General features: G+C 43.1%; 4 protein-coding genes across 10 annotated transcripts; 1 reads left to right on the top strand and 3 right to left on the bottom strand.

Annotated features, from left to right (window-relative positions):
* The first annotated feature begins 4,863 nt into the window (after window positions 1-4,863).
* On the top strand, window positions 4,864-8,914 carry MTERF2 (mitochondrial transcription termination factor 2). The gene is made up of 2 exons (XM_079992934.1): window positions 4,864-5,148; window positions 7,362-8,914. Exon 2 carries the CDS (start codon window positions 7,397-7,399, stop codon window positions 8,561-8,563), a length of 1,167 nt encoding a protein of 388 aa, XP_079849060.1. The 5' UTR covers window positions 4,864-5,148; window positions 7,362-7,396; the 3' UTR covers window positions 8,564-8,914.
* Window positions 8,915-11,150: 2,236 nt separating this feature from the next.
* Window positions 11,151-27,180, bottom strand: TMEM263 (transmembrane protein 263). Of its 4 annotated transcripts, none has more exons than XM_079993215.1 (5): window positions 26,960-27,180; window positions 24,110-24,158; window positions 22,052-22,146; window positions 15,264-15,333; window positions 11,151-12,433 (listed from the first exon to the last, which is right to left on the bottom strand). In XM_079993215.1, exons 4-5 carry the CDS (start codon window positions 15,325-15,327, stop codon window positions 12,147-12,149), a joined length of 351 nt encoding a protein of 116 aa, XP_079849341.1. In that variant the 5' UTR covers window positions 15,328-15,333; window positions 22,052-22,146; window positions 24,110-24,158; window positions 26,960-27,180; the 3' UTR covers window positions 11,151-12,146. The 4 variants fall into 4 exon arrangements, with proteins under 4 accessions (XP_079849341.1, XP_079849339.1, XP_079849342.1 ...); XM_079993213.1 differs by having other exon boundaries at window positions 22,052-22,131; XM_079993216.1 differs by lacking the exon at window positions 26,960-27,180 and adding an exon at window positions 26,389-26,868.
* A 17,606-nt stretch (window positions 27,181-44,786) lies between these two features.
* RIC8B (RIC8 guanine nucleotide exchange factor B) lies at window positions 44,787-72,607 on the bottom strand. Of its 2 annotated transcripts, none has more exons than XM_079992703.1 (10): window positions 72,411-72,607; window positions 69,595-69,642; window positions 64,173-64,781; window positions 62,646-62,740; window positions 54,546-54,708; window positions 52,677-52,772; window positions 51,877-52,021; window positions 51,089-51,233; window positions 50,156-50,275; window positions 44,787-46,032 (listed from the first exon to the last, which is right to left on the bottom strand). In XM_079992703.1, exons 1-10 carry the CDS (start codon window positions 72,492-72,494, stop codon window positions 45,921-45,923), a joined length of 1,617 nt encoding a protein of 538 aa, XP_079848829.1. In that variant the 5' UTR covers window positions 72,495-72,607; the 3' UTR covers window positions 44,787-45,920. The 2 variants fall into 2 exon arrangements, with proteins under 2 accessions (XP_079848829.1, XP_079848830.1); XM_079992704.1 differs by having other exon boundaries at window positions 69,595-69,637; window positions 72,411-72,602.
* Window positions 72,608-79,671: 7,064 nt separating this feature from the next.
* On the bottom strand, window positions 79,672-143,408 carry RFX4 (regulatory factor X4). Of its 3 annotated transcripts, none has more exons than XM_079992473.1 (18): window positions 142,785-143,408; window positions 119,298-119,384; window positions 115,874-115,934; window positions 109,866-109,989; window positions 105,950-106,011; window positions 102,804-103,017; window positions 101,401-101,478; window positions 99,822-99,985; window positions 98,397-98,497; window positions 95,895-95,953; window positions 93,308-93,452; window positions 91,953-92,047; window positions 90,853-90,970; window positions 89,928-90,047; window positions 88,217-88,378; window positions 85,624-85,738; window positions 83,623-83,761; window positions 79,672-80,003 (listed from the first exon to the last, which is right to left on the bottom strand). In XM_079992473.1, the coding sequence occupies exons 1-18, from the start codon at window positions 142,825-142,827 to the stop codon at window positions 79,731-79,733; spliced, it is 2,160 nt and encodes a 719-aa protein (XP_079848599.1). In that variant the 5' UTR covers window positions 142,828-143,408; the 3' UTR covers window positions 79,672-79,730. The 3 variants fall into 3 exon arrangements, with proteins under 3 accessions (XP_079848599.1, XP_079848597.1, XP_079848598.1); XM_079992471.1 differs by having other exon boundaries at window positions 85,624-85,786; window positions 142,785-143,306; XM_079992472.1 differs by lacking the exons at window positions 119,298-119,384; window positions 142,785-143,408 and adding an exon at window positions 117,252-117,459 and having other exon boundaries at window positions 85,624-85,786.
* Window positions 143,409-144,179: the final 771 nt, after the last annotated feature.

The raw sequence follows: 144,179 nt of genomic DNA, 5'->3' as shown, positions 1-144,179 counted from the left end.
CATACTTTTCCCAGAGTGCATTTTTTCTCAGAATATCTGCTTTCAAAGCCACTTGAAGATACCATGCATTTAAGCACATGGCTTCCCTTATTAGACTTAGAGAATCATGGAGTCTGTAGCTTTGCCCCTCACAAAACTACAATTTCCAGTACCCTTACTACACAACAGTTGCCTGGATTCTTTGGGGGAACCTTTAAATGTATGTCATGGATGTGACCCTAGTAAGTTGAGGTGCTGATTTAGTGGGAATTTGAAGACTAGGGTTGTATACGCACAAAGCATTTGAAACACATTCTTTTCTGCAAAGAATTTTGGGCACTGTTAGTTTACCCTTCACAGAGTTACAATTCCCAGCAGCTCCTAACAAACTACAGTGCTCAGAATTCTTTGAGGGAAAGAATACCCTTCAAATGTGTTTTCTAGGTTTAGTGTGTACACAGCCTATGGCACATCCAGATGATTGTGCAACAGAATAATATCTTTAACATTATGTGAAGAGAGTTTGCCTTAGGGACTTTGGTTTCATGATGAGGTATATAGGTGTTCACATCCAAGCCACCTTGGGTCACACCCACTTTGGAAGCATGCCTGGTCTAACAGTACCTAAGAGGCTTGGGAGAGGGAGGGGTTGCAGACAGCTTCTGTTTAATACACTATAAGGTGGTGTAGGTTTTATGGGGCCAAAATAATGTCGCTAGGAATCTAATATTAACTGTGTGCTTGACCTGCTCAGCATATTCACTTGCAATTAAGTGGATTGCTACAAAGACACCACAAATCTCCAGTGCTCCCTCTTTCATAGGAAACTAATCCTATAAAAAGACTGACCTGTATTTTTAACAATTCAGGGCTTCTTCAACCACAGCTTCCTACACTTTCACTTTTATGCTAAATTTGAAGCTGGGGCATATGAAGATGGTGTATCTTAAGAATGTAGGTACTGCATTATTTACTGAAAAAAATATTAGCTGATCTTCAGTTTTGTCTCTCTGGGTGAGGTACAGCATAAAATACAGTAAATACAATCAAATAACAAATTGCATCAGCAGTTTAAAAAATGTTTTGCAGTTTTCCACATGTTTGGAGACTTAGCTGCTGGTATCATGGACTGCAAAGCCTATGGTTGCTCATTCTGCAGTTGGCATGGATTAATAGTGACACATGTGTCACTACAGTAGGATGAAGTTGCAGGCACAGGCTGACCACTGGAGTTAGATGTGTGCTAGATGTAATCTACCTCCATCCCCTTCAAAAGTACCATGCAGATACAGAAAAGGAACTGAGGAATTCAAGAGAGAGAGCATGGCCCACTGTCTTTAAGCGTAGACCTCTACTTGAAAGACATTCCTTTAATAGCCAAGGGAAGGGTTTCTCCATAAGCCTAACCCAGTGGAGGAATGTGAATGAAGCACTGTGTGTCTACCTCAAAATGTTTGCAGGTGCAAACAGTATGCAAGGCAAGATCAGGTATAACCACCCAGATACCATCACAAGCACAAATAATCATGAATGCACAATAAAAAAGATGCCCAGAGGGATGCTTAAGTAGATGGGAGGATAACACTTGTTCTAGAATGCTACCATACCTTTCCTTTCCTTATGCAAAAGAAGGCAGATTACAGTCTTTGGTGAGAAAGTTACTTCTTCAATATAGGCCAGGGATTCCAAAATGAAGGCTGCAACACCAGTGTGTTGCAGAATTTAAACCACGTATGTGTGTGAAGGTCTTTAAGATGCCAGCAGTTAGTACTGAAGCCTTGCAGAACTTCACTGAGCATTAAGTAAGTGTGATTTATTTTTTCAAAATTTATTTTTTCATAATGTCTTTTGCCATAACACACTTCAAAAAAGTCCAAACTGTGGTATAATGAATCACTGATACAAATGGAATTGGAGCACTTCTCAGACACAATACACTTCTTCAAAACAATTCAGATCCCTTTTATTGTTATCTTTGCCACAATAAACCCCTCCCAAATAATGCTAGATCTTTGAGAGGTCTAATTGCAACTATGCCTTCATTCACACAGATTAATAATAAAAATAAATAATATTTTTTTTTATTTATATCCTGCTCTCCCAGCTGAAGCCAAGCTCAGAGCGGCTAACAACAATAAAAGAAACACAGTTTACATAAAATCCCAATCAATTAATTGAAATGCAATCTAAAATCAATTCATTCTAAAATCAATTCAAAATCAAATTAATGGCAACCATTGGGCTAGAGTTCTGTGAGGGTTAACAAAGGAGGGGATCAGGCTGTGCCCTGGCCAAAGGCCTGGTGGAAAGGCCTGGCCAAAGGCCTGCAGAAAGATGTCAAGTCCCGCAGGGCCCTAGTCTCTTGTGACAGAGTGTTCCACCAGATTAGGGCCATGGCCAAAAAAGCCCAGGCTCTGGTTGAGGCCAGCCTAACCTCCCTGTGGCCCGGGATCTCCAATATGTTTTTATTTGAAGACCGTAAGGTCCTCCGTGGACCATAGCAGGAGAGGCGGTCTTGTAGGTAGGAGGGTCCTAGGCCGTATTAATGTGTGATTTGTTCAAACAACCCAACATTTGGGGAACCCACCATTTGGGGAAAGGCCTTCCCTTTCCTAAGAAACAACAGTTGGTGGGACACCCCATGCAGCCCATAATAACAATAGAATACTTGCTGATAAGACACACCACTAGTTAAACTGAGGAACAGAGGGAATTGCTGAGCAAAAAGAACAACAAAGTTCTGATTGTATGCATGGTTCTTTCCTCAGTGCAAAATTATTTCAGAGCTGCACAGTGGAATAGCACCCAACATAGCAGTGTTTGATAATGAAATTTACATGTTAAAACAACAATGTGATTTCCATATTTCTGCTACAATCCACGACCACTAGCTCTTGGCAGTTCTGCCCCTTTTGATGTCTGTCATAGCCACACCCCTATGGAGAGTCTAAAAATGTAGGCAGCTGTGTTAAGCCATATATACGCAAATACAAGCACCTTCCCACCCCTGGAAGAAAAGCGAGGTACAGTGGTACCTCGGGTTACAGCCGCTTCAGGTTACAGAAGCTTCAGGTTACAGACTCTGCTAACCCGGAAGTAGTACCTTGGGTTAAGAACTTTACCTCAGGATAAGAACACAAATCTCACGGCAGCGGCAACAAGAGGCCCCATTAGCTAAAGTGATACCTCAGATTAAGAACAGTTTCAGGTTAGGAACGGACCTCCAGAACAAATTAAGTTCTTAACCCGAGGTACATAGAAAAACACCCAATTCATTGAGGTCTGCTGACAGTCATTGAACAGACACTAATAGGATAAATTCAACTCGCAAAACTCACTGAAATTTAATAAAAGATCTTCAGCCAGCTGAAATGCAGCCCTTAGTAGGAACCCCATGAAAGAAAAGGGGGAAAATATATCCAACCTTTCCTTATTTCCCTGACTTCCTGTATGCTAATCTATTGGAAATAATAGGAAAATGTGAAAGAACTCCTGAAGAAGCATAGTTGTACCACACTCAGTGCCAGATTTACGCATATAAGCTAAACAAGCTATAGTTTAGGGGCCCACTCTCTTGGGGCCCCCCAAAAAAATTAAAGGGAAAAAACCCTGGGTGTACATTTCCAAAATACTGTATAAGATAAAAAACAAATAAAATAAAACCTACATACAGTTAGAGCTTAATAATTATTTCACTATTAATATCCTTCTTCTTAATTGTATTTCACTATTAATATCCTTCTTCTTAATTGCATTTCAAAAACAGTGACAAATTGTTGTTCCCAAAGGACAGCTGGACATATAAAGGGCCCCATTACCTTCAGTAGCTTAGGGCCTCATCAAACCTAAATCCGGCCCTGACCACACTAGTTCTCTTTGCACTAAGTACTGTACTAAGGCTTGGCAGAACATTGTGTACCATGAAGCAAGAAAGAAATCCAAAGCATCTAATGTCTTTGAAAGCCAGGAGTATAACAAACCCTGTAATTTGCTAATCATATGGTGCTTGTTATGATGTTAAGTGCAAGGTGGTGTTAGTGTTGCCTGAGTGTGCTTTTAATGACATGTTTCCACACCTGAAAAGTTTTGTTTCTTTTTAAGATTTCCACGTGATGCAGTTTCCTGCAAGTTGCTTTTATAATAATTAGAATCTATACCTGTAGTATTTTGACTACTGTGTTACTGATCTAGCCTAAAATTATGTAAAAAGAACCTCTCCTACTTCTTAAAAATTAGGCAGTTATATTAACATTTACTTTTATGTTTAGTTTGCATACTAAACTGCGTGCTTCATGGCTTCAGGAAGGAATGTATTCTGTTTGTGCTGGTGTCAGTCAAGATTGACAATCAGATGAAGGGAGTTTCATCAATTAACCCGTCCAAGTGAAGCCATTGTCCACTTTGCACCATTTCAAATTTCAAAACTTGCTGCTGAATAAATGTCAGTCCATGCCAATGCTCACTTAAACAGCTCTCCCAGAAGAGTCCTGAGAACGGTAGCTTTTTGAGGGTGCTGGGCATTACATACACTACAGTTCCCAACACTCTTTGGGGGAAAGCCATGAGTGTTAAAAGTGGTAGAAATATGCTTTAAAAATATATGCTGTGAATAAGTATCTCAGTTTCTCCCACTCTTTTGCAAATAAGTGTTTCTGTCCTTTGCGGTTATTATGGAAAAGTGGTGGTTGCAGGGAACAGTGTGTTCGTCTTGTGCTTATTTTTCCTTTTTTAAAAAATCACAACATCAACAAATCCGTTTCAAATCACTCCTCTGGCTTGTCACCAACCCGAGTTGCAAAAGTGGAAATGGTTCGCTCCGCCAGCATTACACCCCTCCCTCTGCCTCGCACAATGAATGGTACGGCCAAGAAGCGTGCCCGGGTGGCTGTTACTGCCGCCTCTCCATTGGTGGAAATGCAGACGCCCCTTTGCTGCGCTTCCGGATCTCCCCTCGCGCTTTAGGCCCGGAGGAGCTGCCGCGCGCGCGGCGTCTGCACTGAGGATGGGGATCCCGGACGGGGCAGTGCAATGTCAAGCGCCCAAGGGATCGCCGAGGCCTGGTCTGGAGGGAATGGCGGAGGCAGCAGCAAAGCCCGGCCGCAGCAGCTTTACGGAAGGGAAACAGACGGTCACCCAGCAAGGGCGGTGTGTGGGTTGAGCTCCGACCTGGTAAGTATCTCTCGCTGGAAGGGACAGTCCGTTGTTTGGCACACACCTGGCCACCAGTTCAGTGCCGGATTTACGTATCAGCTAAACAAGCTATAGCTTAGGGCCCCACTCTCTTGGGGGGCCCCCCAAAATGGAAAAAACAACCAGGATGTACATTTCCAAAATATAAGACAAAAAACAAATAAAATAAAACCTACATACAGCAACCGTGTTTTGTGTTGTGTAGGCTCCTGTGATGTAAGTAATGGGCCCCCAATCATTTTAAGTTAGGGCTTAATAATTATTTCACTATTAATATGCTTCTTCTTAATTGCATTTCAGTTCAACAATTACTTTGATAAAATACGTATTCTGTTATGTGCAAATGGCTTTAGATACCTGTTAGGTCCATAAATTACCATATAGCATATATTCAACACAAAAAACAGCGACAATTTGTTGTTGACAAATGACAGCTGGACATATAAAGGGCCCCATTACCTTCAGTAGCTTAGGGCCTCATCAAACCGAAATCCAGTCATGCTTATGCCAGCCTTAAAATAATAAAATAAATAAGAAGTGGACTTTACAGCCCGATTCTAGCATTCCTCCCAAAGCAGTCACAACTGGAATGTGTCCTAAATATATTGATACATGCCACCCCAATTTCCAATCATGGTAACTTATTTGGTTGTCCTGATTGTGGTGCTTAAATGGCTAGCCAAAATCCTTACCTTGTTACCAGAAAAATCCGAGGGCTCCCTTGGACAAAAAGTAAAGACACCAACCAGAGTAAATTGGAGCAAATCAGCAGCCTGTAGGCTTGGCCTTTATTGAACTGTTGCAACAGGGTGCTCCCCTCACTTGCAGGAGAGAGGAAAGACACAGAAAAATGGTGTGCAAGGCCTTATAAAAACTTTTGAAATTCCCACCCTGTAGATCAAGACCACCCCCAGAAACATCATACATACATCACAGAAAGGAGGGGTTGAGGGAGGGGTGGTGGTGGTAACCTAGTGTCCTGTCACCTGGCTGGTTCCCTTCTCCCCCTCCCCATGAGTTATTTTCAGAAGACAAAAGGTAGTAGCAGTTTCCTGCACCCTGAGGGGGAATCCAATCACTGTTCTTTTGTTATAGTCCTTGTTGAATCCACTCCTGTATGCAGTGTTGATGGTCTTCTGTCTGAGACCATCAGGGTTGGCATAGCAACTGGGCAGGGCTCCTGTGTATGTACTGGTATGGTCAAGGATTATGGCTGCCCTGTATCAAACCTTCCCCATTTTGTAGTCCTTCCTTCATGGAGTAAAATAAAAGTGGAACAGTGGAAATCCCATGAATGGTTGATTTTCTATGAATTTATAAAGAAGCGTAGCGTATGTAGTGTGTGAGTGTGTGTGAAGTTTGTACAAACTGAATGATTGGGGGGGTTGTTTCCTGCTACAACCTTAAAGATAAAGGAACTGGTTTGGCAAGCATCTTCAGCATATAACAAAAGTTGTACAGCATATAACAAAAGCATATAACAAAAGTTGTACAATAGGGGAGCTTCTGTGGGGAGGGTTTTTCAGTAACATGGCTACCTCCATGGTACTTCAAGGGACCGAAGCTCTTTTCAAGTTTTGCCAAAAACATAGTGCATGTCTCGTGAAGTTCCACCTGCTTCTGTGATGGTGAAAAAATAGAGGCCTTGCAAAATAGGCGAGAGTAAGGTTGTGAAATGGGACCTTTAAAAAATGAAAACAAATAGATTTAACTGTCATGGGTGTGTGAAGTTGACTGGTGGACTTACCTTAACAATACAGATGGTTGTGCTTTCCCATCCATTCCTTGGTTCTCTTGATCAATTCCTCCGGCAGTTAAAGCGTGCGGTTTTATTTTACCCCCTATTAGGTCTTAGGAGGTGTAGCAACAGGCACCCAGCCTCTTGCATTTCAAGTTTCTGTTGACCTACTAACATAAATTCTGCTACAGATTAACAGTCGCTTATCATTTATATCTGGCTGAGACAGAAGGTGCAAAGTACTTCACAGCATGCCCATTATTTAAATATGAATATTTGAATGCAGCTGCCACAGAGTGGAGCATAATTACAGCCTGGAAAGATTGTTGTTAAACAGGAGCAGAAATCCCCTAAGTGGGAAAAAGATTGTTTTCTTGTTCTTCCCCCCCCCCCCAAAAAAAAAAGTTGAACAGGCACAGCATTAATATTATCTCAAATGCTTTCATTCTTTCAGGCCTTCTCAGACGTAGTGCTAAATCACAAACTGAAATGACCCACGTTGCTCCAAATCTATTTATGCGATCTCAGCCTCGCCTGCTGTTGCCAGCTCTTTCAGCTTTATGGAATCAAAGACAAAACAGAAACTTTTTACTGCATTTTAGATATACATCTGATGTTGCTGTTGGAGAGAACAAGGCGACTGTACAAAGCCTCTATGAGCTATCTGTGGATATCAAGAAGATCCGTAGGCTAAAGCCATGGGTGCTCTCAAAAGAGGTGACGCACGTCAAGGAAACAGCTAAGATTTTGCAAGAAATGGGAGCTGACAAGAGTTCTGTGGCATATATTTTTGAACGTTGTCCTGAGGCAATTCTTTGTAGCCCTACAGATATCCATTATCAGAGAGAATTGTGGTTATCAGTCTGCCAAAATGAAAAACAACTAGTTGAATTAATAAAACGGTTCCCGGACTCCTTTTTTACAGTTAAAAACTATGAAAACCAAAAAGCCAATGTTAGGTTCTTCAAAGATCTGGGACTGAAAAATGCGGTTATCAGCCGGCTCCTAACAAGTGCATCAAATATTTTTTATAATCCTGTTGCAAAGAACAAGCATATGATAGAAACCCTACAAAGTAACTATATAAGGCTAGGAGGTTCACAGGAGAATATGAAGAACTGGATGATGAAATTACTGAGTCAAAACCCATTTATTTTGTTAAATTCTTCGGCTGCTGTTGAAGAAAATTTGGGGTTTTTTCAGAAGAACAAATTCACTGACTTTGAAGTTTTGAGTCTGCTATCCAAGCTGAAGGGCTTTGTTTTTCAACTTAACCCTAGTAGCATGCAGAATAGCCTGCTGTTCTCCAAGAACATCTTCAAATGCAGTGATCAAGAGTTAAAAGAGCTAATAATAAAATGCCCTGCCCTTCTCTACTACTCAGTTCCAGTTCTGGAAGAAAGACTGGAGGGGCTATTGAAGGTGGGAATTTCTGTGGACCAAATTAAACAAACACCTGCAGTGTTAGAACTGTCAGCAGAAATAGTGCAATATAGGATTAAAAAACTAGATGCCATAGGATACAGTCTAAAAGGCAGAACTCTAGAATACCTGAATGGGACAAAAAAGGAATTTGAAGTTACTTACGGAAAGATACAAGAAAAAAAGGAGAGGCCAATATTTAATCCAGTTGCTCCTTTAAACATTGAAGATTAATTTCTGGAATGTATTTAAGAATGCTACATGGGAGTTTGAGATGAAAGAGGTTGGGTGACTTTTTATACTTGGAGAACACTGAATGTAATTGATACTCAAAATGGATTTTTATTCACACCCTACTTCTTTCAGTTTAAATGAATTTTTTTAAACATGGAACTCAATGAGTAATGGGATTGCAAATTTCTCCACCAAATTGGACACCATCTTATCAGAAACTTAACTTGAAGATGCTGCTGTTAACAGTGTTGCTGATACTGAGTGCAATATACTAACCAAAAGAAAGATAAACCCACCAGGTCATTCTGTATCAGTTTTCAGTAAGTTGACAAATAAAAGCTTTCAAAACAATGTCTTAAGGAAATAGCCCTGTAGTGTCACATTTGCATAATTTTAACATCCTATTATTAGGATTGCCACACTCCTTAAGAGTGCTGGGAGTCTTGGATTCTAAGCACCCCTCTTCCTATCCATCAACCAGCCTGGGTTTTCACTTTTTTGAAAGCTTTATACCTAAGCACATAAAATAAGCAGGCACTCAGTACCAGAGAGAACTAAGTAAGCTTGGATCAGTGAGGATGCTTTTAAAATCAGCCACATCAATTCTGAACGTTACATTTCTTTTATCCCCAGTAGGACTAAGCATACTAAGTATATGTAACCAGACAACACTGTGATCACAATACCTCATTTACAGTTTAAGACCCTCAGTGGAGGGTTGCCACCTTGAATGGCAATTAATTTCTACAGCATTTTAAGTCTAAATATTTCTCTGTTCTATCTCTTTGTTTCAGTCTGGCTACTCATTCTAAAAATAATATCCACATACAAACCAATTAAAAGTCAAACATCTGGAAGACACTCAGAATTTTTTTTACAAAGATCCTTAACAAAAAGGAATTGGATGTTTCTGTTTTAATAAATGCTTTTAGGAGTCTTTGTTAGAGAGTGGTTGAACAGCATGGAGCAGTAAACTGAAATTTTTCAATATCTGCAATCATGCTAGTCAAGGTATCCCAGATGAAGAGCTCCTTTTAAGCTCTCATATAGCCATGGCCTTCTTACAGTCTTCTGCTCTTAATTCAGCTCCCCGAAAAACACTTATTCAGAGAGTAGCGGTGATAAAATCATTATGTTGGGATGGTTTGGTGTATCACATTCTGGGTTTGAAGCATTCTGTTCTCTCACCCTTTACAAAAGTTTGATGTATAGAAATATTTTAAGTAAAATATTATGAAGCTGGCTTACCATTGTTCCAGCATTGTCTTCTCTGACTGGCAACAGCTCCCCCCATGGTCTTGAGTACAGATGTTTCCCAGCCTTGCTACATAATTTATTTTTTTAACGAGAGAAATCAGGGTTAAACCTGCAGGCAGAGCACGTGTTCTACCACTTAAGCTACTGTCCTTTCCCTTGGCAGCTGAAATACAGATGGCAACAGCCGGATCATTTATATCAGACTGTTTAATGCACAAAATTCTAGAAACTAGAATAAGTGATTTTTGACAAACAATGGCTTTTGGCTGTCAGCAAAACAAAACAAAAATGAAAAATATGAATCCACTGTTTAGAATTAGAATCAATGAAGCGCAGGTGCTTAGCTTTTTCTTGGTTTTAACACATACATTTTAGGAAATGCAGCATACGGAATATTCATGTGTACTTCAGCCATCTTTATACTACCAAAAACACTACAAAGTCAACAAGAACATGCTGAAGGGTTTCCAAATGAAATTTGCAAGGCATGAACCCCATTAACCCGCATTAAAGGTAAAGGTAAAGGTAAAGGTAAAGGTAAAGGTAAAGGTAAAGGTACCCCTGCCCGTACAGGCCAGTCTTGACAGACTCTGGGGTTGGTGCACCCATCTCACTCAAGAGGCCGGGGGCCAGCGCTGCGCGGAGACACTTCCAGGTCACGTGGCCAGCGTGACAAAGCTGCATCTGGCGAGCCAGCGCAGCACACGGAAACGCCGTTTACCTTCCCGCCAGTAAGCGGTCCCTATTTATCTACTTGCACCCGGGGGTGCTTTCGAACTGCTAGGTTGGCAGGCGCTGGGACCGAGCAGCGGGAGCGCACCCCGCCGCGGGGATTCGAACCGCCGACCTTCCGATCGGCAAGCCCTAGGCGCTGAGGCTTTTACCCACAGCACCACCCGCGTCTTAACCCGCATTACAGTCCACTAATTTGAAGGCTACTTTGGAGTTAATGGATTATGAATTAGGAGCAAGAGAGCAAATGATAAATCTACATGTTGCTCAGGAAACCTTGAAAATGTATGTGTTTAATTTCTATGCAAGTCACCTAGTTATTTTTAATCACTTGGATTTTATCATTGCCAGTCTTCGGTGCTATTTTGTCGTCGTCCCGCCCCGCCCCCCCCAATTTTCAGCAAAACTACCTACTGAGCTGCCAATTCTAGGAAGGTCTGTGTTTTCATAGTGAAAATGGTATTGTCTAACCCATCAACCTGCACACTCTACTCATTTTCATCTGCAACACTGAAACAAATGATGCATAGCAGCAGCTGTTGTTGAATTCATCGCAGTGTTCAAGAAGCGGGTTTTAGAATCATTTGTATTGTTGGACTAGAAGCCACAAAAAGTGTTTTTATTCTAAGCTAGAAGTTATCCAGTAATGTATGGACTGTAAACTTGGACATACACTTCAGTTTAAACAAACTAACAGCACAAAGGAGTTTTCATTTTGAGGTGGGGGTTTGGAAACCAGCAAGTTACACCTGAGATTTAGCAGTCATCTCTTCAGTCAGTATGAACAGTGTTAAAAAAGTAAAGCTTCTTTCACAGACTGCATTGAAATGAGGGAAATTACAAAATCCTTCCAGTCACTAAGAAAAAATAGATTGTTTTTCACCGTAAGGCATGAATGATTAGATTGGTATACCACACAACTACATATATATAGAGGCGCACGCATACACATGCACACACAGAGTGAATGCAGTGACCATTCAGAGTTTATAGTGTGTATAAAAATAGTTTCAAAAAGCAAAGATATATGAAGACCCTTTAAGCAGTTCAATGATTCTTTATAAAAAAAAATACAGACGCCATAGGCTTGCAGCTAGAACATCAATATATTTATGGTACTGTAGAAGTTACCAACTGAGGACATGATCTAGCCAATATTTAAAGCACTTTAATGTTCAACTGATACTAAAGGGGCAGGTAAGCACAGGCTTTAGCCCCTCCCATTGGACCAACAGGACTTCAAAGTGCTTCACCTTTTGCTAGGTCATTCCCTCCATTTTTATTTTCACATTTTTAGTTCAAGACTGCAAAAAAAATCTACAGTGAATTAATATTCATATGTGAGCTACCCTTTCAGATCCATGTACTTGATTCCATGTTCATCAAGTGTAACATTTCACAGATGAGTGCTTGAAGAAATCTATCGTTTTAAATGAAATTCCAGACCCTGGGGTATCACACGGCTCTTGTCCCTTTCAGGTGAAAGTCATTCACACAGCTCTTTATAGGAGTCTTAAGACCTGTGGCTTTGTAGCAGTCCATTTCTGCAGATTCCACAACCACAGAAGCAACTTCCTTGGCCTCAGTTTCTCTTTTAGTCAGACTTATCCTTCTTCTTCCCTGTTAAAGGCACTTTGCTTGTGATAGCAGATCCTACAGCTGTAACACCTCCTGTCACAGCAGAAACACTTCCTTTTACCAATCCTACTCCCATGGAAGGCACGGCTGTTACTGCTGTTTTGGTCATTTCTAGGCTTTTCCCTCCTATCCATGCTACACCACCAATTGTGGCACCAACAGCTCCCTTTGTTATGCTGAAGAGGCCACCAGTCACACGAGAAAGCATGCCGGGCTGCTGCTGTGGATGATCTTTTAATGAATCTGAGGAGGAGAGAGATAGTAAAATGATCAAATCATATTTTAATGTTTTTAAGACAAACAATTGCAGATCCTTCTAACATGACATATACAGTGGTGCCTCGCAAGACGAAATAAATCCGTTCCGCGAGTCTCTTCGTCTTGCGGTTTTTTCGTCTTGCGAAGCACGGCTATTAGTGGCTTTAAGAAAAAGGAAACAAACTCGCAATAACTCGCAAGACGTTTCGTCTTGCGAAGCAAGCCCATAGGGAAATTCGTCTTGCGGAACGAATCAAAAAATGGAAAACTCTTTCGTCTAGCGAGTTTTTCGTCTTGCGAGGCATTCGTCTTGCGGGGCACCACTGTACCACATGGACTATAAGCATTCTATGGGATGGCTGTTAGAAGAAGCCATTGCAAGTTTTTTTTTAAAGGATAACATTTTCAAAAAAGATATTAAAATATTTTGCGTAATTGTTAAACTTACACCACTTTTTCCTTTATCAAGCTGTTGTCTCTTTAGTTCAGTCTTGTAAATAAACTGAAGCAGTGCTTATTTTTTTTGGGGGGGGGGAATAACACAAATTTCCAGAGTCTCAGAACCTTTCAGGAGCACATGGAAGATTCTGTCTAACCCAAACCTACTTTTACAAATGGCCTCGTCCTTGATTTCCTCTCTAAGGAATCCTGCAACCTTTGGTTATGATTTGCTTGCATATTGTGTATGCTTTGGGAAGAACTAGGGTTTAACCATTTTCATAATTCTCTTTGGAAAAGAAAGGTTTTGACCTGCCTTTCAAAATATGGTAAGGAAGGAACATTCCCTCAGATAATCAGGAGCCAGGATGTTTCCTTATTTTTAATGCCTCAATGTCATTTCCAGGCTTCCAGATGTGCATGCCAGTTCCCCATTGGGAAGTAGTGCATATAAAACAGGGATGGCCAAACATGGCCCTCTAGCTGTTTTTGTGACTACAACTCCCATCACCCCTAGCTAACAGGACCAGTGGTCAGGGATGATGGGAATTGTAGTCCCAAAACAGCTAGAGGGCCACATTTGACCTTAAAAGAACTACTCTGTGTATGGTTAATGTTGGATACACCCCCTAAGCACCAAACTCTGCATGCCATGTTAGAAAAGAATAGGCTAGAATCCTGTACACACTTACTTGGGAGTAAATTCCACTGAACTCAATGGGACTTACTTCTGAATAGCTCTGAATTAACACCATTTTTTTCTTGTTTTACCAGACTTAAACAGGTTCAGAGCAATTCAGGGTGCTTCCAGACATAATATTTTGTAGATTACTGGCTCTCCAGAGCACCCACTCACTTCTACTGTCAGCTCCCATGCTGATAGCTGCTTGTCCGTGTAGTACAGAGAACACAGCTGCCATCATGCCAACACAATGACGGTAAGCTCTAAAATAATGACTAAGAAATGAGAGATACTTCTTTCCACACCCTTGTTATATGATGATGATGATGATAGGCATTACTCAACTGTTGCTACTGAGAGTGACTAAAGTCAAAGTATGTTCAAAAACTGCACAGTCCAGGATTAACAACCACTTAAACCTGATTGTGTATCTAAGTACTGCAGAGGAGACAGGAGAAAGCCTAACAGTGGTTGACAGATCAGTGAGATGGTCACTCATTTCAGAAGCCTGTGAATTTCAGTTTTTATAAGATTAGCTCTCTATGTGAAAAGTGTCATAAGTTATCTGAATTTCTGAACCACATGCTATGAAGCACACAAGTCCATGAAATAAAATGGAATTGACCACTGTGAAACTCATGCCTATTGGATAAGACAAACTATGCAAGAAATAAGTTCCTAAATTTCATTTAAACCAATAAGCTGGTAATAGCAAGACATACGCAGCCTAAAATAGAAATTCAGGAACATAAGCGAAACCAATAGGCCAAGGTATGCAAGAAATAAAACAGGATTTATTGGCATATAAGCATGTACAGCTTCTGTGCTGTCCTATACGCTAACAGCAACTCATTCTCTGAATGTGGATCCTTATGCAGCCAAAACAACACCATCCATACATAGCAGGGAGGAATCAGCAGTGTTTTGGGAAACAAAGGTTTGCAGAATTTACCAAAAAGCATATGCCGGGGAAGATAAGATGCTAAGAGTTGGACCTGGTTGTTAAAAACCCAATGCCTCCTCAGCTGTGAAGCACACTGTGGAGGCATGGGCAAACACAATTTTAAACCAATCAAAAAAATATTTTTTTTTTGTGATTTTCTATGCAGAGTCACCTATAGTCTTGAAATTGAAATACAGTGGTACCTCGGGTTACATACACTTCAGGTTACATACGCTTCAGATTACAGACTCCGCTAACCCAGAAATAGTACTTCGGGTTAAGAACTTTGCTTCAGGATGAGAACAACAATCGTGCTCCGGTGGTGCGGCAGCAGCAGGAGGCCCCATTAGCTAAAGTGGTGCTTCAGGTTAAGAACAGATTCAGGTTAAGTACGGACCTCCGGAATGAATTAAGTACTTAACCCGAGGTACCACTGTAAGTTCATAAGAGGGAAACTTATTCACAATTTAGTAAATAACTGATTAATAATGAATAGATGGACTACATTTCAGCCCCCACATTGCATTGCTCGGCTCCTCAGCACTAAGAGCAATCATTTTCTAAAGTAGGCTTGATGAAATCCTTCAAGCACTGTAATGTACGAATATTTCTTCTTCCTTTTTACAAGTTTACTCAGAAGTAAGTCTCACTGGATTCAATGACACTTACACCCAGGAACACAGGGACAAACAGGTTTGTAGCCGAAACCTTAAAGCTGACAGAACCATGGTAAACTTGTTATTGAAATTTACCTTCTGGTGGCTCCTCATTAAGATATGCAGGAACATCTTGTTCATTTCTGTCTGTTTGGTTCATTATTGCCTGTGGGAGAAAAACAACAACCGAGTTCTCATTAGCAATATAGGCACAAGTCAATCTTTCACTCATCTCCCTTTAAAATAGGAAAGACCATGTACAGCCTAATCCTAATACTTGCTACAACAGCCAGTTGGGTTGTACCAACTGCCATGCCAATCCAATATAATGACATTATATGAGTGCTACAATCCGATGTTCCAAGAGCCAGCAATGGCAGTTTTCACACTGTGCTAAGTTAAGCACAAACCTGCCAATCCAGCTTGCATTGGTTTAAAAAACAAACAAAAACATCACTGAATGGAATAAAGAATAATACATGATATACTGAATCAGTATAAAAAAAAGCTACCACGGGCAGCCATTCAAAGAGCACAAAACTGCAAGAATAGCTCCATACTTGAGGAACAGGCAACTTTGTCTCACTTTCTAACAACAGTACTTTACTGTCAAGAATTATACTCCACAAATTATACTTCACAAATTGAAGAGTCAGCCTTCCTTACTACAGATTTAGGCAATACAGTGGTACCTCAGGTTACAGATGCTTCAGGTTACAGACCCCACTAACCCAGAAATAGTACCTCGGGTTAAGAACTTTGCTTCAGGATGAGAACAGAAATTGCACGGTGGCAGCGGGAGGCCCCATTAGCTAAAGTGGTGCTTCAGGTTAATAACAGTTTCAGGTTAAGAACGGACCTCCAGAACAAATTAATATCTTAACCCGAGGTACCACTGTATTCATTCAGACAAGTCTATCTCAAACCCAGATATTGGCACCCTATTCAAGATCTCCTGTTCAGCAAGCTGATTTTTTTAGTTCATGGAGAAAGGTTCTACCATACATGAAACATCTTCTATCAGTTGCTTCAGGCATCTTGTAATGATAAAACTTTTTTGCTTAGTCTTTCCCTGACCAATAATATTGGGCCCTCACTAGAGTTTTGCATCTATGATACTATTTTACTGGGGGCTTTTGTGTATTTTTGTTCACTTGGAGATTTAAAATTTTAAACGGTTTAGAAATGCTTTTAAATAAATAAATAAATAATGTTTCCCTACAACTTAACAAAAATGATGTAAGAATTATGCTGAGAATAGGTTTCTCTTCAGCAAGAAAATCCAGTGGGTAGCCACATTGGCAGGGATCCTCAAATATGGTTATCAGGGCAACAATAAATTTGATTTGAACAGTCAAGAATTGAAAACATCTGGTAAACTCCACCCTAGCAATGGCAAGCTTTCAAAACAAAACAAAAAACACCCCAGAACAAAACACATTGGTAGCCACTGGAGGCAAAGTGCATGTTTTCCAAATAGGTAATAGGCTGCCCTGTGCTTGAACATATCTTCAGGGTCATGGGTTTGAGGGAAAGGGTTTCCTATACACAAAGCTCCTGCTACTCTTCCCCTGTAAAGTCCACTCAGAAGGCAGTGGGTACAAAAGGGACACAGGAGACAGTCTTGCTGGCAACCAAATACAATGAATGTTACCAAGCCCAGCAAAAGTTATGGACTCCTGGACGCTAGCAGAACCTCACAGTTCTTAATTCCAACCATTTATATAGTTTTTCAATAAACAGTGAAGAGTTGAGGTTGCATGGATATTGAACAATTAGAAAATGCAAAAACAAAACAATGGCATGCCATTGTAGTAGATTACATTGCAACCCTTTAAAAATGCTGAACTAATGAATGAACTGACTTTTGGACTTTGATGGGCTATTAATATTAAAATCACCAGGACAAGCTCATCCTCAAGTGCAAATATTTATCAACTGCTGATGAAATGAGATCCTGTGAATATATAACATTCCTGCTCAGATGTCTGCGCCAGATGCAGATTTGTTACTGGACCAAGTTCAAGGTGTTAACAGCTTAGTAGCAGTTTACTCAAAGGATGACCTTACCCCATACATGCCCATTCAACCACTCTGATCTGTGGAATAATTTACATTCTGCACTTGTAAGGAGAAAATATTTTGGCATGGCAACTCCCACACTCTGAAATTTCCTTCCCACTGACATTAGGCAGGTGCTCTATTCCTTTCATAACCTGCTAAAAACCTTTTTGTTAGGTGAGCCTACCCAGACATGTACAGTGGTGCCTCGCAAGACGAAAAGAATCCGTTCCGCGATTCTCTTCGTCTAGCGGTTTTTTCGTCTTGCGAAGCAAGCCCATTGACGGCTTAGCGGCTTTTAGCGGCTTATCGGCTTAGAAAAAGGGGGGGGGGAAACCCAGCAGGAACTCGCAAGACATTTTCGTCTTGCGAAGCAAGCCCATAGGGAAATTTGTTTTGCGAAGCGCCTCCAAAGCGGAAAACCCTTTCGTCTAGTGGGTTTTCCGTCTTGCGAGGCGTTCGTCTTGCAGGGCACCACTGTATTTTAATCTGTAATTTTAATTTATGATGTATATTTTTAACTGAGGGTTTTAGTCATATTTTGATTTTTTAACTTTGATTTTTATTGACAATTTTAACAAATAAATATTATTAGAGGTTTTATTTACAATTACCGGTAAGTGGTATATAAATTTTGTTGACTTTAATTAATTAAAAGGCACACATTTTAAGTTATCTAGTTTTTAAATGGCTACTTGTTATTTTAATGTGAAACATACAGTTAAATGTGTGAGAGAGATCAGAACTATACCATGATGCTAAATATATCTGCTAAGACAAGTTCTGCGGAAGTCAGTAGGTCTTAATTCCAATTAAGTAAGTTTAAAATAAATGTGTCAGACACCTCCCCCTCATACCATACAAGGTTAGCAGTCGGAAGCATTTAAAAAGAAGGCAGCCGAGTAATACCATCTAACAGAGTTAGTTCAATAATGCCATGCAGGACATGTTGCCTTATTAATTTCCCAGTCCTTAATTAGGGTCAATGAGATCAGATACAGTTTTGCCAAGAGATGTGGTATTAACACTACTGTACTGGCCAGATTCCAGCCACATATCTCCTACAGTTTTAATTGGATATAGCATTAATCTCTATTTCCTGTCTTTAGAATACAGTATAGTGGTACCTCGGGTTAAGTACTTAATTCGTTCTGGAGGTCTATTCTTAACCTGAAACTGTTCTTAACCTGAAGCACCACTTTAGCTAATGGGGCCTCCCGCTGCCGCCGCACCGCCAAAGCATGATTTCTGTTCTCATCCTGAAGCAAAGTTCTTAACCCGAGGTACTATTTCTGGGTTAGCGGAGTCTGTAACCTGAAGGGTATGTAACCTGAAGCGTATGTAACACGAGGTACCACTGTAGTATTAAAAAGCTTCTTTGAAAGTTGCTATTTTGGAAGTAGTACACATTTTAGAAGTGTACATATTCAGTGCTGAATAACAGGGCTTATTATTCTCATTGTATATGTAATTACTTCACAAAGTCAATGACAATTTTTTATCATTTAAGCAGAACTGAACATTCCGTTTTAGGCTTTTAGAAGAAATGCAGGACAAAAATAACTAAATTACCAAAATTAAGCAGCTAACACGTAGATAAGTGTCAAGTACACTACGCTTGTTTACGAAGCATTATGCAGCACTAGAATTAAACAAGTAGTATTAAATATAATAATAATAATAATAATAATAATAATAATAATAATAATAATAATAATAATAATTTATTATTTATATCCTGCCCATCTGGCTGGGCCTTCCCAGCCACTCTGGGCGGCTTCCATAAAAACCAAAAATACCGTAAAATCACACGTTAAAAACTTCCCTGAACAGGGCTGCCTTAAGATGTCTTCTGAATGTCAGGTAGTTGTTTATCGCTTTGACATCTGCTGGAAGGGCGTTCCACAGGGTGGGCGCCACTACCGAGAAGGCCCTCTGCCTGGTTCCCTGTAGCTTTGCTTCTCGCAATGATGGCAGAATGATGGGGGTGGAGACGCTCCTTCAGGTATACTGGACCGAGGCCGTTTAGGGCTTTAAAGGTCAGCACCAACACTTTGAATTGTGCTCGGAAACATACTGGGAGCCAATGTAGGTCTTTCAAGACCGGTGTTATATGGTCTCGGCGGCAGCTCCCAGTCACCAGTCTAGCTGCCGCATTCTGGATTAGTTGTAGTTTCCGAGTCACCTTCAAAGGTAGCCCCACGTAGAGTGCATTGCAGTAGTCCAAGCGGGAGATAACCAGAGCATGCACCACTCTGGCGAGACAGTCCGCAGGCAGATAGGGTCTCAGCCTACGTACCAGATGGAGCTGGTAAACAGCTGCCCTGGACACAGATTTGACCTGTGCCTCCATGGACAGCTGTGAGTCCAAAATGACTCCCAGGCTGCGCACCTGGTCCTTCAGGGGCACAGTTACCCCATTCAGGACCAGGGAATCCTCCACACCTGCCCGCCTCCTGTCCCCCAGAAACAGTACTTCTGTCTTGTCAGGATTCAACCTCAACCTGTTAGCCGCCATCCATCCTCCAACCGCCTCCAGACACTCACACAGGACCTTCACTGCCCTCACTGGTTCTGATTTAAAAGAGAGGTAGAGCTGGGTATCATCCACATACTGATGAACACCCAGCCCAAACCTCCTGATGATCTCTCCCAGTGGCTGCATGTAAACGTTGAAAAGCATGGGGGAGAGGACAGAACCCTGAGGCACCCCACAAGTGAGAGCCCAGGGGTCTGAACACTCATCCCCCACCACCACTTTCTGAACACGGCCCAGGAGGAAGGAGCGGAACCACTGTAGGACAGTGCCCCCAGCTCCCAGCCCCTCAAGACGGTCCAGAAGGATGTTATGGTCGATGGTATCAAACGCCGCTGAGAGATCCAGCAGAACTAGGAAACAGCTCTCACCTTTGTCCCTAGCCCGCCGGAGATCATCAATCAGTGCGACCAAGGCAGTTTCAGTCCCATGATGAGGCCTGAATCCCGACTGGAAGGGATCCAAATGGTCCGCTTCTTCCAGGCGTGCCTGGAGTTGTTCGGCAACCGCTCGCTCTATCACCTTGCCCAAGAATGGAAGATTTGAGACTGGGCGATAGTTGGCCATTGTGGCCGCATCTAAAGATGGTTTTTTAAGAAGCGGTTTAATAACTGCCTCTTTCAGCGGGTCTGGGAAGGCTCCCTCACGGAGGGAAGCATTCACCACCCCACGAAGCCCATCGCCCAGTCCTTCCCGGCTAGCTTTTATAAGCCAGGATGGGCAAGGATCCAGGAGACAGGTGGTTGGTTTCACTCGTCCAAGCAGCCTGTCCACATCCTCGGAGGTAACAGATTGGAATTGATCCCACTCAACTTGACTAGACAGAACTCTAGCACTCTCCCGCCCTGGCCCTGCTCCCACGGTGGAGTCTACTTCTTCCCGAATCTGAGCGATTTTATCTGCAAAAAACTTTGCAAAATCATTGCAGGAGAACATGTGGCCCGTACTGGGCCCCGATGTTACAGGTGGTTCCGCTAAATTGTGAACCACCTGAAAAAGTCTCCTGCTGCTGTTTTCTGCAGATGCAATAGAGGCGGTGAAGAAATTCTTCTTCGCCGTCGCTATCGCCACTTGGTAGGCTCGACGTTGAGCTCTAACCTGTGTCCGATCAGATTCGGAATGAGTTATCCGCCACCGGCGCTCTAGCCGTCTCAAAGATTGTTTCATTGCCCTCAGATCCGTGGAAAACCACGGGGCTCTCCGGGCTCCATGCAATCGGAGAGGGCGCTTCGGAGCCAAACAGTCAATAGCCCTGGTTAACTCCGCATTCCAGCGGGCCACCAGGGAATCAGCTGAAAGGCCATCAACATGGGATAAAGCATCCCCTACCACTCTCTGGAAACCATTTGGATCCATTAAGTGGCGGGGGCGGACCATCCGAATTGGTCCCACCTCCCTGCAGAGGGGATGGGTCGCGGAGAAGTCCAGTTGCACCAGGAAGTGATCTGACCATGGCACTTCTTTTGTTTCACTTTTACTTAGTGTCAGATCACCAACATCCATAGAGGTAAACACCAGGTCCAAGGCATGTCCGCGGCTATGGGTTGGGCCAGACTTATTCAGGGACAGCCCCATGGAGGCCATGCTTTCCACAAAGTCCCGAGCTGCCCCTTGTAAGGTCGTGTCGGCATGGATGTTAAAATCCCCTAGGACGACCAAGCTAGGTGTCTCCAGGAGAACATCCGCCACGACCTGAAGCAGCTCGGGCAGGGAATCCTTGGTGCAGCGGGGAGGTCGGTACACCAAAAGGAATCCTGTACTGCCCCTATTGCCCAACTTCCAGAACATGCACTCAGAAAACTGGGTCTTCCCAATAGGACGCCTGGTGCAAACTAATGACTTTCTAAAAATCACTGCAACCCCCCCTCCCCGCCCACATGACCTGGGTTGCTGTGCGTAAGAGAAACCTGGTGGACAAGCAGCGGCAAGGACAGGCCCATCTGCTTCATCCAACCAAGTCTCTGTTACACATGCCAGGTCAAGTCCTCCATCCATGATCAAGTCATGGATGGCAGTGGTCTTATGAATCATTGACCTGGCATTGCACAGCAGCACCTTCAGGTCATGTGGGTATCCCTTGCTGATTCTAGTATCCATCCGGTCAGGACCAGACCCGGAGGCAGGGATAGTCCTCAGACAACGACTAAACCTGCCTCCTCTGTAATGACATGGTCTGGTCTTAGCGTAACTCCTCCTCCTACCCGTGATCACTGAGATCGGTTGTCCCAGTGCATCCCCCCCTGTGGAACATGCCCCAGCCATTTTACACCACATATAATGTACATACCTATTTAACGCCTTGCTGTGTAGCTTCAAGATGACCAGCACAAGTTCTCTCCTTGTTTCCCCTTATTATTAAACAGCAGTCTACAATTATAAACACTGGTCAAATCAACAGATACAAAAACAGCACGTATCCAGTGAGATTAACAATATAAGAAATTTCCAGAAGTAAAAGAAAGGTTGGTGTGTCCTTATAAAAAAATGTCCAAGACATTCTGAAGTGCTTTTTCAAGTGAGGCAACACTTCACTGGCTAATCTTTAAATTGTCTATGTTTAACAAACAGGTATCCACATCTTTGAGAACCACCCAAAGGAGGAAGACAAGCATTTTAATGGATGATACACATAAATATGTGTGCCCTTGTTGTTATTGTGCAACTTCAGATTTCAACTGAAATGACAGACGCTAAATTGTAAAAACACATACACCCACAAATTTTGTAGATTCATACTTATTCTGGGGGTGCCAAATGAACCATATACTAAAAGAGTCAAGGCTCCTGCAATCATCCAAGTTTCTATCAGTGTATAGGCACAAGATGGAAGGTTGTACCAAAAGCTTAAAAAATAAGCATTTTGGAGCTGCTGCACATTTGTCCTTCATGGCCCTTCTGGTGTGGAAAGCTGCATGTTGCCTATCTACACATCACCATATGCAACAAATGTGCATAAGCCCATTTTTCCAGGGAACTCTGCCATCTACTGGGACTTTCACCATAAACAGATGTGTGTCCATCCATCATGTGTGATAGTATAAAAGCAGATTTAATGGCATTTCTGACATGAAGTGGTATCCCATACAAAATCTGTCTCTCAGTTATTTTACTGAAAACAATTTCCCCAATATCGATATAGTAAAAATGCGTAAATAGGTCCTCAGTTTGTATAGTGTATAGGCTAAGAGTCCAAGCTGTGAGCCAGAGAGTTCCTGGTTCAAATCTTGCCTCTGCCATGACAAGAGGTCTGGGATGGGGAATCTGCAGCTGTCCAGATGTTAGAATCCACTCTCCTGTGAGCCCTGCCAGTGTAGCCAATGATGGGAGTTGAGAGTTGTAGTCCAGCAACATCTGGAGAACCTCATCCCTACACCAGATGCAACCTGAGGCAAGCCATCCTCAGTTCCTTTCCCCATTCACAGTATATGGTTTAAACAACAACCATGTAAAACAAGTGAGCAAACTGGCCAGATTATTGTTTTATGAGAGATTTTTCAGTACCTTAAATGTTTGCAGTAGGGTACTTTTCTTCATATTTACAGGTAAGATGAACACAAGAACATGCATAACAAACTATTTTGACCGGGTTAATTAGTAGAGTATTCTGAAATAAATTAAGAAATCAGGACTGGTGTATTATCACTACACTGCAAACTGCCTCCCTGCAAATATTCAGCTGAATACAAGACCACATTCTACACGAAAATGCATAACATTAATTCTATGTCAAAGTTTGGAATGGACTTGCACCTTTATGAACATTCCCTGCCTTTGCATTCCCTGGACTTCCCACACAGCTTTAGTCTTCTGCCTTTGCAGTTTCCTATACTGATGGGATATTATCCAACAGCCGAGAGAAGTGCACATTTGCAACCTTGCAGCAGGCCATGTTTTGGGGGCTGGTGGTGGCAAATGCAGAAGCGAGGTCAGAATCACCCTGTCTCCAATGCTTTCCTGCAAAGTTAGGTGGCATCTGTCATAGGCAAATACAGTGGTACCTCGGGATGCGAACGGGATCTGTTCCGGAGCTGCGTTCGCATCCAGAAGCAAACGTAACTAGCGATGGCACGTCTGCGCACACATGCGTCGCTTTTTGCCGCTTCTGCACATGCATGTGACGTCATTTTGAGCGTCTGCGCATGCGGCGAAACCCAGAAGTAATGCGCTCCGTTACTTCCAGGTTGCTGCGGAGCGCAACTCGAACACGCTCAACATGAAGCATATTCAACCCAAGGTATGACTGTACTCTCTTGATCCCCTCTGCCCCCATTTAGGTTTCTCAGTGTCTATTTACGGTACACCTACAATTACTTAAATCTAAATATATATAAAAACCAAGACTTACCAACTGTTTCTGTATTCAAAAGTCCTACTGTGGTTTCCTATATGAAAACCTAGGAAAGTAACATGCTTATTAACATTTATATACTGTACAATAGACTTCTCAGAATGTCAATTAAATCTCAGCTGCAACACACAATGGCCTGAAGAAATGCAAGTAATTTATGTGGTTTTAAAAGAACTATAATTAATGCAAAGCTTTGAACTGCTAAGAAAGGCGAATCAGGATGCCCCAGAGCAAGTTTTCCATTTAGCCATAATTTAAAATGTACTGCTTTAATAAACAAGTCCCTACACTCTATCTCTGTGGGCAAGCTGCTTAACTATCAAGCTGCTTAACTATGAGGAAGCACAGGCAGTTCAGTTAGTAGTACTCAGCCTCCCCACATGCCTGGAAAATCAAGAGAAAAGGGAGGTTGTATAACCATTGAAGTGTATGATGTACTTTAGTGTCCCAGAAAAGAAGGAATGGAAGAAAAGCAAATGGGGGGGGGAATTGTGGTTTTCCCATCACTTCCCTTGTCACAAAAAGTCGAGTAAGTGGCATTGTTAGGCAAGAAAGTCAAATCAACTATAATTGTGCAACCTGAATGTGCAGTTATGTGACTGAATCGCACCTGAAAATAGCAACCATCTAGAAGAATGTGGTTTAGCAATTATTGCTAACTGGAGAATCTTGGCCAAATCACCACCACCTCAATTCTCCACTGAATTCTACCCAAACAAATTACATGTATTATTAAAAATTTCCATAGTTCTACTCACTTCCCCCCAAAGAAACGCTTTGGCTAATAGTTACTCAGACTTTATAATAAAGCACTGTGTGGGGTGTTGAGCAACAGAATGTACTTCCAGCCGCTCTATATCCCAAACCCTTCTGGAGAATAAATCTTGCCTATTCTGGGTTTAGAACAGCAAAAGCTGAAGTAAGCAACTCCTAGTGGTGCAGACATATAACTGCTAGCACACTTGCAAACCAAGCAGGGTCCAGTATGGTTTCAAACTGGATGAGGGATTGTGTGTTGAGATTCTTGCATTGCAGGGGTTGGGTTAGCTGACCCTCAGGGTGCAATCCGACTCTACAATTCTATGATCCTAGGGCATTATCCAGATGGTGAGATAATCATAGAGTAAGATGTGGTATTGTAGGCTATCTAGTCCAAATACCTGCTTCATGCAGGAAATCCACCATCAGAGAATCCTCAGCAAATGGCTGTCTAGAGGGCTTGAATAGTTTCAAAGAAAGGGAGTCCCATCATGTTTCTGAGTAATTTGTTTCACTGTGAAACCACTCTTAACATCATTAAGTTTCCTTTAGTGTTCCACCAAAATCTACCTTCCAGTAGACTTAAGCCAATTAGAGCTTGTGCTACGCTGTCCCTGAAGGCAGGTCAAATCTTTGTTTTCCAGTCTATGGGACAGCCCTTCAGATATTTCAAGATCATGTCCCCTATCAATCTTCTCTAGGTCTGGGACTCACACAAACCGAGCCTTGCATGAATGGTCAGACAGTTTAATAAGCCTGGCCAGGCATCTAGCACTAAACGTTTATGAAGCAGAAACTTTCAGGAATAGCATTAGGTACATCAAGTCAAAGGAGTCTTGGCAGAGAAAGAAGCAGAAAAACAAGCTGAGAACAGGCCTGTAAATGGCAGATTGGGAGCATTACTACTTTCTGCTGCAGAAAGCTTTAAATGGGAACCCTGAAGACACAAGGAAAAAATCACGGGTCTATATCACAGCAGTGACGTGGCAGGAGAAAGAGAGAGATGTAACCTGGAACCATGCAGCTGTTGACGTGCTGCTGCCTGGATTCTTTTGCCCGCCCTCTAAAGGGCTCTTCCACGTTGAACAGGGTGCTCCTTTCTAATAGAGAAGGTGCGCAAAGTCTCCTGCCAGAACAGCACTGGCAGGAAACCCCCCTCTTCTCCCCCCCTGCCACAACCACCACCACCCCCTCCTCCATTTACAGATTCTCATGCCATCTGCACTCAGAAGCAAATTCTACTGTGAATTAATGTCTTTCCTCAAATCCCCCTCCCCCTCCCCGCGCTCCATTCAAGCTGTAAACAGAACTGCACAAACAGGCTCTCTAGGGAAGGCTGGTGGACATCATATATGGCAAACGTCTATATGCAAAGACAAGCTTGGGAGCTTCTGATACTTGCACAGATCCCCTTCTCACACAAAACGCATCACAAGTTCTCCTGCTCCACGACGACCTACATCTGGCCATTTTAGGAGGTCAGCTTTTAAGGCTGCTGCTATTCCGTGCACGCTTACCTGGGGAGTCAGCTCCACTGAACACAGCGGGACTTAATTCGGAGAAAACACGGTTTTGGAGGGGGGGGCTGCCCTGTAAACCGTTTATGCAGAGCAGGAAAGAAGAGCAATCGTTCCAAGGCAAAAACTCAACTGCATTTGTTTATTTTGGAACGAAACGGACATTCTTTTATTTTCCAGACTGCTCCTCCGAGCCCCCCCCCCCCGTTTTCCTCGCGTACCCCGAAAAGCTGTAGTTTTGGGAGCAAAGGAAAAGAGGCGGCGTCTGTGGGCATCCTTATTCAAAACTGGTTCCCTCTGGCCATTTGTCTACACCCTGCCATTCAGTTACGAGCTCCCCTCCCCAAGCCACCCTTGGGGGGTGTCCTTCAGGGCCCCCCATTTCCCTCCTGCCTTGTCCCCCCTTCCCCAGAGTCCACGAGTGGAGGGCGACAGGAGACCCCTTCAGGGTAGGGCGAGGTGGAGGGGGGTCGCGCCCCTCTTTTCTCCCACAGAGAGGGGGGAGATGCTTTTGCCCAGCCCTCCTCGCCTCCCTCTTTCCGCGGCTGACTAGGCCGCGTCTCGGGCTCACCTCCGTCCTGCCAGCTCGCGGCTCCGCCTGGCCGAGGGATCTTCCGCTCGCCCTTCTCCTCTCCGGCGGCGGCGGCGGCAGCAGCAGCTTCTTCCCCCACCGCGGAGCGAACTCGGGCTCCCCTCGCGTTGCTGTGGAAGCTGCTCCTTCGGCGCCTGCCGACGTGGCGACCTACGCACCTCGCCCTGTCTCCGCCCGGAGAACCCGCCCCGGGCCGGCCCCCAGCGCCCCCCGCCGCTCGGAGGGGCGCGCAGGCGCTTCAGCCTAGGCCCAGGCCCGTCTACCCGGGCGAAGCTTCGCTCCTCCACCGGCGCCTCCTCGGCGCCCGCTGATGCTGAGGAACCAAATATGAGGAGGGATGAAAGGGACAGCAGCCAGATATAGATATAGATATAGATATAGATATAGATATAGATATAGATATAGATATAGATATAGATATAGATATAGATATAGATATAGATATAGATATAGATATACCGTATACGTTTTATGTTCACACATACACACCTTTCCCCCATCTCCCCATTTTCCCGTCACTAAGGACGGGTTTATGTGTCCAAAAGTCAGCATTTGCCTGGCTAATTATTACAGTTGCCAACATTTCTTTCCTCAAGATAGCGACCCTGTGCCTTTCAGGCAGAAATGCAAGAGAGGCAAAGGCTTTTCTGCCAGAAGGGGCTACCACAGGGAAAACAACACCTGCCACTGAAAAAAGCAAAACAAAGAAAGAGGTGGCATTGCTGCTACCCGCTCACATGCATGGGGTTCTTGCCAGCAGTTGTCAGTTGGGTTTGGAAATAAGGAGACTATGCCCTAGGCATAGTCAGATCCCGAAAGGTTGGCTCGACCCAATGGCTTCTGTGCAGGTACAACCTATCTGAGTCATGAGCGCAGGAATTCCAGCAGCCATGCCAAAATCCACAACAATATGTGCACAAAGTCCCAATAAGGGAAGCACAGTTGGCAGCCTGTCCCAGGCTTCTAATGGCTAATTATTGTGGTGCCTTGTTTGTGCTCAGCAGCCGCTGATTTCTTTCTCCCAGGATGCTTGAGCAATTACTCATTTCAGGGACTGATGAAATGGCAATTGTATATTTTGCATCATGTACACAGCAGCGTAGACAGGTGTACACTTTGCCATATTCAGATACCACAAAAGGAAAATGTTGCTGGCCTTGGAGAAAAAAAATCCATAATCTTTAAACTATAATTTTCATTTACAAGCCTCTCTAGAAAGCCAGAGACATGTCAATTGATAATGTGTCCTCAGATATCAGAATAACATATATGAGCTAGGTAACGGGAAAGCTATGTTTGAAGGTTGTCCAGTTACATGGTTGCAGGGGACCATAGCTCAGCGGCATACTTTGCATACACAAGGTCCTGAGTTCAATTCCTGACCTCTCCTGTTAAAAGGATCAGAAGGCAGGTAATGGGAAAGCCTGTTCTCTGCCTGTGATTCCGAAAAGCCACTGCTAGTCAGAGTAGGTGTATGGGGTATTAGTATCTCTGGTATCATGCTCCTTCTGGGGTAGTTTGTCCACCTGGGGGTTCCTAGAAGTTGTCAGCATGTAACAGCTGCCACACCTTGGGAACAGCTTTTACTGGCCGGCTAAACCAGGTGAGGTTAGCCGATGGCATGGGCATAGCCAGGGGGGGGGCAGGGGGGCAGCTGCCACCCTAGACCAAGTAAAACAATAGAAATACTTAACTAACTGACCAATCTGTCAGTCCTGCCCCCCAACAAAAATGCTGGCTATGCCCATGGTCAATGGGTCTCAAACCCTCAGTGAGTTAGGGATTTCCCCTGCATGCGAAGACAGGCTCTGGTAGATTGAGTGGACAAATATTGTCAAGAAGGTGGTTTCTGCATGTGGTGTAGCAGAAAGTGAGGGGCAGATGAGGCTTGTCAACCTGAGAAGGGAGCCCATCTAGGAGAATGAAAACTATGATCCTAAACCCCTGCTGTCTTGTGGGATATCTTTGGGAGAAGAAAAGGCTAAGGAGTAAACTCTACATAAATCTGGAGGGAGTTCCTAAGATGGCTTGATGGTGCTTTGTACACCTCCTTCTGGCAACTCCTGCAGCCAAGCTGGTGCCAAACATATTGCTCTGCTTTCCTTGTTGTCAGGGCAGCCCAGGCTCTCCCATACACACTGTCGAGGCTTGTGCCCTGGGGAGGTCACTTTGGTTCTACTAACACAGCGGTTTGACTTCACCCCTGGAAGTGAGACAGGTGGATGCCAACAACAACAACAACACTCCATTAAAGTGAAAGTGCGGGACAGATATGTTTTTGTTGTGACACCCAGATTTTAGTCCTTTCCCTGAGAAGCTCAGATGGCCCCTTGTTTTGCATTTTGATGCACAATTAAACATATTTTTCCTTTGGGCCTTTGGTCTGAGTAACTGAACACTTTAGACCCTGTCTCTTAATATTCATAACTTTTTATGCTGCTCCATTTTTTATTTCATTATTTCTTCTTTGACTCAGTGCTTTGTTTTTAATCATAATCCATTTCTTTCTTTCCAAATTGCTGCTAGTCACTTTTGCCTAAAAAAAAACTTGATGCAGCAGAAAAAAAATTGCATCCCGCACTTCTGTTTGAACTCCCCTCACCCCCTACAGCCTCCCGTGTACCCTCAAAATCTGCCCCAGAAGGCTGGAGGACCATCTAGTGCTGATTTTAGGAATGCTTGGGGATGGGGAAGAAGGGGAAGTCCCATTACACAAATGGAACTTTGCTCCTTTAGTGTTTGTTTATATTATTTAAGACACTTTTATACTGCTTCATCACGAGTGTTTCTAAGCACAAAACAAAAACAGCCCTAAAGATTGGCAGATTACTTAAAAATAACAACTGAGCAGGGGGGAAAAGTAAAAGTAAAAAAATGCAGCAAAACAGCATACATTACTCTGAGTGAAAGGCAGTAAATCTCTCTTAGGCAATAGCTGGTGAAGCATACAGTGGGGGGAAGGTAAACAACGGAGCCTTGCCCTCATTCATGGCCTGCTTGTGGACTTCATGGAGGCGTCTGGTTGGCCACTGTGGGAAAGAGGATTCTGGACGCATCATCATAGAGTTTTATTCATATGTGCATTTGATGGATTCCTCATCAGTTAACTAAAAGCCAAATCTTGGCTAACAGATTTTTCAGTGCCAAATTTTGGATGGGTTCTCGGCATGTTGCTGCTCTCAGTGCAAGAAGTTTAGATGCTAGCAGAATCAACACATCTATTCTAGTAAAATTAAAGGATACAGTGATTCTATTTTTGGTCCCTTGAATGACAGGCCGGAACCACAATCCCCTCTCTGTACTGCAAAAATTATAAGTATGCAATGGGTTTTATTTTAGAAGGACAAGATGATCCCAACCTCAAATTGTCCCATTCAAAAGGCAAGCACATAGACAGCAAAACTGTTTACTTACCAGATGCAAGATATTTCAGACAGACTTCTTCTTCTTTGGTGATCACTCATAGCCAAGTAAGATTGTCTTCCATGAACACAGTTTAACAGTGAGTCCGTATGTGACTGTGGAGGCCAATTCTGGATCTACACGCCCTTCCATAGTGGGGACATAAGTTTCTGGGCGGGAATTGATCACGGTGAGGGTTTGCCAAGCGTGCCTTCCTCTTAGCATGTTTCTCCATGTCATCCTGAGTTCGAGCATCTTCAAAGCCCATGGCACTTTTCAGATTCCTTCAAATTGAAGCATCACATTCCCAAACGTCTCTCTGCACTTCAGCAACTATTGGTTCTGACAACCAGAACAGTTTCTCTGCTCTGGAGACCCTCTTCCGAGCCTCATAGCCTCATAGAAGATAGCGTATGTCTCATTATGCCCTGCTATCCCAGCAAGGAGAGCATTGCCAATGCTTAGGCACCCGTCCACATGCCTCATTTTTTGTTCAACAGTCAGCCAGGGGGAAATAAGTGAATTGGTGCCTTGGCCTGGACTGTTTTATTTTCTTGTTCCTTCTGGCTCATCTGCGTTTTCTTGCAATTGACAAGAACCTTGAGTTATCAGAACACTACAAAAACTATACAACACCTGTTTGAAGAATGAAAAGTGAGTGCATAAACCATAATGCCTTTATCATACCACCCTTCAACTCCCCGAAAACATGTTATTGGTCTGTCTCCAGCCCAAATTAGAAAGAATCTGCCAGCATCACTTTTGTTAATGTGTTTGCTGAGAAGCAATGCTTCTAAAATGACAGCAGGTGGAGCTCTTGCAACAACATTTCCTTGGAGCAGTGTGTTCTGTCCTGCTAAGCAACTGCTTTTTAAACAAATTAAAAATAAGTCAAATGAGTTAACAATATTAATAATACAAAAACAGATCCAATGAGGCCAATCCACAAAATATTTAAAGCAATGTACTTGAATTTAAATCATATAGTTGCTTTGGATTAATAATATAGTGATTAAAAGATAGAAATGTGCATTCATAGTTTGTGGGTGGGTGAAGGATTTGTTGAGCCCCATGTTGTTCATGGGTCCTGGGCTCAGTGGAATTTCTTTAGCACACAGCAAGACAAAATTACCTGCATAGCTTTCAATGGAGGTTGACCAGATTTAGCGTCTTCCTCTTCTTGCACAATTCCAGTGGATGTGATTATCCTTAATTGACCGAGAAGAATGTAAAAATGGATCCCAACGAGCCACATCGTTATATTACCAGAGGCTGAGCAATATGGTTGCCTCCCTTATGCCTTGCCAATAAGCGTCTAAGAGGCACCCGGGTGCCAATGTGGTACAGCAGTTAGAGCGTCAGTCCAGGAAACTTAGGCTCAAATCCCCATTTGACCATCGAGTGACCATCTGTCAGCCTAACCTTCAAAATGGGGCAGTTGTGAGATTTAAACGGGTGTGGAGAGACAGAACGATGTATGGCACCTTATGTTCCTTGGAAGATAGATGGGATTAGTAAGGGGAAAAGAATAATTAAACAATGTGGCTCATAGAACTCTCAGACAAAGTAGACAAAACTGGGCTACATGGACAGTTTGACCTAATATAAAATAGCTTAGCAGTGGTGCCATCTCATAAAATTTTGAAAGGAGGCCCATCAGTGCACTTCCTTTTTGGTTTTAGAAGGGCATCCTAAGCTCCCCTGTCATGGGCTTATGAGGAATGAAGAATCTATCTTTGGGAGTTCTCTTGTTTTTGGATTTTGCTGCTGTTGCTGTTTTGGTTTTTCATTCTGTGTTGCATTAGTTTGCTGGTTTGTGGTCTCAGATGACACTAGTTTCATTTATTGTAAGCCTCCATGGGCTCATTTGGAGAGACAGGTTAGAATAGCTAAAAACCAAATAAATACACTATCCTCAAGGAAGAATCATTTCCTTGTACAGCTAGATGGCAGTAATGGCACATCCAATTAGTAGGTAGTTTTTGTAGCTTCTTGAAGGATTGGCTTTTGTTTTTTACAATCTACAATAAAAGTAAGGGTATCTTTGATCAAAGTTTGTATAGATGGAGCTGGAATAATGCCTTCATGTTTGTTCCGGATCTTGTCTATTCTTCCTTTGGGCTCCTTGCCCTTCGTCTGCTGGACCCCTTTGGCAGGTGGTAAATCTCAATACCTAAACAGAAAGACCTCCTATGTCCACACAGGCCTCTTCCAGTATAGTTGACGCAGAAGGTCACTTGTCAGCAGAGGGGACAGAAACAATGCCAGCAAACTATTTCATAAGGAGCGGGGCTCTCTTCTGGAGCTGACAAGGTCTCTACAGTTCTTCCCTCCAATACGCAAAACTTCATGCCCAATTACAGTGGCTCAAAGTGAATTTGCTGAGATGAAGGTAAGCAGAAGAAAGAGGGAAAGAGAAGCACACATTGGTGCCACTACTTGAAGCTTTCTTAAAGAAGTCTGTTTTTATTTCTGCTTTAAAATACTGTTATGTAAACCACTTATGACTTTTTGGGAGACAAAGTGATATATAAATCTTGCTAAAATAAACACATAAAACGCATGTTTTGAATACAGAAGATCCCAAATTCAATCACTGGCATATCTAGTTAAGTATTTCAGGTAGATGGGATGTTCCCTACTTGTATGTTCCCTACTGTATATACACACATATATCCAAATTACCTCTGTGTGTGCATTCACTGGAAATATACATGCAGACATGGCTCTGGATGCATAGAGGACCACATGTGCAAAAAACATAAAAACCCATAAATTTGGCATGTTTGTTGCATGCCAGGTGCCCCCATTAGGTTTTTGATGCTGTTGTTGGGTGTGGAATTTGTAGTTTGGAACACTGCGTGCAATCTAGAAGAAGATAACAGTCTTATTCAAGAGACTTAAATGGTGTATCTGCATATTTTACTTCAATGGTTTTATGTGGCACTAATGCTACAGTTATATTCCTTGGGAATTAGTCTTGTTAAATTTACTTCTGGGTAAATGTGAATAGACTTGGACTGCAACACATATAGCTTCGTTTGGGTCAAGCTCTAAGAACTGGACCCAAACATGTGCAAATTAAACTCCACTTGCATGGTAGGGTTTTCCTGCCTTCATTGCACCCTGAAAAACTATTCAATTGGATTGGGGGAACCTCTGGAAAGGTGTGGAATGTGACATGGGGGGCTGCAGCAGGAAGGAGGAACTGGTGAAAATTGGGGGAGCCAATTTTCCATTCATGGCTTCCATTCATCTCTCCCAACCTATATATAAAGGAAATAAAAAATAAGTAGGTATCAGTAACAAGTTTGAATATTGAAGCTTTCCTAGAAGTTAATACAGAAAATAAAATTGTACTCTTTAATTCAATCAGAATATTTCAACATTGTGTTCTCCTGCTGTAGCCATGCAGACAGACAATTAGAAGTACCAACATGGCTTTTTCCATTTGATAGTTTGGGAAAGATCCAGCCAAAGCTTATCTAAGTCCCATTGATTTCAGTAGGAAACATTTCTCACTTTTTCTCACCTGTGGAGTATCTTCTTAGAAGTTAATAAATATATCTAAGGGCCAAGCAACATTAATAAAAAAGTGTCTTTTTAAAAAATAGAAAAGCGGTAATATGGCAATTCACACATTAGGCACAATTCAATAAACATTAGTCATGAAAGCAATGGAATTGGATTAGTCACAACTAACTTCTGCAGGACTGTGTCCATTCTTTTTCCAATTCACTCCCCTTCTGTCTGTTACCCTGTTATTTTAAAAGATTAAAAAATTGAAACCCTGACTGGAAGTTGAAAGCCTGTATACCAAAGCAGGCTGTGAATTGAAGACCTGGTGTAATTAGATTACTGTAAATACTATAAGATGCACACCCCTGGTGGTCCATGGATGGCATAGGGCACTAAAGTATTATGCTGCAGGATTTGGGAAAGTTTGATTGAAAGCAAAGAACAAAAAAAACCCCTCAAAATCCTTTTAATCTTTTTTTGGGTTTTTTTGGTGGGAGTAGTTCTTTGTGAATTTGTTTGCCATCAAATAACACTCCCAAGATAAAACTGTCCAAGCACATAAGTACTCCTACAAATTAATTTACTGCTAGAGATAAAGCTGTAAGATGGATAATATTTTAAACGAAAACTCCACTGTAATTATTATTGTATTAAAAAAGCAAAAAAGAAGCAGCCCTCATTGTGTTTCCAACGGTCTCCTCTCTCGCTCTTAAATTAGCAATTCCAATACGCTCCCTTCCAAAAGTGCAGCGGACTTGTTGCTATGTGTCTGGACTCAGCGCATTTAAACTTTGCTTGGCCCATGCTAAACTAATTTGAGTCAATTTGTCTACATCATCTCAACAATTGTCTTGCGCGTTTTGAATCGTACAAACAACACGACACGATAAAGGCCCGCCAAGCAGATGCCGACCGCTCACTCTGCCGTGGCCGGGCTGTTGCTAGTTCTTCACCATGGTTTCTCCATATCCTAGTGACAATGTTAGTTTTTAGATGGCTGGGTTAAGTCCCTGCCTGGCTAGTTAAGACTTTCTTTACAGAGGACAGGCTCCTATACAACTGCCAACTCTCAGCCTGACCTTTCAAAATGAAAATGGGGGAGTGTCAGCCTGAGTAGCTTCTTAAAAAACAGTCTCCCCTGGGGGTTTAAACAAAACAAAACCAAGAAGATTTTGCAAAGAAGGAGGAAGCATGAATAAGAACAAGGCACCGATATCAGATACACTGCGTCTTGTGAGCAGTTGTTGGCCTAACCCCTTGAAATGAAACTGAGTATGTAAATTGCTAGCTTGGAGTACAAATGTATATATTACAGACCCACACAGGGTCGATATCGACATCAATATTTATCAATATACATGCAATCAAATGATGGAACACTCACAACTGCCAGAATTAGCTCTACCATATTATTTCACTCTTCAGATTAAGAACATAACCAAGAACAATGTCATCCTCCTTTTATTAAATGCAGTTGGATTAGCAATTGCAACAAATTGGAAATTTTTTAATGCAAATATTTTTGAAGGCTGGATTTTGCAAGTATGAGACATCGTGCTTGTGGAGAAATTAACCATTTCACAAAAGAAATATCAATCTTGGGGGTGGGGGGAGCTCAATCCAGATAAGAGTGAGAAACGGTTAGTGGGTGGTTCCCTAAAATGAATGGATGGGAGGTGACCTGCTCTTGACACGTTTACACTCCCTCTGAAGGAGCAGGTATGTAGCCTGGGTTACTCCTGGATCCATTGCTGTCTCATAAGGCTCGGGTGGCCTCAGTTGCAGGGAATGCCTTCCATCAGCTTCAACTGGTGGTCCAGCTGTACCCCTAACAGGGCAGAGATAGCCTAACTTCTGTTGTCTATGCTCTGGTAACCTCTAGATTCGATTATTATTATTATTTTCAATTTTTTTAATTGATTTTCCAATTTTTTTCAACAAACAAACAAACATAAATCTTAACTGTACTTAATCCAATCTTAGTAACATTGTTAAGTGACTTCCTCTAATCCCTTTGGATGAATTTCAATGTACTGTATATCATTGTAACAGTTTTCCAAAACCAATTTTCTCATAAAATTAACTTAATCACTTAACATCTTTCTTTCTTTTCATTTTAACTTTAAACATATTATTCTCTAACATCACATATTTAAATCCTAAGCCAATCTGGTGTTTGCAAGTTTTTTCCAACTAAGTTATCTTAACATATTTAACTAAATAGTCTTTAAATTTCATCCATTCCTCCTGGTACTCCTCCTCCTTCTGGTCGCAGACTCTTCCTGTCAGGTCGGCTAGCTCCGAAAAGTCCATCAATTAGATTAAATTATTACAACTCATTATACATGGGACTGCCTTATTATTATTATTATTATTATTATTATTATTATTATTATTTTATACCTCACCTTTACCCCTGGCAAGACTTTGAAGACGGTTTGGAAACTTAAACTGGTGCAGAATTCAGCAGCTAGGTCGCTCACTGGGGCAAGCCTATGAGACCAATTCTGTCCCAACTGTACTGGCTGCGGATTAGGTTCAGGGCCCAATTCAAAGCGCTAGAACCTGGTAGATATAAATAGTGATTCCCAAAAGGTGACTCTAGTGGAAAGTGTCCCCCCAAAATAGGTATTTCAAATAATTCATTTTAAAACTCAAATTCAATTTTAAGTTCCCTCATGCCCACTATGGGCGGATCAACATCAGTTTTCTCCCCAGAGAGCTACAGTTCTCAGCCTTCTTAAGCTACAGTTCTCAGGATTCTTAGGGGGAAATAAATGTGTGTTGGGTGTGCTTTAAATGTATAATCTGGATTAGTCCCCAACTGGCACCAAGCAAAACCATGTTTGAGCTGCATATTTTCAGAAACTCTTCAATACATGTTTGAACTGACTCCATAGCTCACTTTTACAGTTGCAATAAACCATATTTCATAGTGCACAGAAATACTGGCTTTTGTTGACCAAAAAATAAAGTCTATTCCTCGCCTAGCCAGCAGATAAGGTTCTAAAAGTTGGCTACTGTATCCCCATCTAACTGTATTCTCGCTAGCCACAAGGGATAATGCACTCCTGATAATTTGGTAGTGCAATATATTTTGCAAGATAAGTCTTTGTTTTTCCCTTTTTCCGAGCTTCTACCCTCTTTTTGTGCTGAGTTTTGCTCATTTCTCTTGTAAGCTGTCTGGACAGGGAGAAAGGCTTTAGTTTTAGGCAATTCTCTCCTTTTTTTTTCAGCCTCCCTTTTATTGAATTCCAACCTCCATTTTCTTTTTCTTTTTTTTAGAATGGGAACATCATTTATCTTGGACTTTAAGTTGCAGAGGCCTGCAAGGGGCTTCTTTTTCTCTTTCCCAGCTGCATTTGTTGACACACACACAGTCATTCTGGGCTTGAGGTTTCTCTCTCTCCCCCCCCCCCCCCATGTCCTCCATCACCACCACCCCACAAAAGCAAGCCATAAAGAATCTACAGCTGTGCCCTTTATTAGCATAGTCATTCTAAGCACAAGAAGGAGAAAGAGACTAAATATATTACAGCCATTACCTCCGTCAAAAAGTGACAATTTAAAAACATTTTAGCTTTTCACTGGGAAAGCCAGGAGAACAAAAGCAAGAGCTATTAATTTTTTTGTAAATGCTTTTTTAAAATATGGGTCACTTGGCCGTAATCAAGCAAAAGTGTGGAAGAGTTCAGAGCTTGAGAAAAGCTTGTCAGATATTAGTTCTCTGAAGAATAAAAATAGAAAGCAACAATCAGGCTTCATAATATGCTAATTTGTACAAAACACACAACAGTGTGGTGTGTGCCCAGGAAGATGTGGGTTTGTTTGGCTCTGTCCTCACCAATTCCATCTTGTATAAAGCATGCATATAGCAATTTGGAATGAGCAAACCTTTCTTCTCCAGTTGGGAGTTAAGGACAGCTCAATAACAATAAATAAAAGAACAGCATTTGTGTTTTGTAAAAGAAAGTACTAATTGCCCTTAAAGAGGTCTAGAAATCTGGAAGGAAAGCATTCATCCCAACTCTCCCTATTTATGGTTGACATTTCTAGAAGTTGTTGCTGGTAAATTGTCGCTGGTTTGGCCTTTTAGGGATGGTTTGTTAAAATGTTTGTAAGTGCAGGTTTCTGGTGTTGTTATTCATCCATTTTCAGCACTCTCTCACCCCAGCCTCTCTCAAACAATCCCCAGTCTTTTGGCGGTTAGATTTTCAAAATCTAACAAACTGTCATGGGCACCACTGAATACCTTTGCCCTTCCATTAGCAGGGAAGTTGGTGGTGCTAACCCATGACAAGGCCTTCTTGATGGTAGCTCCCAATTTGTGGAATAATCTCCCTGAGGCACACCTGCTTTCCTAATTATAAACCTAGAGGCGGAATTTAAAAGCATTCCTCTTCATCCAACAGGAGAGACAGATATTGTTCTGGGCAATCTTTAAATTATTAGCTGTTTGGATAGGCAGATGTTTACAGATATTATTAATGAGTGGTCTTCAACTAACTATTACTCAGAGCAGATTCACTGAAATGAATGAGTTAGATTTATTAATATAAATAGGCCTGCTCTGCAGAAAGCTTAGTTGAATGCCACCCAATGTTTTGAAATGTTTATTTTTTAAAATTGCATTGTTTTACCGCTTGGTTGTTTGTGTTCCTCTGGGCTTCTCTGGGAAGAAGGAAGGATGAATTTTTCAAACAATAATAATTAATGTCACAGACAAAAAAATAGATAATGCTCAGAATCTCCCTCAAAACAGCCCTCCCCCCCAAAAAAAATTAAAACAGGCAAAAAAGCAGGGAACACCTCCAAATCACACAAACTCCTCCCAAACAACAGCAGAATGTCAAGAACTCTTCTTCTTCTTCTTCTTCTTATTATTATTATTATTATTAGAGGTGCAGGAGACTTTGACAGGTGCAGGGAAGGGTGTTGGTCTGGGTGTGCTGGGGGGACTCCAGCATTAGAAAATAACAGTATGATCCCACACATATTTATTCAGAAACTTTATTTAGTGCAGTTTACTCTCAGGTAAGTATTATATGGTTGGCACATCTATCTGTGATGGGACAGAGGACACACCTACAAATTCATGGGCATGAATGCTGAAGTACTACGTAGGGCATAGCCTGTTAATTTTACAACCTGTTGCAGTTATCATATGGAACCGTTGAAATCATTATTCGACAACCATGCTTTTCTAGCAGATTTTAAATTAAGACAAACTATCATACTTTTAGGGACGCAGGTGGCGCTGTGGGTTAAAGCCTCAGCGCCTAGGACTTGCCGATCGAAAGGTCGGCGGTTCGAATCCCTGCGGCGGGGTGCGCTCCCGCTGCTTGGTCCCAGCGCCTGCCAACCTAGCAGTTCGAAAGCACCTCCAGGTGCAAGTAGATAAATAGGGACCGCTTACCAGCGGGAAGGTAAACGGCGTTTCCGTGTGCGGCTCTGGCTCGCCAGAGCAGCGATGTCACGCTGGCCACGTGACCCGGAAGTGTCTCCGGACAGCGCTGGCCCCTGGCCTCTTAAGTGAGATGGGCGCACAACCCCAGAGTCTGTCAAGACTGGCCCGTACGGGCAGGGGTACCTTTACCTTTACCTTATCATACTTTTGCCTTTTAAATTAGTAGAGGAATACATTTTAATCTGTCTGCTTTTAATCAAGTTAATGTTTCTTCCATAGAATGGTGCTTCAATGATTTTTATATGTTATAAGGATAACCTAAACTTGAGATCAGTTGGTCTGTTCTGCTCCTTTACTTTTACATACCCTCCAATGTTTCTCCGATGAAAATAGGGACTTCTCATACCATAATGATAATTTTACTATTTATACACCACATCTTATTGGGTTGCCCCAGCCACTCTGGGCAGCTTCCAACATATATAAAAACATAAAAAAGCATTAAAAAAAAACAAAAAACTTCCCTATACAGGATTGCCTTCAGATGGCTTAGGGGTTGGATAATTCCATACCCTCCAACATTTCTCCAATGAAAATAGGGACTTCCTAATGAAAAGCGACACATTCTGAAATCAAATCAGAAACCGGGATGGCTTCTCTAAATAATGGACATCCCTGGAAATTAGGGGCACTTGGAGGGTCTGCTTTTGGGGGTTTGTGAATTTTGATAGACAGGCCTTCCTATCACAGTGGTTTCAGTGTGATGTAACAGCAGTGTAAAAGTCAAATTAATTTCAGAACTTGCTGATCCAAAGGCTACATACCTGGCTGGCACAAATCAGTTTCTTTTTCTAAAAATCTAAAATATAATCCAAAACCGAGGTGGAGGGAAGTCAATTATTTGTATGATGCTTTTTGTGGGGTTTTTTTGTGTGGTGATTTTGTTTTGTTGCTGTTTGCGTTTGATTGGTTAACGAACATTAATAAAAAGATTTTTTAAAAAAATAAAAAATCCCTAAGCAAATATTAGCAATTACTGTATTTTTCCGTGTATAAGACACCCTCATGTATAAGACGCCCCCTATTTTGGGGGATTCCAAATTAAGCAAACACCCCTCAGCACTACCTGTGTATAGATGAGCCCCAATTTTAAACTTAATTTTTGGTAAAAAAAAATCTAGACTTATACACTTAAAAATACGGTATTTTCCATTAACAGATTCTAGGGAGATGCTGACATACCTGCTCATTTGTGGAATGCTCTCTCCAGAGAGGCTCACCTGGCACCATCATTATACATCTTTAGGCACCAGGTGAAAATGTTTCTCTATAACCAGGCCTTTGGCTGATTAACGTCTATGCATTTTAAAATGTGCTGGGGGGGGGCTGTTAGTTTCTTTTTGTTTTAATATGTATTTTGTATTTTTATGTTGTGAACTGCCCTGTGATCTTTGGATGAAGGGTGGTATACACATGTAATGTAATAAAATAAAAATGCGTATCTTTCACAGGTGCATTAGAAAAGACTCGATCTTGCACGTTGGCTTGTTTAACTTTTTATTCATCGCAGATTTGTAAAGTCTGTTTTTCCACAGTTTGAGCAGTAGAACAGTCTTTTTACAGCCTGTCTTATTAAAGTCCAGGATTTCATTAGCTGTTTTGTGCTAAGAGAATCCAATGGAATTCTCATTTAGAATTCTGCATACACTACAGTTTACTTTGCTCTTTCTGAATAAGATGCAAGAGGTGGATTAATATGGTAATGTTTGCTCTACTGGAAGGGGGGGAGGGAATGTCGTACATTAAATCCATTGTGGGTATTTACTATTTTAGCGAGGTAGCTCATAGCCATTAATTAAAAAAATGATAATTGGGTAGTGATTAAATAGAACTCATTAAAAACTTTTGGCAGGTCTACATATACAAAATCCATATTAAGTAAAAAAGAAAAAGAAAAATGGCCTCACATGAAAATGTGGTTTTTAAAATGGCAGCTTCTTTGCATTATTAATATAATACATAGAATTCAACATTGCACCATTACAAACATTTCCTTCAAGCAAGATTGTTCTGGTGTTCTCCTGATTCATCCAGAGCCAGTTTTAGGGGAAATTCCCGTTGTACAAGCAGAAACCATTGTGTAGGCCTCTTGTGGACAGGATTTGATAGGAGAATCCATTTTAAAAAATGTTTTTAAAGTTTTAAAGGTTTGGTTTTTTAATTAAAAAAATCAATATCCACAGTTGTTGAAAAACTGAGGAAAAAACAATGATTTCCATCAGGTCCACATATTAGAAAGTGCCGTCCTGTTTGTGAGGCTCCACCAAAGCTCAGATTTGCCTGTGTTGCTGTGACTGCATAACATCGTAATAATGATGTCCATGCAGTATTGGGGAATTGAGGCAGGTTCATCACCTTCTAGAATAGTTTTGCTATCTCTTTTTTTCTGTTCCCACTGGAGAAAAAGGAGCATTGTTCTGACACACACACATTTCTTATCTGACTGTCAAGGGAAGCAGCATAGAGCTGCAGGAGACAGTGAAGGCATATGCCTGGAAACCACTGCCCTCCAGCTTCAGTTTTTTAGCCCACTTTTGTATACTTAACTTTCATTCTAGCATCAAACGCTAACAAGTTTTTTTAAAGGTGTCAAGCTTCTAAATTCTGCACACAGCATCTGCACCATGCAAATCACAGAATCGTGCAACATATATATAGTTGCGTATAAGAATACACATGTGCTTTTACATCAGACACAAAATTTATACACTTGTTATAATAGGATCCCTTGAGTTCACACTTGTTTTGCAAAGAATACCAAGGAGACCAGTATCAAGAAGCAGAGGCTGATTTCATTTCCCTTGCTTCATTTCTACTCCCTTTTCAACAGACGATTTCTGCAAGATCTCTGTTCCCCTCCAAACCGTGATATGTTAGAGCAATTCCTATAAGCTCTCTTTACAAGAGGAAAGCTTGTATTCATGTTACCCCACCTGTAGACTGTTTAAAAACAAGAGAGATTTAGAACAGGAAAACCTCAAGTATGTTGGAGAATCTTAATGCAGGACTACCAACAACTTAACTCACTTTCTCCATGCCCTTTGCCCCTGAGGCAGGAAGTCTCATACAGTCATCATCTACAATATTAGATCTGATGGAGCTGGGGTAAGAAGTGCAAAGGGAAATATCTGGGCCAATAAAGGCCCAGAGACTGTACGATTTGTTGGCTACTGTGAATAGGTCTGATGGAGGAACGTGATGGATTCACCATGGATTGGTAAAATTGGTACAGGGGCCTCTTTTCAGTCTGCCCTGGAAATCATGGCTAAGCGTAGAATCATAGCTGCAAAAAATCATGAGAGTCATCTAGTCCAAACCCTTGCAATGCCAGAATCTTTTGCCCAGTGAGGGGTTCGAACCCACAAACCTGAGATTAAAAGTCCCATGCTGTACTGACTGAACTATCCCAGGTCCTTAAACGCCATGTAAACTCCCCACAACGTGGCACCGATCCACACAAATGACAACTGCACACAACTGCCATAGCAGGCTGCATACTCCTAGTGATGACTGAGGGGGCGCTACTTGGTATAAAACCAGCCCATAGAATAATGACTTATTGGTGCTCAAACCATGCAAAGCAACAGCCATTGGACAGCAATCACTTCATCAACTTAAACATTTTACCAACTGTCAGAGCTGCCCCTAGGTCCCAGCTCACAGAGGACCAACGCGAGGCTGTCGTTATGTACAAAAGTCTTTATTGAGGTTCAGTTTCCATTTCCAAGCCGCAGCGCGCAGCTCTACGTCTTAAACCCTAGACCGGCGAAGTCCCGTCTGAGTCTCCTCCCCTATGACACCAGTTTAAGATCCTAGCCCTGCTCCACCTTTTCCGCTGCTTTCTCCTCCTCTGGGTCCTCCTGCCCGCTGGGGCATTGCCCTTTCTGGACTCTTCCAACGCTGAGTCGCTTAGCTCCTCCCCCTCCCTCCGGCGGGCTTTAGGACCCGGTTCCCAATCCTCATTCTCTGCTGTCCCGCGCTCCTGTACATTTGAACTTGCCTCTCGCGCCAACCCAGTGACCTTCCTCCTGACCGTTACACTACTTCTGTCACTGCTTCCCTCTTCCGGGATACTGGCCGGATCTGACCTCCCCTCCGTTGTCTGACTCTCCGATGGAGGTGTGGTCAGCCCTGCCTTGTCTTCTCTCCCTGGTGGGGAATGCACTGGCCCCGATCCTTGGGACTCTTCCCCCCCACTCTGCTCTGGTGGGGAAGCTGGTCCTGATTTCCAACTACTGCTCTGGGAGTCCCTGCTGCCCCCTTGCTCCTGGGGCGTTCCCCTTGGGAACCCCCTACCCCTGGCCACTGGCGCCCCCTTCTGTGAATCTTCCGATTCGCTGGAGAGGCTCATGGAATCCCTCGGTCCACTGTCCTCTTCTCCTATGCTCCCCTCGGATTCTTCCCCTTCGCTCTCCATCTCCTCTCTTCCCTGTGCCTCTGCTCCTGAGCCCCTGACACCAACATATTCCTAAATAAAGATACAAACCATACTATATGTGGCTGGGTGAAGAACAAACACAATGGGTTGTATCCATCAAAGTTCAGTTCACAGCAGATCCACTGAACTTAATAGACCAAAGTCCGTCATGTCCATTAACTTCCATGGGTCTGTAGAACTAGTTTTGGGTACAGCCCAGTGACTGGAACCATGAATTATCCCATCAAGTGATTTAGAGAGTCGTGATTATAGTAATTTAAAGACATTTCTTTAAAAGAAACATTGGGATGGGAGTGTCAAGATGATCTCTGGAGAATGGGGTGAATGAAGCCTGTTTGGCTGAAGAGACTTCAGCATAAAACTAGTTGTGGCTGCAAATTCATGAAATTCACTGTGTTAGCAACACCATAGAGGCCCTAAGGAAGTTAGATTAGCCTCAACCAGAGCCAGGGCCTTTTCAACACTGGCTCCAGCCTGGTGGAACGTTCTGTCTCATGAGACCAGGGCCCTGCGGGATCTGATTTCTTTCCACAGGACCTGTAAGAGTTGTTCCGCCTGGGCTTTGGCTTAGAATTGATTTGATTCCCTCCCCCCCTTTCTTTTTTCCTTTCACCTCCTGTGAAGAGGCTGCATCTTAATGTTTTAATGTTGTATTTTAATCTTGTTTTTTAAGTTGTATTTTAATCAACTTGTTTTTATTATTGGTTGTTAGCCGCCCTGAGCCCGGTCTTGGCTGGGGAGGGCAGGGTATAAATAAAATTTATTTTATTTTTATTTTTATTTTAACTCTTGCCTTAGTGTATTGAACCCAAACTTATTACAGACAGGGAAATGAATTGAGCAAGGACACAATCTACTAGGAAGTTCTACAGTGAAAACCCCATTGAAGTTAGCAAACACTTCTTGGTAGATTAAGGAGGAAAGGAGGAGTGGCGAAATGACATGGGAATTTCAGTTCTAAAAATTCACAATGCTACATATTTAATTTATATAAAGTTTTATTGATAGAATGCAACACGTCCTCCACTGAGCATTTATTATAGTTAGGTTCTTTCCACATAAGCAACATAATTCAACACAATCTGCCCTCCATTTCCATTGCTTCATACATTAGAGACTATTTTCATACATAATTCTTTATAAAGACATCCGAGCAGCAAAAAAGGAATGTTTAACACGGCATTTCCCCAACTCTTTAGTTTAAGCCTCTATCAAGCCTTGTCAACCCATGTTTTCAGGCCAGCCTTCACCCCCAAGACCAGGAGGTGGTTTTTTTAACAGAATTATTCACCTAGGCAGGCATGGCCAAACAGCCCTCCAGCTGTTTTGGGACTACAACTCCCATCATCCCTAGCTAGCAGGCCCAGTGGTCAGGGATGATGGGAATTGTAGTCCCAAAACAGCTAGAGGGCCAGGTTTGGCCATGCCTGACCTAGGCCATGTAGAGAGCCCCTCTGCAGTCACAGGATTCAAGCCCGTTATCTAATCTGGATCTGGTGAAAAATGAAAGTGTTCTAACAAAATAGATATTCAGTTGATCTAAATCTGAATGCTTTAAAAAGACTTGGCCATCCTTCAGAGACTGTTTAATTATGACAGTCAGGCGCGCTCGCACACACACACACACACACACACACACACACACACACAGACCGGAGATTTAAAAAGCTGTGCCGTTTGGGTAGCTTGTTCCTAAGCCAGTGACAATTTTACTGTGACAACTTTTATTTAACATTTCCCCTAACATTTATTTAACATTTATCCATCTAATTAGGCAATCTATTTCCTGCCTTTTGACAGAGGGCTGATGTAAGGCATCTAAAAAAAGGGGTGTGTGTATCAGATAAATATTAACATTTATTTATTTTTAAATTTCACACTACACTTTTCATCCCACTGAAATACAATTAGCTTTTATGTTAATAAATGGGGTGTTTTGTTGCTATATAAATCGAGGCCTTAGAAATGCTAGTATAGTTACACCACAAAATTTATAATTCAATCCATTTTGATGGATAAAACATTTGCTGCAACACTGAAGGGTCTAATATTTAGATAATAAAAGATGCTGTGGGTGAAGGAAAGGTGGGTGAGAAAGAAAAGCAGCTGATATTCTAGTCAGAGTCTGAACTCTCTTGCTCGTTGGTCTGATACTGACAGACTACTTCTTCCAAAGGCGTCATTGTGCCATCTGGTCGCACTCCCATTGGTGTTATAACCTTGTCCCTGCAAACAAGAAAAGTATATAAGTTTTTATTTATTTATTAAAAAAAGAGCAGAGAGAACTAGCCTATTCACCTCACTTCAGTAACTCTGTGTGTCAGATTAATTGTAGGCCTACAACAAAACTATAGGTTTTCCAAACTTCTGCCATAGGTGGATGAAATCACTTTTATCTCTACCACAGTGCCAACATTTGCCATCTCTTCTCCTCATTTCCCTCCTATTTCCCTATTGAAAAAGCAGACCTTATTAAAAAGAGAATTCAAAATGTCTTCTGATGCATATTTTTCTGGTCCATGATCACCGACACTCTTAAATATTTTTTTTTTTTTTTGCTGTGAAATCTCATTTGAACCCCCTCTTGTTTTTGTTGAATTATGTAAGTAAAATCAAATCAAATAAACCCAAACCATCAGAACCAAGCATTGTATATTATAACAATGGTAAAAACCCTGGAAAAATAGCCAGAAACCTAATAGAATGGATTTAGTAAAGGAAACTCTGGGAACAAATGACTTTAGTAAAATTAGCTGAAATGACTAGACAGAAAAATGTTTAGAAGTTATAAGGAGTTTGAATTTAGTAACACAACGTACAAAATAGGATTAAAAATCTCATGGGGTAGATCATTTGTTTATTTAAAAGAAGGAAAGGAATGAAAAGAAATACCCTCTCTTGCTCTGAAGCATAATTAGGTAATAACATGTTTTATATTTATTGACAATTTGTCATAATTTTAATATGTATATTTAGAAGTATATAAAAGCATTAGCAAATAAACCAATTATGTATATACTGAACTGTATGTTTTCATTAGATAAGGAATAATTATCTAAATGAAAAAGCCAACACTAATTGGGGGGAAAAAAATCCAGATATTAAGTCGTTCTCATTTTTGAGGGAGCTCAAATCCTTACTATGAAAGAGTGAACAGAGCTTCATACAAAATTGATTGGTGGGGGAAACCGGAGCACAACACTAAGAAAGACCTAATTCAGGCAGGCCACATTCATGGAGCCAATTAAGACCAATATGAAAAAAAGAGAAGTCAACCACTAATGGGCTAAGGACAAAGAACAGGTTCTCTGTTTAAGTAAAAATAGGGAAATAAAGAAACTGCCTTTGTTAATTCTTAAATCCTGCTAACATGGCTGTCGATGTCCCACCTGTCATGTGGGGAGCAGCTACCCCTCCTGCTTCAAAACCACAACTGCATACATATTCATTTCACTGAGTGAAAGTAGTCAGTCAGGAAAAGAGATCTGGGCTACACAGCCAGCCTCTAGTGGTGCTCAAGGACTTGTGGATTCATTTAGATTCAGTCAGCTTTCTCTCTCTCTCTGCCGCCCCTCCTTTTTCTTTTTTAAACTGTTGCTTTTGTTTGCAGCTGTTTAATTACAGGATTGACAGCCATTTTAATCTCTTCAAAGCTCTGAAGGCCTCTCACAGCTAATCCAATTATATCTACTCCACAAGCTACAGCCTCATGTAAAGATGATTAATTATTGATTAAGCCAATCAAACAGTATTAGCAAAGATTTATTTAAGCCTTTCATTGCCTCACATCTGATTATAATCTCATTTATTATATGTGGATTATGGAAAAAGCTGTAAGGCTAAGGAGGGCAACATTTTGATCCTCCAAAAAAAACACACACAAACACAAAAAAACCACACCACACCCCATCACCCCCACACCATATTTTCAGAGATAATTTTTTTAAGAATACATCACTCTTCATAGGGGTCTCTCAGGTGTTTCAAAACTGGTTTAGGAGAGGCCCATCACAGTGTCAAAATTGGTTATACAAAGAATGAAATCACCAAGATTATGAGAGAGACATGAAACAGGGTACTTTGAGCCAAACAACTTCCACCAAATAAGGCTGCAACCCCTATACTTACCTGGCTGTAAATTCCATTGAGCTTAATGGAGCTCATTTCCGATTAAACATATATAGCATAGTGCACTGTAAGTGAGTGATGTCAGGGAAGCAGGAAAACTAGCAACTTATTATAAAATATAGCCACAAACCCAATAGCGCTGCAACACATGTTCTGAGTAATGCAGGTGCAGGAAGATTACAGGAAAATTAAGAGAATAGTGGACTTCATTCCAATGCAATACTTCCGCAATACAGAACTACTTGCCACATTCCAAAAACCTGACCACCACAGGGCAGAAATTTTAGCTCTGTCCTCTAAAATATGAAGTACAACCCATAATCCATCACTCTATGAAAACTATTTCACACACAGAATATTTTAATCTTCTAAATGAAGCAAAGGGGAAACCATCAGAACCAAACATTTTGCAAGGCAGAATTATGACTTCTGGGGTACTTTTCATAATTTCTTTCCAAACAGAGACACATGTATTAATATATTTTATGAACATGTTTGACTGACCCTTGACTGAGAACTGCCAAATAAGTTTGGAGGATTTTTTTATAAATAAAAAAGGATTATATTCAACAATTCTTAGAAAACATGCCATAATGAAAACCTTAACATGATGCATTCTCCTTCTCTGTTAGCAGATATCCCATTAATCCCTTCAGATTCACCTACATAATCTTTGCTTCTGCCTCCTGCTTGCCATTTAGCTTGATAACGACTCCAAAACCATTCCCTTGTTTTCAAGGGTCTTTCTTCCTTGCTTGCCCTGTGCACAACAGGTCAGTGTTAACACATGGAACTAATGGTGGTTCTCTGTAATGAAACAATCACATTGCAAACACCGGCCTGTTCCTTTGATAAAATAGTGTATTGGGGACCTATTCACCTCCCTATAATTGAGTGCTACATAATAGTGCCGATCCTTTTATGTACAATATTTTGTTCCACAATTAGAAAAGGCGAGGAAAAACCTATGGAAGCGTTGCTTTCTTCAGTCACTGCCATGATTAATTCTGTATTTTTAATGAGTAAGGCTGCTACTTAGGCCAGTTCTGTTGCATACTTGTTTTGTTGACTTCGTGTCAATGTACAACAAAACCCAAAGTATGGTAATTGGGACTGTTTCATCAGCAAAAGCATTCCTGCCATTAATACAACATTGGCTTGGAAAAAGCACTCTGTCGTTTTAATTCAGACTATTAATTCATAACTGTGCCACCAATTTATAACTGCAGGAAAAAGTATTTAATAAGCATTTTAATTAATACGGAAAACATCCAGGCATGCATGATGTACAAACACAAAGAATTGCAGACTAGTTGTTTAATTTAGCTATATTTTACATTTTATAAAACAGAGGGCAGTTTTGGGAATGCCAGTGTCTGACAGATTAGGAAAAACAGATTCTTAAACATTAGATATCTAGCACTCTTTTGGAATACTGTGCAAAGCTTTGAGTATTTACTCATGATTCATCATTTGAGTATTTACATGATTCATCATTTATAAGGAATCCTACTAAGACTCTCCAAGTCAAACAACCTTGATGTTCTTCATAACATCTAAATTATGAAGAAAATGTGTCTAGGCCCAAAAGAATACAAAACATTTATCCAATTATTTGGAAAGCTTCATGCCCATATATGGCTATTGAGGAATATTTGGGTTTGTGCATTTGCAGCAGCACAGCTGGATGTCTTCATCTGCCCCAGCTGCAACAAAACATATCTTTCCCATATCAGTCTCTACAGCCACAGCAGGTGCTACAACCTTTCAACAGCTTGATCTCACCCCCAAAAGCACACTCCTCCCTTGTCTCTTGAAACAGAAGGATGCCAACTAGCCTCCAAATCTCCAGGTAACTTCATCAAGCAGCTTCATACAGATGTCAAACAGCATTGGAGATGGAATGGAATCCCAAGGAAACCCATGGATTAACTTCCACAGGGTCAAACAGAAGCCTCTCAGTGCTATCTTCTGGAACTAGACTGGTTTGCAGAACCACTGCAAAACTGTGCCTTCTGCTTCCAACCCACCGAGTGTGTCCAGTAAAATACTATGGCTGATGGTATTAAAAACCACTGACAGGTCCAGGAAAATTAATAAGAGACTCCATCTATCTCAGAAATCATCTGTCAGGGCTACCCAGGCCATTTTAGTTTCAAGCCCAATCTATAGAGCCAAAGAATTTCTCCCTCAGAAATGAAAAGCAACTTAGTTACATTACCTAGAAAGCTTATCAAACATATTGACAAGTTTCATTGCTTCATATTCTTTTTGTTCTTCAGTCATTTCGTCCATTGGGTTGGGCATTGGTTCTTCTAAATGACCTGTAATAAGGTTAATGCTTTGTGGTAGGGGGGCGGGGAGGGAGGCAGAAAGAGAATATAAGAAAAAATAAGATTTTTTTCCATGAGGCAGCTTTAAAAAACCAAATATAACCAATACTCCTTCACAAAGCTTATTCTTTATTGACTTGACAGCTGACATCTAAGACACATGAACATACCTAAATGCTTAATGGCACCCAAACCTGTGAATAGCCCCAACTTTCAAATCTACATTGGCTTATCTAGTTTGGCTTATCTACCAAAGAACCCTTAGTAATAAGCTCACCAGGCAGGCAATTCTAGGATTACCTTGGGCACCCATTACAATCAAGGTCACTTGAAGCTACCGTATTTTTTGCTCTATAAGATGCACTTTTTCCCTCCTAAAAAGTAAGGGGGAATGTGTGTGCGTCTTATGGAGCGAATGCAGGCTGCGCAACTATCACTGAAGCCAGAACAGCAAGAGACAAAGCCTCTTCAACAACATTTGATTCAGAATATTTTTTTTCTTGTTTTCCTCGTCTAAAAACTAGGTGCGTCTTATAGAGAAAAAAATACGGTAATCAAAGTTTTAGTCCACAATTCAGCCCTTTGCGATAAAACAGAGGTCCAAAAAATTAAAGAACATATCTTAGACAACTTTAGAGACTAGACCAGGGGTGGTCAACATGGTACTCCCTCCAGAGGTTGTAGACTACAACTCTCATCAGCAAAGGTCATACAAGTTGTAGTCCAAACATCTGGAGGATACAAAGCTGGCTACCACTAGTCTAAGCTTAATACACCGGAGGGGAGAGGGGTTGAGGTGAGAGACCCAAGCAGTACCATACTTTGGCTTTGCAGATTTGTATTCTTCAGTGTCTGTATCTTCGTCATCCGAGTACCAGGTTTCCCCTCTTCCTCCTGCTAATAGGCCCCTTGCTGCCAGTAGCCCAGCTGCATTGCCATAGCCAGTGTACTTCAGTAAGCTGTCAACTGAAAAGTGAGAGAGAGAGTTCTACAAGTTTGTTAAATTTAAGTCACATTCAAACATAAACAAAGTCTTCCGATTGTCTGAATGCTCCCTGTCTGATCTTTTTAAGATGCCAGTGAAGATGGCATGTCTTCTGCTTTTCTACAGAACTTAAGAGCTGAGAAAAAGAAAAAAGTTATTCAACTAAGAAAAGCAGCATATGCAGGGCTAAAGGAAAATATTGTCACCTAAAATAACCTAATTTAAACCTTGATTTTAGAATTTTACACTTCTTGTGGCAACTAAATACTTGTATTTCCAATTTCTTACATAAAATGCAAGATGTTTATATATAACTATATAGTACAACTGTCCATACTGGTGAAATGACAACACTGTTAATGGGGCGGGGGGGGGGGGGGAGTCAAAGAGTTGCCTCTAATTCAGACATGCAAAATAAATTCACTAGGTTTATTGTCCCACCTGCCTATATTCAAGTAGGCATTTGTTACATATTAACAACTTCAATAAACTCTCTACCAGTTTAAAAAACTTTCATTTGTGTTTGTTCAGAAGCATATTCTATTTGTCAAGAGATAACCAGGCAAGCAATTGTTCAGAAGTCTGGAATAACCACCCACATTCATTATAAGAACCAGCCTGTACCTCTCTCCTTACAAAGAACAAAAAGGAATTCTGCAGCGATTTGCTTCACTCCTAGGTCAACATGAGTCATGAGTCGCACTAGTTTGTTTCTCAGTGTTGTGCCAACTTCAGGGCGATTAGATACATCTCTCAAGGGAGGCAACACCTAAAGACAAAAACAAGTAATAAGAGCAATTAATCTCCAGTGGAAAGTGTTCACCACACTTTCTTATTCAAAAGTATTTGTAAAAATTCTGCTTTAACATTCTGCCTAGCTCTACAATGAGGTCTTAGCCCCATTCCTTTGTTGCTGCTGAGCAACTACTAGTAAGAGAATACAGGGAAGAGACGCAGCTGCTCAGACCCACTCGCTTGCCTCAGAGGTCATCAGTGGGAGACAGTGCCAGGTAGGAGACCAAGGGAAAAGGATAAGAGCAAGAAATGCTGCCTGAATAATCTTGGTTCCATATGGGCATAATGCAGCTTCCGTTCCTGTACTCCAGGGATGGGAAACCTCCCCCCCCTCCATGGAAGCTGCTGGTGTTTAACTCCTGTCAGTCTCAGTCAGCCTGGCTAATGGGCAGGGACGATGGTTGCTAGATTCCAACTCCATCTCAAGGGCCAAAGGTTCCCCCATTTGAGTGTGAGTTTTTTGCAAGCAATAATTATGCAAGCAACTCTAAGGGCTTCCCAGGGCTATAAAGCAAGATAAAAGTATTATATACCTTGTGAAAATATAAACAAGATCCCTTAATATTTAAAATAGCCTTCCTGTCAAGTGTTTGTATTCCTTTGTTACCTTCATCTCTGTGGTATCTCACCTGAGCTTTAATAAACTTCCTTATGTTCCGGTGAGATCGGCAGCATCTTGTTAGCAAACTGAGAACTGGAGTGAGACCTTCCCGATAGCTGCTCCCCTAGAATAAGAAACCACAAGACACATCATTTTTCTTCCAAGAACACTGGGATTTTCTAGTTACAGATAGGTAGCCGTGTTGGTCTGCCATAGTCAAAACAAAAAAAATTCCTTCCAGTAGCACCTTAAAGACCAACTAAGTTAGTTCTTGGTATGAGCTTTCGTGTGCATGCACACTTCTTCAGATACAGGTATCTGAAGAAGTGTGCATGCACACGAAAGCTCATACCAAGAACTAACTTAGTTGGTCTTTAAGGTGCTACTGGAAGGAATTTTTTTTGTTTTGACTGGGATTTTCTGTCATACTCCATATTCCTGCTCTAGTGTTTCTCAAAACAGGTCACCAAGTTTCCACAGCAGGTCCCTCGTGTCTTTCCCATACCATTTAAAGAGCATTTCCACACCTGAAAATTCACAAATGAATGCCTCCAGAGCTGTGATTGGCTAATGTTCCCAGGCGTTTTTATGACATGCTTTCAGACATGCAGATGATTTTCAAATATTCCTGATCATGATGTATGCATTATACATTGGGCTGTCTCTGAAAAAGGTTCGGAAATCAAAGCTACTGCAGAATGTAGCAGCCAAAACATGAACTGGGACTACGCAGTCTAAACTACATTGGCTGCCAATCTGAAGTGCTGCCTTTGACCTGCATGGTTCAAGACACCAATACCTTAAGGCCTCCTTTCCCCTGTATAAGCCTATCTAGACACTGAGATCATCATCTGAAGACATCCTGTGTGTCTCCACCAAGAGATACTTGTAGGGTAGCAACAAGTGATAGCCTCCCAATTATGGAACACTTTGCACAAGGAAGCTCACTTGGTCCCAACACTGCCTTCCATGCATTAGACAGCACTAGCGGTCTGCCTTTCAATAGCTGTTTGGTGTTCATTCTTGTCTAGATGAGGAAATGCTATTTTCTGATTTTGGATGAACGATGTGTTCCATCTGTACTGTATTATTTTAATGGCTATGTGATGATATGTTGGGGGGGTGCATGTGTATGTGTACCCTTGCACACACACACACACACACACACACACGAAGACTTCCGCTGATTGTGGGAAGCAACAAATAGCTTTTACTTTAATAAAACTAATCAGTCTATGTTTCATTTGTGGGTTTGATATTAAAAGCAGTGCTTCAGTGAGAAATAGCTGTACGTTTGTGTGTGCACGTGCTGTTTTGTTTGCTCTGCACAGAGGATCCCTCAAATATGGCATAAATATTTGTTTTTATGCCCCCCTAGTATGTAATCAAAATATTGATATCAATCACACTCATCTTTCTACACACTTGTATGTGATTTGGTTTGCAGGCAAACACTGAATATGTAACACAATTTGTTAAAATAAAAAACCTAGTTAGACCCAACTACCTGATTTTGCATTTCCCCAAGGCCATCTTCCAACCTTGAAAATGGTTAAGAATAGGTAAAAACTTGGGGATTTCTGATTCAGGCCCATTTTTGTTATTAAGAGATAGCTTGTGTCAGCTTTTAAGGCCCAACAAGACATTATACTGCAAATCATATAACAGGTTCACAACAATGTATGCTTTTATTCAAGTGACAAAAGGCCGTGAATGTGATTAGTGAAGTGACCAGGAGATGAGGGGGGTGCTTAATGGTTTTCTCCAAACCAAAGTCTTTCCAGAGGTGGCTTTTCCACGCACAGCTGTTTTAAAAGATGACATTTGTCACAAGACAGCAAACATCTAATTAATGTATAAAAACAATGATGTTAGCTCTTATATAAAACAATCTAACCTTGTCAATTCTCTTCTCCATGAACTTCAATAGCACCTGAATTGCATCCATATTCATGCCATTGTATTTGATATCTGTGTCCTCGGGATCCTCTTGTGTCGATGGACTGATAAGGACATCCAGACAAGAAACTGGAACGTTGCTTAAAAGGTTGATTGCATTGCTGAAACAGATTTTTAAAACATTCTCATTCATGACACTATTTTCTTCACACAGTGCCAGCAAATATCACATCTGAATGCCAAGCATTTGTGTTGAAGAACCTGTATGTAATACTAGCATAACAGCAGATTATAATGCTGTACTGGTATAACACACAGTACACCCCATTCTAAGATTTCATCTTAGATTCCAAAGAATTTTCAGAGATTTGGTAGACTTTGGGGAGATTATCAAATAAAGGAAAAGGTAAATTCCAAAGTTTGAATAACAACAGGGTTGCAGGTATACTTCGATGGAATGGAAGCACGAAGTGCAGAAGAAGGTACGGAATTCATATTCCTAAAATTCTTAGCATTTTTAAGCAGCAGCAAGTTCTTAGCCTTTTTAAAATTTGTTTATTAGATTTATATGCCACACTTCCTCTCAAAGGAGCCCAAGAGTGGCAAATGCCCAAAGAATAACACATCTACAAATAATTCCAATACAGATGAGGACTGGGAAAGATCTCTACTTTAAAGGCTTGTTTGAAGAGACCAAAAGCTACTCCCTGGTGTGACAGCTTCCCATGAATGGGCACACACAAACCCCCCCTGTTGTGTTTCTTTCACACACACTGAAGTCTTTGGCCATATAACGAACACGTGATGTTACATATAGTCTGGGGTTTGGCCCATTTGAAGCATATATTCTGTGAGTATGTTTTGCCACATATATAGCCTGGATTGCGTTGTGGTCTGTGCAGGGGCCCAACAGCATGCACAGATAATACTACTTGGTGGTCAGGGACTCAAATGAAATAGAGGCTTTCCTGAGATGATGTGATAAACATAAATAAATTAATCCAGATCTTGCCATTTCTCTCAAACAAGCCCTAGGGCAGCAAGGACGGTTGTGAAGCCACAAAAGGATCACACTCCCCTAGGTGGGCCCTGCCTAGGTGCCATAATTTTTTACTTCAAGAACTGGCAATCCTACAGGCAACTGGCAGTAGAGAGAAAAGTCTTATGGGAAAGTGGTGAGGAGAAGTCTGGGGGAAAGAACACAAGTGAGCAGTCTGCATTAGAATTTGTGTACCAGTGATGTCATACATATAACCCTACCAGGCTTCTGGTTAGCCACTGTGAGAACAGGATTTTGGATTAGATGGGCCTTTGACCTGTTCAGTAGGAATCATCCCACAATATTATGACGGCAATAGCTTGGAGGCAAAGGAAATAGCTGCTTTGATAAACAGCAGCAAGGAGATTTGTTTGCAGGCTTCAGTTCCTTAGATAAGAGATGCTTCTTGAAATGCACTGGGAATTGCAATTTAAACCAATTTGTCTGTTCTGGGTTTGTTTTTGGCAAAAGAAGAAAAATCTTTACAATGCTTACTCAGCACTGGCAGTTGTGTTAGGATTTATATTGCATTTTGATAAGTGGTTTTGTCTTGTTGGTGTATAATTTGCATTCCTTTTCCTGTTGTATATAAATTTTATGGCCCAGCACTTTATGGTTTCTATGTATTAAGCAAATTAAAAGTTCCCATGTTGAAAAAATAATGTTCTAGAATAGCAAGATTCAACCTAGAGAAGGGTTTTAGGAGAAAATTGCATTGTTATTCTAATACACACCACTAGATATCATGTAGTGGGAACTGCAATTTAGGCTTATCTAGTCTAGCTCATTTGTATTCCTCGTTTTGTGGTTTATTTCCATTCTGGGAAGTTGTTAGCTTGAAAAGCATTGCAAAAGGCTTTCTTAAGCAATTTTGATAAGCTTTGTTTTTCAAAATCTCCATTCTCTCAACCCCCACCCCCACCCAAACTACCTGTGTAGTTTTAAGCTAATTTTAAGATCATACTTCCAAAGATTAGTGTGTTACAATTTTGATGGCTGAAGGATAAAACACTGTAGGCTAGACATCTCTTCTTGGCATTAAATTTAGAAGTTCACAAACTGCTTGTATTATGTACCTAGAAAGCATTTAAGCCACAACATTAGCACAGGCAAAGAGCAAACATACATTCACTTTTATTCTGATTCATACAGACCATACAGGCAAGTTCCACTGATTTCTAGTGTATCTAAGTCAGCAAATGGCTTCAGTCACTAATTCTTGTCTCTTATCTCACTTTGTGCAAACATTTTACTTAGAAGTAGTTATCAGAAGTTCTTTTTTGCACAACATCCTTCACCATCCCTGTGACCACAGTACTGTATAGCTCATTCTCCTTTTTTACTTTCTGGAAGCAGCATCAAGAGAAAGTGAGATGCAGAACACAAAATGGGAGGCTGGGTTTTGCTGCAGCTACCTCACATTCTGCAAGGTAACTTGCTTTCAGTAAAACTGAATTGGTAAGAAACAGCAAAATCAAATCAGGGGTGGGGACGGGGACTGGCAGCTTGGATAGTTTCCACAGAAGACCCCTTTTTACTGGTTTCTTAATAAGAATGGTGTTCCCAAACACCTACAAAATTAATTTTCTGGATCACTGTGCTCGAGCTATTCTTTTCAATAACCAAAGCTTGGCTTTCTGATCTTTGTCACTCCGCCTGACAGTTTTATTTGTGGCCAAGAAGTGTATGAAATTCTCCAGCTACCAGGAAGTCAGTGACTGTGCACAGATCTGCACAATGGTGTTTGCATTCTTCCTCCAGGGGGTAAAAATGCTGCGTATATTATCCCCTCTCTCAGCTTCTTAGAGATCATTAATCACTGGGACATGACATCCACCTACTCACACTCTCAGCCCCCTCCTGATATGCAAATGTGAAAGCAAACAACTGTTTAGCACCACTGAAAGCCTTGATTAAGATCTTGTTAGTTGGCAAACATGGCATTTACTTTAATGCATACAATAATTTAAAGAGTACCTTCAAATATTTTAAGTGACATGATGCATAGCACCACTATAAGATATATAAGCTTCTCATATGCATCCTGTTAGAAACAGGGAGGAATAAAAAGTATTCTATAATTTAAAGGCAACCAATTTATAGAAGTATTTTAAAAAAGTCATTTGTCCCTTATTTTTTCCCCTTACAATGATTTCTAAACGTAAATGTAATTTAAACATATATATCCAAGTTTCCAAAAATATATATTTAGGTTTCTATTCCTGGTCTATTAAAACTAAATCCATGTCCATCTAACAAGTACACAGAATTAGAACTTGCTTTTCTATGTAGAAGAATGAATAAAGCAAAAAGTATATGCCTAAGAAGCTCTCTGGGGTCTCAGGTAGACTTCTCCATCCCCTGCTACTTTTAAAGGTCAAGAATTCAACTTATGATAAAATGGCATGTACAGTGGTACCTCTGGATGCGAATGGGATCTTTTCCGGAGCCCCGTTCGCATCCAAAGCAGAATGCAACCCGCGTCTGCCGCGATTTGCTGCTTCTGTGCATGCGTGTGACATCATTTTGAGCGTCTGCGCATGCGTGAGCAGCAAAACCTGGAAGTAACGCGTTCCGTTATCTCTGGATCACCACAGAGCGCAACCTGAAAATGCTCAACCTGAAGCGACTTTAACCTGAGGTATGACTGTATTGTCCTTCTTTTTGAAAATGTTGAATTTTCAGGCTAGGCCAATAAAATAGAATGGATATTTGCTTTCTATGTCATGCACACAGACTATTCTGAAATAAATATCAGTTTTCGCATATAGAAAATTCTACTTCAGGCGGTTCTTTAGTTTCTTAAAAGTAAAGGTAAAGGGACCCCTGACCATTAGGTCTAGTTGTGACCGACTCTGGGGTTGCGGCGCTCATCTCGCTTTATTGGCCGAGGGAGCCAGTGTACAGCTCAGTGTACAGGTCATGTGGCCAGCATGACTAAGCCGCTTCTGGCAAACCAGAGCAGCGCACGGAAACACTGTTTACCTTCCTGCCAGAGTGGTACCTATTTATCTACTTGCACTTTGATGTGCTTTCAAACTGCTAGGTTGGCAGGAGCTGGGATCGAGCAACGGGAGCTCACCCTGTCGCGGGGATTCAAACCGCCGACCTTCTGACCAGCAAGTCCTAGGCTCTATGGTTTAGAGCACAGCACCACCCACGTGTTTCTTACATGGGTATAAATTTTTAATTTCACAATTGCACTCATAAGTAGTTGAGGGCTGCATAATCAAGGGTGTGGATTGTGTTACTGGACAGTGAAAATGTTCTGGGTTGTATCTGAGTAAATCATTGTGTATGTCTGTGGTAGGCAACCTAAGGCCCGGGGGCCCAATCGCCTTCTCAATCCGGCCTGTGGACGCGTGTTTTTATGAGAGTAGAATGTATCCTTTTTTAAAAAAATGCATCTGTGGGTTATTTGTGGGGCTTGCCTGGTGTTTTTACATGAGCAGAATGTGTGCTTTTATTTAAAATGCACCTCTGGGTTATTTGTGGGGCATAGGAACGCGTTCATTTCCCCCCAAAAAATATTGTCCGGCCCACCACATGGTCTGAGGGACGGTGGACCACCCTACAGTTGAGAAAGGTTGCTGACCCCTGGTGTATGTGGAACACAGTCTGCGAGTGCAATAGAACTTCCCTGCTCTCCTCCTATATGATCCCCAATCCTCTGGGGCAATTTGGGGCGGGTGAATAGGGGACAACATTTGTTAACAAAAAATTAAATTGTTATAACAACCAATAAATTTATTTGATAAAACCAACCCTTCTCTTTGGCGACTTTGATACACTTCTGTTAAGAGACCTAAATCTTCCATGGAAAGAGAGTGAAGCAGTTCTGTGCTCTCTCACCCCTCTGCCCACATTAACATTTTTGTTCGAGCACAGGACTATACCACAAAGAAGCCTCCATCCATCTTATATAATTTATTGGGTTGACAAGGCTGATCATTTGCATGCTAACCACAATGAGTCAAATATCTGTGTGTTCATTATAAAGTTTGCAGTCCTCCATGGTTGCAAAGAAACCCACCACAAAATTTTTTTAGATTTTAGATTGCTTTTCCACCTTATAGGCCTTCAAAGGAATACATAGAAAGCAAAATAAAAATACTAAAGTACAAACCATTTTTGTGCTCAAAGCAGTTTACTAAAATAAGCAGTCTGTAATAGAGTCATAGTAACTTTTTATGGTTATGTACTCCAATACTAACAATTAACAGATCATTCAAAAATACATCAGAAGCAAGCATAAAACTTCAGTTCGGACAGTTGCTCTTGAACAAAAGTGTGGAGTAAGTACTACTTATACTTCCTAAATAAAAAAGGCAGGTGTGTCATCACATCAGAACTAGGCTTAATGTTATTTCTGCCATTAAATTTTCAAAGAGCAAGGAGCATCCCCTGACCAAATCTCATGGAAACACCTGGTAGGGCATGTAGTTGTCTAGGTCTTCTACAGTCATGAGCCTTCCTGACAGCTTGAGCTTAGCAAGCAAGAAGCACAGTGATTTTGACCAAAAAGAAAGAGAGCATTGGCAAAAAGAAAGAAAACTGCCTCCTCCAGGATATATTAACAGGTCTACATGTTTCAGGATGATATAGAACAGGGACATAACAGAACAAGCCGAGAAACATCTGGCCTTTTTAGCCAAAGAAGGTCCAAATGAAGAAATTTCATGTGAGAGCCAAATATAAATCTTAAAATGGCTACACACTACTACTACTACTACTACTACTACTACTACTACTACTACAGCACCAACCACTGGATAGTACCAAACAGGAGAGAATCCTAAAGGGTTTGTTATCCCACAGCCTGTTCAGATGTTACTCCCTGTCCTCACCTTCAAGCAAGATGAAGCTTGAGGTTGTGTTCATTCTCTGTTCCCCATTCACTGTCAGCAGGTGTAGGTAGGGGTGTGTGTGTGTGTGTGTGTTAAGATATCCCGGTCAAGAGAGACCAAGTGTTTGGGCATCACCCTCTATATGCACAGGAACAAGAAGCAGAGATACAGTGCATGAGTTTGAGGACTGTCCCTGAACTCACCATGTAGGGGAAGAGCAAAGTAATGCCTGAACAGGTCTTAAGGTAGATATGAGCAGGTAAGGGAACAGCACAAAACAACAACATATTGGCCGTATTCAGGTGTACGTAAATGGGGCATAAATGAACACATGAGAAGGAAAGAGTGCACATGTTTGTTAGCTCTGCTCCATCATTCCTATCTCCATGTGTTTAATGGCAACTTTTTGCAGAACGGAAGCCTCCCTACTGCTGACAGTTGCCCTTGAACATGCAGAGGGACAACAGTTAAGCACATTCATGCACGCTCTATGCTCTTCATGTGTTAATTTAAACGACATTAAGAATGCCTGAATAGGGCTATGGAGAACGAGGAACGGAACTGATAACTACAGAGTGCAGGGTAGAAAAACTAGGTTATGATGAGCCAGGGAAGACTGCAGAACTGGGTCTGGAGTCAGAAATAACGGAGCAGGGTTGATCACAGAGCGCTACTAACATGGTACTGTGGCTGCAGCTGTTAAATGCCTAACATAAGGGATTAGGCAGAGCTAGGCGTTAGCAAGATAAAGAAACTCACCTTTGGCAGGCTTTGCTTCAGGTTATGCTTTTAATGCCAAGGCCAACCCACAAATGTTTTGAGATATTGGCAGGGAAGAAGGGAAACAAGTGAGCAATTAATTAGGTTCTAGGTATCTCAATGGTACCTGATACAGAAGGTCATTGTTTATTTATATCAGCTGCTGCAAACCATGGGGTTGGGGGGGGAGCGGGGGGGAGTGCTCTTGTGCTCGAATCCTCCTTGTGGGTTTCCTACAGTCAACTGGTTGGTCACTTAGAGAACAGGATGTTGGATTAGGTGGGCCACTGGCCCAGCCCAGCAGGCTCTTATGTTCTTATTTACAGCAGATTCTGACTTTTACTTGAAGTACCATACATACATATGCAGGCTCAGAGCTTAAGGACCAAAGTATTAAGGGGCGTCCTTGTGTGCCCATACACAAATGACTTGACTGTGCTGGCTAAGGTTGTTGACCCCAGAACCAGAATTCTTACCGGACTGTGCCTTAAGCAGCAGCCCAACACCACCCCACCACCCCGCAAACCTATCTATCCTTAAGGCCAATTCACTCAGGTGAGCCCTTCCACCATTTTGTCAAGGCTGCAGAATCATAGAATTGGAAAGGACGCAGAGGGTCATCTAGTCCAACGCCCTGCAATGCAGGAATCTCAACTAAAGCATCCATGACAGATGGCTATCCAGCCTCTGCTTAAAAACCTCCAAGGAAGGAGAGTCCACCATTGGAGGCCATGCGCTGGTCCGGTGTACAAAGAAATTTTGCAATGGCATGTACAGGGCCACACAACACAGTCTTATATTTCCAGAGCTTTTGAATCAAAATTTAATCTTCCATTTAATATGTACAACAGAGGAAAAGGCTTTCAAATATCCTCCAACACAATGTTGTATCTTAAGATCCACACTTTTACTTAGATTCACCATTGTGAGTGCTTCGGGAAGGATGGAAATTAATCCTGGCTTAGACAATAAGTATCCAAAGCCAAGAAAAAAAAAATCATCAACCTTTCTGGGCTTTCAGTATACATCTTTGCCCCAGCAGAGGTAATCCACTTCACTTTTCTGCACACATGTACACACTTGTTAGGTAAGTCGTTTGATTGGCAACATGTCCAAGTGCTAAGAAAACTACTGCCATCGAACAGTACTGCATTTGAGGCAACTGGCAAAGTCTTATTTCAATAATTCCGCACCAACCCTAATGTTTTACTTATTCAAAGAAAAAGAAAAAGATTTTACAAGTATTTGATTTCACTTTAAAAAACAACCCAAAGGTTAACAGAGTGCTGCAAGCAAAGATGTATTAGATCAAGCAGACAAGCACTTACCCAAGGATGGGGAACTTGCGGTCTTCCAGATTTTGCTAGATGCCTGGGCCACCGGTTCCCTAACCCAGACCTAGCCAAACGGAAGCATTTATCTCTAAAATAAATGGACCTGCAATTTCACTAACCTGTGCAACTCTTCAGTTTTGTCTTCAGTAGGACCCAGAGTTAATAAGCAGTGACGAAGAATGGCAGTCATGTAACGAAATTCATGAGAATCGTTCTGTGGACATACAAATTATGAAGAGAAACATATTGAATTATCAAGGCTGCAAATGGGGACTTCTAAGAGTCCTAATTAGAATAGGGATTAAATTAAAATAAAAGGTACAAAACCCTGGCACGGTACAAAACCCATATGGGTGTGTGAACTTTGCTTCATATGTTCACGTGTTTTCTCAGTCTTCGAAATAAGTAATAGAAGTAAGGCTTCAATTATTATTCATGCAAAATCATGCCATTCTTGCCAGGTATTATTTTCTCCACAACTGAATTGGCTCTTCTTGACAGTTCTTCAAATCTGGTGTTAAAACAAACAATTCCCCCACCGCAGCAATACTGCCTTCTTACATACATAGTCGGATCATTCATGGTTCAGTCTTGCTCTTCCCCATAGCTTCCTTGCTCTTCTCCTTACTAAGGGCCAAAACAAGATGGGGCAGAACATGCAAGAAGCAATACTGTGGCCATGGAAAGAACTAGTACGTTACTTTCATTCATTTTGCCCCACAAAGAGCAAAGTTCATTACGTCATAGTATTGCCATAACAACTCCATTGTACTTAATTACGTAAGGTTTCACTAGAATTACTGTACGTAGTGGAAATGTGAAAAATAGGCACAGAACTACTAGCTTCATTATTCTTTTCTCCCATCAGTACAGTACAACAATACTCTCCTTTGAAACTCTTGCCCAAATTCTAATTTTGAAAATTACTACAAAAAAAGGGAAAAAAGAAAATCAAGGCCAATTCAATTTTTCTCCCTTACAGATTTCATCTTTTCATCCTAAATTATATCTGCAACACCTTGCAATTCTGTAGTTAGTGTACCATTTACAGTACTTCTAGATTATTAGAAATGTAAGACAAGGTTTCTTTCATAATGAGCCATGCTGAATATCTTTTGGAAATGTCCACTTACAATTAAAACTTGACTGTTAAAAGTTACATACGGTGTGTTTTCTTTCACACTCAAACAGGAGTAGTACTTCTCTTTGGCACTGTTTGCAGGCCAGCACATTGGAGATTAAGTTACTCCTGTTTCTTTTGGTGTGTCCACATCTCCCAAGAAGTAGTACTTTTCTGCCTGGGGGGGGGGGGGCTTTCTAGGCAGCCACACTGCATCCAAACAATAGATCAAATAATATGGACAGAATAGTCTGTGCCATATAATGAGGGCACCATTATGCAACACTTAGCTAAATCATAGGTCCTATTGTCCTGCACACTTGAGCTTGGACTCCAGAAACTGGAAAATTCAATTTCAGATAAACAGATGACTCTGCTTTTGAAATTTATGCTGCATCCTGCATTGCGTTTGGGATCCTACTCCCAATCAACTGTTGCAATGACAGGGATGTAAAATTGTAGTTTCAGCTGCAATCCTCTGGCAGAGAAATAACCCTGGGCAAGATATGTCAGACTCAAATCTTACCTCACTGTGTACATTCCAGCTGTCAAGAGTTACATTAAAGAGAGCTTTCAGTGCTTCGACGGCACAATCTGTCTCTTGCAGTGACAAAGGTGACATTTCCTGGTCTTCAGCTGTGATGTATTTATCTGTCCATCTTATGCTAAATGCACTTTCCAAGGCCTGAGTCAACAGTGGCAATCCTTGGAGATCATAACGCAACTGTGACCTGATATCTGTGTGCAGAAGGGAGAGGAGGAAGAGGAGACGCAAATCAAAGCATTTAATGTCTTCGACAAATTGTTGATCCTTGCATTTTTTCAGGAGATTGCAAAGCATAGCTGCCAGGTTCAGTTCCAGACTGAGTTTCTGTGCGGCAGGACTATTAAAAACAATGTTGCAAAGGCATTTTAAAGCTTCCACTATGACAGGGAAATCTGTCACATCTTCCAAAGAATCCTCCATAGTGTCCAGCTTTGCCAGCTTCATCAAGATCTGCATATTTTTCTTTGTTGTTACAGGAACCAATACTTTTTTGTCTCTTGAGAGTATGCGGAGAGCCTCCAGGCAAATGACTTTACAGGATGTTTTTATATCTTTGTCCAGTAAAAGCAATATTCCTTCACATAGTTGCTGAACATACAGGAAAAAAGGAATGAGATTTTACCATTCTGCCCTGCAATGTAACACACCCATAACCCATCCCCACCTCTGATTTCTCATAGAGTATCAATGCTATTAAAAATATTTTAGCTTCAGCTTATTGTGTGCTGTGTGTCTCACAGTTTGTGAAATTATATCAAAGGAAGGCTGCACCAATCAGAACTATATGTCTGATTTGGTCAACAAATGGATTCAAATAAGAATAGTACAACTTGGCTTTTTTCTAGCATATCAATTGCTGGCTCTGATATAAAGCATCAAAATACAGGAATGTCTTCAGTTGTGCCACAGAAAGTATAGGATGCTTCTGGATAGGAGGATATAATCACAGGAACTGAGTTTTTTTAAAGTAAAAAGCAAGATACACCCATGCATATAGCTGTAGGCACTTTGGATTACAGTAACTACTCTACTACTACTACTGATGCATCCTTTAACTTAGGTTAAAAAAACAAAATATTTTATTTATTTAACAAAATTTATATGCCACCACATTATAAAGTGGTTATCAAATCAAGTAGTTTATTTTTAAATTACCATTTTTAGACTGCCTCTTACGGTACAGCTCTCACAAACTTGCAACTACATGGCACAAACCTACAGCATTTATCTACAAATCATGGTCAAGTTCAAGGGCTAATGACCATATTAAAGCTCTACAAAGCTGTATAGTGGCTTGTGTCATTTTCAAGTAACAGTGCCAGGTTGCTAACAAATGTAAGCATAGTGTGTACTCTGTACAACAAAGATAATTTCTGAGACATGAGAAAATTCTCTCTTCAACATTTATCACCTACGCAGCTGAACTTTCTATTATTTGCTTGGTGCACTAACTCAGACATTGATTTGTGTTAGGTTCGTAAATGCTTAATAAGAGATTAGAAATAAAGCAACAAGTATCACTCTAAAACCAGTGAGTACTATGTTGGCCAGAGAGCATTCTGCTATCAACTCCAAATCCATTACCGTAAACAGATCAGATAAAGGCATGCAGGAATGCAGAACCCCCATGAGGTTGTCCAAATGCAGTTTCCAACATATAGCAAAGTGAAATACTTCATCTAGCCATTCTGGAATTGCAAAGATCTTACTGAACCTTGCAGCCATTTTGTTTTCATCGATGTAGAGACCAAACAATACAAAAAGGACTGTTTTGTGGAAGCTTCCACTGAAAATTCTACATGGTGGGATTTTTTTTTGCTTTAGAAACACTTAGGAAGCACAAAGAGCAGGGAAGCAAAACAAAAAACACCCTTCAAAATTGCCCAGCCAGAAAAAAGTGTCACGTACCACACTACACAGGGCCACTGGCAGCCCCTAGTATTTTAGTCTCCTTGGGGATTATTTACTAAAGTACATGATGTTCCTAGCCTCCCAAACAAATAATAATTGGCATCATGTCATGCTTCCTTCTCCTAGCCTGGTCTTAAGATTTTGCAGTTCATTATGTCTTTTGACCCAGGGTCTCCTCAATTTTAAATTCTCAGTTGATTTTAATTAAGCCCTCCATAGGGGGCTCATGAGATAGGCATGTTCTTAATTTATTGAATTCAATTGAGTTCTGCAGCCTTTCATTGGTCAGAATGACTATAATCAAGTCAATGAGAACTCTGGGAATAAAGTAGTCCATAAATAAGCTGGAATCTCTGTCTAGTTACTCTATAATTCTCACACCACTCTTGTATGGGCTAATAGCATTCCTACTGTTGCCTATGCAGGATAAAGAGGCTAGTCAAAATCTGACCTGAAAATAGCGCCTGAGAATAGCAAGTGCTATTCAAGTTGAACCCAAGTTGGCCTGGGAGGGTGGGGAAGGGAGGCAAAACATCCTATTCTGCCAAACACAGACCAGCAAGTTGTTGTGCCATGCAAACTGTAGCTGGCAATTGTCCATAACAAGCCACACCTACACAAACATCACCTAATATATTTGACAAAGTGAAAGTTTATACCACAAAACACATAAGTCTCTATGATGCAGGAGGATTCTAGATATTTCTGAAATTGCCCAGCTACACACAATATGGATAGCAGCTGCTGCCAAAGCAGGTGTGCAGAGGGTATCCAACATGGTGACCTCCAATTCCCATCAACCACAGACAACATGGTGAATGAACAGGGATGGTGGGAAACTGTGATCTAAAATAATGGCCAACACCCAGCTAACACTGACCTAAGATACATTAGAGAGAAATTCATTAATCTACTACAACAAGCAGGAAAGGTGGGTTTTGTTGACCTCTGGTGCCACTGAAACCACGGCACCTTAATTTAAGCTGCATGCTAGTGATTTAGAATCTAATAATAGAGTCCACTGTCAAATATTTTTGCATGCTGTGCTCCTGGGGTGGCTAAATTGGAGAGGCGGGGGGAGTATCGAGAGCATGAGAATGGAACAAGACACGGTAAGAAGGCACGTCACATCGTGTGGAGCCCTACACAGATAATTTGTTCCTGCTACCTATGGTTAGCAAAACACAATTTGGGGTTGGGGAAAAAATATTTACACTTTTTTCTTATTTGCATTGTTTAGGGGTTCTTTTGTCAGCATAGTATGATAATGGTGGAGACAACAAGGACAAACGTTTTAGTCATGGAGAAAATGAATTATGCTGAATAACTTAGTGACTAGAACAGCCAGCAATTAAGGATTTAAAAGAACAGAATTTGAACCACCCCTATTAAGTTGCAGATTAAGTTCATTTAGTGAGTCAGTGAATTATACACCTTGCCTCCATATTGTTCCAGACTGCCAGCATTCTCAGGGAGCCATAAGTCATCTCTTTACACTCAGTTCCTGTTTTTAGCGTTTATTTTCCCAATTACTTTCATTTCCCCACCTTAAGGCAAAAGCAATCAGCGTTCACCTATCTTTTAAGAATCTGATATGTACTTATTACAGTTAGAAGACAGCTTGTAATATGTGGGGGGGTTTTAAAAGCATGTTCTCCAGAGAAACCCCTGATTGCATTGCAACTGATGACTCATCTACTGGGGCGAGGGGGGAGGGGAGAGAGAAGGGAGAAGAGCAGACTCTGAGGAACAACAAAAAGGTCTCTAATGCATTAGGCAGTAATTATACATACACTAGCAGTGCCAAAAAGGCTCCTCTATCAGCCAACAGTACTAGCGCTTATGTGAAATTTGCAGGTGAATATTATTCACTAATTTACCTGCATCTTCCACTGACTTTAGGTATACTATGGTGTCTCCCCATGTGACCCATAACCTAGATGTGCTGAAGTAGAGATGAAAAACCAGTTGCCCTCCAGATGCACCCATCATCCCTGACAAGTGGCCATGTTGGGCGTTCTAGACCAGCAACATCTGGGGAAACCCAGCCAGATGGGCGGGGTATAAAATAAATCATCATCATCATCATCATCTGGGGGCCACAGATTTTCACATCCCTGCCCTAAAGAGAGACTATGGTGAACAGGCAACCCAAGGCACAATTTTAAAAATCCTTGGAAGTCACAGAGTGTGGATACAGACATCTCCATGAACTAGCAAATTACCATTGTAACAAATTAGAAAGCTACTTGTCTATATCATTATGTTAAACTTCACCACAAATAAGGTGAGAAGGCGGAGTCACTATCATGACCCATGAAGCCTTTTTTTCCAAACAAAGTGTACTGTCACAAACATAACTCATCATCTCTTAAATCCAAATAGTTTTACGAATACATCTTCTAAAGTAAAATAAAATGATCAATTGACATTAACTACAGATGTATGCATTGGGACAACTGATATGAAATGTTAATTCTTTAAATATGTGGCCAACTATGTCTCTTCCTATTTTAAGAGGGAAAAGATTTTACCTTCTTGCCCATTTCCCCACAGCTTTCAACTGCTATATTATTGATCGGAAGGAACAAATTTACTACTGCTGCAATCAGAGTATATAAAACATGATGATATAGTTATCTGTATAATTTCACATGCAAAAATAAGCCCTTCTATACATATTAATGCTTATTTTCTGGATTCACTGCAATTTGGAAGATGTGACTTTTAAAAAGCCCAAAATTACTAATGCCCAACAATGAATATTGTTATGAATTTCAGCAACTTTGTGTTTACAAATTATGATACAAAAAAAAAAAGGTGAAACCTATATATACACAAACAAAAAAAGGGGGGCTGATTCCACACTGACATCTTCTAATCTAAGGGAACAGAACACCTGCTGATGGTACAATGCCACTGTAGCACTAGCTGCTTCCGCTTCTGTATCACACTTTTGGCTCATGTTAAGCTTGTGGTCTTCTAAGATCCCTAGATCCTTTTCACATGTACTACTGTCAATACAGGTATTCCCCACTTTATATCTGGGCAGCTGGTTTTTCCTGCCTACATTTGCAGCTATTGAAATTCTTTTTCTTTCTTTCTTTTTAGTTTAGACCAAGTTCTCTAATCTGTTAAGGTCATCTTGAAACCAGATTCTGTCTTCAGCGCATTGGCTACCCCTCCTAGCTTAGTGTCGTCTGCAAATTTGATGAGCATTCCCTCAATACCTTCATCCAAGTCATTTATAAAGATGTTGAACAACAACAGGCCCAGGCCCAAGATTGATTTTAAGTTATTAAATTCAACAAACCTCAAATATACACGAGAGAAACAACCCTAAGTATAATGGTCGCCAACAAATCCTGGCATTGTTATAACAGACGCAAAGCAGGGAGAGGAAAAGCAGACTACCTATAGCCCGTAAGAACCCTATATCTCAGTGTACCATGAAGAAACACCCCCACACACCTGTTTCTGTGTTTCTTACCTTTCTTTTCTCTTCATCTGATGCTTCAAATTTGAAGGTGGACCTATTCTGAAAACAAAAAACAAATATCCATTCTTAAAAATGTTTTAATAGTCCTCATACAAGCTTTCTGATTGTCAGGAAATGTTTTATCATCCCCTCAGAGGCTAACCTTAGGATGTCAACAGTGCGACTCTATGCACATTTACTCAGAAGTTACTTCCACTGAGCACAGTGGGGCTTACTCCCTAGCATATACGTTTACTCAATTTATGATACTCAATTTATTAGCAAAGTGATGCTTGCCAAGACTATAGGTACACCACTTGCTAAGATGGCCTTTAATCACATTACACCGATCCAGCTATTATCTTTAAAGCCCTAAATGGCTTAGGACAGGGGGCACCAGTTAATTCCTCTTCTGCAAGGCTTTTGGCTAATTAAACAATCTACGCATGACCTTTTCAACTGTGTGGGAAGAATTATTTTTTATGTTTTTATATTGTAAACCCCCACCTCCTCTGTGATCCTTGGATGAAGGGTGGTATTGAAATTTATTAAAGAAAGAAAAGAAAAACAAAAAGTCCCTGGGAAATTTTCTGGAAAATTTATGAGAGACTGTTTGGGTGTCCTGCTCAGTTCCTGTTTGCACTGGCTCAGCTTCTCCTATGTTGAAACCATTATGCCACACCCCCTCAGCAGTCATTTTTTGTGACATATACCCACCCCAACCTCCCAAAATTTCAAATGTGCCCCCTGGTCTTAAAAGATTGGAGGCCCCTGGCTTAGAAGGATATTTTAAGGATCACTTCCTCCTATCCTGCTTGCTCCCGGAGATCAGAAGGAAAGGCCCGATGGCGCTGTGGGTTAAACCACAGAGCCTAGGACTTGCCGGTCAGAAGGTCGGTGATTCAAATCCCTGTGACGGGGTGAGCTCCTGTTGCTCGGTCCCTGCTCCTGCCAACCTAGCAGTTTGAAAGCACGTCAAAGTGCAAGTAGATAAATAGGTACCGCTCCAGCGGGAAGGTAAACAGCGTTTCCGTGCGCTGCTCTGGTTCGCCAGAAGTGGCTTAGTCCTGCTGGTCACATGACCCGGGAGCTGTATGCCAGCTCCCTCGGCCAATTAAGCGAGATGAGCACTGCAACCCCAGAGTCGGTCACGACTGGACCTAATGGTCAGGGGTCCCTTTACCTTTACCAAGATGAATGCACAGCTGGACCAGAGCAAGAGAGAGGGCCTTTAAACATAGTGCGTAAGGAGCCTGACAATTTGACCTCCATATAGAAATGTAAAACTACTAAACATGTATCTTTATCTCCTGGTATGGGCTGCAACCTGAAATCTGAACCCAGATATAATACACTTTGAATATAATACACACCTATCAAGAAATAAATATTTCAACCAGTCGGCTTTAGATCAGACATTTTAATTACCTTTGCAATACACTAGAAAGCAATGTAGATCAGTGGAACAATGTTGCTATAGCTGGCACTCCAGTAACTAAGCAACCAGCTTGGTGGGCCAACTGAAGCTTCAAAGGTAACCTTGCTTAGAGCATTCAACTCAAAGCAGCATGGATGCTTAATGGATCAATCCACAGCACAAGGGGGGGGGGTGGATGGGGGACATCGACAGCTGTCTAATCTAGCTAACAGGAAATACTACATAATAATAATCTAACTAACAGGAAATACTACAAATTTGGGGGAGGGATCTTCTAGTAGCCACAACACTGTAGGAAGATAGCCATTATTTTAATGTACATTGGGGTTTTGTTTAAGCATTCCTTGTTTCCAAACCTCCTCATGCTATAATACGTGCCCTTTAGTCTACTCAGAGATGTGCATAGCTATGGCCACACATATTTGCTACAACACACTCTTTGAACTTGTTACAGATCTTTGCAGTATTATACAGCCATTTAAGAAAGGGAAGAGACCATTATCCTAAAGAAAAGAAAAAATAACATCTATTAGGAAGGTGTGCGTTCTGCTGTGGTCAAGATCAGATCTGAAGATGATTGGAAAACATAAAAAGAACCTATTTAAATAAATATAAGAGAAACTGCAAGCTGCTAATGGTGGTGACAGGGGAAGGAGGGCAAGTATAATTAGGATTACCTACAATACGAAATGCAGTAGATTAGAAAAAATAATGCTTCCCACAGGGAAAGAAATGCTAAGGCTGCACAGGGCTGCTGCTACTGATAACAATAATAATAATACAGTATATTATTTATACCCCGCCCATCTGGCTGGGTTTCCCCAGACACACTGCGCGGCTTCCAGCAAAATATTAAGATACTGGTGTAAATGCTACAAGAATTAATCTGGGTTGATCAGATTGGATAGATTTGTTTTTTTAAAATGCTTTTTATTGATTTTCAAAAACAAAACAAAATCAAATATTTATTTAATTATTAAATTTTTGTTTTGTTTCAGATTGGATAGATTCGGCAAAGATCTGCTCACACAGCCACGAAGGGGGCACCGAGGACCCAATTCTGCTGGGAAGCCAGTGCCAAATGCAGCCCAAATGCCCCATGGCTAGAGAAGAGCTGTTGGGGGGGGGGAAGGCTCCGAATCGCTTCGGAGACCCAAGAACTGGGCCTCCCGCTGCAAGTAGCAGCCCAGCGGGAAAGAGCAGCAGCGGGAGGCGACTTGGGGCGCAGCGCGAGGGTCCCGCCCCTCCCTCCCTCCGCATTCCAACGGACCCCCCGGCGCGGCGGCGCCGCTTCGAGGGGCGAGAGAAGGATGGGCGTTCTCCTGAGGGGCCATGAGCAAAGAAAGGCGCTCCGAGGCGGGGCGAGCCCAGCCGGCTGCCTTGTCGTTACCTGCTCATTGAAGCGACTCAGGTCCCGCTCGGCCCCGCCGCCGCCGCGCCCACCGAGCGCCGCCAGCGCCGCTTCCAACGCCATCCCTGAAGCAGGGCGCGGCCAGGCAGCCCCTCCCGCCTCTTCTGCTCCGCTGCCGCCTCCTCCTCCCCCTCCTCCCTCGCCGGCGCGCGGCAGCTTCAACGGCAACAGCCTCCGTGCCCGCCTCCCCTGACCCTTCTACCTTTCAACTCAGATTACGCCACGCGCGGTGGGAGGAGAAGCAGCAGCAGCAACAGCAGCAAGCCCCGCCCCGCGGAGAGCAGTGTTGGCCCTCCGATTGGCTGGCAGAGGGCCGAGTAGGCGGGCGGCCCACTCTCTATTGGCTGGATTCTGTTTACCTCGGGGAGCGCTTCGCCGAGGCGGCTCTTTAGAGAAGACTACATTTCCCGAGGTGCTTTGCAAACCCTCCGGCGGAGCGCAGTGCATGGTGGGGCACCTTGCCTAGCTACCGATTAGGGCGCGGTCATCTTTGACAAAAGAATCCCTTACGGGAGGCTCATCTGGTGGACTGACGTTGTTGTTCTAGGGTTGGCGGACCAGTTTAAACTCTTGTTGTTGTTTAGTCGTTTAGTCGTGTCCGACTCTTCGTGACCCCATGGACCAGAGCACGCCAGGCACTCCTGTCTTCCACTGCCTCCCGCAGTTTGGTCAGACTCATGTTTGTAGCTTCGAGACCACTGTCCAGCCATCTCGTCTTCTGACGTCCCCTTCTCCTTGTGCCCTCCATCTTTCCCAACATCAGGGTCTTTTCCAGGGAGTCTTCTCTTCTCATGGGGTGGCCAAAGTATTGGAGCCTCAGCTTCAGGATCTGTCCTTCCAGTGAGCACTCAGGGCTGATTTCCTTCAGAATGGAGAGGTTTGATCTTCTTGCAGTCCATGGGACTCTCAAGAGTCTCCTCCAGCACCATAATTCAAAAGCATCAATTCTTCGGCGATCAGCCTTCTTTATGGTCCAGTTCTCACATCCATACATCACTACTGGGAAAACCATAGCTTTTACTTTATGGGCCTTTGTTGGCAAGGTGATGTCTCTGCTTTTTAAGATGCTGTCTAGGTTTGTCATTGCTTTAGTGCAGTTCTGTATGTGTCTTCAGAAGAAAGGAGGGAACCCTCATTGATTTCAATATCACCTACAAGTGTATGTCGGATTGCAGGCTACGTAAGAAGTGTTTTGCAGCGGGCAGTGCCTCCGCCTAACTGCACACCTTTGCACCTATATTGCACCTTCCTAGCCATTTTCAGTGAGATTTGGACTGGGCTTATCATAAGCACCCAAGAGCCTGTTCGATCAGGCCAATGGCCCATCTTGTCCAGCAGCCTGCTCTCACAGTGGCCAACCAGATGCCTATAGGAAACCAGCAAGCAGGTTCCCAGCACAAGAGCGGTCTTGCCTCACGTGGTTTCCAGCAACTGATATATGGAAACATTGCTGCCTGCAGCTGCAGAGGTAGAGCACAGCCATCAAAACGACATTTGCCCTTAACTTCAATACAGTCCCTCAGTAAATTTAATTTATAGCATAACCCCTCATACCAATATTTTAAAAAATCAAACATAAAAGAGCCTACTGGCTAATGTATGGGCTTACAATCTACAGCTTGAATACTGAAAAATACTCACTTTACTTTCTGAATGACCATGGGAAATCTTGCCACTCAATCCTCCTAATTTGATAGAAGGAAAACATTTCACAGAATTCCCAAAAGTAATCCAAGTAAGTCCTCAAATAAACTTTTTTTGGGTATTAGTCCCTAGATTCAGTGGCCTGGTTCACACATCTTGCTAAGCCAAAACCATGGCATGCAGGCTCCCACAGTGGAATTTAGAGCCTCCCATCTTTTTGCTGCTGCACTGAGCTGAACTAAGCCTCATTCAGCTGTGTACAGGCTATAGCTTTAAAGCACATTTTGAAACACAGTCTCAATTCCCAACAACCCTTAGCAAATACTGCTTTGATGCCCTCAGGCTGTGAAGCAGTTTATAAATTTGTACAATAAATAAATAAAAACAGCTTTAGCTCAGCTTCTGAAAGCAGTTTTTTGGGGGGGCGGGGTAAATCATAATGGAATTGCTGAACTGGGGAAAGTCAGGGGTCATTTTGGTCAAAGGTGAATAACTTCAAAGCCAGAGGTAGACTGTCCCCACCCACCCACCAATGCTCCAGAGCCTGGAGACCTGATGCAAGTGGGAATGGGAGTAAACAGTAGGGGCATCGTATCACAGTTCTTTGAGGGACTGGTTGGATATAGAGGAATGGTGGAAGGAACCAGCTGGGGAACCACCAAGGAAAGAAGGCTCAGAGCAGGGACAATGATAACTGGTCACAGGGAGAAGATGGGGAAGAGAAGGTGTCAGAAACTGAGGGGGGGGGGTAACAGGGCATAGTGAGCTGGGAGAGCCTGTGCCAGAGAAGTCCAGAATCAGAGGCAGAGGATGAAGCAAGTAAGGAGGGAGGCCAAGAGGCAGATATGAGTCAGGCTGGTGAAAAGTCATGGGCGTCTCCCCCTCCAACTGTAAAAAGCTCCCCTCCCCCTTTGTTTCCTAGAATCAAAAGCATGAAAAGGACAGAGGAGAGATTGGTGGCAATGTGCAGACTCATTCTCTGATTGCTTGGGGGGAAACCCTGGAGACGAGGGGTGGGATGAGGCACAGAGAGAGCTTGAGGGAAAAGGAGAATGGGAAACAATGGGTTGTATCTAACATAGCATGAGTAACTCACCCTGTCATCTCAAGGATTTACACTTGTGCAGTGAAACTTCCCTCTCTCTTTTCCCTGTCCATGTGTCCCCTAAATCTGTTCTTGGGGATCGCCTCAACTCTTCATAATTAGTGAGAGTGCAGGGGGAAAGTTCCTTTGGGCATTAATCTTTGCACCAATGATACATCTTAGTTGGATACCACCATTTTTTTCTGTAAATCTCAAATCCTTAAATTATCTAAGATCCAAGCCTAATTTAGGGCAATTTTTGCAAATCGGTTTACCTGCTGTCCCCTGGAACACAATTTGGGAATTGGTCTACATTGTGGAAACCACCTCACACATCACCAGCTTGCAACTCAAACTTTCTCCTATTAATCAAGCTAAGAACCTTGATTTCATTTTGGGGGGATTGTTTTTATTATTTAAGTATGAAAATCCTTCATATACCTTGGGTAACAAATAACACATTTCCATTTTAACCATAAACACGGTTATCACCACTGTTGAGTGCTATCAAATATTTTATTTACAAAACAATTATTAAAATGCCTGATGTCATATTTCCATGTAATTATATCTTACCCATAGGGTAATAAGTCCACCATAATTGCTTGCTGCTTTTTCTTTTTTATATATATAATACAGAAGCAAAAAACCCCTATGTTAATAATTTTCTACAAACAAACAAACAAAAATTGACAAAGAGCTATGAATCTGACAAAAAATACCAACGGGAAAAAACCCCCCAAAATACAATAATTTCCCGCACACACATACATAACACAGCATAGGTTCAAAGGCACAACTTTGAGTTCTGTACAAGTGTATGGAATTGTCCTGGCAAGAGATCTGGGAATGAAGTTCATTCCAAGCTGTAGGTAAGTAGAGGATTTGTTTAGGTGTGTATGTGTTGCATTGCAACTCTCACACATTTGTGCAGTTTGACAATACTGATCATGAGGTTTCCTGTGTGTCATTAGGCTGGCTGCAAAAATACTTGTCCCCCCCCCCCCCCCACAGAGAAGTGTGCCTCAAAGGAGCTTGTATAGGCTTTCCCTCTTCTCAGCTGCTACCCTGCTGGGTGCATTTAGACCAAGATGTTCAGTCCATGAGACCCTTCCAAAGTTCCAGCATCTTGCGCTCCCCAAGACCTCACAGACAACTCCTAGGGAAGGCAGGAATAGAGATTGGGGGGGGGGCTTAGAGAAGCTCAATCTCTGGGATATTCCCAAGGATGTGAATGTGTGGAAGGACCTCACCTTGGAGTGAGCCGCTTGGCCAATGCTACTTGCCCACCGGAATTGTGGAACTGCCAACTGGGGGGAAGGTATGTTGGTACCAATGAGCTCTTGACACACGCAAGGTAGCAAGGCATTCCTTGTCATTATGGGCCCATTACCTTTATGGTGATAACGCAGCACGGAAACACAGCCGACAAGTCAGCAATTCACTCAGTACTCTATGTCTTCCTCTTTGCAAACTAACATTTATTTGATCAATAGAAAGATGTGTCAGGGATGCAAAGTTACATGTAAACTGGAGCACTGCCACATGCCGTTTTAAGAAGCCTCAAAGAGGAAACCGAGGGCAACAGAAGAAGCCTAACAAAGCATCTTTAAGGAGCTATACGGGTAAGTTAAAGAATGGAGGCAATAATTTGGATCCGTCTGCCATTAGTTAAAAATACGGACTAGATTTCTCACCCCAGCACATTTCCTTAAAGACCATGTAAAATTTATGAATAAGATTAGAATGGTGGACTAAAACATGGCACACTTAGGATGCGACTAAATCAAAAGACTGCCAAAGAGTGCTTAAGTGGGATACCTCCTTGCTGCTCAGAAAGCTGCTTTGAGGTGTTTGAACGAACCAGGTCACATTGGCTAGCGATGCAGGGCATGGCTTGCATTCCCCTTCACGTCACAGCTTGGCTCTATTTGGTTTGCTTCGTTCTTTGAACATACCAGGACCCCCGTGTAGGACACATCTTGCGTTCTGTATTTGCACTCTGCTTGGAGGGGCACAATAATTAGGGCTGTGTGTATGCTGCACTAATAACAATAACAATAACAAAACCTGTGCAAAGAAAACAAAACACTGTTCAATCTGAGTCCCTTATGCAAATTAATTATATTTGCATATAGTTTCTCAATTTGCATAATTTGTTCTGAGGCTACTAATATTTAGCAAGTATATATTGTACATCAAGCGCTCAGACACTTCCCATATATTATCCGTAGTCCTTACAAGGCTTGGAAAGGCAGGCTAATATCACTGCTGTCTGAGATAGGCTGGTGGAGAGAGAGTGGGTGGCCTAGTACCAGGCACAGCCAAACACCCACAAAGCCGAGGAAGGGGGCTTAAAGCACAGCATAGGCAGGGGGGACATGCTGCACCTTTCCCTCATCTGTGCAACATCCTGTACTTCTCCACAGATGTTTTTCTCCTATATGGGGCTTATTTCCAGCCTTAGCACTCCCTGGAAGGAAAACAACAGGGAAGTGTTTTGCAGGGTAGGTGGGGAATGATGGGTGGGAGCAGAATATAAACACCCCTCTCCCACACACCTATGCTGCATTTAATTCCTCAACTACCTCTCTTTAGGGTAAATTGGCAATGACTCAGTACTAAGGCATGGGCTTGCTGCAGTCAAGCCTACCGTGCACCTTAGTGAATTAATAGCTGAGGCCAGGTTGCAACTACCCAGTTGACACTCCTAGTGTGATGTACAAGGCATTGAAGTGTTCATTTCTGGCCTTGGGAAATCCACTTCTCCTACCTCTGAGATCTCACTGTAATTTCTCCAACACTCCCAGGCCTGCCCATTTCTCAAGGGCTAGAAACTTGTTTTTACAATCAATGAATTTTTCCCAGGATACCTATTTCTCCACTCAATATCCATTTCTGCACTCCTGTGGTGTAATTACAGAAATGCAGACTCCATACAGCTGCAACTATAAATTGGGGCTCACAAACAGGAAAATGGGAGGAAGATTTATCGTAATTTGGGCAGATGTGGGTTAATGAGCGGAGGAGTTTGTAGATTTATTTCTGAGAGTTAGATTGGATCGTTTTCAAGTCCGTTACACCTCTGGCATTCTCTGAGGAGCTTTGGCTCTTGTGAAGCTGGCAAATTGCAACAGCTATGTTTACGGAGCAGGAACTCAGTTCAGATACAGCAACTTTCAATGGTTAGTGAGGCTGTAACTAATTTAGGGCAATTGCATGACACCTGTAGAAAACACCAAAATAACCATGCTTTATAGCAGCAGTAAAATCTTGCTTGGTTGGAGTAACCCACCATACTACCCCATTTGTATTCCATAGAGGGATGCGGGTCATGCTGTGATCTAAACCACTGAGCCTCTTGGGCTTGCTGATTGGAAGATCGGCAGTTCGAATCTGCACGACAGTGTGAGCACCCATTGCTTTGTCCCAGCTCCTGCCAACTTAGCAGTTCAAAAATGAAATATATTCGGAGTCCTGCAGTGATTTCATGCTCTTTATTGCAGCTTGTAAAACAGTGATTGAATTTCCCCCAAAACCTCAGGCTTTTATGTACATTATTTACACAATGAGTCCTTGTCTGATTGGCTGATTCTGCTTCCCTCCTGGAGCCTGATTGGTCTTTTCCTGCAGGCCAATCAGTTGTTGCATTCTATGATCCTACCAGCCCAATAGACTGATTAACTTCCTCCTGGAGCCTGATCGGGTCTTCTCCTGTAAGCCAATCAGTTGGGTCTCATTGTGTAAATAATGTACTGTACATAAAAGCCTGAGGTTTTGGGGGAAATTCAATCACCGTTTTACAAGCTGCAATAAAGAGCATGAAATCACTGTAGGACTCAGAGTATATTTCACTGGCGACGACGGTGGGGGGCAAGCCTGGTGCCACCACTGTGATAAACTACGGCGACGATTCCTGGGGGGAAACCGCAAAGAGGGCTGGACAGAGGAATCCCAAGGGGACAGCAGAGGGGTGAGGCCTATAGAGCAGAAGGAGCAGGTAAGGGAGGCAGAACTAGGAAGTCCAGAGGTGACCCCCGAGGCCAAGCAGCCACAGGAACCAGAGCCACGACCGAGTGGACCAGCAGCGCCCAACCCAACAGCCCCGGAACAGCCAGCAGCCCCGGAACAAGAACCAGAACCAGGAACCCCTACCTGCCTATTGTTCTAGGATCCAAGCTTAGTACATAACAGAAAGCATACTAGCATGAGTAGATAAATAGGTACCACTGCGGTGGGAAGGTAAACAGCATTTCCGTGCACCAGAAGCGGTTTAGTCATGCTGGCCACATGACCTGGAAAGCTCTCTGTGGACAAACGCTGGCTTCCTCGGCCTGAAAGCGGAGATGAGCGCCGCACCTCATAGTTGAATTTGACTGGACTTAAGAATCCAGGGGGTCCTTTACCTTTCTACATTACTTATACTTTCGTGTCCAGGATCTTTTCAATCTTCATAGCCATTAAAAAGGCCCATGTAGGAGTTCTGTTAACCTACAAGCCAGGCATTGAAAAGTTTTTGTGTGTCTGTCTTTATTAAATATGTAAGGCTGATACTATTTACCAAGTCATTTTCATTTTGCCCATCCTGTGGTGGCTTCCCCATTGATATAGGCAAAGCCAGGAAAGTGTTGCATGTGCTCATATTCGGAATTCCTCCGTGTGGTCAATGGCGTGTAGATGTCACTGGAATTTCCGTATCTCGTGGAGTGCATGGGTGGGCTTGTGTAGCAAGCATTTGCGGAGGGCACTTCTGGCCAGCGAGCAGTCACTGGGGTTGGATGCAGTCTTGGGGTGCTGCCCATCAAGCACGGCTCCATCCGGGACGACGGGCTGTTGAAGGGGTACTAGATGAAATGACATTGTAAAAATGTTAGGCACGCACACTTTTTGGAGGAAAAGAAAATGCAAGCCCTTTTAATGACAAGCCTCAAAGAGGGATTCACAGATTTTATCAGCACCGTGTCCATTTTCATGTAGTTCATAGTAGCATAATAGAATTGTAGAGTTGGAAGGGACCCTGAGGGTCATCTAGTCCAACCTCCCTGAAATGCAGAAATCTCAGCTAAAGCATCCACGACAGATGGCCATCCAGCCTCTGCTTCAAAACCTCCAAGGGAGGAGAGTTCACCACCTCCCAAGGGAGACCATTCCACTGTCAAACAGCTTTTACGGTCAGAAAGTTCTTCCTGATGTTTAGCTGTAGTGTAGCTGATTATTGTCAACCAACAGCCCCTGCACTAACAAAAATCAGGTACAACAAAGCTAGCCTAATGCATTTTTAACTAATAATAATAGATTAATATAGAATAAATCTCTACTTAACCTGTGCTGGCTCCCCATGCGATTTAGAACCCCCGATGGTACAGGGTTTCAAATTGCACAGGAAGCCAGAATAAGCAGGTCAGCTTCCCCTCTGAAGGAATTCAGTTTGAACATGTGAAAGGCTACAGGAATAAAGGCAAGGCGCATGCCCACACTCTCTGTGATCACACAACTGGAATTGCACGAGGGGGAACCACTAAATAGGGAAGAGTCTGGGTCTGGTTGTAAAGCATCGAAGGCAAGACATCTATAGAGATGCTCATAGGCAAGAACCACAAATCTACTCCTGAGCTCATCAGATGGGAGTGTGCTCAGGCCTCTGGCAGGTAGGACACCTGGCACCACAGTTTCAGACGTGGCTCCAGTCTAAGATGCAGTTCTAACCCCATTTACCCATAAGACCCATCAAGTTCAGTGCAATCCTAAACTCACTTACCCGGGAGTAGTCTGAGTTCCATAGGACTTACTCCTGAGCAGATATGGTTAGGACTGCAGCCTAAGTCTATGAAGCCCTAGGCTAGCCATGGGCCACATTTCATTCGTCTCGTTGGCAGTGCCATTTGGTATAGAGAAGAACAGACTTCCTAATGTGTTGTTGGTGTGGTGTGCTGATCTGCCTTTTCACTTTTCATTAACATTCCAATGTGAGCATGCCTGACCAGAAAGGAAGGGCTAATAAATGACTGCAAAAACGGGGGGGGGGGGGGGGGCGACGACAGGAATACAGTGTATTGCTTCTCTGTGTGGCCAAATACCCCCAGATGCAGCTGTGTTTATGAATGTGTCATGAATATAAAAAAGAATAATTGCTCAAAAATAATACGGACTCCCAAATATCGACTATTTTTACAATAAAATCTGTGACGGCTGAATCCCCAACATGGAAAGATTTGTAATGGTGGGTCAACTAATTGCAAATGAGTCAGTGACTTCTTTTTCCTTCCAGTGAAGAGACCATTGAGAGACAATATTTTTAAAGTCCGCCTTGGCCCCTGCCTGACTATTAGCTCAACCAATGAAGCATCTATTCAGCCTTGTTGGAGTGTCCAAAGCTTCGCCATCTGCGCGGATGCCGGCCCATGCTGCCTGAATCACCTTTCACACTTTGCATCCGGTTTAATGAAGAGTGCTTAAGCATGCTGATCTCAAAACACTGGGGCCTAGTGATCTTTGCCAGATATAAAGGCGACATTTGTTGGAGAGCCCTTCACAGGAAATTACCATTTTCTGGGTCAACTCTCTTGCCACCACCACGCTGTTGAGACCTGACAAGAAACACTAACCCCTTTAAGTTGGGGTGACTTTAAGCCGATTATTGTTAAGGCTCTTTCTCTCCCTACGCCCCAAATTAAAATTAGCTCTGTTTCTTTCCGTTATTATTTCAGAAAATACTATTTTAAGTGTCTCCTCCACCCAATGAAGCCTGAGTTCCTTCAGTTTCAGGCTGAATAATAATCCCTTTATTCTTGTCCTTCAGCTTGCCGGCTGATTATGCAAAGAGGTGAAAGGTGTCTCTGTTCAAAAAGCAAAATATTTTCCTTCTGAATGCGGCTCTAACTTTATGCTGATTTTACTCATACTTTGGAAAGCGTGCTATTGCCCTTGTAATGTACATCAACATGTACTCTCAACATCTTGGTCTTGTTGTGGTGTTATAACATGCACCCAGCCACCTTCAGAATAAAGGTCTATTAACTACATTTAAAATTGCACTGCAAAATCAGGACAGACTTAGGATAAATCTTAAATTGATGGATGCATATAAACATATTTCTGTCTCTATTGCTTCTTCGTCCCTTGTTGGAACCACTGAAAAGTGTTCAAAGTGCTTTTAAAATAGTATAGACTCTAACACACATCCATCAAAATCAATGAAAACTCTGCTGGTGACCTCAGGGTAATGTTGGATCATGATGATGTTTGCTATCTTTTGATAGTTAAGCCATGTTTAAGGCAGTTTACAACATCAGAAGACTTACAAAAATAATACAAAATTTAAGCAGCCATAAATAATACATGAAACATATGCAATGAGATTACACAACCCCACATAATTCATAATTAGGCCTAGCAATAAAGATAAAAAAACATAATATCAATAAGTGCAAAAATTAAACACCTGCAAAATTAAATCTAGATCCCCAACAAAAACTCTTTCACAATAGTTTCTCAGCATCCTGAGCAGTGGGTCTTTTAGGATCCACAGGTAATATGGTCTCTCTCATTGCCTAGGATCTCAATGTTTAGCTCCTTCCTCTTTTCTATCCTTATGGATTGATGTGTATGTGGGTTACATATAGTACAGCCTTTTCAGCTTCACCGGATCTTTTTGTCCTGTGTGTCAGGACCGCTACCCAGATCTCCTCCTGGGTGCATTTAACAGCAGCCTTAACAAGACGTATTTGTTGCATTTATATATTGCCTTTCTCCCAAGGCATTTTACAATGTTAAAGTACTGAAATAAAACAAGGTTGGCCCTTCGGTGGGGAAGGCATAATCTGTGTGGAGCAGGCCCTGATGTTGTCATGGCCCAACCTCCTTGCTTGCTTGCTTATGAGTCCAGGTGGTGTGAATTAGATTGGTTCACTTAAAAATTCTCCCCCCACTGATGGGGGCAGTGATGCTTCTGAATACCAACTGCTGGGAATCGCAAGTGGAAAGAGCACCACTGTGCTCAGGTCTTGCTCAAATGCTTCCAATTGGCACCCTGAGAACAGACTACCGGTAGATGGACCTTTGGCAGGGGATCTAGCAGGGGTTTTCTTACGTTCCTAAAAATGCAGGCAAAATGGACAAAATTCTCCTCCATGCCTACCTACAGATGGGAGCAGAGGATGAAGGGTACACAATCTGAGGGAAGGATCTCTTGCGTATGCCCTATTGAACTGAAGGTGATGTTTTATCTCAACAAAAGGAGAGTAGCTGATTTGGAAATGTGGAAATGCTAAAGCCGTAAGCTGTCTTCGGAATTCTGGTTTTTGAAAGCGGGATACAAAAGCTCAAATAAATAAAAATGGGGAATTCTTTACTGTCTCCCCTGTAAAAAAATAAAAGCCGTCATACTGAATCTTGGTCTATTTGAGTTGTTTGTGAAATCCTAAGCAATAATGAAAGGATCAGCACTCGGACCACGGAACTGACCTGCGAAGAGCTTCTGTGATAAGCAGAGTAATGGAGGGGTGCAGAAATAGTGGTGTCGTGGGGAAGGGATGGATACTGGCTCTGCATTGGGTGGGGGTGCTGGTTTCCATAGCTGCCGTAGTTATAGCTCCCTGTGTACCTAAAAAGAAACAGAAGATCCTTAGCATTATATTTTAAAAAGCCTCATGTGCTACAAAGGCCGTAATCCTAACCACACTGACCTGGAAGTAAGTCTTATTGAATTTAGTAGTTCTTACTGCCATGAATAGACATGGTTAGGGTTGGCTGCAAGATTCCTGCACTGCATTTTTACACCAGAGCATAGTGTAGCTTTGTAGTTGTTTTGTGTTTAAGGTATTTCCTCCCTTCCTTTTCTCTTAACCATCTTTTATCTTTTCCTTCTCCATGTTCAAAACATATCCATTACTATCACTTTTACTCCACTAGGACTAGGGCTTTGCCAGCTTCAGCACCACATGTGTCACGGTCCGGGTTGTAGGTGGCAGCAGTCCAGATATGACATGCTGGGACCAAGGTACGGATGGTAACAATAGTAGCAGTTCAATGGAGGACAGAAACTCAATGAGGCTGGAAGGCAGGAAAAGAAACTGGAAAAGGAGAAGGAACTGGAGCAAGGACAGGAGCGTTTAAGCAGGATCAGGAACTGGAGCAGATCAGGAGCGAAAGCAGGAACTGGCAACAGCAGGGTAAACCACGTTGCTATGGCAAAGAACCAGGGGAAAGATACTGCACATCTCCAGATACTGCACATCTCCTGATCTGGCCACACCTGCCAGGCCATACCTGATTCCCCCAAGACAAACACAGCAAGGGCCTGGTTCTGCAACTCCTCACTGCGCTCAGGGCCTGGCCCTGCAAATACTCATGGTACTCCTTAAAGGTAAAGGTAAAGGTACCCCTGCCCGTACGGGCCAGTCTTGACAGACTCTGGGGTTGTGCGCCCATCTCACTTAAGAGGCCAGGGGCCAGCGCTGTCCAGAGACACTTCCGGGTCACGTGGCCAGCGTGACATCGCTGCTCTGGCCAGAGCCAGAGCCAGAGCCAGAGCCGCACACGGAAACGCCGTTTACCTTCCCGCTGGTAAGCGGTCCCTATTTATCTACTTGCACCCGGAGGTGCTTTCGAACTGCTAGGTTGGCAGGCGCTGGGACCGAGCAGCGGGAGCGCACCCCGCCGCAGGGATTCGAACCGCCGACCTTTCGATCGGCAAGCCCTAGGCGCTGAGGCTTTAACCCACAGCGCCACCTGCGTCCCTATGGTACTCCTTACAACATGGCTGAAACCTGGAAGCAAATGCCCTTAGGACATTTTTATTCCTTAGGTTAAGGCTGAGGAACCTTTGGCCCTAAATATGTTGTTGGATTTGAACTCTCATCAGCGCCCCCCCCCCCCAGCACAGCCAATGGTCAGGGATGATGGCGATTGTAGTCCAACCACCACTGGAGGTCCCAGTTGTACCTTAGGTGGAAAGTTCCAAATCTCCACCCCATCCACTAATGGAAAAGGGGCGCAACCCACCAGCAAGTTATTCTGTGCTTGCATACTATTTGCAGGGTATCAACAGCAGGAGGGGCCTATTGCCTTCATCTCCTGCTTATAGGCTCCGTGTAGGTATTTGGCTACTGTAGAAAGCAAGATACTGGAATAGATGGAACTTTGACATGAGCAATGACATATCAGAAAGTGATTATTGATGATGATGATGATAATAATATTGATGAGGCCCTCTACAATACACAGAGACATGCAACAAATCTGTCCCTTTAGACATACAGTCTAATTTAGGGTGAACATTTGGTATATCTGATAATACAGATATTACTGTTTTCAAAAGAGATAGCTTTCTTTATACCCCCCATACATATTTGTATCTGCTGCACCAGGAAACAAACCTGGGAATGCAAGCATGGCTGTTCAATTACTCTATTCACTAGCTATGCTGAAAAATGCAGTGGATGAACATGATGCTAAGCAACCTACCCGTGCTCTTCTCTGTGTGGATAAACAGGTATTCTGTGTGTAACCGATGAAGGAGGCACATGAGGGTTTCTCATACAAGGCAGCTGTTGAGAGTTTTCAGCAGGTGACCCAGCAGCTGTTGTTACAGTGTATGTGAGAGACCATGTATAAGACTGCATGGCCCCTGCGTAAAATAGAAAGATCCAGTTAGCATTCATGTATTTTGTGAACCTCCACTAAAATATGCAAGCACTACAGATGTGGCAGATGTGTGTGGGTCAACTAACCGGGATCTTGGTGCAAGCCAGTATCTTGGGATATGCAACCAGACATGAAACAGTGCCTTAGAAGATGGAGCCAATTACCTGTTGCCCCTCATGAGTAGGGATGACTGAATATACAAATTCCTGTTTCTCCCAGTTGCACATTTTTCTAATTTTGAAAATTCATCAGCATTTTAGTGTGAATCTTTCTTAATCACACTTTTTTATTTTGTTTGCCATTTCCCCTAGTGTAGACATTCATGCAAAGCAATTTTCCCTAATGGAATGCACTTGTGTATATAAATTTATGCATTTTTGTACACATTACTTGGCTGGATAACTGCATTTCAGAATTCAGAAAGGTGCAAATTTCGAAAGGTGGAAGGTTTTGGTTCATGCATTGTTTCAGAAAGTGCAAAATAGGTAGATTTGCATTTAAAATATGGACTGAATTGAACATCTCCCCCAATGCCTTTTGAGGAGTGATTTCACTTCGTGACATACAAATCTTAAGCACCTTTACAAGAAATGTAAAGGTTTATCTACAAATGATTTTAGTAGAACTTACTTCCAGGTGTGCTTCTAGGATCATGTATATTGAGCCCAATTCTGCCTACTACAATGTAATGTATATTGAGCCCAATTCTGCCTACTACAAGAAGACACACTGATAAGTAGGCAGCAAAATTATTAGTTATCCATTGATGAAGTTTTATGATTTCTATAAAGGGGTTCAGGCCCATCAAAGGACAATGAACCTGGCAAATGAGTAATCCCAGGACTTTAGAAAGCAGGGCGATAGAACACCATATAGCCATTGCTTTTGTTCCAGAATTGATGTTGTCTGAGCAATCATTAATCGAGGCTTTGTAATTTAAAAAAGAATTAAGGCCTAATTATCCCTTTTCAGAATGCAGAAGTTCAACAAAAAGATTTAGGGGAAAAGGTTGCTGGGTCTTGCCAGATGTTTTACAACGGAGCAATTTGGCGATGGCTTGCCTTTAGGGAGTTTGCTGTCATGTAAAACTAGAGGATTTAATTGCCTTTTTGTGTGTGTCACTGATTGTCCACAGAAATTGTACTTTGCCGGGCTTTAGAGTTAACATGCTACCAATAAGCAGCAATGTCTTAATGGAAGCTGAAAGGAGGGAATAGCAATCTGTTAGGAATAAAATCTGATTAGCTTCCGAGTTATACAAAGGTATTCAGTTTTAAATTTACCGGAACCAATCTTAATAATGCTGACAATTATATAATACTTGCATGCATTCAGAGTGATTCATATATGTTCTTTCAGCAAGGCTGTGTATATGTCAAACAATTAAATCACATGTCTTCCCCTAAAGAATCCTGGGGATTTTAAGTTTGTTACAGGTACTGAAAATTGCAGCTCTATGAGGGGGCTAATTACAGGATTCTTTGAAGAAGCCAAGTGCTTGAAATGTATGGTGTCTACGCAGCTCATTTCTTTTCCATGATGAAGCTCTCTCAGTCTCAGTCAGATCAATGGTCCAACTGATTGGCATTGGCAAATCTCTGGGCCAGGCTTCTTCAACCTTGGCCCTCCAGATGTTTTTGGCCTACAACTCCTATGATCCCTAGCTAGCAGAACCGGTGGTCAGGGATTATGGGAATTGTAGTCTCAAAACATCTGGAGGGCCGAGGTTGAGGAAGCCTGCTCTGGGCAGAAGACTTTCTCAGTGCTGCTGCCTAAAAACCCATTAAGTGGTGATGCCAGGAGTGATTGCATATGGGACTTTATGAAACACAAAGCACGTGCTCCACCACTGAGATGTGGGCCTTCCCTACAAGAGGTACAACAGTCCTGCAAAGTTGTTCTATATTATTGATCTATTGCACAGATAAAGGGCTAAAGGTCAGAAAGAGAAGATTTCAAAGGTGCAGCAACAGAACTGCAGCTGCTTTTCAAATAAAAAGCAGGTTGTGGAGGGGATAATTTGGAGCAAAGAAGTGGTGTGGAGAAGGGGTGCTTAATGCTTTCCTTGCCTGCCATTTTTCGGTTTCAGCTAGCCTCCCAGACACGCTCCCCCTCTGATGGGATTCCAGTACTCAAATGATGACGGGGGAGACTTGAGTCAAAATCATGCCCCCATCGCATGGCCTTCAAAGACAGTAGCTAAGGGCACCTCCCAAAAATAACGTAGTTCCCCCTGTCCCTCCTGTAATTTGAGCATTGCCCTGTCCTGACTGGACGTCATAAGAAAGATCCATCTTCTTCATTCGCTGTAAATGAGCAGCAAACACACAACCACACTTTTTCAGGTTTTGAATGTTACTTCCCTCCCCCCCGAAAAGTGAACTACCAATCAGACACCTTCAGCCTTACCAACCTGTTGTCGTTGCTATGCCAACATACTCCGGAGACTGGTTGCTTACAGGCGAGGGTGCAGATGGGACGTCCACTGAGGTGGCAGATTTAGCTGGAGAGAAAGGCACTGGGGAAGGACTTGGAGGAACGGGTTCTGCCAGTATTATCTCTTCTCGTGCTTCCACTGCAAAGAAGTGGGGGTGGGGGGGTGGGGGAAGAAACAGATGCTGAAATACCATGCCGCCTTTCCTTTTTTATTTCCTTTCTGTTAAAAGGATGTTAAACTTCAATAACAATGTCTAGATTACTATTCTTCTTCCAGCGGATTCTAAATAAGACCCTTAGTTTGCCCCAGAGATCAGACCAAGAACCTGTGAAGTCATAATAAAAGAAAATTTCCTCAAAGCCCATGTGGAGTGTCTGATCACAAACCAAGCATGGCCTGTCCACATACATTTAGGATTATGGCGTTCCCGAACAGCTGCCTGGCTCAGCGCTTCTCTTTAGAGAGGGAAAATCTGAAGCTCTGAGTACCTTGACAATGGACTTCAAAATTCAATCGTACTACTATCAGTACTACATTGTACTACTACTACTACTACTACTACTACTTGTACTACTAATAGTAGGGATTTACTCAGAATCCACTATTGTTGGGTTGAAAGGTATGGCCCACCTTGCCAAGCACTGAATACTGTATATTGTAAGATCTGACACCAACGACAACTATTGTAGTTTTTCTACTACAACACTGCAATTTTAAAAAATAAGTAGGTAGTATGAATGAAGAATAACTATGGGGCATGTGTATCACAAATGAAAGTAGGTTTCCTAGCTGTGGCTTCCCTCATCCCACCAGAATAGTGTTGAGGAGATGCATTTAGGAACATAGAAAGCTTTCCTTCTACTGAGTCAGATCATTTGTCCCACTCAGGATTGTGGACACTGACTGGTAACAGCCTCCGGCCTCTGAGTTTCAGGCTGGAGTCATTCCCAGCCCTAACATGAGATGGACCTGAGACCTTCTACATTTAAAACACATGTTCTGCCAATGACCTAAGGCCCTTCCCCAATGGACCACTTAGTTTATCTTTGTGCTTAATAGTGATGCAAGTCGCCCCACCTCAAAAAGGGTATAGTAGATTTGGAGAAGGTTCAGAATAGGGCAGCCTAAAAGGTTAAAGGGGATGGAGCGACTCCCCTGTAAGTAAAGGTTGAGCATTTGGGACTTTTTAGGTTAGAGAAAAGGCAAGTAAGAGGTGACATGATAGAAGTTAAAAAAAAAAAATGCCTGGCATGGAGATAGTGGAAAGGGAAAAGTTCCTCTCCCTCTCTCCTAACTCTAGAACTTGTAGACAACCATGAATGATGGAGGATCCAGGACAGATAAAAGGAAGTACTTCTTCACGCAGCACATAAACTATGAAACACACTCCCACAGGAGGCAGGGACCAACTTGGGTGGCTTAAAAAAATGACTGGACCAATTCATGGAGGACAAGGCTTTCAATGGCTACTAGCCTTGATGACTTTTCTTTACCTCCTCCATCAGAGGCAGCATGCCTCTGAATAACAGTTGCGGGTAATTGCAGGTGTGCAGAGTGCCCTGCTTGCAGGCTTCCCACAGGAATCTGGTTGGCTACTGGGAGAACAGGATACAGAACTAGAGGGGCCAATGGCAGCAGCATTCAGCAGGTTCCTCTTATGTTCTTAAGCGCAAATGAAGAAGCTTACCTGTTCCTCCTTCTCCTTTCATTGCCCTCATGAGCTCATTGGCTCTTTCCTGGCAATGGAGCGATTCTAACAGGTACAATACGTAGTCATCAAACATCAGGTGAATAAGGTGAAAAGATCCTGATGACAAAACAGCATGAGCATAAAACAGTTAATGGAATCTCCATTGCATTTAGAAACTCATTGGTCCTATGTAGTCCTTCTATCGGCCACTTTATGAAAGGGCAGCCCAAACACAATTGGGATCAGACTAGAGGAAGTGGAATTTTGTTTTGTTTTGCTTTGGTTTCTCCCATCTGCTTCCTTCCCCACTCACTTGAACTGCAAGGGTAACTAGTAGTTGCTACTAGAGAGCTACCTCTCCAGATCTGCAGAGTGTTATGTTCCTTCTGTGAGAAGAGGACACTGGCTTGATCCAGCAGGGCTCATCTTGTGTTCTTTTGACAGCAGTTAAACATCTACTTTTAGCCTCACTAAGCCATTTTTTGCAACCAACTACCAGAAAAAGAAAGGGCGAGGAAACAGATGGAAACTCTGGGAACTAGACATTTATTGCCACTTTCGTCCTCTGTCTCTTCTTTTGAGTAGAACTGAATGGGCAGTGGTTTGAAGCTTGCTGACTCAACAGGCTGTGTGTGGCAATGCAGAAAGAAATTGGGTATGGGGCACAATTCAATGGTAGTCTAAATCTTAGGGTTCCATGAGCAAATCAGGTAACCATTTGAGCGGCAGCAGTTTTGATAGCAGACCAAATTTTGGTAATTGGTGATCCTTATGAAGGTGGGGGGGGGGAAAGCTTTTTGCTCTGGAAAACAAAACAGCTAGATTGCATATTTTGAAAATCTTAATTCCACTTCCTGTTTTTATTATTATTTTTAAATTGTTCTCTAAAAATATTTTTACTGTTGATAGGAAGAGAAAGTACCGAAGCTGGGAGCACTGTGCAACGTCATGTCCCGAATAACCCTGGTGCCAAAACAGGACCACATCAAGAGGAATTGCTGGGCAACTTTCTTCAAAGAGCCTTGTCTCTTAGCAGCTACCTGCCAATAAAAAGAAATGGATGTGATTCAGATCAGATGCGTCTTCACTGTACTTACTTACGGCCAGACAAGGACAACATTGCATGTGTTCTTCTATCTTCTTTCTTAGATAGCTATGTCCAATTGTAATTTCATATGAATAGTTATAAAGAAGATTTTAAAAAAAAGAAAAAAAAAGTCTGCAAGTCTACCTTCTCCTTTTGAATTATTTCACTGGTGTGGGTGGGAGAGATGCTAACATAAAGCAGAGAGGGAACAGAGAACCTGTCTTTGGGGGACCTCCAATCCTTCATCCAGGGGAGGAGAGCACCACAAGTGCCCGTTCCCTCTGCTTTCCCCTGCATTGAGGGTATCAGAAGTGCCACCATGACACCAACAATCATTACACCAATTGTCATGCTCATCTCAGACCTATTTGCATGCCAAACAACCAGGACACCTTGCATCAAGGAAAGGGGAAACTGCCATCCTTACCAAGCCTGGAAGCAAAGGGTCAAAAATTAGCATGTGCACAGAGAGATATGCAACAGCCGTAGCTACATTCCAGCTGTTTGGTGGGCTTTCCACTAGCAGAATAACTAAAAATCAACACTTGACAGCCGGCAACTAGTAATCACTTTTTATCGTTAGCCTTTTCAGAGTCAAGGCCACCCACATGAGCTACTTTTCTGGCCCACCAGTACAATGCGACATAATAAGAGACCTGATATGAACAACAAGATAAGCCAAACTATGGCTTAGTGAGAATGCATATGCAAGCAGTCACAGAGGAGCTCACAGCTGCTTTGCATCTCCCTGGTCATTTTTACTGCTGCACCAACCTAAGCCAAGGTCTGGCTTAGCACGTCGTCTGAACAAGGACACATGGTTAAGCGTTCTCCTAGCTAACCATGTGCTATAGCTTTGTTTTTAGAAAGGAAATGGCTGGACACAGAGCTCCACACTCTGAGTGTTACCTTCTCCATTCTTTTTTCCTACTGACCTTTACGACGCATCTGTCCACCATGGAATCCAGCCATTCCACGTAGGATTCAATGGGCGACTGCTCTTCCAGAAGGTGATCGAACTCTTGATATACTGGAAGAAAACCCAAATCCAAATAATAAATTACTGTTGCCCTCTTACTGAAGGAAAATGGGGAAGGGGAAATCGGTAACATTCTCCTTGTTTTCTGCACCATTTTTTGACAGTTTCTTCACTTTATAAAAACATGTGCTGTTCTTTCTTTAAAAACATGGAAAAGCAAAAAACATTTGCTGCGTTTGATCTCCCTCACTCTTTCTCTCTCCCCCCCCCCCATTTTTCCAGCAGTGCCTGCCTATAAGTAAATTAGAGACACAGCAATGATCGTCTTTCTTCCAAGAGCGAAAGCTAGGCTCTGACCCTTTTGATAAAGAAGGTCATGCATGAAATTGATTTAGAAATGCATCAAGATGCTATTGGAACCCAAGAGCGGCTGACGGCCTTCCCATCAGTAAATGCTCCACAAATACGTAACTGATGCTAGCAACATTTATTTATTTGCCATAGCTAAAAGGCAAGCTATTTCCTATCAAAACCCACAAAACTGTCATATTTAATGACTTCAAAGAGATTACTGGATATTATCTACAAGACGAATGCCCTCTTTCAGATTTGCCACAGGGAGGTAAACTTTAAACATATGTATTTGCAATGGCTTTGCTTATGAAAAGTTCCAGGCTGCTTTTCGCAATGGATCGAAGTGGCTCAAAACCAACAAGAGCAACATTCCATTTAAAACACAGCAGGAAAATAAAATGTGATTAAAGCTGCAATTCTAAATACACCAGCCTGGGAGTAGGCCCCATTGCACTGAGTGGGAGTTACTGCATCGTATTCTTACTCTGAACTTGCTTAATATGGTTTTCCAGAAAATAAGTCCACCTCCTGAGTCACCATTTTGCATTTGGCGCCATTTCCAAGACACTATCTCGTATCTGGGTCCTGTACTTAGTTTACATAAATTTTAACAAGTGCATTAGAAGAGGCAGAAGGAATAAAAGCATTTTAGACTCTCCTATGTAACTGACTCATTTCCTCTTCTCTTTCTGCCCTGCAGGTGGGATAGCTGCTGAGAGTAGGGAGGAAATTTGAGTGGACCAACGGCAGGGAGGGAAAGAGTTAAGCAGCTGCTCTTTCCCCAAGGATCTTCCTACTGCCAGCCACTTGTTGTCTTTTGCGCTTTTAATCAACAGATTAGGATGCACAGAGGAGTCTTGCTGATGTCAAAGAGCAACTACTTTGGCACGCTCTGTATTTGCCATGAGGTCCAGAGCTGCCCTCTCTCATCAGAGTTGAGGGTTTTTATATCCTTACATTGTATTATAAGTTTCCTGTGCTCCTCCCGCGAGTCTTCCATGGTGTATAGCGTTTGTTTGGTAATGCTGTTAAGGTCCACATTCCTCCAGTCTTCCAGCATTTGGAATGTGATGTCCGCACTGTGGATCACGGTTCTTGATGCCTATAATCCAGTCCAAGCAACTCATTAGCTCATGGTTTATTAGCTTGAAAAATAGACTTTTATCCCCTTACACGCTTCCTTGGCAAGTCTCACTAAATTGATTTTCTCATGGATTCTAATCTAGAAGCATTGTGGGTCACAACAGGCATCTATCTACTCACTACTAGGGATGGAAGGGTCGGTCCATTTCGGTTCCATCAGTTTCTCATTTTTACAATCCTAAATTGAGCTCTCCACATTGCAACGGTTTGCATTTTTGTTTTAATCTGCATGAAAATTCAACAGCATTTAAGTCTGAATTTCTCCTAATAAACACATGTTTATATGCAGTTTGGGCCAATGTGCACATTTTTGCAAGCATTTCTCCCCAATTTAATGCATTTTTGTATGTTATTTTCATGAACATCTTGCATACTTCCCCCTAATCTATGAGTATTTCTAAACAATGGTTGGTTGAAGAATTGCATCACAAAATTTGGGTATGTCTTTTGAAGGATAGCTGTGTTTTGGCTTGCAAATTGTTTTGAAAAGTGAGAATTTGATAGCTTTGGCTTTAAATACAAACTGAATTGAATTTTCCCTCCATCTCTACTCACAGATTACCTCCATTTGTTTGTGCTACAGTGTTGTTTGCTCTACAGTGTTGTTGTTTTTTAATTGCAAATAAATGCCGTTTCTTTTTCCACATCAGTTGAAGAACAAACACACACTGGAGTCGGAATCGCCGCCCTTGAACTGTGCCTGCAAGGGCCCTGTCGGTAGGCTTACTCCTTTAGACACACCAAAGGCTAATCCATACCTTTTATCACATCAAAAGCAAAATCCTCACACTCTGAATTTGCTACTTCAGTTCCATGCAAAGAGGCACCTGAAATCACACACCTTCCACATAAAACTGAGGCTGCAGGCACAATAGCACAAACATATTTGCAGCTCTACTCCAGCCCCATATGTGAAATAATAATAGTGACTAGTGTGACCATAACTAGCTCTGATGCTCCAGGGAGCAGGGCAGCTTTTAGGAAAGAGGATGGAAAAACACAGAGTGCTTGTCTCCTGGCACTTCTCTTTTTAGCGATGAACATCATCATGTGAGCAGGGGTGGAGGAAGGGGGTGCGGTGGGGGCGAACCACTCCGGGTGTCACCACTGAGGGGGGTGTGACAAAATGCCAAGCGGCACTCACCGTGGGGCCTGCAGCGTGCCTGAGCCACGTGTCTCTCCTGGGAGTGACGCGGTGGTTTGGGCGCAGCAGGCTCCATGCTGCCCCAAATGGTCTGCCCACCGCCTCCCCCTCAGCTGTAGGGCGGCTGAGTGGGAGGAGGAAGGTAGACTCCTCGGAAGCCCCGTGGAGCGTCTTGCCCTGGCTGGCCCCGCCCCTGGGCGCAGGGCACGTGCGCCACCCCAGGCGCCCGATCAGCTTGCTCCACCACTGCATATGAGGCCTTCAACACCGTATTTTTTTGCTCCATAAGACACACTTTCCCCCTCCTAAAAAGTAAGGGGAAATATGTGTGCGTCTTATGGAGCGAATGCGGGCGGGAGGCAGGTGGGAACAGCCCTGAAGAGCCGCATACACACTCCGCGTGGCTCTTGGGGGCTTTTCCTCGAGGAGGGAGAAGGGACTGACTGGCTGCGTCAGTCCCTTCTCTCTCCTCGTAGAAAAGTCTGCAGGAGCCGCGCGTTCCTTAAATGGACTGGTTGTATGGTGTCAACTCAATGCCACTTCCTTGAACTCCACACAGATACCCTGTTGGTATAGCAGGTGCAAGAAATGGCTGAGGAAAACAGAAGGATGTGCGTATATTGAAATAACATTGCTACCAGTGCTGCTAGTATGATGATACTACTGCTACTCCTGTTATTATTGCTCCTCCTCCTCTAATTAATTTTCACACAGTGTACAGATACAGTAGATCAATAAGGGTATTCTTTCTGTATTCCTAAATCACTGAATAATCAGAAGTCTTTCTGAGTGATCACAGAATTGTAGAGTTGGAAGGGACCCGGAGAATTATCTAGTCCAACCCCTTGCCATGCAGCTGGTCCACGCTGGGATCGAACCTGCAACCTTGGTGTTACCAGCACCACACTCTAACTCATTGAGCTATCCAGGCTGATGAACAGTTTAAGAAGGTGGCAGCATTTTTACCAAAATTTAAGTGGCTATTCTACTATGAACCTAGAGATATATTTTAAACTATATTAAAACAGTTGTGTCCAGAGACCACGGAAGGCAACGTTGGAGAGGCTATTCTACTAAATATTCTCCTGGAGATGTCTGAATTTCTCCAGTAGGGGAGAGGAACTCATAAAAGAAAATTATGTCAGAAAAATGTTTTCTGAGAAAATTTGACTCAGCCCTGGTATTTATACAGCTGCCAAAGCAAAGGATCAATAAACCACAGATAAAGCGACCTTGTAACAAAGACAGACAAAATACCTGACAAAGATGATTTAAGGATGTCTGTCTCCGAAGAATTTGAGAAAACCTTCTGGATACTGCCAATGAAGAAGATATTTATTATAACAAACCAGACTGGTTATTTTTGTTACCAAACAACAAAATGTATAATATTTTTTTGCATCTTAGTTGGGGTGGTACTTTTTGACTTTTTACTAAAATTCCTGTTTTTGGAATCCAAATCAGCACAATTAATTTTCTATGGACCAAGGCCAATCTGCCACTGAAATCCACGGTACAGCACAATCCTATCTACTCAGAAGTAAGTTCTGCTGAGTACAATGAGGCATATCCTCAGGTTAACGAGGTATAGGATTGCAGGATTCACTGTGTCCATCCGGTCCTGTTGATTTCAGTGGACTTAGGTGGGACTGATTTGGGGCTAGTAACTGTAGGACACTTATCACCTGAAATCTGGGTCCATTTATGCAAGCAAAATCCACATTATTTGCTGGTGTGTGTTTGCTTATTACTGGTATATAAATTTACATCTTTATTTTCAGGAATAAATCCAAATAATGTAATTTACATGATTGGTCTTTCATTTTCTTTTAAGAAAAATGTAAACAAATATTTGTTGATGTTTATGAACTTGTTGATGCATCCAAAGCTCTGCAGAATAAACTAAACATGTTAAGAGTATTTTTATACTGAATCACTGCAGTAATCTACAACTGAATATTGTTGTACAAAAAAAAGTAAATGCTCAATTAGGTCAACAACAAAGCTTATAAACTGCAAAGACCTAGAGTCACAAAAAACCTTTTTCTATAGCAAGTTATTTATTTATTACTTGCAAAGTTTTCTATGCCATCGACATTAAATATATATATCATCATGGTAGTGCACGACAAAAAATCAACAATAAAAATCACATCTGTAAAACAAATGTAGAATACATCATATACTTAGTACTGACTTAACCAGGGGGGAAACGTTCCAAATAATTGGATGCAGTTCTGCTTTAGTAAAGCTAATAGCAAACCACAATTAATTTTGAGAGAAGGACTGAACCCTATAACATTTGAATAAATTATGAAATTACAAAAATATTATTGAGAAGTTTATATCCCAAGTCTCCTCGACAAAAGGTTATTTTAATTTTTCATGCTAATCAATGCCTAATCCTTTTCCTAAATTAGTTTTCCCTCCCCTTTCATCTCCTTCTCATTCTTCCCCCCTCTTTTTTAACTTTGTGATGTGGAATTTGGCACTTATAAAAGGAGAAGAATTGAGAGCCATGAAATAAAGCAGACTTTATCAATAGGTGATGTGCACTGCAGGCATCTACAAAGCATGCCTGAAAAGAGTGTGGTGCCCTTTCCCGTGGAGATAGGGTAATTTGATCGCCTCCATTTTTAACTCTGCCACCTTTTCTGAGCAAAGGCCTCGAGCTGTATTCAAACAGCTGAAAATCTGGAGAGTTGCTTAATGGTTTTGGATTCGCTAAAACTACATCCAGGCCATCACGGAAGAGAAAGTTCAGCTTGGTTCACACAGCCAAAAGGAATTATCAGTTAATTTTGACTCAGTGCTGTGAAAAGTGTTATACCTAAAAGATTATCAAACCCTTTATATACCCAAATGATCACAGACCCTACAAGTGCCCCTATTTCCCAGGGACATCCCTGATTTAGAGAAGCCATCCCGGTTTCTGATTTAATCCCGGAATGTCCCACTTTTCCTTAGGATGGCCCTATTTCCATTGGAGAAATGTTGGAGGGTATGCAGTCATCCAACCCCTGAGCTGTCCGAAGGCAATCCTATATGAGGAAGTTTGTTTAAGGTTTAATGTTTTATTATGCTTTTGTATATGTTGGAAGCTGCCCAGAGTGGCTGGGGCAACTCAGTAAAATGTGTGGGGTATAAATAGAAAAATTATCATTATGGAATAGGACGTCCCTATTTTCATCGGAGAAATGTTGGAGGGTTTGTGATCACTGTGCTCTGTAAGAAAGGAACTCCTTCAAATCTATCCTATACAATGCTGGAATTTGGCCCTTAGCATGGAAGAACCTTCCCTTTGGAACTCCTGTTTCATATCAGATAGCTACCATCTCTATTGCATTTTTGGCGCTTTCAGAAAACTTTACTTTTTCAACAAGCCTTTTATATGGATTTATTTTTTTACCCCAGCCTGCATAAATTTGAAATGGTTCTTCAAATGAAATGTTTAAAATTGTTTTATATATGAACTTTTTGCATTTTTTTATTGTTGATTTTTTTAAATTGTTAAACCCCTTCAAGGTATTTTCCAGGAAGTGATTCATAAATGGAAATAAATAAGTATTTGGAGACTTGTACTGATGTGAGATGGCATATGGTCTGATGAAATGATGTAAAGATGAATGAGCAAGGAACTCCTGCCAAAAGGAATAGAATTTTTTTTGGGGGGGGGGAATATTTTCTATGTTTGTTACCAATTAACGGGTAACACCATGTTGTTTTCCTGACCAAAGTAAGAAATTATACAATACATACACTCAAACTTGATATTTCGTAGGTTTTCAGGCAAGTCATGAAGAGCTACTTTTAGCCACTCGTCCAGTTGTTTGGCAAACTTGCGAATCACCTGTGTCAAGCTGAAAAGGAAAGTACCACTTCAGAAATCTATGCTGAACCTCTTTCTCTGCATTCATGCCTGCAGCCATGAAAAACTAATGGCTCACCTAATCTACCCTTTGCCCCAATGACCTTTTAAGTTATTGATGCTGCAGTCCCATACACAATTAACAGGGTTGGGGGAGCCCCACTGAACTCAGTGAGACTTGCTCCTTCTGAATATGCATGTATAGGTTTGTACCCAGAATGTGTTCCAAAACAAGAGCAATCTGAAGTGCACACAAAACATCCATCAACTACTCATTCTTGAAGGAAGGCAGGCAAGTAGTTTGTCAGAATAGTCAAAGACAGGAAACGGGGTAGTTCAAACATGCAAGTGTTTAGTATTTAAAACATATAACTATCTTGCTTGTAAAATCTGCACAGAATGTAAAGGTTGTTGTTTCTTCCAGGCTATTCTGCCCTATGTTCCTGTATGCGCAACTTCTACCTTTCCCCTCCTTCCCCTTTGAACTCAGTCCGAAACAACATACTGTATCGGATACACTTGGGTGGCTCTTTATAATAATGCTAATGTTATTTATAAATGTATGTTTCAATAATAATAATAATAATAATAATATATTATTTATACCCCGCCCATCTGGCTGGGTCCCCCCAGCCACTCTGGGCAGATTCCAACAAAACACTAAAATACAATAACCTATACAATAACACTAAAATACAAAAACACTAAAATACAATAAGCTATTAGACAGGGCTGCCTTTAGATGTCTTCTAAAAGTTTGGTGGTTATTTTTCTCTTTGACATCTGGTGGGAGGGCGTTCCACAGGGCAGGCGCCACTACCAAGCAGGCCCTCTGCCTGGTTCCCTGTAACTTGGCTTCCCGCAGCAAGGGAACCGCCAGAAGGCCCTCAGCGCTGGACCTCAGTGTCCAGGCAGAACGATGGAGGTGGAGACGCTCCTTCAGGTATACTGGACTGAGGCTGTTTAGGGCTTTACCAACACTTCCCCAGAAGCTGCTCACACAGTGGGCTGGAGCTGCAATGCCAGCTTCCCAGTAGCGGCATCACTTACCAAAAAGCGGAGCAGCTATACAGCTGGGAGGTCAGCACGGTGTGGGCAAATCCAGTATCCCACCATCAATCCAGCATCCTACCACCTCACCCCTTCCCCTCCTGGAAAATGTCAAGCAGCAATGACCCTACAGCTGTGACCCCTGGGACAAGCCACTTCTGGAAAGCCTCTTTATTAAACATTGTGTAAGTGCAACATTCTTTGACTCAAAGGCATGTGTATGAACACAGATGCACATACAGACCGGCCTATCAGAACATACTCACCTATCAGGTAACGCCTGCAACACCGTTGGCATCAAGACTCCGGAAATAGCTTTGTACAATATTGAATCGCAAACTCCAACAATGTTTACTACTGTGGAAGAACCCAATACAGGAAGCATGTGAGGTGGCATCCCTTGCCAAAAGTGCAGAAGAAAACTTTGAACCTAGAGGTGTGCCAAGACATAAGGAAGAAATGGAACTGGTAATATTTTTTAATTGCCTAGATAACCGAGCAACATCCACTAGTGGTCGGCAGGGCGGGGTGGTGGCCCTTACTTGGAGAGGGACAAGGTGACAAGAGAGGTCAGTGCAGTGCAAATGCACCAGTGGAGCTGATCAGACACACACCCCAATGCATTTGCACAGAATCAGCCTTGTGGCCCCCTCGCACCTCTCCTTCTTCCTCAATGACATCAGCAATGGGAGGTCAGGTTAAGTGTTGTTACTCCGCCGACCACTACCAATAACATCACTTCACAGCAGGAAGGTAGTTGAACTCAGGGTACAGAGAAACAGCTATCAGATTCTCCCACACCCCCAGTTTAGCTCATCCCACATGTGCAGCTGTCAGCCGCAGACTATTTTTTATTGCATTTCATTTATTTAGAAAGACTCAGAAGCCACTTAGTCAAAGAGCTCTCTAAGCAGCGTACATAATAAAACTGTAGATAAAATGCAGCGAAAATCCACAAAACTTTTTTTAAAAAAACCCAAACATACATACAACAATCATTAAAATGCAGAACATTATGTGGCGCTTGTAAAAGTGTAAGTTCCACAGGTCAAAGTGGTCAAATGTATGAGGCAAGGTGATCCCTTATGTGATCTGATCCCAAACTGTTTAGGTAGAGGTAGCCAATATGGATTTCAGATGTCATTGGACTCGAATTCCCATTAGCCCCAGCCAGCATTGCAATGGTCAGCGTTGACAACAGGTATAGCCCAACAACATCTGGAGGGTTCCACATTGGCTACTCCTGCGTGCGTTAAAGACCTTGCATCAGACCTTGAACCTGTGCAAACAACTCCGACTATCTCTCATACCTTTAAACAACAGAGCGTACTCTAGGAAAATGTGTTGATACTGGTGCACAGATACTGGTTAGGTGGGCTGACTGGGAGGGAGAAGATTCTGTAGTTGAGAATGGCCTCATCCTCACATCACAGTAAGACACTGTTTATCTTAGACCATTGTTTAATTGTGAACGTCCCTTGGTTTATTTTTGGCTTACCACTTGTGCTTTTGTTTGAAGCAAACAAGCAACGGCATGGCTTCAGACAACATGATAAGCCATATCATGGCTTATTTGAACCATGTAAGAGCCACATGGGGAGGGGGAGAAGCTGTGTGGAGGCCCTTGCGGCAGTGGGAGGCATGTTCAGGATTAAACCATGGCTCAAAACAAACTGTGGCTTACCATGATGTGCAACCAGGTCTGTGTTTGAAATTCAGCATTCTAAACCATCACAGCAGCTCAGCCAACAAATAAATACCAGAGGCTTCCCCACTATCTACAAGTACAATACAGAGGGCTACTCTGTTACTCATGAAACTTTTAATTATTATTTTCCTACAAACCTCGTCAAAGTTGGCTCTTATTACAGTGTCGAGTATCCTCTGACAGTGTGTTCTGTACATCATAATAAAAGTGGACACCTGGCAAGGGAGGGAAACAATATTTTTAAAAGATATTCTTTTTATAGCAATAATCTAAGGTCATCATGGCCATGACTCCAGGCAACGACTTGGCCATTAGGAACACAGGAAGCGGCTGCCTTATACTGGGCTGCTCCATCTAGCTCAGTATTGTCCACACTGACTGGCAGCTGCTGTCTCTCTTTCAGACACGAGACATTTCCAACCCTACCTGGAAATTCCAGGGATTGATTCTGGGCCCTTGTGCATGCTAAGCAGATGCTCTCCCACTGAGCTAAGATCCTCCTCCGTGACACAGACAGTGAGAGTCTGGCCAGGGGCACGCACAGACTATGAAAGGCCCAAGTCACACAGAGAGAAAAGCCTTGAGCTGGAGACCTTTCACTAGACAACTCTAAGCCTAAGACTCTTGTATTAGATTTCCCCCAATTATACTGACCAATATATGGAACACAGCCAGTGAGAAACTAATGGAGAAGTGACAGAAAACCAGGCTAGGGCCCAGGTTGCAAGAGCGGCCCATTCAAAACTCTGTGTTCCCCAGCACATGAGCAGAGCCGGAGAGGGTCTGGCTGGGCTCTGGACCTCATCAGAGCAAACGGTCTCTTTGAAGCTGCTTGAGGTTCTGCCACTTTGGCCCATAATCTTCTCTGGCAAAATGGGCTTCTGTTTGCAGACAGGATGAGTGCTGGAAATATATTGATAAGGGGCTCTTTCTCCTCCTCCAGATAGAAACAAATCATGGGCTATCTGCTATATCTGTCTGTCTGTCTGTCTGTCTGTCTGTCTGTCTGTCTGTCTGTCTATCTATCTATCTATCTATCTATCTAGCCTTATGATTAAAAGGAACACACACACACACACACACGTATTTTTCACAATCACCAATATGCCCAACTAGACATGACGTGGGAGATACGTGATGCGGTTGCAATTTAAGTCAGGGAAATGGCATAGGCAGAGGGGATTAACGCCCTGCCCTCTGGCCTTGAGCTACATACCTCCTCCACTCCCTGTGGTTGGTTCTTAACCCAAATAAGTCACGTTGGGAGACACAGCCACAGATCTCCCACATGATGTCTAGATTGGCAAGCATCCCACCACATATACATTGGAAAACAAACACTTTTAAGATAAGAGGAGGATATACTTGTTTCTGGTGCAGCGAGCAGTTAAGTCTCCACCCCATAAATAAAGTCAGAGCATCCTTAAACTCACTCTTTTCAAAGGGTGACCCCCACCATATAATAGACCAACCATTCCTCAACAGAGGAGCAAAAGGGGCTGGGGGGAAGGCAAGCCAGAGACTATTTCACTAGAGTCACCTTCTCCTCTGGCAAGCTGGCTGGCAGATTTAGATCTTTGACATTTGGAAACTCTGGCAGCAACGTCCCCAGTTTGGATCGTGGTGAATACGCCACTGTCTGTTTGGTGACTTCCTTTTTTCCTGTTTCATTGACCCAGGCTGCTCCTTTCTTAGAATACATCACGTCATAATACTGGGAGCTTTCTTTTACTGCAATCCCATAGTAATGGTACCTGAAATGTTGAAATACACATTTGTTAGCGGGAGGGGGTGGGGACCCTCAGAAAGGAGTTATTCACTCAGTATGGTTTTTAAAAAGGAAACTGCTAACGAAGCAGATTTTACGCCAATTTACAAGTTGATGCACGAGTGAAAATCCAGCAACAGAATGTAATTGCAATGTTCAAAGCAGTTCACAGTCCAGTCCAGCTGGAGAAGTATCCTAAGGGCTGCCAAATGTGGAAGAGCCCAGTGCTTTTGCCTCCTGCCCAAGGAAGCCTCCTGTCCAGATGCTTAGTGCAAACTAAGCCATAGATGTACAGACCTCCCTTTAATTCCTGGTAAATGGTCTATACAGTTACTTAGGAGGATACAAGGAACAGCCATGAGAGAATGGCTTCTAGCAGTGTCTCACAAAGCCACTTACGGCAGGGATAGCCAAAGTGAGGCCTCCAGATGTTGTTAGACTCAAACCCCCCATCAGCCCCAGACAACGTGACCAATAATCATGGATTATGGAAGGTAAGTCCAGCAACATCTGCAGAGCAAAACATTGGCTACCCCTTCCCCATGGCAGCAGGGCACTGCATTAAACAAGAGGGCCAGTGTTTCATTTCTTTTTGTGCTCCTTGTCCACACCACATCATAGAATCAAAGAAAAAGGTAAAGGACCCCTGAACAGTTAAGTCCAATCAAAGGAGACTATGGGGTTGCGGCGCTCATCTCGCTTTCAGGCCGAGGGAGCCGGCATTTGTCCACAGACAGCTTTCCGGGTCATGTGGACAGCATAAATAAAGTGCTTCTGGTGCAAGGGAACACCATGATGGAAACCAGAGCGCATGGAAACGCCATTTACCTTCCCACCACAGCAGTACCTATTTATCTACTTGCACTGGTGTGCTTTTGAACTGCTAGGTTGGCAGGAGCTGGGACTGAGCAATGGGAGCTCACCCCGTCACATGGATTCGAACTGCCGACCTTATGATTGGCAAGCCTAAGAGGCTCAGTGGTTTAGACCACAGCGCCACCCGCGTCCCATTAACTGTAGAGTTGGGAGGGTCATCTAGTTCAACCTCCTGCAACTTGCATCGTCCTGAAATACTGCGCCTCGGTGCACCTGGAGCTTCTTCCTGATGCCCTCCAGGAAAGGCCTTGGGTCCCCACTCCTTTTCGGGCTGCCAGCAAACATTCATGCATACCCTATCGGTGCACATGTTAAAATGAAATGTGTGGTTGTGAGAAATAGGTGGGGGCAGAAATCAGGGACCTGTGAGTGGCTGCAGCTGCCTGTTCAGCTTACATGTGGCAGCAAAGCCAGGTTTTCCTTGCCATAATGTGTGGAACAGCCCCAATGCATCAGGTTGGCCTGGTGAGAGAAGCATTAGGAAAAACTTGACCTCCTCTATCTCTGGATGTCAGGCAGCTGATAAAGCACAAGAGAGGAGCTGGTATTGATTCTAGCGTACCTCCAGTCCAGAACAAGCATCAAGTGAGAATGGAAAAGCAAAAACTGCAAAGCTACAGCCTTCCCTCCATGTCTGAGGTTGGATGGAAGGAAGGCAGTTTAGTAACCATCTAGAGAGTATGAAATATGAAATATAGCTTTACATATCCAATACAGGGAGGGACACAGCTTCTCTTACCTGCTACTCCTCTCACCTGCCATATGCTGCCCACTCCCTTGTCTGCTGGGAGGACTCCAGTTGTACCAACCAGCAGGCAGGGGAGAGGGTAGATTACAGGAGAGGGAGAAGCTGCAGCCAGCTGTCCTTCCTCCGGCTGCTTTGGGGGGAATTTTAAAAGCCCATATATGTTATCCCGGTTGTGACATGGGGTGCTTCCAGACGGATGCTTCTTGTGAGATGGGTGCTTCTCATGTGCTAACGTTTTTCACAGCATCCATACAAGGGATGGACCATCTTGTCCACTTTGATTTCTCCCAGTCCCCCCCCCCATCTTAAATTTAGTCCACATTTCCACAAAAGTTTGTGGGTTTGTTTTTTAATCCTCATAAAAAAGCCATCAGCATTTTAGTACAAATTCCTCCAACTATACACATTTTTGTATGGAACTTTTGCCTAATATAATGCATTTCTCTATGATATTTTCACAAATATATGCATATTTATGTGACCCTGTAACTTAGTATATGCATTTTATACACATTACTCGGCTGGAGAAGTGCACTGCTAATTTGGAAAAATGTGAATTCCAAAGACTGGCTGTGTTTTGGTTTCCACAGTGTTTCAGAAAGTGTGAATAAGTTAGGTTTACCTTTAAATGCAAACTGAATTGCATTTCTTTCCCACCCACACCACGTTGTTGGCATAAAAATCCCAGTCTATATCCCCCTCCAATTTAATCTGATAAACCAGGAAAATCCAATTAAAGAGCCTGCTGCCAACGACCTGTTTGTCATATATGGACGACCCATTTACAGTATTAAGGCCCCTCCCAATCTGGAAGCATCCAGACACACCCATGCGCAAGCTGGCAAGATGGCCACTGATCTCGTCTTCTGATGAAGAGAAAGCAAGCATCTTGTTATCTTTTGCGAATTGTAAAGCCCTGGCATTCTTTCCGCCCAAATCTGAGTCCAAGGTGACCCACTGCAGCAGAAGGCAGCGTTTCTACACCTTGAACAGCCTTGGAGAGGAAAAGAGTTTTGGTTGCTGCTAAAACAATCTCTTCTCTGCAACTATTAGAAGTTTAGGAGCTCCGTCGCTCTGTTGCATATCACACTCTCAGTAGCACTGCTGATCCCACAGAACAAAGTATATCAAACAAAAGAGCCAGTGCCCTTTACTGGACCTAAAGAAGGTCAGATTTGTTTGGTGTTTCTCCCTCCAACACACACCAAAAGCCATATTACAAAAAGGCTCCCAGTGAATAACCTACGACCATACTTAGCCTTTCCGTGATTATGAAACACACATTATTGCTTACTTTGACTGGCCTCTGGTTCCAAGTCTTCTTGTTGTTAACTGCGGAAATTGCTGCCTTATTATCTGCAAATAATATTCATGAGTTAACAAGTTAAAAAACAAATCCCTCTGCTCAGAATTTAGCAATGGATTATTTGGGGGGGGGGGCAAAGGTAAAACAGGCTGGAAACTTAAAAACACAGTCTTTGACTCAGACCCGCAACAAGTGTATACAAATATTTTGATTTTGTTTATTTATGTAAATACATTTATATCCTCCCTGCTTCATCCAAAGAAATCCAGGGTGAATAACCAAGAAAGTTAAAAGAACAAATAAGGTTCAATAAAACAATGCATCAATAATTAAAACAGATAAAACAACAGCATCAGCAACTAACCACTCCAACATGGTTAGCAGGTGGGTCTTTAACACCTGGTAGCTGTATAGTTGCCCCTGTCCCTTGCTTCCAGTGTGGGGCAGTGTATGTAAGAGCACATGCCTCAATGGTAGGGCAAGGAATGCACCATTTATTAAGAATTGCTGCAGGTTCCTTTGCTGAAAAAATGGTAGCTAAACAGGCAGAAATAGCAAGGAGGAGGAGCAGAAACAGGACCAGGAGGCTCCAAAGCCTCAAACTGGAGCGCGGGCCTGAACAGGTAACCAGGGATGCCAACTGCTGATGCCAGCCCTGCCTACTTGGGAGCACCTCAATGGCTAGTTGTATGGAAGACAGAGTGATGGACCTTTGGTCTGATCCTGGAAGACAATTATTAGTTTTCTTGTGCATTCCTACAAATATACATGGGATACCAGCAGTGTACCTCCAGAATCCATATTGTGTGAACGGGCTGCAAGGAAAATCTCAAATCTAAGGCAAATTCAGAAGCATGTTATGGTGAGCCTATCCACAGTTGCTTCTCCTGTCATTGTAGTGCCAGCATAGGTGAGCTGAACAGAAAGTACTTCAAATATAAATTTTCTTGCATGGGGTATATGGAGGGTGCTTCATGTGCAGTCACTGTTCCACCTAGGAACCAGTTATTATCTTCAGGCAGATTCGTACCGTGCCCCTTTATCTTATGGGTTGCTGGGCAGCCCTTAGTAACACTTCTGGCTAAAAAGCATCCTTAGAATCTTGAGTGTCCCTTTCGTTTATTTGCTTTTTGTAGTCCCAGGTGGTTGCAAAAATAGGTTTGAAAATGTGACGGATAAAATAACTGCTAAAGATTTGTAAGGCTGAAGCCTGTATGATTTTGGTTTTTGAAACTAATTTTACTGGGGGTGGAATCATTTAAAGCTACAAACTTCAAAATACCTGACACATTATTTCACACGACTGTGTGGCAAATGAACCCAACACGTTTAATGTCAATTTTCATTTTATCTTGCAGCAGGCATGACAGCGACGTACAAGGAAAAGTTTATTTACAGTGCATGAGACCTTTGGAAGTTGCACTTAAAGAATTCTATTTGAGGAATATTTAGTGGCTAAATATTTCATGTGACTTAATTCTTTTTCAATAGTTTTGGTAAATGGGTAACACTGAGCAAAAATGTTAAGTATATACAGTATAGCAAAAAAAATTAAAGGGCTGGTACCAATCTTTTAAACTTGGGCAAAACACCCATATACATCCTCTGATATATCCCAGTTTTATTCTCCTAATATGCAAATCATGTAGATTGCCTGTAGTTATTATTCAAATTAGCTTGATTGCAGATACTTCTTACAGAGGAGATACTTGTTACGTTATTTTGCCTGAAATGATTCTATTTCCCACATTTTGAAATTCCCCCATACTCAACAACCCATTCATATTTACTGAAAATAATGGAGCAGAATTTTAAATGGGACACACTTGTCAATTTACTGAGAACATCAACCTGGAGGAAGATCTATCCCTATTAAGTTCTAGCATGGATGGCAAGACTGCAGTTGAAGCAAGGGCTCCACAAGCAATAAAGAGGTAAAAATCAAATAGTGGAAAGTATTATTTTGCCAAGATGTGTTAAGCATGAAAAAGAATCCATCCCATGTTTCAGACAGGGAATTAAAATTACAAAAATATAGATTCCTCCTAAACTATGTTTATTTTTAAATTTTAGATTTGTGAAACTGATTAAAATAATCTGTTGCCTCCATTGGCTTTTAACCCTTTCTGTTGCAAATGCCATCATGGCGGCAAAGTGCCCACACCCCAAATTTTGTAATGTACACTTGGATCACAGCTGCTGTGCAAAAATGGGGGGGGGTCACACACCATTTACATACAATTTCCACCCTCCCTCTGATTTTACTAGTTATTATTATTTTTCTCTCATAACAGGAAGCCACCCTGGCATTGGTTCATGAGTCTTATCCAGAATAGTCCACACATGTTACAGAAGTGTGGATTTCACTAGCCTTTCTGGTTTATTTTCTGGAGCGAAGAGAAAAAAAATCAGCAAACAGAAAAACACTTTTGTTGAGCTGTGAAAGTTCAGGCTAGCTATTTGATAAATGAGCAGACAGGCAAGCTGCCTCTCTTTCTCCCTCTCTTTTTTGTGCGGGTTCAATGAAGCCTACCTAAAGAACACCACATGCTGTTCCAGCTACTGATCTAACATTCCGCAACATCTCAGCCTTCCAAATTCTCTTTAATTACACATTAATCCCACCCCTCTCTCTTTCAGTTTGTGCAGACGGGGATGGGGGTTCCTAGGGGCTGTGGGAAAAAAAGCATTTTCTGGACTTTTTTTTGGGGGGGAGGGGTGCATGTTGTCATTCAGGACGTACTCCCAAAGCAGAATATTGCCTCAACAGACCTAAAGCAAAATGAAACATCCCAGCTCACTTTAACTCGATTTCAGAAGTATGAGAAACAAACAAAACCCAACAAGTTCCTTTACACTTCCAGTGTTTCAACCCTAGCAAATCAAGAGGGCTTTAGCAAAAAAATTATCTGTGTACCAAAATGCACCTTTGGTGACGTTCCAGATGATTTTATTTTTTTAAAAAATCATGGATCTCTCTTAAAGCTACACTTGCGCTAGCCACAGCCCAGCACCGATAGATATAGGCTGTTTTTCTCACATTATGAACAGGGAAGGAAAAAGGAAAAAGATTCCTGCATATTTTGTGGGGTGGAAGAAGTAGGTGCCGATACTGTTTGGTGACTGGCTGTACTGGTGGATGGGGGCGGGTTGTGTGGGAATAGAAAGGGATGAGTGATATTGAATGGGCAGCAGGTATGGTATGATTTGTGTAAATGTAAGGTAGAATCCGGGTGTGATGTGCACGCGTTAAGTGGAATGAGTGCTGTGTTTTGTGAGCAGGGATGGGGAAGAAATTCAATTCAGTTTGCATTTAAAGTCAAATTTGGCATTTTTTTTAACTTTCTGAAACAATACAAAAACAGTCATCCCTCACAGAGGTACAATTCTCAAAGTTCCCTGGGAAGAGGGGTTGACTGTTAAGCTACTCTGAGAATTGTAGCTCTGTGAGAGGAACAGGGGTCTCCTCACAACTTGCAGCACCCTTAACAAAGTACAGTTCCCATGATTCTCTGGGAAAAGCCATGACTGGTATGGTACTGTTTTAAGTGTATAGAGCAGATGGAGCCCAATACCCATTCAGGGTGACTGTATCTGGAATAGAAGACCATCACATGCACTGGTGACACAATTCATTAACACTAGTCAAATTCACTCAGCTACATTTTGACTTTTAAGCCTCACGCTCACCAAAATGTTTCTTAAAACTGATGCTACTAATAATCCAGTCATGGCACTGCCTCCAATCAAAAACTTCAAAAGGAATATCCTCCCTCTACTGTTTTTCTCCTGACAGTTTGCCGCTTTGGATTGCAGTCCACATGTAGGAGATTGTATATTTCACAGCCATTATTATTTCAGATTCCCAAAACCCCACTTGAGGTGAGGTTTGGTTGACACTCACCTTTCCAAAGCTGGCAGCATTGACTGGCTGTGTGTCGTTTTTCTCACAGAAGTCCAAATAGTGCATATAAAGGGCGCTTCGAGGAATGCAGACACCTTCTGCGATTTCGTAGTTCTCCTCCAGCCTTAAAAACAATGATCGAACAATGGAAAACTACAAATAGGTTGGCTGCTCTGTATTTCAACTTCCAAATCTGCAGACTGAAGGGCCAGCCTCTATGCTAGGACATTGTTTTTTCATACATAAAAATTAGCCAAATGTGTTCCATTTCTTCTGTACTGAAATACAGCATACTTTGCACACCAACACCACCATCAATTCTATTAATATATAAATAATACTAATATAGATGAAAATCAACAGTGATGCTGCAATGTGCCACAAATTCTTGCAGTCAGACTCCTGTAACACTTCAAAATGTCTTACATCACTAGAATACTAAGTAATTAAGGATCCAAAGGCTGAAATAAAACATTTGCACACATTTAAAGGCAGTCAAACATTAAAATGTCCTTCAGCACTTTATAACTATTTTCTGATATGACGCATCTTGAGTGAAAGGAATGCAACCAGAGACCAAACCAAGCAGTAAAATATTGTTCTGCCATACTCTGTATGTGACCTTCGCACAAAAGCTTATGCCACAATAAATCTGCTAGTATTTTAAGGTGCCAAAAGATTTAGGCTGCTATCCTGTACATAACTTCCTGTGGAAAAGTGCCACTGAGCCCAGTAGCATTGAGTAGGAATGCACTGGATTGAACTGTGAGTCTGTTGCAGTGAAAACAAGAAACGCAGTCGCCTCTCAAGAATGCCCTTGTTATATTTCAGTTTGCATGGTAATGACAATGCATATATTGATCTCTTATCATTTAAAAGCAGCAACAAGGTGTGCATGCAGGAAGCTCTGCATGCCTTGACTGCATTGAGCTACCTTCAACTCAAGCAGGTTGATGCTGTCTGTTCTGACAGCACCAATTATCTATTTAAGGAAGAAATGGGGAGCTGGATTCAGCCCCTTGTATTCTTGTACTCGTCAGCAGGGCACTGGTGTTAGGTAAAGGTAAAGGGACCCCTGACCATTAGGTCCAGTCGTGACCGACTCTGGGGTTGCAGCGCTCATCTAGCTTTATTGGCCAAGGGAGCCAGCGTACAGCTTCTGGGTCATGTGGCCAGCATGACTAAGCCACTCCTGGCAAACCAGAGCAGCACACGGAAACGCCATTTACCTTCCCGCTGGAGCGGTACCTATTTATCTACTTGCACTTTGAGGTGCTTTCGAACTGCTAGGTTGACAGGAGCAGGGACCGAGCAATGGGAGCTCACCCCGTCGCGGGGATTCAAACTGCCAACCTTCTGATTGGCAAGTCCTAGGCTCTGTGGTATAACCCACAGCGCCAGTTCATCACTAATCATAAAACAGTCCTCTGCCTGGCCTTGAAAGGTGGCCCGCAAAGCTGTTTTTTTGGTGAGCCATGCCCACTTTCCCCACATCTGATATCCTGTACGGTGTCAGATGCCTGGAAAAGAATCACAGCCCTGCTGACCCCTCAATGAGGCCTGTGGAGGACTGGACACATCTGGATCTGGTCCGCTGGTTCACAGCATTAGCATCCCAAATAAAGGGTCTCGCTTCACCCACAGCCACAGCCTTGGATGCGAGCAGAAAGCAAGCATATCTTTCCCTCCTCTCACAGGTTTCAATCCGCTTCTTGCTCCAACTTCTAGCTTACAAACACACACAACTTTTAACTCTGGCCTTTGACTTTCTAACTACCAGCCAACTGAAGGGTGGGGAGCCCACCCATTTGCCATCTAGCATAGAGCCATTCCCTTTGCTTCCTTAAAGACCCATTACCTCAACAGGAAGCTAGCCTGGCTCTTCCAGAAATTAGAAAGGGATCCAGGCATGCACCCTAACCGCTCCCCATACTCATAACAAAATGATATTAGTTCAACAGACCTGGATTTGAAAATAAACACCTCTCTTTAAATACTAAGTTAGCTGTTTAAGCACAAACCTACTAAGCAGCAACCTATCTTGAAGACACTAATTTATGTCCTGCTAGCTTGTTTTAGGAATTTTCTCCCTTATCTTCAAGTTATGGTGGTAATTTGTCCCTGCAAACTATTTCAATAAGATATTTGGTGGTATGAATAGACTCAATAAGGGTGCCGCAGCCATGCTTCCTTTCTTTCAATGGGAATATCATCTCTGCATCTTTCCCCAAATTCATGGACCTCAACAAAACCTCTTTTCAAAGCGCGGAGACTTTGCTTGTATGCTATAACTGCTAATTGGCATGTCAGTTTCTCTGACCAAGACAGGCTAGAAAGGCCGTGTTAATTATTTCTCTTCATCATATATTTGATGAATTTCCCCTCTCTTTTCTTCCTTTTCCCCTCTCTGTCTTTCACAGAGAGTCATTAGTTTGACACTGGACAATGTTCCATTATACCTGAACTCTTTTTTTAATGATCAAAAATCCAACCTTGCAGAATGTCTTTCAATTTTTTGCCCCCTGTTAAAAAAAGGGGGGGGGGAACCTTCATCATAAGTTGAATTCAGCTCTAGCCTACAGTATTGTGTAAAGATAATGAACTTTGACTATTATCCCTATAAGTAGTAGAGGAATGTCCTTATAAAGCAATATGAGCTCTTGCAATAAGATTTTGAGGCTACTCATAGCATTGCAGCATATTTCATATTATGAAGATGAAGAATGGGGCTTACTTCACTGGTTTTACAGTGGTTTTACTTTGCCCGGCGAAGGGTGAGAGAGGAGGGCCCCCTGGCTGCGCCACGGTTTAAATTTCCCATGGCCATGCCCCCTACCAGCACTGATTGGATGGCGGGACCACCTCTGGGCATCGCCCCGCTCAGTGCTGGTGATGTGGCCGGGACGGCATGAGGAGGACGTCAATCTCTGTCCACTGCCGGATCACTCTGGGGCCCCGGATGCCTGGCCACAACACCGCCCTCCATAAAAGGCGAGCAGACATCTCATATTATGAAGGTGAAGAATGGGGCTTCCTTCGCTGGCTTTACATTTCTATGGCATCTTCTCTTATCTTTGGAAATCTTTACTATAAAGTGCTAAAGAAAAAAGCCACTGACTTTAGGAGAATATAAGAATACATCAAGACGCAGAAATATTGCACAAACGTTTTAACTGTTCACAGGAGTTGCATAATTTAATCACAAAAGGTCTTTGTGTCCAGGATAAACACTCTGTTAGTCCAACGTATGCAGCTATTTCTTTTGTCATCACAATATACATTTATTGTATTCAGGCCAATCCAGATCAGTTTAATACATCCTGGATTCCAACTGTGTCAAACACCATAAAGCCGAATATAAAAATGAGTGACTCAGACAAGCAAGTCCTGCTGCAAAACAACCAATGAATCCTTGCAGAAAACAAAAACCCAAGCAAAACAGATTTTTAAAAATGAACAAAGTTCCAGATCCAGTTAATCCATGGCAGCCAGTTCAAAATACCATGCCCAGAACATCACTCAAGGAAACGAACCAAACTATATGCTTCAGATTCACTCAACCCATGAAGACAATTCAAAGCCAAGGCATAAGCAAATCAACAATATATATAGTTATCACATCCCTCTCTTGTGCTTTTATCCATGCAAACATGTACAATCTCAATTCCCTTCCCCTTAACACCTCCACCATCACCACCCACAGTCCTCTGCTCCCACTTCCACTGACCTAGTTAGCTGGGCCCCATCTGCATTGGCCAAACAACCTGAAATGCGGTGCAGCAGGACAGGACAGAGTACTGCTGTTGCCACTGCTCATCGGCCTTCCTGAAATATGTAGCAGGTAGAGCACCCAAGCTGCTGCTGACATATGTCAGCTGGTCCCAAATGCAGCAGCCACACTGCTGCTGCCACCACAACACTACTCTGCCTTTCCTCTTCTGCCTCCACACTGTTCCACACATCCTCTGCTCCCAGGCAGACTGTAGCATTCAATTTGCCTAGAAGAATAAAAGGGAATTCATGGAGCTCTGGTGGCAAATTAGGAAGGGAAAAGGAGTTGGTATGGTATGTAGTAGTACTCTTTCACCTTCTTTCCTTCCTTCCTTCCCTTCTTCCTCCATAGCAGGTCCTACAGCCCAGATATTTTGTACCTCTGGCTCAAAGACCCAAAGGTGGCGCCTCAGGCATAGAGGTTCTGGGCCAGACCCAAGAACCCTACTTGTGATCAACCCAACACAACAGGCTTGTCAGGATTGAGCAACTAGAATTGAGGATGGAGCAACTAGGAGCAAACTATACCAAAATGGGTCCTAAACGAAGGTTGTAGAGTTTGGTGGCAACAAGCCAGAACAGGGACCGCAGGAAAGAGGAAATAGCAAGAGGCAGTCGCATTGGTGAGGAGAGTCAACTGGATTATATAATATAGGCTTTGCCCCTCTCAGACATGTGGGATGCAATAGTAAACAATGGGCGCATTTTGACAGAGCCAAGGATCCCAGGGGTTTAGGGACTGGCCACTAACCTCCAAGACTGTGGATGCTAACAAAATGCTTCAAATACTGCTGCTGCCAGTATTTACTTGTTTTCTTTTGGGAGCAGAGCTCTATGATCTAATTAGGGGTGATGTCCTGGCTAACAAGCTATCTCCAGACTCCATCAAATTACGGGAGAGACTGACGCAGAAGGCCTGTCTTTCCTGTATGGGTGTGGGATAACTGGAAGCACTAGTCAGTGGGGGAAATCAAATTTAACAAAAAAAGAAAAAGGAAAAAAAGACAAGTGATGTTTGAATGCGTAGAAACTGCTAGCAGTCTGTTAGCGCAGCTTGGGGGTGTGGTCTCAGAGGACTACGTTTGCCCATATAACCCTGCTCACTTTTAAAATTATTTTTTGGAGGGCCTTTTCTGGGTGCCCCGGTCTTCAGAAATGAGGAGTTTCCTGGTTTATGTTGGTTTTGCTGGTTATTAGAGAAAGGCTGGAGTTGTACTCACCACAGACCAGTCTTCCTCGATCACCAGATGTTTTTGACTATAATTCCTATTAGCCCAAACCAATACAGTGGTGCCTCGCAAGACGAAAAGAATCCGTTCCACGAGTCTCTTCGTCTTGCGAAGCAAGCCCATTAGCGGCTTATCGGATTAGCGCTATTAGCGGCTTAGGGGCTTAGCGGATCAGCTGATAAGCGGCTTAGCGGATCAGCTGATAAGCGGCTTAGCGGATCAGCTGATAAGCGGCTTAGCGGATCAGCTGATAAGCGGCTTAGCGGATCAGCTGTTAAGCGGCTTAGCGGATCAGCTGTTAAGCGGCTTAGCAGCTTAGCGGATCAGCTGATAAGCGGCTTAGCGGCTTAGAAAAAGGGGGGGAAAGGAAAAAAACCCCGCAGGAACTCGCAAGACATTTTCGTCTTGTGAAGCAAGCCCATAGGAAATTCGTTTTGCAAAGCACCTCCAAAACGGAAAACCCTTTCGTCTAGCGGGTTTTCCGTCTTGCGGGGCACCACTGTATGCCTATACTGGCTGGGGCTGGTGGATGCTGAAAACTGAAACATCTGGAGGGTACCAGGTTGGGGAAGTCTGCCATGAACATGGTATGGATAGTGCTTTTATGTGGTTTAGATGGCATTAGTTGTATCTGGGTGGAGTACGGAATTTTTTGTTCTGTTCTTGATGGAGAGAGAGACAGAAAGTTCTTGTGTGGCTTTCGGACTAGTGTTTACCATAAGCCAGGTGTGGGGACTCTTTAGCCTTCCAGGTGTTGCTGAACTACAACTCCCATCAGCGCCGGCAAGCATGGCCAATTGTCAGGGACGAGGGGAGTTCTAGTTCAGCAACATTTGGAGGACCAAAGGTTCCCCATACCTCCTCTAAGATTTCAATTACATTCATCCTCATTCATCCTTTTCTTATCATCCTTTCAGTTGCACTTGCTTTTTTGAGTGCCAATGTAGGTAGCTTGAAAATACAAAAGGCTCACATCTTATCCTTTAAAAGCAATAATAAAAATCTTACCATTGCAGAGTAGCTGGAGTGGAATGTGGTTTGGATGCTCTGTTATTCTCTTTCTCCTCATCTGTTGCGAAAAAACAATACGAGAGAAGAGACTTTCAGTCAAACCACTAAAGCACTGACAAGGGGGATGCAGGTTTAATCACTGTACATAAAATCTCATGCTTCCCAGGATAAACTCTGAAAGTTGCATAGTATAGCTGGAGTCAGTGTGAATCAGCATGTCATTTGGGCTGCAGAGCCTCAGATCTGGAGTCAAATGCCACCCCTGGGGCTCTCTTATCTGGCCCTCGGAACTCTCCCTGGCCACTTCCTTTCACCAGCCCTACTTTCCATCCTCCTTGAGTGTTTCTGCCTTGATGCACTGAGGCAGCATGTACCCTGACTGGCTGTATAGTTCTGAGAGATTCTCCTCTGTGCATTTGGTTGAATGTCATCCTGCAATGTACAAGGCCTGAAGTAAGAAAGACAAAACATCTCCATTTGCTTCTCCTATAATTATACTGCTTTAGGAGATTATAGTGTTTTCAAGACTTTTCTCTCTGGATTCTATTTGTGTTATTTGTGTGACTTTGCTAACCAAAGGAATTGCAGTCTAAAACATCTGGAGGGTACCAGCAAAGGCTGACCTGGAGCTTAGTATCACTCCCTACACCTTATTGTAACTGAACCAAAGTAGAAGTATTCAAGATAATCATATACTCATCTCCTGCTTCCCCCTTCCTCCATTTCCCCCTTCCTCCATTGTTTCCCCTTATTTCGGAATGTAAGTCACTTCAGCTAGGGGCCTTGTCATGCCTGTTCTTTGAAATGAACAATGTAGAGAGATAGATGGCCTATATTTAGAAATTAATCAATTAATATGATGGTAACAACAGCTGTAAGCGAAAGATACCATCACCTTCTCTCTGAAAACTGAGCTTGTAAAGGTGTGACAGGCACTATGGAATTTATTTCAAAGATAGGGATCCCCAGAAAAATCCTGATGGAGCTGCCAGTCAGAGTGGACAATAATGGGTGAACTGGGCAATCAGTCTGACTTGGTATTAAGCAGCCATTGCTATGGATTCAGCCACTTGTCAGAAGGCTATGGGACTACAGGTTATTTTCTATTTTTTTACTCTTCAGATAGTATTTTATTTCGTTCACAGGCAAATTGAGGGTTCCATTCCTCTCCCATTTGATATATGGGTGAGGTGAGCCCATCCAAAGAGTGTGTGGGTCAGATGCTGAGGGGGTGGTTGTGATGCAATGGTCCACCTCCTCCTGAGGCCTATGAAGCCTAAGGATAGGTTTGATGAGCAAACACTGGCCCCTTCCTTCCTCACAGAAGTACTGTGGCAAGAGAGAAGGAGCTACAGAGGCAGAACAATGGAGTTACCTGGTTCTGATTGGTGCATCTGATCCCCTTCCCTCATGGCTAGCTTTCCTTTTCCATTTACAGCCATCGAGGAGTGAAAGGCTGTTTCACTTGCTTGGGGCTTTGTCATTAACACGTATCAAACTGGAATTACCCAGGTGAAAATCTTTACAGAGGCCGGCACCTTAAAATCGGGCTCAGTGAGCTAAGACTGCTGAGCCAATGATATCACAAAGGACAGTGGGTTGACATCAGCTTAACAAACGTGAGGTAGAGTGTATCAAACTACCTCACAGAGGTCTTGACATCATCCAAGCTGGCCAGTAGGCTGCACCCAGTGGCCACGTAACAGCCTATGGCTAGACATCAGCCAAACAAAGCAAAAGAATGGGTTCAAGGGAGCTTCTCCACAGGGTTTGGATGATCTGCCTTAGAAGCCCAGCAAGTCAGATCTGGCCACTTCAACATGCTAGAAGTACTAAACCTACAAACCTAGTATTAAACCTAGAAGTATTAAAACACAAGCAGGATGGGGAGTCCATTGACCTCTTTCCACTGCTGCTCCCCAGCTGCTATTCATTTGTACACTGTCTGTGGGCATGGAGGTTGACTAATAATAATAATAATAAATAATAATAATAATAATAATAATAATAATAATAATAATGGTGGCTAGTAGCAACTGAGAGCCTTATTCTCCATTAACTATCCTCCACTTTCAAAGCCATCTAATATATCCTTTCAGAAGAACACAAGAAGAGCTCTGCTGGATCAGGCCAAAGGCCCATCTAGTCCAACATCCTATTCTCACTGATCAGATGCCTGTGGGAAGGAAGGCTTGAGTGTAACAGCATTCTTTTCACCATGATTCCCAGCAAGTAGCATACTGCCTCCTAGTACAGTCATCGTAGCTAGTAGTCACTGATAACCTTATCATCCTCTTAGGAGATGTAACACAGCCATATACCAGGGACTAAGCTACCCTGGAATCAGTCTACTTCTGAGTAGATATGCATAGGATTGCATTGAGAGACTTTACCGAGACCATTCTGAAAGTCTCATCTGCCCCCACCCATAATGACTGTAAGAAACATGTGTCTCCTATGAGCCATCACAGATGGTGAATAAGAGCCATCGCAGAGACAGTGCCACAGACAAAATGCTCACATCCACTTTCAAATTGCCTGAAAGTCCATCCTTCTTACTGGAGTGTTCACATTCTGCAGTGAGTCATCAAATGTTGCACATGCAGATGTGAACTGGCTCTTGAGATAGTTGCAAAAAGCAGATTCAAGACCCTGCCCTTTTAAAAATAAATTACAGTTTGTCCATTTTCTCTTAATAAATTGCCTCATCTCAGCTTCATGCACACACCACTAAAGCTATAATGCCATGTACAATGACTTGGGAGTAAGCACCACAGAATTCAGTTGGAATTACTTAGGAGTAAATAAGTACTGGACTGTGGTATCAGGAAAGAAAACCGTTACAATACTAAGCTAAAGGACAAAAGACACACATATCATGTTGCATATATCGTTGGCCACATTCATACTTCACACTGAAAAGCACTATGATACCACTATAAACAATCATGGGTTTCCCCCCAAAGCATTCTGGAAGCTGTTTTTGTTAAGAGTGCGAAGAATTGTTAGGTGACCCCTATTCCCCTCCCAGGGCAACAATTGCCAGAGTGGTTTAACAATCAATCCCTCTTCACAGAGAACTCTGGACACTGTAGTTCTGAGGAGGGAACAAGAGTTTCCTAACAACTATCAGTACCCTTAATAAACTACAGCTTCCAAATTTTTTGGAGGGGGAAGCTTTGACTGTTTAAAGTGGCATTATAGTACATTAGAATAATGGTGTAAAACATGACTTAAGTCTTCCGGAGGACTCTGGCCTATAAACTGTTTAAATAAAATAATGCTGTGTTATAGGTAGCAACACCAGTCATTTTATCCTAACTATGGCCCCAATCAGATGTATGGATGCAACTGGACACTACTGTACAGCTTTTGGGTCCTTTCTGACGATACAAGCCTACTGAAAATGACATATACTTACTTTCATCGTTAGAAACATTCCCCAGAGATGTATGACTGGAATAACGTTTGTTTTCACTTTCACTGAGACATCTTTCAATCCAACTCTCTGCAAAACAACAAAGAAGGTTTTTTGTTTTTTAAAAAAGGCAGGATGTTTCCCATGAACAGCAAACCTTTTATTTCACTATTATACAATAAATAATGTTATCAGTTGCAAACCAAACAAGTGTATGTGTATCAATAGTTTGCTCTTCCCAGTGCTATTTTTCTAGAAACTCATGGTACCAGAACTCACCATGAACACCTCCCTTGTTCTCTTATAATGGCAATGGCGCCAACCTGAGAGGTGCCGGAACTGAGTTTTGGTGAGTTCTGGCTGGAAAAAAAAGCCCTGGCTCTTCCTCTCTTTTCCAATATGGGCCACAAAAGGTGAACTGAGGAGCCCCAAAGTGCTTCCCCAGATTACAATGAGGAACTGAACAAAAACTGCAGGACTAGGTGCCAGCATTTGTAGCATTTGTAACTATCTTGAGTCACAAATTCCCCATTTTTACAGTTTGAGATAACACTGTTTATTTGTGCAGATAATAAATACCTGTTACTCAGCAGAGGATTAGTCCTTTTTTGCCCTTTCAGAACCTGATGTTACTGGGTCACCTTTTCTACTTATTTGACATATACCTTATTTGACATATACCAAATGCTATTATACCGATGTTCAAGAGGGGTGCCAGGGTACCACGCAAATTCTCTTAAGGAAAATCTCTGGTGTATATTTCATTTGGTGTATATATTATAAAAAACAGAGACTCCAGCACATGCCATTATTGGTATAAAACCACTTGCAACTAACCCTTCTCAGGGAGTTGTCAGAACTGTTAGGTTACTTAAAAGTAATGAACCAACATTACTAGAAGGGTCTAAAAATAGAAAATTTCTACATTTCTCTCTGGAAATTGTTATGGTGCTTCAATATTAGCCTTCAAGTTAGAATCTGACAGGAACATGGTTCAAATCAAGTCATCGTATTATTATAAAAGTCTGAAAATGGGATCTAACACTCCACACATGGCACTTACAAGTTTACCTCATAACAGAAGCCTGTGTTCCACCTCAGAAAAAGGAACAAGCCACACGCATGGGATAAAATGTTGGGCAGTGGGAAACTCCATCCCCCATCTCTATCTTTAATTAGGCTTATATGGGTAAATTGGGGGTGGCATGTCTCACAAACAGCCAGCCAGGAAGGTCAGTGGCAGAGCACATGTTTTGCATGCAGACAGTTCCATGTTCAATCCTTGGTAGCCCCAGGCAGGACTGGGAATGTCCTCTGCTTAATGTCCCAGAAAACTGCTGCCACAGTCAGTGTGGGCAGTACTGAGCTTGATGGACCCAGTTGTCTAACTCAGCCTAAGGCAGTTCCCAACACGTGCCTATGCTTGCAAAATGCAAGCTTTGTTTACTCATTTTCAGCCTCAATCCATCACTGACAGGAGACAGCAAAGTGGTTGGCAACTTCCCAAAACAGACAGGAGGAAGCAAGAAACGCAGACATTAGTAAATTAAAAAAATTACTATCTTCATACAAAGGCATGCCATCCAGTCTACTTCCGCTCACCTCATTGCAGGAGGGTTGTGTTCTCATTAAAACCATCCAGTTAAAAAAAGGCGGGGGGAGATATCTCACTCACACATGTACACACACTCTTTCTAACAAGATTGTGTACATGTATGTGTACACACACACACACACTTGTATGCGCACACAGAGTTACATGACTAGGCAAAACTATGGGCCAGTTCACCTTCATCATTAGAACATAAGCACTGCTTTGCTAGATCAGCCCAGGGTTTAGAGAGTCCATCATTCCAGCCAGTCAGACACCTCTAGGCAGTTTGTAGGCAGGGCATGATAGTAATGGCTATTCCCAGTTATTTACTCCCAGAACCTTGCATTTAGGAGTACACTGCTTCCAATCCTGGACTGCTGCGATGGGGCTTCAATCCTATTTAGCGACCATGACTAACAGCCACTCTAGATCTATTATCTTCATGAATTTGTTTGATCCTCTTTCAAACTGCCCATACCAGCGATTTGGAGAAACCATAGTTCCTAGTACGACAATAGTATAAGGGAGTTTCTTTTTAAGGGAGGGATTGTCGCTCAGTAGGAGAGCACAAGCATTGACTGGGGAGGGTTGCAACCACTAGTCTCCCCAGTTAAAAGGTACCATAGAAGCAGGTGAAAGGGGGATCCTGTTCGAGCAGAGGGTACTGGGCTAAATGGACATACAGTCTGACTAATTAATGGATCCATTTTGGAGCAACCCTGAGCAACACCAAAAACACTTTGATACAAACAAAGCAGATTATCACTAATAAAGCTGGCATGCACTCCCATGGCCAGGGCCACAGTGGACCCCAGCATTTGCCTCAATGTGCTGCATGCTGACAATGGGCCTGATGGTGGCTGGTACCAGTTGCCAACATCCCTTTAAATTTTTAAAGTATGTTTTCGGGTGGCCAGCACTGTGAAGAGAAGCACTGGGCAAAGCAGCTGCATCTGAAGCTGCCACCATTTTGCCAGTATGCTTCTGGGCTCTGATGCAGCTCATCTTGGACAGGGGCAAGGTGGGAACTGACGGGGATGGAGGCCCCCTTGGATCTGGTCCACTTTGAACAGCTGCTGGAGTAGTAAGTTCTTAGCTTCTTTTGGTTTGTATCTAGCCTGACTTGTAACCATAAGCAGCACCACAGTGAGCTGTCTATGGTCCTGACCATCTGTGACCTTCTGCTGTCCTTGGCTAGTACACTTCTGCAGGCTCCAGCATGAAATGGGATGTACCCCGTTACTATGTATACTTAGTGATGTCAGTGGGATTTAGCCGCAGAGAAGTACGCATATGTCATTCAACATCAAGGTACAGTTATCTAGCCTGGGTGGTGGAAAGATATGAACAACACTCCATTCTAACTCAAGACTGCTTTTTTGGCTTTATTACAAGCCATAGTAAATTGCCGATGAAGTGACGTGAACAAGATGCTTTGACTATCATTTTTGAAAATACAGCCATTTTTAAAGGGCAAAACTCAATCTGAGAATCAGCAGAACAAGTCTATCTTTTTTTTGGATTGTATACTACTTTGTCTATCACCTAGGCAATCAAATGGAAGATCCCCCCCCCCTTTCAAGTATACAGCCTAGGTGGTCATGGCTGCCCATTTGCTTTTGACCACCTCTAAATTTCTGCCATGTCTGGTCTAACTATACTATCCTCCAAAAGATGGAAGGCTTCATCAGCTGGTTCCATCCAAAGGCCATGGATTGAAGTTACAAAAAGTTCCATTTACCTGAGAATTCATAGCTTAGGTTCCCTCCCTCTACTACAAAAACTCCTTTTTATAATATTGATGCGCAGCTGTACCATATCCAATATGGTACTGGGACAAGGGCCCCAGTAAAGACAGAATGGACAGCTGCAGAGCTTAAGCCCTGCACCTGATGAATTTCTCTGTTAAGAACATGGTGACAATGTCACACAGGAAGTCTCAGTCTCATATAGGAAACCAACATATTCTTCCTTGGGTTCTAGCTCTGTTGCCTCTTCTTTCCTTCCCCCCAGCCAGCACATTATTCACTCTTCCACCCCCTGCTAATTATTGTCATGGTTGCCAAGGCTACAGGGTTAACTGCCACCTGTTGCCTTCTTCTGTACATTGCCATGTTACTGTTACATTACATTACGGAGCAGCACTCCAAATTTGGTTAAAGGCACAGGATTCCTCCACAGGCAAAATAGATCAACTCTTTTAAGGAAGCAGGAACAGTCCCAAAATGTTATTGTGAATGGGCTGGGTGCACACACTATCTGTCACTGTCAGTAAACAAGGCCAAGGGGTTCGCTAGAGGTTCATGTGGTCTTTCTTTTCTCTGATGTGCGCATTACGCAGATCCTGGTTACAAAGCCAACTGGCACCGTGGTTGCATGGGGAAATAATTCAGACAAAGGCCACATTCAAACCATCCATTTAAAGAAGCATCATATCACTTTAAACAGTGATGTCTTCTCTCAAAGAATCCTGGGAGCTGTGGTTTGTTTAGGGTGCTGAGAATTGTTAGGAGACACTTATTCTCCTCAGAGAGGTACAATTCCCAGAGTTCCCTTTGAAAAAGGATTAATTGTTATACAGTGGAACCTCGTTTGTTGAACGTAATCAACTCTGGAAGACCGTTCAACTTCCAAAATGTTCGACAACTGAGGCGCAATTGCTGATCAGTAAAATCCATTGAAACAATGGAGAAATGCGTCTCAGAAGCCATTCAACTTCTGAGGTACATTCGAAAACAGAAGCATTCACTTCCAGGTTGTTGGTGTTGAAAAGCCAAAACATTCGACATCCGAAGTGTTCGACAACCAAGGTTCCACGGTACCACTCTGGGAACTGTAATTCTCTGAGGGAAATAGGGGTCTCTCAGCATCCTTAACAAGCCACAGTTCCCAGGAGTCCTAGAGGAAGTTAGCAGGTCCCTGTAAATTCTACAGCAGCAGTGGGGAACCTCAGGCCCAAGAGCTGAATCTCCACGTTCCAGTCCATGCTCCCTTTCCCCAAACTACACCAAAGCCTCCTGGCGCTTCTTGCCTGGGTGGAAGATGAAAAGACGTGTGTACAGTGTGGATGTCTGCAGAAGTCTTTGACCTTTGCGTAGCTGAAATGTTGCTTACCATTCAAAGGTAAGATCCACATAAATTTCACCACCTAGTTTTTGTCTCTGGCCTGTCCATCACTGGTATGCAGTCCCCAGGTGGCTTCCCAAGAAGGAATGTGGCCCTCGGACTGAAAAAAACCCATCCCTGTTCTACAGAAATCAGTACAGCTCAGGCTGCCTGAGGGAACTGGCTGCATTCAGCACTCTGGTGTGCCTTCTCATCATGCAGCACCACAAAACATTCCTGGCAGTGGCTTGGAGGTAGCAAGAAGTTCACTACTCTAGTAGTCAATGTGCACAACGAGCCGTTGCACACAAAAGGATCATGATACAAAGCACCAACCACATAGATGCTGTTCATAAGAAGTTAAGAAGAACCTGCAGGATTAGGCCAAAGGCCCATCTAATCAAGCTCACCTCACCCACCATTCTCACAGTGGCCAACCAGATGCCTATGGGAAACTCACAAGCAGGAGCTTCTCATAAGAGCACTATTTCCTCCTGCGGTTTTCAGCAACTGGTATTGAGAAACCTGCTGCCTCTGACCTTGGGAGGCTGAACACAGCCATCAGGGTTAGTAGTCACTGATAACCTTCTCCTCCATGAATATGTCTTATCCTCTTTTAAAGCCACCTCAGTTGGTGGCTACCACTGCCTCTTGTGGGAGCTAATGCTGGCATCGTTTAACTATGTGCTACGGGAAGAAGTGCTTTCTTTTGTCGGACTCTCCCAAAATTCAGCTTCATCACATGTCCCTGAGATCTAGGGAGAGCGTTCCAGCTGTATGACTTAGGGTGGGCTATAAAAATGATTCCAGGGAGCGTTCTGTTTCTGCTACACTTGCAGAGTTTTTAATCTGGTTATTTTATTGTAACGAAAAACTGCTAATAGATACAAAAAGATTCATGCAAAAGTAATGATGCGTTTCTCTTTCTCTCTTGTCCTATCTCACATTCTCTCTCTCCCCCCCCCCCCCCCGTCCTTTGGCCCACCCTCCGAAAAGGCTCTGCGCTATCGTGTCTCAAAACTGTGGAGCTCAGTTCTCCTCTGATGGAAGTGGAAGACAGCCTAGAGGACATAAAAGGGGGGGAGGGGGAGTCGTCTTACTCTTTTCCTTTAGATGCAACAAAACAAGCATCTAGTCTTGAATAATACTTGCCGCTGAATACAAAGTTGCTCAATAGATGGTCTGTGTACCAAGGCTCATAGTGGAAATGATCCAACAAAGAGAAGCGAGAGGTGAGCAGACTGGGCCACCCATGGGATTGAAATTCAGTTCCCCACATTGCCACCCAGCACTGAAAGCATTTTGTTGTCCTTACCATCATTCATATATATATATATATATATATATATATATATATATATATATATGGTTTAGATTATGAGATGCCTGCTTATTATCTCTGTCAGTCTGAGGACAGCAGTGCTGAAACAGAGTTTGCAAAGCCCGGACACTCAACTGTCAGCCAAAACTTTCCATTGACAGAACTCCTGTTCCTTTTTAAAACGTGCAAAGCTTTTATTCTACGTTAATGCAAAAGATTGTTTCTAAAAGCAAGCTGTCCATCCATGCATGAGCAATAATAGGTGGAAGAAATTAAGAAAGAAGGTAATCAAGCAAATCATAAAGGGGGGAAAAACTTGTTGCTTTACCTATTTTTTACCAGTTTAAACCTGGACGTAACAGCTAACAGTTTTGCACAGCTATGTGCCATCCCAGAAAAGTAAGTGTGTGTGTGTGGGGGGGGGGATATTATAAGAGGTGATGCTGGTAAACAACAGTAACCCCCCTCCAAAAAAGCCCCCAACAAAATGGATGAGTTTCTTAAATTAGAAAGTGCTTGAGCGAGGTTCTCATTCACACTGCAAAATAAATATTAATTCCGAGCATGCACAGAGATGAATCCTAGAGATGACACCAACAGAGTTCAGAACCGACCCTATCACTGGGCAAGGTGAAGTGGCTGCCTCAGGCGGCAGGTGCTACTATGTATGTGGCAGTGGGGGCGAGCAGCCATGCAAGCTCTTTCAGTTATTACTCTTGAGCCCCTTGTCTCTGTTGGAGGACAGATGCAGCACTCCCATATCCCTAAGATTGACTGCAGCCCTTGAGTGCAGTGGCCCTACCTTTGGGAAGAGTGAGGCAACCACCCCAGGCAGCAGGGGCCAAGATGTGTGGGGTGTGGCAGAAAGGTGTTGTAGGCCAGAGCCGAGTGTACAACACAGCTAGCTTGTTTCTCTCAGGTGGGGTGGAGGATACTGTCTAGTGCTGGAATAAGACTTGACAGCCAGTCTGGTGAGCTTCTGGAAGGAGGGCCTCCACATTGTCCTTCACCTCAGGTAGCAAAATGCCTTAGGCCAGCTTTGGACATCATGGTCCTCCTGCTGCAAGTGTCGAAGCAAGAGTCAGCTGCCGGTCTGGTCAGCCTTCAGTAGGTGGGATGGGAGTGGGTTTGTCCTTTGCCTCAGGCAGGTTACGACTCTTCGATCTGCAGAACTTACACTTCTCCAAGTGCCACACACTGCCCATTTGGCATCTGTAAGGAGTTGGTCCTTGTCAGGGACAGGCTAGATGACGAGGACTGGTGGAAGGTACCAGTTGGGGAACCCCCAAGGGAAGCCCCCGAGGAGGAAGGCTCAGAGCCCAGGGATTGGTGACGGGACACTGAGGAGAGGTCAGTGGGAGAAATGGTTGGATGCTGAAGAAGCAATAGGCTCTAGTGAGCAAGGTGAGCCTGTGAGGGGAACAGCTCAGACTCAGAAGCTGAAGAAGAGGAGTGGGGGCAAGAGGCTGAGGGAGAATCCCAGGAGTCTGCCTCTCCTGCGGTGACAAGCTCCACTCCCGCCTTGACTCCAAGGACACAAAGAGATTACAGGTGCCCTGGCATAGTTTGAAGCTGCTTGGGAAACATCCTGCAGGGACGGAGATCTAGCGGAAAGCAGGAACCGTCAGTCCTGGCAGCTGCTTAATAAGGGCAAGTCTGGTCAGGAGGTATTGCTGAGCTGTATGCCGTTTTCTTGAATAAAGAATTAACCACACAGCTAAACTTTGCATCTTGTGTGCTGACCTGCATCTGAACAACTGTTACGTCTTTTAGTGTGGCAGCACCAACCCTCCCCACAATTTAAAAACAAAAACTAAAGCAGTTTCATACTAAAACACTCACAAACCATTCTAAGAACAATTACACGTATATATGGCTAAAACCAGTTACAGTTAAAAAGTATTCCACAACTGGGAACCACCACTGAAAAGGCCCTGTTGTGGGTCAGTGCCAACCAGGCACTACCAACAAGGTGCCGCCTGCTGAGTTGCACAATGTATTAAATAACTTTGTTTTTAACTGCCTTGCTGGCAAAGCATTCTGGAAGCACGTTACATAATCCTTTCTCCTTCTCTACCAAGGGCGAAACAATTGGTATTCAGGCAGATTCACACTAGTGAGATTTCCCACAACAGAAAGCTTATGCATCCACACAAAAAACATTAGAGAAGGGGTAGCTGAGGTGGAGCCCTCCCAGACTACAACTCCCATCAGCTCCAGCCTGCATGACCGACAGTCAAGGATGATGGAAGTTGTAGTGCTACATTGGCTATCCTTGCATACACATATATTGGAAAGCAGTCCATAAACCTCAATTGCTGTAATTACCACCAATTACGCTGCCTCCACCCCTTATTATCTATCAAATAACAGAACATCCATTATATCAGCTTTCATCCCAGCTACCGTTTTAAAAGGCAGTTTACTCAGCTGCTCCGGATTTCAGTGTCAAAGCTGATGGTGTCTTCCATTCCAGTTATAATTCGGTACAGACGAATGGAAAGACAAGTGGGAAGCAGTCAGAAAATTAACAATACTTCACTGTTTGCACGGATGGGGGAAAGATTTATAATTTAATGTACTATATTACTATATTCACTAATAGGGCTTCTCCCAAGGGTGCATTGCAACAGCTTTGAAACTACGAGCCAGCTTGTGCATACTGGAAGCAGATTGTGATCCAGAGGATCAAGACTTTCATCGCTGGATATGAAATTAGCTGAATTTAGCACAAGTTAAAGATATGCAGCTTGAACTGATGGATTAGTTAGCTGGCTGGGATCAACCTGGGTCAGAAAGAACAAGTTCAGGCTATGCTTGCTGATTTTTAGAAGCTATTTTGGTTCTGGTGGGATTATGTACTATGGGATGGGGAGGAAAAAAAGGAATTTTAAAGAACTTGGAAGGATCTTCCTGTTCAGGATGGTCCATTCTCCATCATACCCAGTTTTCCATTTTACTTCTCAACAATCCACAAGCATTACGTGCTCACTGAGCATGCTCAGTCCTCACTGGTGACCTTCTCTAAGGATTATGGTAGTTCATCCATGGGGCTTTCCCCTCTCTAAATCTCCCCCCCCCAACTTCTGCAAACTTTGGAGCTTCCCCCAAAATTGAGGATGCCCCCCTTTTGTGTGGATGGCCTATTTTAGCTACATATTGAAAGGACCTTTTGTCGGCATCCCTTCAGCTGTGAAATGCCTCGTGCAGCAAGACCCTCCTAGCACCTGCACTGATTATCTTTTCTTGGGCCAGTCCCAATATAATCTTGTTATCTCCCCAGGCATTTTAAATTACATCATGGTTATATACAAGTTATAGTTCTGTGGCTTTTAGTCCTCTGCATTCAAGGTTGTTCCTGCTGAGTTCCCTGTGTTCCTTGATGCGTTTTGTAATTTGTGGTGCTGTGTGGGTTAGTTTGTCCCATTGCAAGTTTGGTTACTTTAACCCCTATAAGTCACCTAGAGAACTTTCGTTGAAAAACATTATACAAATTGTAGAAACAAATGTATTGCAGTGATTAACAATACAGAAATTTTAAGTTCTTATGGCAAACATTTCGCCTTCTGCCTTCAGCAGCAGTAAAAAATTGTGCTGTTTCCAATGTGGCAGGTATTGAGCTCTGAGGATGGAATGCTCAGAAGGCTTTCAGTCGCTAAAACTATACAATGCTGGTACTGTACTATGCTCTAGGTCGAGGCCATATGGTGTTAAATGTGTCCAGCAGGTACATCAAGAAGTTCTCCAGGGGGCGCATGTGGAAATCTAAGCAGTGTGGAGAGAGCCAGTGTGGTGTAGTGATTTAAGTGGTAGACTCGTAATCTGGTGAACCGGGTTCACTTCCCCGCTCCTCCACATGCAGCTGCTGGGTGACCTTGGGCTAGTCACACTTCTCTGAAGTCTCTCAGCCCCACTCACCTCACAGAGTGTTTGTTGTGGGGGAGGAAGGGAAAGGAGAATGTTAGCCGCTTTGAGACTCCTTAAAGGGAGTGAAGGGTGGGATATCAAATCCAAACTCTTCTAAGCAACTGTCGGCACCACAAAAAAGCCCATTTCACAGAAGAAAAGCTGACAATGCTTAGAACCCTATAACCAACAAGCAATGCACCTATCTCACACACAGAACCAGAAAACAAATAAAACACAGACAAAAAAAGCAGGTAATCATTGCAATCATACAAGACCTGTAAAGTCAAGTATGTGTCTGTACTGATGTGGGCATATGTTGGCAAGTCCCATCCCCAACCTCTGTACATTCACTTAACTTTCTGTCTAGTCACTACACATGACCAAACTGAACTGTACATAATTACATGTGGTTGGGAACATTCCTCCAAGTGTACTCACTGCATGCACATTTACCTTGTGAATAGTGTTACCATAAAGCACATCATTTCATTAGCAAATAGCCTCCCCTACCAAGCTTCTTCTTTTCATTTTATTGGTTCAGCTTGTCTGGGTTGTCTCTTATTTTTACATTCAGTCCACAAAATAAAATAAAATTGAACATTCCTCCCAACCTTTTGAATACTTGAACGTATTCATGGCCTAAAGCAAAAGCTCTGAGGGTAGGTTGGCCTGTGATCTGAACATACCTTGAACTATTCATATTCAGTCTGTCTGTATGTCTGTCTGTCTATTTCTAACCCAACATCTATCTTCAATCAATGGTCTGCAGGTGCACGCACCCCCCCACACAAAATAAAAAGCAGCAGTCTTAAAAAATCAGGCAAATCACAGTTCAGGTTCAACATTATCAACATTACCCCAAAGCCTGAATCAACAGCCTGGTTTCAACCTGACACTGGAAACAAAGATATTATCAGAGCCAGGTGGGCCTCAGAGGGAAGGGCATTCCACAACTGGGGTGCCACCACAGAGAAGACCCTCAGTGAAGACATGGAAGGCTGACATGGTACAAAATCAACTCGGATTTAAAATATGTGGTTGAGTGAATGGGAGAGGCCGTAGCTTAGTAGCAGAGCATATGCTGGGCACGCTGAAGAGCCTTGGTTCAGTCCCAGGCCTTTCCATTGGACAGGATTAGGTAGCAGTTAATGAGAAAGATCCCTCTCCACCCAAGACCCTAGAGACCTCCTGCTGACTGGGGCAGCAATTGTTGGACTAGATGGACAAATAGTCTGGACTTAGTATAAGGCAACTTCTTATGTTCCTTCAAAACACTGAAAGCCAGCTTGTAAACTTCAAGTTTGGGCAGAGTAGCCCTCCCAGTACTGGCTTTGCTGCAGCTTTCCTGAATAAGGTTGGTGCTGGGTAGGATGGCAGCATGGTTGGGGCTGTGTCGATAGACTGGTGGGAGCACCAGTTTGACTCTGCTGGTGCACCAGTGTGGCCCCAGCCTTGTTGTGCTCCTGTCCCAGCCTAGTCCTGTCCAGATAAGCTGTGGTGATGCTGCTGTCTCAATTATATTCTACTTTATATGCCAAAAGAATCTTGTGTTTAAATGGTTCTAAAGGAGTCTTGCACAGCTTATGACCCACAGTGCTGAGCATAGTCAGTCACTAATCAGGAATGGAATATGGACATAAAACCATAAGGAAAGCCCTGCTGGATCAAGCCAATGGCCCATCTAGTCCAGCATCCTGTTCTCACAGTGGTCAGCCAAGGTGCCTGTGGGAAACCCGCAAACAGGACCTCAGCATCTTCTCACTAGCAATTCCCAACAATTGCGATATAATGTCTCAAAAACGTATACTACCACTCCATCAGAGACACTATAACCTTCTTCCCCATTTTTAATGCCTGCAAAGAGTCGGGGGGTGGGGTGGGGTGTTGCTAAGCACATGGGAGGCTATGATATGGCTGGTTGGCTACGCAAAAATGTAGGCCTCGGACCTATCTGCACTCTAGATTTAAAGCAGCATCAAACCACTTTAAGCAGTCACAGCTTCCCCCAGAGAATCCTGGGAATTGTACTTTGTTCTTTGGTGCTGAGAGTTGCTAGGAGGCCCTTATTCGCCTCCCAGACCTGCAATTCTCAGAGCAGTTTAATAACCAACCCCTCTTCCCAGAGAACTCTGGGAACTGTGGCTCTGTGAGAGGAATGGGCAGCTCGCAACCCTTAAGAAACTACAGTTCCCAGAATTCTTCATGGGAAGCCATGACTTTTCAAAGTGGTATGATCCTCTTTTAATGTACAGGTGCAGATGGTGCACTCATGTGTTCTAAACAAACAGAGGATTTGTTCCACTCAACATGGGATTATAAGTTTTGCTTACTATATCGGCAGAACAATGTAGGGTAGCTGTCTTATGCCCCATTCGATGCTTAAATTATCCATCTAACCCAGAATTGTCTACTCTGACTGACAACAGGTCTCCAGCACTGGCCTTACATATCACCTGCTACACGAGATACTAGAGAATGGGACTTTTCACATGCAAAACATGCTCCATCACTAAGTTATGGTCCCCTTTGCTAAACTATAAATAAAAACAACAACACATCATTCACCTGTTCATTTCTCAACTTTGTAAACACCAGTATCAGAATGGCTATTAAAGTATCTGATGATGCTTCCTCCCCAAAATGCCTGCTTTCCAACTCCAGCATTTTCAGCAGAAGCATCATTTATTTTCAGCAATGAGAATTGCAGCTCTGTGAGGAGCCTCTCAACTCCCTTCGCGAACTTGCCAGAATTCCTGGGGGTGAAAGCCATGCCTGTTAAAGCGGTACAAGAGCACTTTAAACACACGGTATGGATGTGACCCTGTTCAGCACTCTGCCACCCAATGGCTGCTTTGCACCATCTCCGAAAGAAGCGTGTGACATTTGAAGGGGATCCAGGGTGCCACAAAGAGTTTTAAGGAGGTCAAGGATTCGCTTTCCACTAGCCAGGTTCTAAGTCCCTTTGATTCAGAGAGGCAAACAATTGTCACTACAGATGCACATGGGACGGCCTTGGCACTGCCCGGACACAGCTCAACAAACGGGCAAAAGATCACTGCTCTCTTTGCCTCCCCAGTTCCTGACTGACTTCAAAACATTGTACTGAAAGGAAGCGTTTAGCTCTGGCGCCATTAAGGCCAACTTTGTCCCAGTAATGTCACGAGCGTGGCTTGTTTTAAATGCAGAAGTAGCAGTCCCATCCTATGCGTGTCTACCTAGAAAGGGTTTGTTCTCAGGTCCGTGTGTACAGGATTGCTGCCTGAGGGCCTATTTGTGTGTGTGTGTGTGTGTGTGTGTGTGTGTGTGTGTGTGTGTGTGTGTTGTCCCTCCGCCTTACACTGCTCTTTCTTTTCTGGCTTCTTTCAGTGCTACCCTGATCAAAGGGAACCCCATTAAGCATTTCAGAGCAACCAATGTGCTCCCATGAAAGGAGCTTTGGAACATCAAACCAGGGCCATGAGAATGAATGAAAAGAAATGAGCTACACCAGTAATAATTTGGCCTGGGTGAATATTGCGCTCTCTCTCTCTCTCTCTCTGAGGTGGCCGGAGGGATGCTGCTGGTCCCCTCCCAAGTTTGTTTGGACAGGACTGTTAATGAGTGATTAAGAATGATTTGTTGGGAGCTGTTCTGCGGGGTTTCCTTTCCCTTCTCTTCTGGATGGTTTTTATTTCACAGCAAGCTGCAGGGGCTCCCTCATTGTCCGAGGAAGGAAGGCAACGCATGCTCCATTGGATCCCTGCTCTCCACCTCCCTCCTTCCCCCTTTGTTGTGGGCTCATGGCCTCTCTTCGGTTGCCCCCTGCTTCCAATCGCTGCTTAAAGCACAACTGCAAACTCATAATATTTTGCTTTCTTTCCTCCCACAATTACAAGCAGCTATTTCCCTGGGCACCCCTCTACCTCACTCTGAAAACACGGCTCCCTGCAATCACCATGGAGATGTCACTACTAGGAGCAAGTCTGTGGCTATGAAAACCTGCTAGTAGTTACTCTTCCTTGCAAACTTTTCTCACTTGGTCAGGGTATAGGGAGCACTCTGACTATGGACAGGCGTCAGACTTGAATAGTGCTTCTCCATCTCCCCTATCATGTCAATATTTCTGAAGCCCTCTGAGATCTAGCTGTACAGAGGTCTTGGGGAAGATCCAACAAATATTGGGCCCTATCCGCACTATACATTTAAAGCAGTAAAATACCACTTTAAACAGTCATGACTTCCCCCAGAGAATCTTGGGAACTGTAGTTTGTTGAGAGTTGTTCAGAGACCCCTGTTCCTCTTCCAGGGCTACAGCTTCCTCTTCCCAGGGAACTTTGGGAATTGTACGATCTGCCAGAACAGATGGAAGATGGCCCAAAGTGGTTGCATGAACTTGATCCTTGTTTCAATCAAATCTAGGCTGGTTAGTTGTGCCAATATTTTGCTAGATCAGGAATTGATAACCTGTTGCCCTCCAGATGTTTTTGGTCTACAACTCGCAACATTGTGCTGGCTGAGGCTGATGGAAGGGGAAGCCCAACACAATCAGAAGTGTCAATGAGCCCATGTGGAGCTCAAATGAATTTTGATGATGAACAACTCAGAGAACTGTGCCATCAGGAACATATTGACACCCCAGGTAAGTTCAGATACCCAGGGGCAAACAAAGGCTGACACCTGGGGCGGGGCAAACTGCCGGCTGCACATGCATTGCGCTGCTACATACGATGCATGTGTGGCGTCGCTACATACGACACGTGTGGTGTCGCTACATAGAGGTTTGCTGCCAGCACTGCCCGAGCGCCGTATGGACAGTGGTGGGATCCTCCACGTGTGGCTGCGGTGGCGCGATGGCTGCTGGCGCTGCCGCGTTCAGGGGTGGCGGGGCGAGCACCCCACAGGGGGCATTCTTGTCACCCCTCCAGACATGGCACCCGGGGTGCACCGCCCCCTGCCCCCCCCTTGTGATGCCACTGCAGATACCAACCTGCCAAAATGTTCATGTGTATGTGAATTAACCACTCTATACCACTTGGCAGGAAAGTGATCAGTTTTGTGGACTGGTCATCACTGAAACTGAACAGCAGGGCTTAATCTGAACCAAGTCTCAGGGCTCGTCCTTGTGTTTCCTTTAATTTTCCCTCATCCATATGGCGATCTCCTTCAACTACTGTTGCTCTCACACTTTGTCCTCCCTAAAACCCAATATTCCCTATGCAATTGATGTAGCTCTCCGATTTGGATTTTTCAGAGCATAGAGAAAACATAGGAGGAGTTGGAGAACACCACATGTACAAAGGGGAATTAAAGGACACACAAGGGATTCACAATTCACATTAAGCTGAAGTATGGATGGTCCGTCAAACTTGGAGCCTATTTTAATGAAGAGTTTACCACCAAGAACAATTTTCATTTGCAGTTTCATATATCACTAGCCAACAATGACAGAGGACAAGCGACTTCCTCCTTTTCCACTTCGTATTTAATTACTGAAGCAAGAATGTGCACATCATCCTCATGGTGAATTAAGAAAGCTCCACGCAACTGAAATTCACTCCTTTCACCATTGTGCCCATTACACAGAAAGTGCAAAAGAGAGAAATAGATGCTCAAACCATGGTGAAAACACCATTGCTGCCTGTCAATAAGGTGAAAAGTGGTCCTTGGTGATGGTAACAATTTCCACACATTTGCCATTAGTGGGAATTGCTTCCAGGTCAAAGGTTGCATGAGTTCTGGGATTATTCTTTCTACACATTATGCAGGAGGCAGGGGTAGAATTCTGAATGGCACCACTTCAAGCTACAGGTGTGTGGGTGTGGGTGTCATTTTTTAAAATGCTCTGCCACATTAAAAAGAACCTCCCTGCATGTCACATAAAGGGTTTTTTCTAAACCTTTTCTCATAGTGTTTTAAGGCAGAAGGTAGATTGGGATCTACAGGTACATCTCTGGGTGACTTCCACAAAGGGTTTTGACTGATGATGAGATAAAGTAAGCTAACCAGGAGTTGCCTTTTGCGTGAAAGGACTATGTGTTCAATTCCGTTCAGTTCTGATAGTGAAAGCAAGTATAAGGGTTCAGAACTCTGTTCTATAATTATAAGTGCATGCCTTTTGCACCTGGTTCACACTGGTAGGTCTTGGGGAGAGGTTTTCTAGCAAGAAACAAAGTCGATCTGACAAGCCTGAAGTTTGCCCAGCCCTGCTTTAATTTACAGAAAGCTTCTTCATGTGAGGGAGTATTCAAAATATATCACATCTACACCACAAACACATACTCTGAAGTTTGAATTGGTAAAACTCAGAATTGTACCAGCTCAGGGTATTCACAGCTCTTCCAGATGATTTGGGCTCATGATGCTAGCAGGGAGGGCAATCATTTATTAATATTAATAATAATAATAATACACAATCCTACTTTCAATGCAACTTGTGCCTGCAATAGTTTTGGGGTAGTCAGACTGCTTCATTTCCAATCAATGCATATCCTGCATCTTCCTGCTGAAATCCCTTAAGTTTCTATATCACAAATGTCCAAATCTTGCTTTTGTAGTGCTAAGAAGAGCCTGCTGGATAAGGCAAATGGCCCACTTTGTCCCATAACTGGTTCTCAAAGCAGCAATAAAACACCCATTTGGACTCTGGAGGGTCCCTCATTCTGCAGAACATATAAGCTGGTTTCAAATCCCAGCACTGGCAATTTGGCATAAAGCACTTGCAGTAACAGGATCAGACTATCGGGTCCATCTCTGTTTCCAGGTCTCTTTGGGAGGCTAATCCCCACCGCATATTCCGAAACGTGGCAGGAATCGCCCATGATTTAAGAGCCAAATCTCCCCCCTCAATTATATCCTGTTTGCTTCTTCCACTACTTTTTTTCCAAGACACTTGTTGCTAAATCTATGCAACACAGATTTTCACTTTTCCCTCCTAAGGCTCTGGCAGGTGGGAAAAGGTAAAAAAATAAAAGAAAAAAGAGACGGTGCTTTCCCTTCATACACCCACAACCCCTTTTTAGAACATAGACAAACATTCACACCCCGCTGTCTCCTCCAAGGACACACACAGCAGTGGAGTCTCGCTGGCGCCACCGTGGATGGCAGAATGAATGGCAAACATTCAGACCAAATCAGGAGGGTCCACAGAACAGGTGCTGACCCTGTTCTCAGTCAAACTGGTGAAAAAGCAGAATACGGGCCTCAAGGACACACAAAGTGTCAACTGGCTTGACAGAAATGCTCTTCTCCATTTAGCCATTCTGCACGCATACATGACCCCACGTGAAACCACATGACAGAAAATCCTAAATGAGCCAAGATGGAATCAGGGACACTGGGGGTGCAGAAATAATGACCAACTCTTGAGGTTTGATCAGAAAATGCGAAGTTGCAACTTCTTTAATGACAAGCATTTCCCTCATTGTGAAGCTTAAATTATTAAACTTTGCAATGACTTTTTTATTTACAGCTTTAAAATATAGCACTTTCTGTAAACAGGAATTCAGAATTGCTAAGGAAGAGCATATACTTTTCACTTACAACTAATAGCCTGTCAGGTGGAAAATAATGGAGAAACACCATTGAAATATTGAAATATAATTTTTTTTAAATCTCATTATTCAAGTATTTCACACTTTTGAAATGGCCCTCGTTTTTCCACATGAATTGCTGACAAATTTTCCAGGCTAAGATGAGGGAGAGGGAGAGGAGGAATACTGATTTTAAATATAATTTTGCAGATTAACAGGAACTGGTCTGAAAGAGATGTACTTTCACAATGAAAGAGAGAACTCTCTCACCCACTTCCTCGGGGATTGCATTAAAAAGAAACAGGTTGCAGAAAGGTAGCTTGGTAGACTTCATCACCTCTCAAAATTCTGTAGGTGGCAAAGCTGATTGGGAGCATTTTACCTAACAGTTTCAGAAAATTCCCTTTTGATCAATTTTGGCTCAGTGGGTGCTTCCAAACTCTTGGTATTTTTCAACCACAGAAGGGTAAATCCAGCTTGTGCAATTCTAGCTGATTGTGAGGTCTTGTGCAACACACCTGCAGGATCGGGCTGTGAAAGTGCAAGGCGACACTTGGTTTAACCAGCTTCTAACCTCCCTGTAAACGAATCAGTCAGAATGCTCAGTAAACAGGTCACCCATTAAATGCCGAATGAAACTCGATTGGTACAGTGGTACCTCGGGTTAAGTACTTAATTCGTTCCGGAGGTCTGTTCTTAACCTGAAACTGTTCTTAACCTGAAGCACCACTTTAGCTAATGGGGCCTCCCGCTGCTGCCGAAGCACGATTTCTGTTCTCATCCTGAAGCAAAGTTCTTAACCCAAGGTACTATTTCTGGGTTAGAGGAGTCTGTAACCTGAAGCGTATGTAACCCGAGGTACCACTGTATTTCATGTTGGCAGCTGAGGGAAGCAGTGCAGAACAACATGCGGACAACCACCACTAATTCACTATGCTTGTTTCAATTACATGTTGCGTAAAACAACTGCAAACAAAACCAGTCTGGAGGGGGTTTTATAAGAAAGTATGCCTCTTCAGTTGCAAGTGAAAAGATGTACTAGGTTACAGGATACAACCCTGTGCTGTAAAACAAGGACAGGCCTCCCCAAGCCCATGGCCTCCTTTGCCATTCCTGGGACTGTCACAATAGACAAGGCTAACCGCTTTGGGACACCCTACCCCCTGTAGCCACAGCTGCCCCCTCTTCCCTTGCAGACATTGTAAAACATCCTTTATACATGCTGCTGAAGTTGGCTACTTGGTTCCCACCAACTTATTTGTGCAATAATTTGAAACAAGTAAGTAACTGGGAACTAGTCACCAACTTCAGCATCTTCTAAGATGGCGAATTCTAGGGCTGTATTTCCTTATTTGGACACTGAATTACACCCCCCTCCTTCCTGAAAGAAGGGTAGGGTATAACCTATGAGGAAACTGGACTAGGCCCTTACCTGACAGGTTGAAGGGTTGATAAGAGGACCGGATTGAGAAAAAGGTGTCTTGCCCTTCTACATCTGGTGGGTTGACTGACTAAGATCTTTGTTTAATGAGCATCTCTCTCTCTTTGGGGAGGGGGACCAGCTCACTAATTAGGGCTATAAACAACCCCCTGCCCTACAAACACACAGACAACCTTCGTTTTCCATTGGTTTCATTGTCGAATTAAAACAAAGAGGATCGGAGGGCTGCATCCCTTTGAATGGCGTATAATGCCTTCATCTCACCCCCAGTTAGAAAGTCAATAACTGAATGATCACCACCAACCTGGCTGTCCTGTTGCACAGACTTTCTCTCTTCCTTAGTGTTGTAAATTCTGCTTGGGTGAAAACAGGGTAAAGAAAAAGGGACCAGCTAAAAGGACTTAAACTGCTGTCCCCAAGCTCATCAGAATCATACCCAATGGATGTAGCATGGGCAGGAATGGCTAATGCTTTCAAAATAGAGGTGGCTATCCCCAGTTCTGGGGCCTGATCCAAGCAGTTTATTCCCTTTTGCCCTATTTTTAGCAACTGTAAAAAAAATACAAGGGGAGGAAGTAGACACAGTGATGGGGTGGACAGCACCTAGCGCTCTGATGGGGTGCGCATCGCACCCCACTCCTCAGCTGATCTGCATGGATCAGGGAGGGAGTGTATGCACAATGTGGATGGCTGCACCCATCACAGGCATGTCACCCTTCAAGTGCTGGCCAAGGGTCAATGTGGCCCTCTACTGAAAAAAAGAAAAATATTTAGCAATTCTGCTCTAAAAAGATGGGTGCTGACACATAAGGTGACCCACTCCTAAAGGCCCTAACTTTTAATCACTGGTGTTTGAGGTCAATATTTTGTTGGCAGGTACTAGGGAGCACTCTGGGCATGCACACAGGTATTTGCCTTTGTTTGCAAATGTGCAAATATTTCCAGAGCGGAGCTTAAGTGTTAAAAATAGGTTATGAGGCTAATTGGTGTCTCAGAAGGAGATATAACTGGAATTAACTTGATGGGACTTTCCCTTTTTTGCTTCTGGATCCTGGGAACAGGCTTCAGAGCATTGTAGAGGACGACCACCAGTTGGACTGCCGGGCTCAGTCCCGCCACTGGCCTATTTCAATTAGTCTTCAGCTCCCCGCTCCCCGCTGCTCAACAGAAAATGACCCTCCCTCCCTTCCCCTACAATTTCTTTGGTAGAGATTTAATTTAGGGATTTACTTGGGCATGTGGATCAACTCTCCCCATCCCCCGCCTTATTTTAAATTTGTACATCTATCTATCGTGGTTCCTTCCAACTGTACAATTCTATGATTCTACGTTCCTATTTTTAAAAAATGAAAAGCATTTTATTTAGTGCCACAGGCTTTTCATTGTGTTTCCACAAATCCATTTGAGTTGGGCAAACTTCAAGTACCAACCTGTTGCATGTTCTCCCCAATGGATTTCAACTTTGTACCTAAATTTGGGTTAAATCTGTTTCAAAGTCTCTCTCTTAGCACCTTGCTGAAGATGTTCTTGAAAAGAGAATGGGTTTGTTTAGAGCAGGGGTCGCTTCAGAAGAACTGGTTTCCTTTCTAGAGACAGATTATTGTTTTCTATTATTTCAGTCACACACACGGGTTTTTTTTTTTGCAACGGGTTCCTAGAGTTTTACACAACCCAAGAAATGCTGGGCAGTTCGTCGTTCCAGCTGATTTCCTCATTAAGCGATTAAGGAGAAAGAGGTGAATGGCGAGGAAAAATTAAAACGAGACTACACTCCCCCCCCCCCGCCTCCCAAGACACACAGCCGCCGCCGCCCCTTCGCTTCCAATGAAGCCATATTTCTCCCCAAACGCAAAAAGGGGATTCTTTACATAACAACTGAAAAGTCCGAGGAAAGCCTAATTGGATTAAGTCCCCTGAAAAGGAGGTGAAGGTGTCTGAATGGGGCAACGCCAAAGGCTCCACTTTCCCTGCCATCTGCTGAGCAAGGCGAAAGTGGTTTCTGATTAATATTATCTTAATCAAACCCGCTGCCCTCCATCAGGCGCGCCGCCCGGGAAGGTTGGCGCAGCCCGGCGCGCCTTTCAAGGCCAGCGGGCGGCCGGGCCTTCGCTTGGGGGTCGGTCGTCCCCGCCACCGAGCGAGCCCACGCAGCCCATGCCGCCGCCGCCGCCGCCGCCACCTCGAGGCCCGGAGCGCGGCCCGGAGGCTGCCTTACACTAGAGCAGTCGGGCCAGCAGTCGGCTTTGGAGAGACTTACGCGAAAGGCGCAGCTCAGCCCTGCGCAGTTCAGGGCTCCGAAAACCACCACTGCGCGCCCCGTCGTGGAACACGCTTTTCCGCACCCATTTCCCCGAAGGTCTCGCTGCTTCCAAGTGTCGCGTGCATTGCTTAACGCGCGCGAAAGGGTCCTAAGAACACCAGGGTCTAGCTTCCCGGTTCCGACGTTAAAATAGAAACGGGGAACCCCTAAGTGGAGACACTTTTCTTCCTTCGCTCCCACTCAGTCCGTTCAAAGTATATTTTTTTTAACATAGGAAATGCTTTAAAACAAAACTGTACCTTATACCCTTCTTTCCTTTTTTATCTTTAAAGTTAGAGAGCCGAGCTTTTAGGGACGCCGTCCCGAAAACAAGAGGCCCGAGGCCGGGCTCGCCAAGCAGCCCCTGCGGGTGCCTCGCTTCTCCCCTCCTCACGCGCACTCTCCCGGCGGGCTTCTGGGGGCCTAAAGCTCTTTCTCCCCCCCCCCCCAGTGTCTCTGGGGAGCACGCTGGCTGCCGGTTTGGCCTCGTAGCGCTTGGAGGAGGGGAGAGACATGGGCCTGACCCCCGAGTTTTCCTCGAGTCTCTCCGGCCTGCTCGGCTTCTTCCAAGCAGGCGCGTTTTCCAAGAGAATCCGTCGCTCAAGCGCCTTTTTGTTTTGTTTTGATTGACCTCTCTTTTCCTCCCCAAAAAGAAATTCACAGCTGGACCCAACTTTAAACTTCAGTGCTTAAAGGGAAAGAAATCATATATATATTTTAAACAAACCCTAAAAACAAAACTGCGAGGGCCTCGTGGAAGGACAGTCCCCTGGTGACTTCTAGGGGGTCCCTCCAAAGTCGGCAATCCAAGGAGAGCGGCCGGGGGTGTTTATTTCGTAGTAATGAATAAGTAATTTATTAATTACTGATAAAAATACTACAAAAATTAACACCGCAGTAGAAAAGTGCCACCCTCGATGCAACTTTTTCCCCAAAAGTTCAAGAGAGGAGGGAGGGCGATGGCCGCCCCATCTCTGGGGCGAGGCGGCACCTGCAGTTTCCAGAGCTCCTCGGGCTTCTTGGGCTCCGCAGTCCCCGGACGAGGCCGCGCGATCCTAGAGAGGTCTACTCGGAAGTAAGGCCTATCGAGGGTCATGGAGCCTGCTTCCAGGTCAGTGTGTACTGCATAGGATTGCAGCCTGTAAGTCACAGTGCAGCCTCTTTCTCTTTCTGCCCCGAGGGAGCCCCCATCGCACTCGGCACAGGCCCCGGCCGAGTCACAGGTGTCTCTCCAGCCAGACGCCCCACATGTGAAGCGCGGGATCCTCACCTCTGCTGGCAGGATCGTGAGCAGCGCAGGGGGAGCCCAGAACAGATGGGGACGAGGATTCTCCCCCCCCCCCCGTGTAAACAGAATTCAAACTGGATAGGAACCATCAGTCGATATTAAAGGGGGCCGGGAGAGAGGTTAAGGGTGAAATTCTAAGCACATTCCCCTGGGAGGAAGATGCACAGCAAGGACGGAGGCTTTCCCTTCCAAGGGAAAACAGAGGGGAGTTTGGGATGTGCAGATGATGGTGGGAGTTTAGAGGGCCTAGAAAGTTGAAATCCAACCCAGAAATAGTAATGACTAATAATAATAATAATAATAATAATAATAATAATAATAATAATATCATTATCATTACTGTATTAAAATTAGGGCAATTTCCATCCTAAAAAGCCGTCCCAGGCCGATAGCCCCCGAACTTGGCAGGGGGCAGGACTAAAATCTCGGAATTTCAGCCCTTTGGGAAGGGGCTCAGTATCAAAACGGGCCTCATCGTCCCCGGTTATGAAACAGCCTCCTAGTCCCCCCTCCAGCTGATCTCAAAGCTCTGCGCCCCAAGACGTTTGAATTGCGACGAACACCCCCAAACTAACCTCCCACTTCGCAAGCTGCATTCCAGACCCCAAAGTTTAACTTCGCCAATCTCTCAATAAATCAATCAATTCTGCTCATTCAATTCTGCTCGCATTCCTTCAAATGAGAGGCTGCCCAGCTCGATCCTGCCCACCTGAATTTGGGGAGATGGGGGGCTTCTGCTAGCCGAGGCACCCTCCCTCGAGAGCAAGTCTTCCGAGTCCACGTGCCTCGGATCGCCCCCCCCTTTCCAGTGACAACCAGCGAACCTTCCCCAGCCCTCGGGGATCCACACCCAGGCGCATCCCCTCGAGCGGAAGCGGCTAACCTAGGAGAGATCCCGTATCTCCCAGGCCAGCGCGCCGCGCTTTCCTGTGGATCCCTCTCTCGCCTTGATCTCTGCCAAACTTTGGGCGCAAAAAAAGACGGACGGAGTCTCTTCCCTGCCGCCCCGACGGCTTCGGACTGACCTGTGGAATCCATGTCAGGTTCCTCCAGCAACCCACAATGCATGCTGTTCCCATGGACAGTGCAGGAGCCCCCAAAGTCCTGAAGTTTTGTGGAGTTCCCCTGTTTTTGCTCAGAGATGCCGGCGAAAGAAAAGAGGGAGAAGGAGGTGTACTGGTGTGGGGGGGGTGTGGGGTGGAGGTTAGAAAGGGGGGGGGAGAGGGGGGAGAGAAAGAGAGAGAGAAGGAAGGGGGGAGAAGAGAGAGAGAGAGAGAGGGAGAGATCCTCAGTAAATCCAACAGGGCAACGCCAGAGCCGTCAAAATGTTTGCGGATGTTTCATGGGAAAAAGCGTCATTTTATAGGAGCCCTGATGGGAGAAATGTCATTGATAGGCCGGCCAGCCTGATGAATGGCTGCTAGTCAGATGGGGATGTGGCAAGGCTCAATGTGAACCCCATTGTGCCACTGTTTTGAATAAGAAAAGCGCTCCCCCAGCGAGGGGGGCTTCAGATCTACGCAAGCCCGACACTCCCCCCCCCCTTCCCCGGCTGCCTCTCCCTCCTCCCCACTTGCCATTAGGGAACATTTGTCTTGGTTAAAGTTCCAGAGAGAGAGAGAGAGAGAGAGAGACGCCCCCTCTTCTTCCACTGCTCCCCCATCCACCACCCAGATTTTGGCTCCTTGCAGACTGAGATCAAAATTGGCTTAGATCTCTCTCTCCCTCGGGCACTGTTTGGGGGCATGTAAAGACTACGTTAGACCTCTTCTTAGGGAATCGCTCAGAGCATCTTGGAAGCGCAGGTTGTTTCTGGACTAAGGAGTCCATGCTAGGTGTAAACTGTTCACACATTTACAATCTTTTTTAAGATACCCATCGAAATGTGAACGCTACAGATTTGTTTTCTCAAACATCAACAGAAATAGGCTTCCAGACTAGAGTATTGCTGGGTTGTAACGTGTGAAGAGGCCCTAAAATGCACACGGGAGCAGGAAACAAACCCGTCTCCCCATCATCACTGGGATAAATCTAAGCGCTTCTTTTCTTCTCTTTCGGTTATTAGAGTAAGGAAGAAGTTAGTGCGTGTGTTCCCGGGAGGGAAAGAGATAGATGCTGATCCCATCCCTCCGGAGGTCTGAAGATTTCCCAGAGACTTTCCCCCCTCTCGCAGGGTTGTTTGGAGGCAGAGATGCGTGCAGGCTGGTGGGGGAAGATGGGAGAAAAGTTGCCCGTTTCTTCTGAAGGCGTCTCTCTGTGTGCTGGGAAGGGCTCAAGCGAGTAGCAAAACTGGAGCTCTGATAAAGTGGCTGGTTTCGAGAGAAGGGAAAGCTGTGATTAGAATATGAATGGAAGGCTAGGAGAGGAAGAGAAAAGGGGATTACGGCTGAATTACTTTGACCATGGACAGAGCCAACATG

This window comes from Podarcis cretensis, assembly GCF_951804945.1.
Source record: "Podarcis cretensis genome assembly, chromosome: 10".
NCBI lineage: Eukaryota > Metazoa > Chordata > Lepidosauria > Squamata > Lacertidae > Podarcis > Podarcis cretensis.
This window is presented reverse-complemented; position numbering and strand designations above follow the sequence as displayed.

Bases quoted from the DNA above. Each gene is read 5' to 3' on its own strand.
- MTERF2 (XM_079992934.1), top strand. From the start codon at position 7,397: ATGACCCACGTTGCTCCAAATCTATTTATGCGATCTCAGCCTCGCCTG.
- TMEM263 (XM_079993215.1), bottom strand. From the start codon at position 15,327: ATGAACCAAACAGACAGAAATGAACAAGATGTTCCTGCATATCTTAAT. The intron at 12,434-15,263 runs GTAAATTTCAAT...TCTCCTCCTCAG, and splicing joins TAATGAGGAGCCACCAGAAG to ATTCATTAAAAGATCATCCA.
- RIC8B (XM_079992703.1), bottom strand. From the start codon at position 72,494: ATGGCGTTGGAAGCGGCGCTGGCGGCGCTCGGTGGGCGCGGCGGCGGC. The intron at 69,643-72,410 runs GTAACGACAAGG...TTTTGTTTTCAG, and splicing joins TGAGTCGCTTCAATGAGCAG to AATAGGTCCACCTTCAAATT. The intron at 52,022-52,676 runs GTGAGATACCAC...TTTTGTCTTTAG, and splicing joins GGAAGTTTATTAAAGCTCAG to GTGTTGCCTCCCTTGAGAGA.
- RFX4 (XM_079992471.1), bottom strand. From the start codon at position 142,827: ATGCATTGTGGGTTGCTGGAGGAACCTGACATGGATTCCACAG. The intron at 119,385-142,784 runs GTCAGTCCGAAG...GTTGTTTTGCAG, and splicing joins ACCTGACATGGATTCCACAG to AGAGTTGGATTGAAAGATGT. The intron at 99,986-101,400 runs GTTTGTAGGAAA...GCACACCTCTAG, and splicing joins TAAGAGCCAACTTTGACGAG to GTTCAAAGTTTTCTTCTGCA.